The 144,179-nt window shown below is 40.8% G+C and overlaps 1 protein-coding gene across 11 annotated transcripts; it reads left to right on the plus strand.

Annotated features, from left to right (window-relative positions):
• Positions 1-19,490: 19,490 nt before the first annotated feature.
• On the plus strand, positions 19,491-104,281 carry NRIP1 (nuclear receptor interacting protein 1). Of its 11 annotated transcripts, XM_080374497.1 has the most exons (5): positions 19,491-20,294; positions 27,228-27,312; positions 75,522-75,570; positions 91,149-91,213; positions 91,296-104,281. In XM_080374497.1, the coding sequence occupies exon 5, from the start codon at positions 91,517-91,519 to the stop codon at positions 95,000-95,002; it is 3,486 nt and encodes a 1,161-aa protein (XP_080230623.1). In that variant the 5' UTR covers positions 19,491-20,294; positions 27,228-27,312; positions 75,522-75,570; positions 91,149-91,213; positions 91,296-91,516; the 3' UTR covers positions 95,003-104,281. The 11 variants fall into 11 exon arrangements, with proteins under 11 accessions (XP_080230623.1, XP_080230622.1, XP_080230624.1 ...); XM_080374496.1 differs by having other exon boundaries at positions 91,149-104,281; XM_080374498.1 differs by lacking the exon at positions 75,522-75,570.
• Positions 104,282-144,179: the final 39,898 nt, after the last annotated feature.

Consider the following 144,179-nt stretch of genomic DNA (forward strand, 5'->3'; position numbering starts at 1 on the left):
CCTGAACCCATGCCTATGGCTGTATCAGGACCAGTATGGTTAAATATCTTCATTGGTAACAGAGACAGTGGGATTGAGTGTCCCCTCAGCACGTTAGCAGATGACACCAAGCTCAGTGGTGTAGTTGACACGCCTAAGAAACGGGATGCCATCTGGATGGACCTGGACAAGCTCGAGAAGTGGGACCTTGTGAACCTCATGAGGTTCAACAAGGCCAAGTGCAAGGTCCTGCAGGTGGGTCAGAGCAAACCCCAGTACTAACAGAGGCTGTGATGTGACTGGGAGCAGCCCTGCTGAGGAGGACTTCAGGGTACTGGTGGATGAAAAACTGGACGTGACCCAGCAATGTGCAGTCACAGCCCAGAAAGCCAGCAGTATCCTGGGCTGCATCAAAAGATGCGTGGCCAGCAGGTTGAAGGAGGTGATTCTGTCCCTCTGCTCTGGTGAGACCCCACCTGGAGTACTGCACCCAAACCCAGAGCCCCTGGCACAGGAAAGACATGGACCTGTTGGAGCAGGCCAGAGGAAGGCCACAGAAACTATCAGAGGGATGTAACACTTCTGTGAAGACACACTGAGAGCGTTGGGGTTGTTCAGCCTTGAGAAGAAAAGGCTCCCAGGACAACTTATTGCAGCCTTTCAGTACTTTAAAGGAACTCGTAAGAAAGGTGGGGGAAAACTTTTTAGTAGGGCCTGTTGTGATAGGACAAGGGGTAATAGTTTTAAAATGAAAGAGGGTAATTTTAGACTAGATATAAGGAAGACATTTTTTACAATGAGGGTGGTTAAACACTAGAAGAGGTTGCCCAGAGAGGTGGTAGATGCCCCATCCCTGGAAACATTCAAGGTCAGGTTGGATGGGGCTCTGAGCAACCTGATCTAGTTGAATACATCCCTGCTTGTTGTGGGGTGGAGGGGTGCTGGTGATGGACTAGAAGACCTTTAAAAGTGCCTTCCAACCCAAATTATTCTGTGATGGTGCACTAAAGGGCTCAGGCCAGCCCTGTGTGACTCTGCTGCTAGGCTGGTTGCTCCTGGCAGTGAAGGGCTACTGCACCCTCAGCCTCATTTGTGTACCCAGGCAGTAGTCACAGTCCTTCATGCTGGTCACTATGCCAGCCCTCAAAAAAGCCATCCTTCAGGGTACAGAGTCACCTATTCTCCTGCAGACCAACCCCTCCAACTCCAGTTGCAGCCTTAGATTTACTTTTTCATCTGCAGTCGGTTCACTCCATTCTTCAACTGTCTGAATCTAGAAAAGAGATGAAGCAGCTGTCCTTCCCCTGGACCTGGTGCAGTCCAAAGCACCAAATACATGTTTCTTTTTCAGACTGCTCTTACATTCCAAATCCATTTTGTTCCACAAAGAATCTGCTGCTTTCCCTGAGACAACTGCACTCATAAGGACCGGTGGGAGTTACTGTGTCCCTGAGCGTGCAGGGCCTTCATTTCTCCTAGCCCTTGCACAAACTGCAGGGACGGAGAGCTGCCCTCTCTTGTGTGCTAGCAGTCCAGCAGAGTAAAGGCCTCTGACTTGGCAGGATGAAGGTATCCGTCCAAGGTAAAGAAAAGTTTTTTAGGGGAAAATCAGGGAAATCCAAGGGGCCAGGATTTATTCATTATCTTTTGATTTGATTTTTCATGCCAGGTCCTATTGCATACAACCTCCCTCCAACTGCTGCCTCATGCATACAAAATCACAGGTGGAAGTCCAGTCTGACCATTTGGCACTGCTTTTTGCAGTGATACTAAGAAAAAGCCTTTGGAAGGTCAAAGGCTTATCAAAACTCTAAAGATTCATACTAGTGCAACTTCGATCTGTTTGTTTTAATTCATTCTTGCTTTTAACAGATTTGGACGTTGCATGTTAGTACCCAATTTAAAAGTGGTATGTAGAGGTAATGCCTCTGGAACTTGCTGGGGCAGCAGCAGCAGCAATGGTAGCCTTCTATTAATCTAGCTAACAGGTATGATATCGAGAAAAGAGTTTCCATGTCTCTCAACACCCGGTTTGGAAGGGTAGAAGGCTGGCTTATGTATAGATATGTAGGTATGTGAATATTAATATTAATCTTTCTTATGCCAAGACATCTTTAAGCATTTCCCCCTCACTTTCAGGTCCTCATACCTCTTCTCCAAATCACAAGTGTCAAAGAACAACACGTTTAACCCAGAATCTGTTGTAAGACTAATTGCAGTCATAATGCAGAAACTGAGTTTTTTTATATGCACTCACCCTCCACAAAAATATGCCTGTTATAGCTGGCTGCTGGCTTTCTGAGAAACAAGGGGGAATTCTCTCTGCTAGTAAGCATGCCTCTTGCTGGTGCAGACCATGTGTCTGCCAGCACTGGCCTCGTAGATGGCTGTCCCAATTGCAGCACGATGAAAGCAAATACATACTGCATGTACCATTCACACAGATAGGCCAGCTGCCTTATCTTCATGTTATCCTCTGTATTGCTAATCTGGGAGAAGACCTTCTTCTGTAGCAGTAAATAGTGTTCCCTGCAGTTTGGACCCGTTTTTAAGGGGTTAGCCAGAGCACATCAGCCAGTGACTCAGAAGCAGGTCTCTGAGGTGGAACCCCAGAGCATCCCTTCACACGCTGCACTGTACGCTTCCAGGGGCACTCCTGCACTGTGCCCTGCGATTGTAATTTCTTCTTGTGGGTTTCTGGTTTCAGCTCGTGATTCCTGGGCAGATGCTTATTCCTATCTCTGGCTGCTGACCCTTGGTTTGACTTTCTGGTTCCTGATTTTTGGCCATGAATATTTGGCTCCTTTCCCAGTTCTGGATGAGGGCCCTAACCTTTGGGCTGAATAGCCCGTGCTCTAGTCTGTAATCCTAGAAGGCCACCAGGTCATCAGTAGTAGACTGTACTCTAATTTATTCAATAACAAATGAAATCTAGAAGATAAGTTATTTTTTTTATGACAACTGCAGCTATTTATTTGTAACCTGGTCTTCTATTAGTATTTTGCTAGGCTGCTAGATGCAAACTTCTCCTTTCTGTTAGTTATCATATTGTGATGGCCATTAATGGCCATTCTTCCTTTGGGGAAAATATAATCATACCTCAGCCAGTGCAGCAGGTAAACAGACCTGTTAGCATATATACAAATTTTAAATTGGTGACTACAAGTCCAATAAATTACACCAGAAAAGGCAATAGTGTCAGATAAAAATGAAATGGAAGTTCATAATAATATGAAACATTATAAACATTATTGATATACTGTATACATGGTCTGCTTTTTCTTTTGGGAGTTCATAATGCCATTCCATCACACATGACAGAAGAGTGTAAACATACGCTCAAATGTAATCACTCAGACCTTTTATAATCTCCTGACTGAAACTCGATGAAAATATGTGTTATAAAGTTGACAAAGTATGAATGAAAATTTCCAGATGAAAGAGGAAGGACTGAAGTCTGTAATGTGTGTTAATGATCAGGTGGAAGAAGGGTCAGGTTGCTTTGGCAGGAGAATTAATGGAGAGTGAATATAAAGCTGAGTTGTAAAACTGAACTTAAAACTGAAGTTAATACTTAATCAGCTACAAGTAATACAAAATCAGCAGCAATGTGGATTTGAGTGAAAATAAAACTGCTTTAATATATACTATGTATGTCACATTGCTTATACACAATTGTGTGACAGACACATATACGTGCTCAAGAGAAAATAAAAATCACAAGATCTGGGTGGATTGTATTTAATTTTGTTCATCAGTAATTTGGAAATAAAAAGCTCCATGTTGATGCAATGTTTTTGCTTTGTAATATTTTGATGGAGTTAGGTATCTAGACTCAAAGAAACATATGATCCATCTGTCCTCCTTCTATGTTGAAATATGACAGTTGTCAATCTAGGAAAAGTGCACTTGTTAGTTTGCTTTAGCCTAAAAGCAGGTTACATTATAGTCTGCTGTTCATTGATGCTTCATAGAAATGTGACAATTCCTTAATTTTAGAGCTTAAATTGAGACCTATCAATATGGAGACACTTAGATTACATTTTTAAAATTATACGAACGTTTGCTAAACCCACCTCCTTCTCCCTTTCACCAAGAGGGGATGTCCTTTACTGGAGTAATTTTCATGGAAACACACATTTATTTATTTTTCCTGAAGCAGGCTAACTCAAAGAAGGGATAGCAGGATGTTTGTGGAGTTCAGCTAAGGGTGAATTGAGACTCTCCTTTGCTTAGTATAAGTGAAGAGGATGATGGAAGAAGCAAGTTTGGTGTATTGCTTTGGGGTGTTTCTTCCAAATCGGTCATGTACATATTAGTATGATTTTACATACTTTTGTTAAACTGTCAGATCAGGGGAAGAAATCTGGTGAAATAAGACAACTGACTTCTTCAATTTGTTGGTCAGTTAAAATCTGTTAGTATAAAAAGCTAGAGCAGAACAGCAGGGCATAGCTTTTATCTAAACTGAGAATTTTTGCTTGGTGTAAAGCTCTTTAATGGAACTGCCCGTGAACTCATGTGACATTCACCATGTGTAATGACATCTTTTTTTTTTTCCTTTTTCCCCCAAAATGAATTAAAAATGGAAAATATTTCCAGTAGTACTTGGTAAGTACCAAGAAGTCAGATCCCTTGGTACCACTGAGGTCCTTTCGTCATTAGAGGCAGGTAGTTTCCATTATTCATATTGGATCGCATTTCATTTAAAGTCTCACCATTACTTAAGAAGCAAGATATTAATGAGAGGTGTTAACTGAAGTGCTGTCTTTTAATTTGATATTGTTCGATCCAGCTGTTTTAAAATTTCAAAGAATAAAGCTTCCATTACCTTACATCAGAGAAGAATTTTATGGGCAAGAACACCTAATTCTTGCCTAGTTTCTCTTGTCAGCCAATTGCCTTTCTTAACTCTCCACCATTTAGTTCTAGGTTAATCCTCTTGCTTCACTTTAAATAGTTTCTCTGATTCCTTGATATTCATACACTGCAGTTAGTTATATATAGATACTTTTCATACTACCCCCATCCACTTAGCTGGTGAGTAGCCAAGTAATACATACTTAGCACTTTTAATTTTATCTCATAAATCAATCACTGTAGCTCTAAAATCAGTTAGATTTTTTTTCTTAAACGATCGTTCAATACAAAAAGTCCATTATGCATTCCTGTGAATAATATATTAATTGTGTGGTTTAAATTCATAAACAATATTACACAATTAACTTCATAAAATTGCTCACTTTGAAAATTGTACAACTACAATTTCTATAATAGTAGTTACAAGATGACATCATTAATCCAAGCACTGTCGCTCCGAATTGCCACTGGTAAAGCAGAGGCCTCTTAAATGTGCAATTATGACAGAGAGAAAGTGTATTCCTTTTTACAGATTTATTCCTTTTTGCCATGCACTAATGATGTAAGGCAAGATTACTTCAGTGAATGGCTTTATTAATATAAAGAAATACTACTAAAGGTATTTAAAAAAAAACAAACAGATTTTAAAAATCTCTTTTTCACTATGCTGTATTCTCTATCAGGTTGTTAAAAAAAAAAAAAAAAAAAAAGAGATAAAAATTTCTTCCTTACTGATTTTACTCTTTTGCTTTTGGCAAACACCAATTTTTTTCTCTTGGGATGGAGACAGAGATGGTATGAATAACAGAATCTACAAAAGAGAATACAAATCAAAACTGAAAGGAAACATGTTTATATGTTGACAATTACTTGTTCCCAGTTAGAAGAGTGAACTGAGATCCAGATTCCACAGGCTAGACAGAGTGCTGATGTCTCTAATGGAAGTATTCCTGCTGTATTACAGGGTGCTTAGATAAGGCAGGGAAGGAGTTGGAAAAGGCACTACCCCGTGTCCAAATCTGCAAACCTGAGGTGCAAAGAGACGAAGCAATTTGTTCAGTATTACAGAAATCCATAGGAGAATCGGGAGTGTAAGCTCCCGCCTCCCAGATGAACTGATCTACAACACTGTATTTATACTATAATCTGTTTTTATGCTCTTATCTATTTAATCTTCCCCTCATACCAATTTTTATAAGTATGTCTCCACAGAGAACTCCAGCATAAGAGATGTTTCTGCAGATGAACCCTGAGGTTTTATAGTAACGCTGTATAATCATTACGTGGGAGGTACTCGGAGTTAAAATGGTACAAATTACCATTAGAAGTGAATCACTTCAGCACAGCCAAGTAAGGTTAGCGATCTGCTGGCTGCCGCCTTACCGTCATTCACCAGCGACAGCAGCCGCTTCTACGGCCTTACGTAAGGTTACATATGTGTCGCCAGATTGCCCACAGAACTCTGGTGGGGTCGGGGGGACACCCCCAACCAACTCACACCCCCTCCTGCTGTGACGGGGGAGGAGAATCCCGAGGAATCCCGCCTGGGATTTTCCTGTATCTTTTTCTGGGCATGGGAAACTTCGGCCCTGTGCCCCCGTGCATGTACCTATGCACTGGTGGGCAAACCTGGGGAGGGAGGAGATGCTGGCACCCGTCACCTCCCTTCCCACGGCCGCACAGGGGACCGCTGCCTGTGCCTCCCTTTCCTCTCAGTGATGCTGCTAAGGAAAGGCTGTAGACCAGCTCCTTCCTTAGCTTGCTTCGTGCTTCTCCTGTCCGTTTCTCCCTGTTATTCCTCGCCGAATAAAGGGGGTGGGTCAGCACTGCCCTCCCGTCACCTGGATATCCTCACACGAGGGCTGTGTGGTCACAGCCAGCGCCATACAGCCATCCTTAACCTTTGCTGCGTACAAATAACCCGGGGGGACGTTATCCCATGGCTTAGAGCTACAGTATAGAAATACACTAAAATGAAAGCATGGAATTAATGGATTTGGTACCCTGCTACTCAAAAGTAAAGCACAGCCGCTAATAGCACAGTGTGCCAGTTATTTCACAGGTTATTTGTTTAAACTGAAGATTCCACCACTGCCTAATTGTACTGTATGTGAAACTCCAAATCTGCTACAGTTCCAGATTTAAAGAAGAGCATTATATAGAATATAGGCCTATTAATTTTACAGTCTAATTTCTGATTAGATTTTACAGCACCTCTGACGATCCACATAGATTTTACCCATTAAAAATGATGACAATTCAGTTCTGTCATTTTAAGTGGAATTAAACCCAGTATTGCCAAGTATGATAATATCCTATGAAAAAAATGAACCAACACTTAAATAAAAAAAAAATAAATAATCAGTCTCAGCATCATGTTATTTCTGTATAGGAAAAGTTAACTACAGTGGGATTGTTACCTGTTAGCGCAGCCAAAATCCTGTGGGTCTGACACCAACAGAAATTCTCCATTCAGGCTGGGCAGGTTAAGTACTGTTTCCTAGCACAGCTGTGTAACGTGTCCATTGGTAATTAAAAGAACCTGCTAGAGCTGGTTAAGGAAAAGTTTACTTTCAACTGTTTTCTATCAGAAAATAATTTTGTTCAAAATTAAAATCTCTACCATGTCTGTGCCTTGTTTGAAAGGAAACTAAAAAAGGTGGGGTTTTTAAGAGGAAAAAAAAATCTAACACTGAAACAGTCTGTTCTTGACTTATTTTAGATGTATACTTAAATAAACACCCCCAAAACCAAAAATGGAAATGTTGTTAATATGAAAATAAAATTTCCATTTTCTTTAGTGTCGATTTTAAATTTGGGGAAGGGGCTTATTCTGACTTGAAACCAAGCCAGATTCTGAAAACAGATATAAAATGACATTCCCACTTGTGATATGACTTTCCATTTGCATTTGTAGACACAAGGTATATTTTTTAGCTCTTATTTGCTACACTAATCCTGTTGACTTCACTTGAAAAGAATGGCATGCTTCCCACTAACTTTATTAGTGACAGGATTGGGCCTTGATGCAATACCTCATGTCACAGCAGCAAAACTTGTTGCCAATAGACTGTCTCAAGGGAGGAGATTTCCAGTAACTGCTCCCTGAGAACTATTCTAAAAATGCATCTTTTTTTCTGTCCAGCCATCGGGATAATGATATACTCGATCCCTAAAGAGAGGGGCACTGCCTGAGCTGCATTGATGGCACCAGAGGTCCCTGCTGGCTTGTTCACTAAACAGAACTGGCAACTGACTCTGAAGATAAAAGTTCTTGACATTTTTCCAAGCTGGTGGAATGGAGCTGAGTGACACTTAGAAATAAATAGAGGAGGGAATAGTATGATATTGCATGGCAGACAAGCTTTCATGAAAGACTTTCATGGGGGAGATGTGGGATGTAGTGTTCCAGGCTTGAGTCTAGGGGATTTGTTGACAGTTGGATAATGTGCGTGTTTGCTACCACTAGTATGAAACGTAGAGGAAAACAAAGGGAAAAATTCCAAATTAATTCTTTGTTCCCATTTAAATGGTTAAAACCAAAATACAATGATGTATCTTTTTCTTCCTTATAATTGACTCTCTACAAATTGCCAATCTCTTTGGAAATCTGTTAGAAGAATGTTCTCTCCTGACAAGGAAATGTACTTCATGCAAAACATTTGTCATTTGTCTGTTATTATAATTCACGATCTTATCCTTCATCCTCTCACTTGTTTAAGCAAACAGTAATAGGACTTTTAACCTGAGTCTTCAAAGGTAAAAATATTGTGAAGAGGTCCCCATTCTTTTTCTTCTTGTCTCTGATCTCAGACAAAGCCTTTGAACATCAAAGTGGCTCAAAATTTGGGGCGAGTTCTTAAGGATCAGGTTACTAGAAAGAAATTCATTGAATGTCCATGTTCATATTCAACATAGACCAGAACAAATATTAATATTCAAGAAGAGTTTAATTTAATCACAACAATTAAAGCAAGTTGCTGCTTAATCTTTTTTGCCCAGTACAATGAAGCTCACTCGTTCCATTGTATTGCCGTGAAAAATCCTTGACTTCTGTCAGTCAGAAATTGCTTGAAAAAAATTCTAACCTAGGAACTATAAAGCAATTAGAAATGTAAAATAAATTCCTTAAACAAAGAATTTTGCCGTTTTAATTATAGTATCATACTGTCATGTAAAAGGTTAAAACTTAAAAAAATGAATCTTGTACCCTCAATCTATTACCTCTAACCAATTCTTATTTTCACATTAATTTTTGCAGGTTGTCATTTAAATTAAATACTTTTCAACTCTGTCAGTTTATCACTATGTGTATTCTCACTACAGCAGTCACTAGAGCAGAAGTAGTTTAATCTTTGGTATAATCCCTGTAGGACCATATTCTTAGCTACAACTTTAGGGGTTCTACAGATGATCTTTTTCTTTTAAACAGCGGCACTCCTTTGTGGGGCAACTCTTGCCCTTGTAAGGACTCTCTATAAACAAGATAGTTTTACAGTCTGTTCTGAAATCTCCTTCATTGTCAGTGGCTAGGTAGTCATAAATCCTCCCTTTCTCTGTTACCTTCTAATTTCTGTGTTCTCAGGAAAGGTTCTAATAACATTATTCTGATAGGTTTAATTTCTAGTTGTTTAAAAGCCAGATCGTGGGGACAAAACTCTTATAATTTTCTTTTTTTTTTTCTTTTTTTTTTTCCTTTTTCTTGTCACTGATAAGAATGTATCTAACATAAATGATAAAACATGTTGCTCCTAAAGCTAGATCCCTCCTCAGATCATAGCAAGCATGCATGATACATTCTGAGTGTGCAAACAAACCTGAGTGACCACAAGAATCAGTAATAAACTGTCCAGCAGAAACACATGCCATCAGTAAGGCCAGTAAGGTGGGCTAATGACTCTGCCACGTCTACTTCTGACTTAGGTTATGGTTATGTTTGGTTATGGAGAATTTTCACTGACTTCAGTAGTATCAGAGAATTGCAGAATCATTTAGGTTGGAGAAGACCTTTAAGATCATCGACTCCAACCACAGAATCATAGAATTATTTAGGTTGGAAAAGACCTTTAAGATCATCAAGTCCAATGATAGAATCATTAGCACCACTCAAGAAGTAAGGTACTTGTATGAGTAAGGTTGCCTGAAAAAACCAGGCTGCTGCTGTTTGTTTGCCAGAGTGGGCTTTTGGGTTTTTTATTTACTTATTTATTAGTTAATAGTAAAGAGTGCTTAGTCCAAGTTCTTAAAAATGACTACAAGAACCATGATAAAATTAAACAGTTCCTTAATCCATGGAGCTGACAGACAAAACACCTTCACTAGCCAGAACTCCTCAGAAAACAATGCAAATCTGGTGCAGCTTGTGGCATACTCAGACCATGGCCAGGAACAGCAGCCCAGGCTGCCTGGCCAGCCCCAGTCCTCTGATCAACCTGATGGAAGGGTGATCCTGCATGAGGGTTTCCTTCAGAAGAAAATCAGAGCTGGCAAAGAAATAGTGCCTATACCTAGGTTTCATTTCAATACGTAGGATACAACCAGAGTGCACAAGCACCTGGATTCAGGAGCTGAAAAGCGCTTCTGAATCTGCCGGTCGAGATACACCAACTCTATCCAAAAAAAAATACAGGGTATGAGCAGAAAGCCATTACCCAGTGTCCACGCAATAGCTTTAAGAACACCATTAGAGGCTACATGGGTTTACAGCTTATTTTTTTTGAAGTCAGTGATAAAGCTTCCATTAACTTAACTTGGTAGGATCAGCCCCCTGGCAAATATCTCTTAATAATAAGTCAAAGTTCATCAAAAAACTTCGTAGGGCAAGAGCAGCAATAGCTTAAACAGATTTTGTGGTGTATTAGTACCCACTGTGAAAGAACAGCAGGTATGAAACATGCATTAGTCTGTACAATATCTTCCCCTGGAAACAGAACTTGCTATACAAGATGAAATTTGATAATTGGTCTCATTGGCGGATCAACAAGCTGGGCATTAAAATAATCTAGTCTAGGGAACATAAAAGCATGAATGAGCAATAAGCAAAGCACATTTATTTCAGCTAATAATAGGAAGCCTTAATCTTTTGACTGCAATTCTGAAAGAAGAGCTTGCAATCAAAAACCACATAAGGTTTTTAACCAATGAACCTGGGTTGAATTTTAAAGATGGGTTAGAAGTTCAAGTGGGTTTGGGTTGATGGCAAGAGCCATCCATGAACAGCTCCATTTTTTCTGATTTTAACTGAAGAAAATTGATGCTCGTAGAGGCTTTTATAGTCACCAGCTCGTCAATATGGTAATAGCATAGTTTGAAATTGCTGGTTTGGTTGACAAATAGATCTGTGCTTGTCGGCATAGAAATGAAACCCAGCATCATGCCAATGAACAACCCTGTGCACAGGCAGCTATGGACTGCTGAGTAAGAACGGGGCCAAAATGGAACCCTACAGAGCACAAGAAATAAATGCTTAGGAGAAGGACACAAATTACCCTTGAAAATATAATGCAGGTAACTATTGGATAAATACGATTTAAGCCAATTTAGAACTGTGCCAAACAGGAAGATAAAGTTCCTCAGGCGTTCAAGAAGAACATTAAGATCTAGCAAAATGAGAGTAGCTGGGAATGAGAACCTGTCTTTAGGAGAAGGTTATGTCTCATTGCTGTCTTGGTGAAAATTTTAAATAGTAAAAACCCCACTCAAAATACAGAATTTGATTCCGTACTCACTGAAGCCAGTGTCAAATTTTTATGTATTTTGGAGATGCTGGATTATGGGGGTGTAAAATAAGACAGTAATTCACAGAGGGGTTTTATGCTTTGTGTTGTGTATCAACATGGCTCTCTTGTCAATATAATAACAGAATTTATGCATGGTGTTGCACTTCTTGCTTTCTTCTGGATTCCAGCAACTAAATAATGTTTATTGTTACTTTTTTTTATTTAACCCCAGAAGAGACAAGAAAAAGACAATTCATCATAATAATTGGGTGAAACGTTCTGAAAATCTGATTTTTATCCATTTTTAAGAATTTGAGAAAACATCAACAGGTTACTTTTTATCTTCTGGTTTATGGATTTTCTTTCTACCAGAAGCACTCTAGCAGGATCAGAAAATGTTGATGAAAACATGCACTGATATTTCAACTCTCAGTAAAGACATAGGGGAAAGAAGGAATGAAACCCTGTAAGCAAGAGAACAGCTGTATAATAGGAGGAAAGGTTCAATATCCTCCTCTTTCGCATGCTCCAGACCATGCAATTTACCCCCCATTTTTTAAAACAAGGAAATTTACTTTTTTTCTTTATGTGAAGGTGGGAACTGAGAAAAAGCTGATGAGTCATAGAAAGCAGAATTACATGTCTTGATGTCATGATTTACACTGTGTTTTACTCAGAAATCCAAGTACAGCTTATGACTGGAATTGCAGTAGATCTCTGATACTGGGAAAGAGAATTTCAGTAGACAATGGTTATTCATAACACAGTAAATTGTTTCTGCCTTTTTTTTTTATTTATAGAAAGGAAATGAACAAAGTATATTTACAATTAAAGAAATCTCTCTGGAAAACACATGGAACTATTTTTTTCAAAAAGCCAAGAGTTCATCTGAACTGTTGCTTCATTTATTGGCTTTCTTTAAGCATCCGTATGAGGAACATCAATCAGATATCATGAGTAGAAAATAACAAGTAACTAGTACATACAGTGGCTTGGGAGAGGTGAAGAAATGTTTATGGATTTAACTAATTCATATTGTGTTGACCTGGGAAATTTAACTGCCTATTAATTATTTGTTAATTAATTGTGAATAGTGATCACCTTTTCAAGAGCTTAAATCTGCTCTAGACAAACCACACAGACAATTTTTTTTCAAATACATTTTTTCAAGTAACATTTTTTGTACATTTCTGCAGGTAGACAATACTCCTGGCCAGTAAAATATTTAAGTTATTAGGGATAGTTGTGTGAGTCCTTACCCTTCTATTAAGAAAGTTGGTAATAGTAAGGAAGAACTGACGTAGCAACAGTTTTAGCATCATTTACATTAAAGAAGGGATTTTAGGGAATGGAACAATTTTAAATAGAGTTTGTCAGAAAAACATGGATCCATTTATATTTTGTAGGAGATGAGAGCATTCTGCTTAACCAAAATAACAAAACTCAACAAAAAAGTACGCACAGCATCAGGTTAGACACAATTCAATATGAAAACATTTGAAATATTTATTTTCCCTGCTGCTTGACCATCTGATTCCTCAGATGGGGGAGGAAGCGAGAAGCAGGAATCCCTAGGAGTACAAACTTCTCCGCCCTCTGTAAGAGGGGCTTCCAAGTTCAGGCTTCTTGAAGTATTTTATTAATACAACAACATTAAGGTCCTGGCTTTCCAAATGAATTATACAATGAACAATAATGATAATAATATTGGAGGGCTTAAAATGTTGCTTCTCAGCCCAAATAAACATGAAACAAAACTTTCAAGCTATTCACAAAATGTAATTATTTTTCTCCACTCAAGCTTTTACTTTAAAAAAGTTGTTTCAGGCATTGTAATGCAGAAAAATGGATACTGTTCAAATGATGTAAGCCAGAGATTCTCTGTGCTAAGTCATCAAAACGCAGAATGAATTTTCTTCTCCACAGAAAACACTTTCATTTTTTTTTTATTATATTAGACAAGAAAAAAAGGACACAATTATTTTAAAGAAACAGATTATACTATCTACTGTTTGGATATGGAAGTATCTCCACATTCTTAATCCTTGCTTTTCAAAGCAAGAGTAATCTTGGCTAGGCAGTTCTCTAAAATTCATGTAAAAAGTGGCAAGAAATTTCCCAGCTCTACGAGAGGATGTAACTGATGTGAACTTAATCGTTGCTGTCTGGTTTATGGTGAGCCGAATCGCTCCTATGCCTCTGCCAGCTTTATGTCATGGATAAAATACTGGCATGGTGATCAACAGCATCAGAGCTGGATTTGTTGTATATCTAACATTTAGCGAAACTAATGTCTCCTAATAAGCCCTAGATATTTCTATGCTAATAAAAATATGCAAAGATATATAGGTGGATCAGTTATAAAAGCACAGCTAATATGATTCTGGTTAACTAAATACAATCAAGCAGAAACTTATCTAAGCTTGCATGGCCCAGTGATTTGAGTTGCTTAAGTTTTTTGATACACAGTTTAAGTGGAATTTGCCATTAGGCATCTGCAGGTAAACAGAAGCAGCAATCACTTGTGACTAGATCTGTGATGTTAGGTAAATAAGCTCTGATTTTTTTTGAGAATATTAAATCCTCAGAACTGGGACCAAGTTTTCCAGTCACCTTTCAGGCACCCAGCCAAAGCAGCCAGATTTTTTTTCAGAATTTCTTAGTTGATACTTTTCTGAGGGCTTTCATGAGTGGTGTTAGGGAATGGTGAATAGTAGTTCATGTCCTTTCTCTTTCCATCATGTTTTTGTGCATTTTTGAAAATTGTTAAGTGTAGTATTTTTCAAAATAGTATTTTTTCTTTTCATTATAAAACAAGAAAATCATAAAGATCTTCAGTACTTTTGAATTGCAGTAATCTTCAGAGGTTGACCTCTTTCCTTCACCTCCTCTTTCAACTCTCACAATGAAAAAAATAAAGAAAACAATCAGCAACTTAGACAAAAAACCCCACATTATAGACAAATAGAAAATATAAGATGTTACTTTGGCTTTTAAAATACTGATATTGTATTATTTCATCAACAAAACATTCATTCCTCTGAGGCATGAGGTATGAGGACTGAGTTGGCTAAAGTAAGGTACCTCCATGCCATATTAGAGATTTGATATTTACACTCTGGTGTAACTGAAATCAGATAAAATAAATCGGGACTTGTTTTTTTTCCTTTTATTTGTTGTTAAATAAAATAACGTATTATTTATTAATTTTCTTATAAAAGGAGAAAAAGAATAAAGACATGAAAACTTTGACTTAATGTAACTCAAGTAACTGTTCCAAGTTAGTGGATGGATAGAACCATAGCTTAAGTGTATTAAAATAACTTGTATTTTATATTACTGGTTTTCCATCAAAGGTTCTCTTCATAAGCTGGTATGTGGGGAGGTAAATATATTTAACAAAAATACGTGAGATACACAGTTTAGCTTAACGTAGCAGTTTCATTTACTTGAGTAAGAGCACTTAAAAGCATTTGTACTGATGAATATTATTGCAATTTTCATATGTAATTAAAGTGTTTGAATATTTTAAAACATTTGCCCAGTACCTCTATTATTTTGAAGGGCAAACACCAGTTGCTTTAGCTTTGTTTTTTTAGCCGCTTCCCATCAGTCCTTTCCAGAACTTAATTCATTTGCAGTTTGGTATGGGCTGCCAGATCACCATATGTATAATTTGTACATACTGTTCATTTTATTTTAGAGCATACCATTTCAACAACATGGCTTGTGTCTTCATGAGATCCACGACAAAGGGTTATCCAGATTCCATGTTAGCCAGCCAGAAAAACGGGGCTGTGAAACAATAGTTACTAAGAGTAACTTCTGAACTCAGAGTGTGAGAGAGGGCACGATTCTTCAGTCCTTGATCAATCTGTTATTGCTTATACAGGAAACATCTTTGTCAAAGAGAAGAGGAAAATACAAAGTCTGAAAGGAATATGCATGTTCTGAACAGTTTCAACTACGTGCGCACAACCTTCTCAAATGCTGTCTTTTCATCGCTGTTGACCCACAAGTGGCAACAGTGTTTTCACGGTGTTTTACCTGCTCTACCAGTACTTTCTCATGTCAATTTGCAAGTAGTGACTCCAGGCTCATTATTTTCTGGACATGCCTTCACACTACCAGGAACGTGACTCATCAGAGCAACGTTTGCAGAAGTACATTTTTCATGTTTGTTTGTGTGAGTGGGATGAAACTGCACAAAATTCACAAGTACAGGATGTATTCTTGTGACTGAAAACACCAGTATTTTATTCTGGTAAAATAATTAATGTGTTCCTATTGACTTAGCATACACCCCTTTGATTCTTCCATGAAAGGTGTTACAGGGGCTGAAAGTAATGTTTATTTCCTGCCACCAAATGTAAGACTCAAAGTGTTACTTCCTGTTGATGGTCAAAGAATGCGCACCCCCACCCCAGAGATGCATATGGGAAAGTGAGCCTCACCCTAGCTCATGCCTCAGAACAGATACAGTGTGCTAGAGGCATGGGCAAAACTCACCAGATGCTGCAAGCATATGATTCCTCCATGAGGGTTTATATGGTACAGCTGTCTTTAAATGTTTTTGTAATTGAAAAGACTGTAGCATCTGGTCCTTCGCTTATTACTCTTAGATCAAATAGTCACAATCTGAAGCCTACTTTTAAATAATGCAGAAAAAAAAAAAAAACAAAAACAACCCCAAAACAAAAACTTGAGGCGCTAAGGGTACATTTCTTTCCGATGACCTGCTTCAAAATGCTTGTACAAATATAAGTAAACTGTGTAATACAAAAAAAAAAAAAAAAAAAAAAAAAAAGCAGCAGAAATCAGCTCCGGTGGGGAATGAGTTATGTAAGCATAAAAATACCTTTATCATTTTATATGTAGGTGGATAAAGTAACAAGCGGTATGTACTCTTGATACCTTTCAGTTATATAAAAAGTATATTAACCTTCCCTTTACATGTGACTGAGTAATTCAGCTCCACCTCCAACAGTTGCAGACTTGCTACTGTCATGAACAAACCAGGATACGCTCTATGGCACACCCCGCAGAAACGCTTGCCCTGGACCTGTTTTCCCTCTGATAACACTTGCAGTGTTCCCATTGATTTCAGTTAGTCCTAGATGTTGCTCCTGAAGAAAGGCAGACTTTTCCACTTTTCTACTTCAGATTTATGGAAGAACACCGTTACATGATTATCATTTATTTAGGCAAACCTCCTTTGAAGTCAATTATTGAATAAATAATATCGATTCTTTTTTAATGTTATTATTTATTTTGTGTGCCTACATAAATTTTGGGATACTAGGTGATTTAATCCTCTGTGAGGGCACCTTCGAAATAGTAGGTAATCTGACATATTACATGAATTGAACTAGGCTGAGTCAAGGATGGAATTTCATTAGTTGTCTATGTAAGGCTGACAAACTCTTTTAGCAGAAGATTTAGTCTGGAAATGAATTTCTGTAAAGCTAGCTAGCTTCTTGACCACATCCTAAGCCTTTCATACCATGACTGGATGCCATAAAGCAAGGCCTTAATTATTTTGATTGAAAAAGGTGGTTTCAGAGCTGTTAGTTTTTTGAGAGGCTGAGACAGCCTTAAAGGAAAATCAAAACATGAGCAACTGTTGTTCTCCCAAGCTCTTCAAAGCACTTTATGTGTAGCATTAAAAAGGGGAATCGTGTAATATCATTTTCATTATCTTTTTGAAAATAATACATGTCTTGTTACCACATGGCACAGACCTACATGTTTTTACTTCAGCAAGATAAAAACAGAGTTTGTCACTGGAACCGTAGCTTTGTTCATAATTTTTAAATGCATTATTGTAATCATCACAGTGGTCAAAGAAAAAGTTGGGGTACATCAACCATTATTTAACCTTTTTTGGAATGGTCACACAGATTAATTCTGTACTTCGAGAATGTCAGAACCACACTTATATTTTGATTTTGATAGAATTCCTACTAGGTCAAACCCGTACTTTTCTGTTGAGATTTCCAGTCAGCACTTTAGAAGAACATGCACATGTGTATTAATATGTTTTTTTATGAGTACAAAAACAAGTGGTTCATTGATATTACCAAAGTACGGTACCAACAGCTCTCCACTAAACGCTTGCAATTCTGGGAATGACTTCTCTACAAATGTGTTTTTTCTCTTCCAAGACTGATCCAAAGGCAGTTTATGTTTTCCTGTCATAACTGGCCTTCCATTTACAGGCACCTTATAGCGATGAACTCCCCTTGATGAAAAAAAAAATGAAAAAAGGTCCCCTTTTGCAACATCTGTAACGAAGTGCAGGTACGGGTACCACCCACAGCTGGTAGGTTGACAGGTACATTGGTAAAGGCTCATCTTTTATGTTTGGAGAGTGAGAGCATGTTCAGGTTTGGTTGCAGACTGCATGGGAAGAACCAGCAAATACACATCAATACTTTCATGGTTCTTGAGAGACTGATTTCACTGTATGCTGGATTTTTTCCTTTACTTGTACAAAGCATTTTGAATATTGTTTGAATTCTTATAGTTTAAGTACATATGAGCAAATGGCACAATTCAGTGAGTATTAAGCATTGGAAATGACCTGCTAAATCCATACATTATATTATTTAATACAGTCTCAGTTGATTGTATCATACTGAAACTTGTGTCCTCAGGCAACTATGTGTTACCTAACAACAATCGTTTCAACAAATATTCCAAACATGCATTTCTTCTGTTGCTTGTCCAAGACTCCTCATTTTGTAGGTCTCTCATCTACACAATATACTCCCTAAGGTTAAGCATGAAAGAGGTCTCTACTACAGACACCCTTGATTGAAACAGCAGCTAAATTGCTGCAGTAATGAGAAAATTTCCTTTTCCCTAGATAATTCATCTGCTTGGCATTGAGAAATTTTTGAGATAAAGATTCTTCGTAAAATAAAAAATTTAAAGATAATTTCTTTACAATCAGAATTTGCTAATAAGCCTACTAAGGAAATGAAAAGCAAGACTTGCTGTTTTAATGGATATATGATCATGCTATATTATGAGATTTACGCTTTCAAAAGAAGAGACGGTTGCCTAAACACTGTGACACGCAGTAGCTTTAGAGAATGCTGCTGTGTTTCTGGAAGAAAGTGGTTAAAAACACACGATGATGAAGTTAACCTACATCTTTCATTGGCTTAAAAAAATAGGTCAAGTAATACATTACTAGCTCTGCTGTAAGCCTGTACACAATCTGTACATTCCAAAGTGAAAGCGGTTTTGCTTAACATTCCTACATCTACTTTCATTCATGGTATCTCCAGGTTAAAATATCTGGCTTTTCACAAATGTGACTCCCTTTTGCTTTTTTTTAAAGAGGAAATGTCTGCATTCTTTAATGCTATTAGTCTTTTACCAAAAAAAGGTGCTTGAATACACCATTCATAATTATTTTACCTGAATTTTAGAACTAAAATGTTGGCCTATATTAATACAGATACTATCACGCCATTTATAAGGGCCTTGGAAACACATTTGCTTCTCTTTTCTCAGTCTTTTAACTTCTGGAAGTCTCACGAAGCGTTCCGTGTGGCATTTGGCAAACACCAAATGCCGAGATAATTTGTTGGCACAGGGGCACACAGAAGATGTGACCAAGGTCACACAGGGCCCGGGCAGCCCGGCCTGCGCGGCCGCGCTCGGGCCTGGCCGCGGGCGCTCTGCCCTGGCGGGATGAGGGCTGAGCGACGGCTGGGCGCGTCAGGCGGCTCCTGCGAGCAGGGGCGCCACCGACCAAAAATGGAGGGCTGGCTCTTCTTGGGAGCCCTACCCAAGGCTGGGGTTTCTCCCAAATAGGATTTATTACCCCGTGGGCAAGCAGCATGGCTTTGGGGAGCTGTTTTGCCCTCACTCTCGAACTGCTTCCGCGGAGGGGGGCCTGGGGTCTCTCCCCCCCCCCCCCAAAGGTCCGTCCCCTCCCCGCGCCGCCTGACCGGGGGGCTGAGGCCGCGGGGTGGCGAGATGCCGGCAGCCGTGAGGGCAGGGCCGGGAGGGGGGGTGTTGGCAGGGGCCGCCCGGCCCCCCGTGAGCAGCCGCAGGTGCCGGGGCGGCCGCTAGCCTCCCCCGGCGGCGCCGCCGTACGCTGTCGGCCGCCGCTGCTCGGCTCTTCCAAAAAATACCAACAACAAAAAAAAAGTTTCCAGCGCGTGTTTTGCGGGGAAAAGGCTGAAAATACAAGCTCTGAAGCGACAAGAAATGGTAACCATTGGAGGAGCGCCCCCCGCCCCCGCTATTCTGAGAGCGAACAGAAGGAAAAAGGGGGGGAAAAAAAAAGGTGTTATTTTTAAGCCACCGCTGTTTTCATTAAATACGGGTCCTCCGGTGCTATCGCTCGTAAGTTTGTTTCCCGGGGGCTCTGCGCCTTCAGTTAGATTAATTAGAGAGGGCAGGAGGCGACGCGAGTTGCGTACGTGCGACGCGTTTAGCGGCAGCCCGGCCCGCAGGCTGCTCCCCCGGGCGGGGTGCGGGGCTGCCCTCCCCCCGCCCGCCCCTCCGCCCGCCCGGGGTTAGAAAAGGGTTAAGAAACTTGGCTGGAGAGATGAATGGCGCGGTGCGGGGAGGGGCCGGGCTGCGCCGCGGCGGGCGAGGTGGAAGGCGGGGAGGATCGCGGCTGCGGGTTAGGCTTTGAAAGTCAGCCTCACAGGCATTGCAGCAGAGCCCCGAGCCGCGGAGGGGCGCGGAGAGGAGCGCAGCGGAGCTCGCCGTGTATGTGCGCGGGGACGGGCGGATGGGCGCGGGGATGGGAGGGGGGCGGGGGCGGCGCGTCCTGCCCTCCAGCCGGGGCACCCGGCCGCCCCGCTCGGCGTGAGGAGCCGCCGCTGCCCGGACCTGCGCGTCGGGACCGGCCGCCGGAGCCCTCGCCGCTGGGCCGGGGCGGCACGCGTGGCCGCCCGCTGCCTGCGCGGGGGCCGCCGCCGGAGCCTCTCCCGGAGGCGAGGCCGGCCGGCGGGCACCAGGCAGCCCGCCCGGGAGGAGCCGCCGCCGCGGCGGGGGGGGTGCGCGGGCCCGCTGCGGGGTGAGTGCGGCGCTCGCCCGCCGGCGGCCGCGCTGGCTGGCGGGGGAAATGGCCGAGCGGGGCGGGCCGGGGCCGCGCTGCCGGGCGGGGAGGCGGCGGCGGGGAACAATGCCGGGGTGAGCCCGGCGCGAGGGTGGCCGCGGCGGCGGGGGCCGTTTCCGGTGGCGGCCGCCCCTCCGGCACCCCCCGCCCCCGGTGCCAGCCGAAAGTTTGTCTGGCCGGGGTGGGTCTGGGGGAGCTGGAGGGACGGAAAAGTTACTCGTCGCTACCCCCGAGACCCGCCACTGTTCTCCCCAGCGCTGGCCGCGAGCCTCGGAGCCCGTTTCGGAGGGACACCCTCCTCCTCCTCCCGGTGTGTGTGCCCGTGAATTATTTAAAGCGCCGCAAGCTCGGTGCGCAGCGGCTGCGGCGGCCGGGGAGGCGCCGGGGGTGCGGGGAGACCCGGCCCCGCCGGCCGCGGCCTCGCTCGCCTCCCGCCGCCCGGCCGCCTCCACAGCAGCTGCGGGCAAGGCCACGCTTCCCTCGCCTCGCCCCCCCGCCGCCCGCCGCGCCCGCCCCACCTCCACCTGCCCGCCGGCAGCCGCCTTCCTCCCCGTTGCCTCTCGGCGGTAGCACGCCGCTCGGCTCCCTGCTTCCCCCAAAGATGCCTTCTCATCGCTTCGGGTTCCTCAGGGACGTCGCTGTTGCCTTTCTAGACTAAAGGTTACTTTTCCAGACGTGTTTTTGTGTCCCTGAAGCCCGTTAAAGGTGATCCCCCACCCTTTCTCCCTGCGGAGCGTGCTGATGGTGGCTGTGCTTTGTAAGGGGCAGCTGGCGATGAAGTTGGAAGGCAGCGAGACCCAAAGAAACGGCGTGTGGGCAAAATGAGGGGCAGCCTGGTGTAACATGCGAGCAGCCTTGCGCCACCGCTGCCCCTCTCTCTTCCCTCCGTGTTGTGGATCCTGGCGGTCGGTTAGGTTTTTAATTTCGGGAAGAATTCGGCTGAAATGCTTGACACGTGTTGAAGATGTTGAAAAAAATGGTGGGATTTCTGGCTCTGGGATTCTGGTGGTGTTAGGAAAGCTGAAGTGGAAGTTGTCCCCTTCTGCCTCATCTCTCTGGAATCTGGAGACTGTATTATTCCTTGTTTTATTTTGAGGGGACCTGCCTGCAGTGTCTAACAGCTCACAGGCTGATTAGAATTTAACTGAGTCATGGCACTATAAATGTTCAGAGATACTGTAAAGCTTTATTTAACAAAGAGTGCGAATCCAGCCTACGAAGACCCGTGGGGAAGAAGCAGTCGCTTGTGGAAAGGGGGTGGTGTATCCCTGAGCGAGCGGTAGAAAACATCTTTCTTTCATATCGAAACGCGATTTACTGCTTCTAGGGCTGACTGAACACACTAAAAAGTGACATGGCAAGATGCCGTGTGACAAAAGCTTTCTGAGCTGAGCATATCTTGTGGTTAAAAGTCTGATCTAATGGCATCTGCATAATTGTCGCTATACGGGCAGCAAAAGTTGACATCTCGGAGGGCAAAAGTTATCGTCTGGAGTGATGTTCAGGCAGTTTTGGGGCTTCTGCTGTCTGGGACAACTGTCCTCACAAACTTGTGGTCGAGAAGTTGGACTTATATTATCGATGGTCTCTCAAGATAGCGTTGACGTTTACTCCAAAGCAAGACAGTGAGTTTGTCATGAGTGAAATGAGTGCGTAAGGGCATGCGTTTCCCGTGGAGTGGGATGGGAGAGGTAAGGAGTAGTGATTGCGTGTTTCAGGTAGGGGTGAAATCTGACCTCCTGTTGGACCTGCCTACGGTTCTGAGCTACGCAGTGAGCGAGAGCTGTCAGTCGTTTTCAGGTTTCCATAGACCATGCATGCACAGAATACAGGATGCTGTGAAATGCCAAACTGTACTGGATGGATTTTTATTTTTTTTCTCCCCTCTGTTAGTCTTGTGGTAGAAAATTGCCAGATGAAAACATGCCCTTCCTCTCTGCTGCCTGTGCTTGTTTCTTTTTCGAAAGTGAAAGACATGCTAACCAAAATTTATTATACCCATAAAAACTATGTTGATGAAGAAGTAAAAGTGAACTAATATTTTTATATTGTAAACTTAAATGGGTGACTTAAGCACTGGCTGTATCACCAGCAGTGTTTGATAGCTGTGTTTGGGGCGAATCTGTTCTGTAAAAGGCATCAAGGAGAATTTTTTATTCTCTTTTTTTCTTTTTTTCTGAAGTGATTCAGTAAAGGTTATAAAACTCAAACATGAATTAACTTTATGGTGATCATATTTGCCTGTAGGTTTTACTTAATGTGGGATTGGTTTAAAAGAATTGACAAAGGTTTGCTTGCTTAAAGCTTATTTTGTCTTTTCAGGGCTAACTTTATTTTTCTGGCTTTGAACATTGGCAAAAGGTTTCTGTAATACCAACTGTATTATTGTTAGCAGTAAGAGCACTGTTAATTTTACCAGTGACAGTGTGGGACATAACTATATTAAAAGATCAACTATGTTTTGCGTTTTGCCGAGCACATGTATAAACTTGCCCAAGGCAAAGCCAGGGAGTTGCATTTCCCACAGTCAGCTGTCTTGCTCAAGGGTTGTGCTTGAAACCTCCTTGCAGGGCTATCGGAGAAGGCACAAGGGCTGTAAAATTTTGTTAATTTTTAGAACAGCTTTTCAGGATTTGCCTGAACCTCAAAACCCAAATGGTTTGCGTTTTTTTTTCCTGTATGTGAAGGCATGGGGAGTGGAGGGGGTCCAGAAGGGGGACTGGGGAGAGCGTGGGGTTTCCAGCTGGGCACCTGGCAGGGGGGGCACAAGCCCCTTTGCTAGTGGGGCTTTGGTGGCCGAGCTGCCACGTGTTGGGGGTCCTTGAGGCAGGGGGGCCTGAGCTCAGCCTGGCTGATCTTCCACCTGCTGGGTGACACGTGCTGAGCGATGGGCTGGGTGACAGAGCAATAGGTGGGATAAATAGGATACCTATCCTACGGATTAAAAAAGGATAAATACCCTTTTGGGACAAGAAGTGCAAATCTTGAAGTATAAATCATTACTGCTCAGCAGGGGTTTAATGACAGGCAAGTGGAAAGATAATGTAGGTAGGGAATGAAGCCTGAGCAGAAGGAAAAGGTATGAAAGAGTATGCGCAAATGTACAAAAAAGATTTAAAAAAAAAAAAGCCTGTAAACTTGAAAGTCTGCCTAAGCAGCCTGAAACTAAAGACAAAAAGGTTAATGGTAACAGCACTTGTGGTTTGCTCTTTCTTCCTGCCAGCAGGCCAAAACGATAAGAACAGTCACCGTCTGCGCTGTGCTGGCCGGCCTGTGGCAGGCCTGGGGAAAGTTACGGGGAGAGTATTTAAAAGGCTTTTGGCATTGCTTTTGGATATTGCGGCCTTAGGGATTTGCTAGTTGCATTTGAAAATACCGGATCAGTAAACAGCGCGCTGTGGTGGGCAGGCAGGACTTCGGGTGGACAGCTGTGATCACGTAAAAACTTCCTGGGAGTTCTCCGTTGGGAAGATCTGCCTCAGAAGAAGCAGGCAGAGGGGTTCTTTCAGTAAAGATGAATGCCTGTGCTTTAGTGTTTCTGGATTATTTATTTCAAATACTTAGAAGTGTTAACGGACCTATTTAGCACTTGAAAGAATTAATTTGGTAATTTATTTGGCTGTCTGTTGCAGGTCACTTGGCTTGATGGTTGAAGAAGGAGAATAGGAACTAAGACTCATGTAAATAAATATTCATGTGCAGAAAGGGGAAGGAGCAGTTGCTAGCCATCTTACGTTGGGTCAAACCCCTCCTGGCACAGTCTTCTCTTACTGAAATTGTTACTGGAGCTCACTGCTCCTGTTTAATTGCCTGTCTTGAGAGAAACTCTCTTTTCATACCACTTATTTCTAAATAGCAGGTCTTTAGCAGAGGAAAACCGATTTTGCTTATAGACAAAATCAGATTAAAAGCAGACGCTACAGACCTTCTGTTAGTCACTGGTTTAAGAGGTTGAATTTAGTGTAGGAAAGAATCTCAGTGTTGGGGAAGACTTCTGGTGGACTGCTCTTCCCCCTTGAGAAAAAGTAAGTTGAGGGAGTCATCATGAGAGGTCAGGCACTAGATGTAACATGTTCCAGTCTTGACCTGAACTATTACTTGAAAACAAACAAGGGAGTATTTGATTTGCCCCAAGAAGCACTTTAATGAATTTCTGTGTAGAAACGTGCCTAAGCAGTACATCTCGCTTGCAGAACAGTATTTTTGTTCTTCGTGGTGCTAGGCTGATTGTGCTGCTCCAGTGCTGACTTTTTCACAGCAAACTAAAAGTCGTGGCTATGAGTTTTCTCCTTCTCTGTGCCGCACCCCACTATGAAAATGGAGTGGGGAAGGAAATGGGAAAGGCTTTTTCAGTGATACAGAAGGCAGGGCTTACCTCAGAGGTAGAAAGAAATGCTCGTTCTTGGCCCAGGAGATTGGTCTGTTGGTATTGTTCATGGCATCACCTATCCCACTTTCAGTAATTTATAATACGAAACAAATCAACATTTCGAAAAAAATCTATAAGGTGTGCAAAGCAAGTGATCCAGATCTGATGTTTCTGGGAATAAAGTAGTATTCTGGAAAAGCTTTTAAAAATTCTTCTATTATTTTTGAAACATCATTGAAGAAATACGGCATTTTCCCCAAAAATAACAAATTCTTTTGTTCTCTTTTCTCTGAACTGTTACAAGCCTTTTGTAGTCACTTGAAACAATGCAAAAAAGACTGTTTAATGGCGACCTAAAGGAAATCTTGTCTATACAGTGAACCTTGATAGGAATACAATGTGGGGTGGTGGTGTTTGGTGTGTCCATTCCCTCTCCTCGTGCCCTTCCACCCCCCTGGCAGAAAGTGTTTTGTCTGCATCTATTATATAGAACAGAAATACTGAAATCAACTTTTTCTCAAATTAGGGTGGATTGAAAAGGTGAATATATACTTTTTTTTTTCTTTTTGAGTGCTACTTCTTTCTGCAGGAGAGGGGGTCCTCTTGTCCCATTTCTCCTTTGGTCACAAAAGATTCCACATCCAGCTTATTTGCCCTTTCAGTGAAACAGGGTTGGGAAGGCTTTGAACTATGTTTATTACCACCTTTGTCACTGTACCCATCATTTCTCATTATTTTGACCGCAGTGGTAGCTTTGGATTTATCCCCAGCCTGGAATCCAAATGTTGAGGATTGGCTACTGTTCTGTGGTGCAAATTGATTAATTTTTTTTTTTTTTCCTTTCCCGATGAATGTAGGGGAAGGATTTGAAATTGTATCTGCAGGTAGTATTTCAGGGTATTTACTTATTTTTCAACTTAATTGGATACATTACTTCTGTTGGGTTTTTATGCTGGCAGTAGTCCAGCATGCTTCTGTTATTTCATGTACCTGACAGCTTTGAATAGGTCTTTTTTTGGATGACGACCTGTCTGTTGACACCTGTATTGGTTTTTTTCTTTTCTTCTTTTTTTTCTTCTTTTTTTCCCCAGGGAGCACACTGCAGAGTTAGATGTTTTCTCTATGCTGGCTTTAACCCAAGTGGTTTTGCAGAAGGGGGAACTGCTGAGAGCCCCCACTGCCCCTCTCCCCTTTGCATACTCTCTTTGGGGTCCTCTCTGCTAGAGAAATTCTGTGTTTAAAAAGCTTTTGTATGTCGTGGGTTTTGTGAGAGCAGAAGCTTAAAGGTGTGGAAAAGAAAGGAGCTCTTCCTCTGCTAGGTAAGGGGAGGGGAAAGTTCAGCCAGACAGGGGAGAAAGTGTGTGTTTTGTTTGTTTGTTTTTTAGTATTTTATTGTTTCGTTTGACTCTTTATGCGTGATAAACTTGCTGCTTGGGTGGTAACTGAGTGACAGAAAATTTAATATAATCTTTAATAATGACGCTAGTCACAAGAACAAGGCTGAAATAATGCAAATCATGGTGATCTAGGCTAGCTGTAAGTTTGCATCTTTTAGCAAAAGTTGACTTAGGAATAACAGAGAAGTGCTGAGTAGAATTTTTATGGTGATGCTTGTGGTGGGTAACGTACGCTAACTATAGTATTATATACTATTTAATCCCTAAATATCTTCAGAGCAAATATTATAATTTCTACTGGTTTAGTTTTTTCTAACTAATTTTGTGGTGTTCAGCATTACATTTACCAGTTATACTATGCTCTCTTACTTGTGTGTTTATATATTTAAATTAATAGGGGCTCTTTACAAAATAAGATTTTGATGTTCAAGTGGAAGTACCAGTAATTGCTAAATAGGAAGGAAGGCTTTTGTATGACAGCTGTTTTTTGAATGATAGGAAGCAAAAGAAGACTGTGGCTTTGAATCAGTTGAACATGGATTTTGTTCTTGCAGAAATACTGTCCACTTGGTCAGTACAAGTCTAGACAACACAATTTGTTTTCTGCTTGTTTTACTGATGGTTCTGTTCAGAAGCTTTTGATTTCTGTAGTTGAGAGTTAGATCTTTCATCTGAAATAAAAACGTTGTTTGCAGATCTTACTAGCTAAAACAAAGTCTTGCTTTACAACAACAATTAAGAGAGTAGGTAGAGACAATGGATAGGAAAAATTGGTATGTGGACTTTCATAGGGCGATTTCTGCTGTTCTTTTCAGATCAAACATGGAATTGTTGAGGAAGAAAATTAATGCATCCTTGGACTCCTGAAGGAAGAGCTTTCCTGATGGGACCACTTTCAAGGTAAATAATTTGTTAGGGTTATTTACCTTGTCTGTTTGGTTTGGGGTTTCTTCTTCATATTGCCAAATCTGTCAGACAACTGTCTGCTATGTGTAAGTCTTCTAGGATTGTAATATGTTTTAAGTGATAAATTTTCAAGTTAATCCCTCTATTTTGCTGTAAGACTTTTCTTTAATTATTTATTTAGTGTATGCTGATTAAAGAGAAATAATTATTTCAGTAGCGTTTGAACTTTTTGTATGGAATTCACTGGTAAGTCATGAAGATTTAGCCTACTTGTTTGGGAGGTGGCTGCTAAGTAGAGAAGAACTTGATTTACATGTAATTTCAGAGTGAAGGAGAAGATTAAGTAAAATTTACTGTTACCATTTCTCTTTTTTTTTTTTTTTTTTTAAATAAAACAGATCCGAATTGAGCTTCTGTGGCAAGGGACTGTCACAGTGAAATCATTACTAGATATTACATTACAATGGCTTGTAGACATTTAGCACCGCTGTCATTTTGTTTGGATCTGCTCCCTTGGTTCCCATTTCCTAAATCCTATTTTTCTTTGATACTGGGGAATAATTCCCTGAGTGTTGTCCAGTGATTGCTTATGTATATGCACTTTGCTTTGTGAGTAATTTCATTCACTTGAGTAGCCCCACTGTACTCTGTGGGCCTAGATGCATGCCTAAGAACTTGAGAATGCTGATGAGCATAAAGAATACAATTTGGGCGTGTAATGGTTGACAAGCAGTTGTTGTTTTGTTTCTGGTCTCTCTTAGGACTCATTTGCATTGCCTCCAGTGGCAACGTTTGAGCATTAGTAGGGAAGGTCCAGAAGCTGTAAGCAGTCATACCAAATCCCAGCCTGCAAAACTTCTCACATATTAGTTCTAATGACACAGATTGCAGATGCAAGGATGTATTTTTCTTTTATTAATCCGTGTGTTGCTTGACTTCATGTGGCTGTAGCATTGGTCTGTGTACTGCTGTTTGAGCATCTCTGGTACAGTAGAATATGGCAAAGTAAAATCATTAGGAAATACATGCACTTTTTAAATTGAGGAGCTTTGCATTTATCCAGTCAGTGTTTTGGAAGCAAAGGGAAATCAAGATGAGGGATTCATTCCTTGGGTTCCCCCTAATGGTTCCTATTTGAGTTCTCAGAAAAAGATGGCATTGCTGTAGTGCTTAGTTGTCTGAGAAATTGTATTTACAGGAAGATTAATTGTATTACTTGCTGGTCTCAGAATCAGTAAGATATACACTTTGGAATTAAAACATTATTAATTAATTAGCTATTTAAAACTTGAGAATTGTGCTCAGCAGCAGATGGTCACTTATACAGCCTCAACTGAACTTCAGAGACATTTGCTTTTGTGGCAGTCAGGGTTTTTTAAGTCCTTCACATCTTCAAAAATAAAGTGATCCAAAGCTTTGTTTTAAGATTGTCACCTCTGTTTAAAAGCAGTTCTACTTAGAGTTGCGGAAGTGTAAACTGTAAATAAGGGTCTTACACCAGGCATTGAGCTGGTCAGTAAGGTGGTTAAGCTAAAGATTTGAGAAAATTTGTTTGTCAGTGTATACGTGGTTGGCAACCCTGACACAGTTTGCATAGGTTTTTCCGTTTCTAACCAACGTTCTAGAGCAGTTATGTGCTATGTCTTGATTTTTTTTTTGTCGGGGTAGGGAACAGATTTGTTTATTGGTTGTAAGAACTAATTGTAGAATACCTGTGTTGGTATACACATTTGCTTTGCATACCACTGTGAATAGCTTTAGGGTGGAGTGCAGTAGAGTTCTGTCTTGATCAGAGGTTTGTTTTTGTCACTGGAATTAGATTTCTTGTTTTAAGTCGCACTTCTGGACCATTAAGATGGTCTTTATCTAAAAGAGTACTGCTTTGCTAATAACTGTTGATCTTTGATCATACTGTGTAACCTTCATAAAGTAAGAGACACAAGAGGGGAAGGCAATCATGCTAAGTTGAGCTTCCATCAAGGGAAAAGTCTGTAGCAGTAAGCTAAAATTTATAAATTATGCTCTCTTCACTGTTCAGGTCTGAGAAACTTCAAAAGATGCAACTCATGAGAAGATACTATTAGTTTTTAATTCTCATCTGCAATTGTCTTGTCAAAGAACAAGGTTGTGACTCAGCGTGAGCCAGGTTGGCTGAGGCAGCCTTTAATTGAGGAGGAATTGGACACTGTAAACCAATTATGCCTTATTTTTAATGATAGGTTTGAGAGAACAGCAAATGAGTGTTGTATGATCTTGGCTGATAATACGTGCTTTTCTTGTTGGATAAAAACCTGAAAGCCTGAGGATATGAAGTTGCAAACTGAAGTTTCACTCCCTTCTCCCCCCCTTCCCCATCCCTTCTTTTCTCCTCTGAAGAGGAAAAAGTAGGCTATGCAAGTGGAAGAAACCCCACTTTTTTTTTTTTTTTTCCTGTGAAACTGCTTGGCTTTTGGATATATTTTGTCTTTGGGGACCAACTTAGTGCTTCCATTTTGTTAGCCTAAGAAACTTGGTAAAGAGATTGCAGTGTAGAGAAATGTCCCTCATTCTTTCTGTAGCTTGGCATTTAATATTTTACAGCAAACTTAAGTTTAACATATTTGAACTTGTACTAGATAGGGTTAATAGGCTAGAACAAAAGGTCAAAGCATAAGGCATTAGGCTTAATTAAGGGAGAGCAGGAGTGGCGGGAGTATGTGACAGTTAAATGGGTTTCCCACAGACTAATGTCTGTTACAGTGCAACCATGCCTCAACTTAAGTGGGTTATTTTGTGCAAAGGGCAGCAGTGATTAGCAGTTTGACATGCCAGACATTTCTGGCCAATCCCATCTGTTTTGGAGGTTAAAAAGCATACCTTTATGAGCTGATAGATTGATTTGTGTGCCCGTCTTGCACAGATTAGAAGTCCAAGGCCGATGCTGTAAATGCCAGTTACAGAATATTGTACTTTCTTAGTTGCTCTTTGTTTAAACTGTCAGCTGTGTTGTAATGGGGCTACCAGCTATAAAAGTGACTGTGCAACATGAAGAACGTGGCAGGGCTGCTGCGGCAAGTGTTTTGAACCAGAAAGGTCTGGGAGGAACACTTCCTCCTTCATCAGGTTTGTTTTGAACTTGAGCCTGTAGGCTTTGGTCATTTTGCAGCGCTTTGCTTGGAAAGGGAATCTAGCTTAATGTGCTCCTGCGTAAGGCTCTTGCCTCTTCTTTACAGCAGTTGGTGTTCATGTGCTTGTCTGGAGGTTACCTGCCTTGGCACGAGCAGTTTTCCAGTTTGGGGCATGGTTGGCTAAAGGAGAATGTCAGTATTTCAAAGGTTTCCGTATTTATCTTGACTTCATTACACTCTCTGCATTGTTCCCGCTCCGCTGCTGAACTGAGATGATACCTATGCGTTTTGTTGGTTTTTTCCTCGGTAGCTGTTACTCTCTGCATAGTTTTTCTGATTGTATCATGAGGTTGCCTTATAAGTCTAAAATAAAATAGGTAGCACAATTAAGTCTTGACTCTGTTTCTCGTCATCTTTATGACTTTGTAAAGTCAAAGCTACATTACTATTAATATAAGACTATTAATAAATCGTTGATGCAATAAAACTGTTTTTGATAATGTTCAAGGTTCATACATAGTTGAAGGTGATTATCCTATTTTAAAATCAAGTAGAGGTCAGACTGTATTGTAAGATTACTGACTGTGGCCCAAATGATATGTGATAGCTTCAAGACCAATGATGGTCTTCCTTGCTTTTTAAATACATACATGATTTTGAGTTAAATTGTTAACTATAAATGTACTTTGTGGTAACATACAGATTACTTCCTTTTGTATTTCCTGAAAAGCAGTGAGATATGTGCTCACTTAAAAGTAACGCTTAAAGCTCTCATTTTTGAAAGACATTAAGTTTTCCCTGTGCTCCCTCTCTCCTCCATTCAAGCAGTGACACTTGTAGCTAAATATAACTGAGAAATAAAACGGCATGAAATTAACATTCGGCACCTTGCATTTAACATTCCTACCTTAACTTTTTAAATTACTTATGTCTAAAATTTCTTGGTTTTTCTCCTTGCAAACATGATTATCTTTCCCTTGCTCTGTTTAAAAGAAAATAAAAATAAAAACTGAAGATAGTAATGAATTTATATTCATACTATAAAGTCTGTTCCATGTACCTTAGCTGTACTTCTGCTCTAACAGCTGTGGCCTGTTCCTGAAGAGATTTACTAATTTGTGATTTATGAGTAAATTCTCTTCACCTAGCTCTGTTAGAGCCACCTTAGTTTTTAGTTCTGTTCTTGTGAAAGTCTCTTCCTTTTACTTCTGTCTGAAATGCTTAGAAATATTTTTGGTGTCCTTTAGGATGAGCAAGGCAACATCATTATCTTGCAGTTTATTTAGTAACATGGAGCTGAAATGGGCATATGCAGCATCATGTTCTCTATGGAATAATATCTATTTAAATGATTTGGATCTAATACATATTTACATGAAAAAACATCTTGCCCTTCTCTGTGGGGAGAGAAGGTGAACAAGCATAAATTTTATAATACTCATTGCTTCTGTTGCACTAAATCATACTTAAATTGCAGGAGGCTGTTGGCTTGAGAGTTGTGGAAAAAGTGCTTGGCTAGTAAAGTGAGGGTGCAGGGAGATTTATCTAGTTTAATACTAAGAAAATGTTGTCAGCTGTAGTGCATTGATGTGGGATTGCCTAAGTCCAAAAGCTGTACTTTAGATTTTTGTATATGCATATCTGTAATATTTTTGTGGTTATAATACACAAAATATAATCCTGAAACGATCCATTAGTGCAGTGCGCATGCATGCTTTATTTTGGCTAATTTGATTACTATTGATCATACCTGAGCCATTATCTAATATCTTGGGAATGGGATGGACACTGCGTCTGCTTTTCTGCTGTTTCAGGGCAGAACGTACTTAATGAAGCCTCTTGCAACAGTCATTGTCAACATCTTTGTAATTGCTGCTTGAGCGTAACTAGCATTTCCTGCTCCGAGCATGGCACAGACAACAGCATAATGAAGGTTTTCAGGTAGCATGATGAAGATTGTACTTGGGACTAAACGCAGGATGTTTTCTCCTCTTACCTTAAGGATATAGTCTAGTCTTGTTGATGACAGTGGAAGTCTGGGCAGTGACTTTTTTATTAGGCTTGGGCTTCTCTCCTAGTCTGCGCAATTCATGAAGTACAGCGCTGTAGAGTCAGTATGGTGGTTTCTACTGTTCCACTTTCCTCATTGGATAAATCTCAGCAAAACTCTGCAGTATTACTGAATGTAACAGCACTGTACCAAACATTCTGTAGTTGTCAGTGTTATCGGCTGCATTTTTAAAACATACCTCTCCTTTTGTATTGTGCCTTTCAGTCAGAATATAAAATGTTTGCATAGGATATTCATACAGCTTGATTGGCCATTAGGCATTAAAACCCATTCTAAAGTTTCCAATGTTTTCAACTTTGAGTAGCCTTCAGAAAAAGAAAGGATGCAGTTGGTCTTCGGTGTTCCATGTAAATGATGAAAAGGTGAGCACTGGGCTGGTGTACCTGACCCTTTGTAAACGGGGTAGAAAGGATGCCTCATCATGCTTCTGTGAACGGGCCGACTATGGATTTCTCCTTATTTTAGATTTCCATACTCTCTGACCTTGTAGTTGTTGACTTTGGTCTGGAACAATTTCAAAGTCATGTAAATGAATGTAATTAAGGTATTGCTTATCATCTTGGAGAGTTCACAGAGATGCTTATTGGCTAGAAAGGTTTGTTTACTTAATATGGAAGGTTAATATAAGGTTAAATTTTACTGTGTAAAATGGCTTCATAATGTTTTTATTTAGCAGCTGAAGAAAATAGTGTTTGAAAAGGCAAATAATAGTTTTATTTGACCTCCATGTGTTTCCTGTAGCTTGCATTATTGGGAAACTGTATCTTCATTGCATAGTCTTATTACAGTTTTCCTTTCTCTCCTTTCTAGGAAGGGAACCTCTCAGAACTATTTGTAGGCCTTTGTGAAGGAAAGGAGCTACATTAAGGAAGGAAGTGCAGAAATAATTAACAATAATTGCTATAAGTAGTCCATCCACTTCCACTTAAGTCTTTTGTTCTCTCTCCCTCTTTTTGCCAGAATGGGATTCATGCTTTGTTCTTTGGTGTTTCTTTTGTCTTTATGCCCACTGCTGCCGAAGTAAGGTGAAAAAGCAGCCTGAAACAGGGAAGAGCATCAAGCTACTGGCTTCTGCCTTCATTTCTCAGGCAGTAGAAAGAACAGGGCCAAGCCTACCATTTTCTAGTCTGTAGCCCTCAGCTTTGTTGGAATATAGTTACTTATGGAAAAAATTGCTTGCCTGAGTGTTGGTTTTTTTTTCCTTTCACTCTGGAGATTTTGTAGTCGTCAAAAAGGTGAGTACATGAGAAGCATCATGCAAAAAATGAAAGCAAACCAACCAACTTATTTCTTACACCTTTTTCATCTCCTGCTTGTGGCCATTTTTCTAGAAATGCAGCACCCAGCCGGAGAAGCAGACATCCCTGGTGGGTGGTGGTGTCCAATTCTGCCAGTCCTGTACTGGGCTCAGTTTGGTGGGGAAGAACAAAGCTATGTGAAAATTGGAAACAACTCCTAATGCACAGCACTTTCTGGAATCATTTGGGCAACAAGAGCTGCTGGCTGTGTTGGCGCTGGTTTGCAGAGTACTTGCTTCTGCCATTTTTCTTCATGTAACAAGTGGTACATGGATGGGCTCCTCATTGTTCGAGGTAGCTAACTTCTTTCTGCTCACTATAATTTTATGTGCTAAATTAAGCAACAATGAGAATATCCTTTAAAGGCTGAGTAATTGAATGAATAGCCTTATCTGAATATTTCTAGCTTGTGGAGATACCCAAGAGCAGGGGTCCTCAAACTTTTTAACCAGGGGGCCGGCGCGCGGGTGAAGTGGCAGGCAGTCATCTGCGGCTGCTTGGTTTCCACCCCCAGCCCCCGGTGGCGGGGGTCGGGGGGGATTCTGTAAATACCGGCGGCCGGATTGAGGACCCTGGGGGGCTGTATCCAGCCCGCGGGGCGTAGTTTGAGGACCCCTGCCCAAGAGCATCATTCCCTCCCATTTTTGGAAGAACTGAAGGCTTCAGGTTCTAGTCTCTGCTTCCTAAATACGCAGCTAGGGCAATAGCTTGATATTTTTTTTTTCTTGAATTCATAACAATCATTACTTGAAGCAATCTAAAGGTGCTTCTAGATGAGAGATAAACAAAATCTCTCATGGATGAGATATGAGAAGGAATGTAAGAAGCTAAACTTCAAAACTAGAATATAATGATCTAAAAGTGGTGGGGAGGAGGAATGCCACAGCTAAGTGTGAAATCTTTCACCTTTGAAATTGGAAGAAATGGTGCTGTTGACTTCAGTAAAGCCAATAATTTCACCTGAACTCCGAGATGCTATGTTGAAGTCTGTGAAATTCACTCCCTGATAATGGAGATGTTGTGTATGGTTATGGGGTGGAAAGGCAAAACGAGCTGAACAGTGTTCTTTATCTGTTACTTCAGGCTGTAATTATGGGAAAAAAGGGAAGAATCTATGCACTTCTGCCATTTACTTTTTCTTTGCTAGCATACTAAGAGCAAGTCTGCTTCCAACTGCTCAACAGTGGCCCCATAAAAGTGCAAAATTTCTTGAAGAAAAAGTTCCTCTTGCTGCTGGATGTCAAGATGATATCTCAAGAATCAGTCCTGATCCTCTCAACTTACTGGTGTTTAATTCTCTGCTACCTTAAAGTTTTATCCCATTTCAAAACAAATGCAAAAGGAACATTTAATAAACTGTGCTGATAGCATTTTGTAACCTCTTTGCACTCCTCCACGTTGGTTTAACTGTCAAGATGAAAAGATAACAAGGTTGTGCAGAACCGCATATACTGTTTACTGAACTCTGGCTTGTCTTTGGAGTGCAGCACCAAACATGAAAGTTTGATCGTTCCTTTTGGATACAGCTCTTCAACAGAGCGGTCTTGAGTGCTTGCTCACAAGTGTTTTTTTTCTTTTTGTTAAAGCTAGTTTTTCATATGCCTATGGCTATCTCAGCACGGATATAGCCAAACTGTTTTTTGATCTGAAATGCATAAAAGGTCATTTTCCCAAACTTTATCTTTTGGACCTCAAATATTATCATTAGTCATTTTCTAGTATGAATCCCCTGAATGGGAAAAGGGTCTGTTCAGTGTGTCCTTCAGGCTTTCCAGGCAATTTGACTTTTGCATTATCCTGCTTTGGTTTTGTTTTGCAAAGTATTCTAATGCGCAGTAGGAGAGATGAACAGTATTTGGACACAACTTTTGGGGTAATGCTGGGTATTTTGGGTTGCAGTGCTCTACGGTTCCTCTAGCTCTGGTCTTCAGAGCCTCATCTATGCAAATACCAGTTGTGTTTTGTTTCTGCAAAACTGAACTTTAGCAATAAAGCAAGTCTTAAAATATTTGTGCTGATGATCACGCTATTTCTGTGTCTCTTACCTTGTGACTTTGTTGTTATTTTTTGAGGAAAACTGCACATGCTTCACAAGATACCAGGAGCACAGGAAACAATCAAATTTCTGCTCTTGCAGCCTTTTGGGGATAACGTAGGCCATTGCTGTTCTGCTACTTAAGTACATTTGGAGTCTTCAGAGATCAGTTACTCTTTTGGATAATGGATTGTATGAATTTAACATATAAACATGCTCGTCTCCTCCTTCTCCTGTCCTCCTTAAAGGTCACTGTACAGGAGGGAAAGTTGAGTCATGGGCTATAAACACATGTGGATCTGCTATCTCGTCTAATTCTTGTTAGCTTATTGCTTGGTGCTGTGGCAGGTGGACTTTGTCAGGTTTGTCCGTGGTGGTGCTACTGTCTCTCGTGACCTGCTCCATTCCCCTGCAGCGGGCTGGCCTAAGTCAGGGTGTGTTGTCTCCTCACCTGCTGCCCTTCCTTGCTGAGTAAAGAAAGTTGCTTGGAAATGCATCTGTTCCATGTGTATCATGCAGCTTATTTCTGTGGAAAACCTACTTTATTTAAACTTGCCCATGTCACGTGGAGATCATCTGCAGGATTCAGAGAACACTGACAAGATGCCCTGGACTGTAGAAGTAGCAATGGTTGTTTAAATAATTCAGAAAATAGTATACTGAAATCCTCCTGAATATTGCAGTTACTGTGCTTCAGTATCAAAACTGTATGTAGGAGAAAGACTATTGGAAAGGTGTGTGACAGCGGGTATATTGGAGCTGGTGATACTGGGAACATCAGATACTCTTAAAACTGGGACGGATCTAATGGAGGTGTCCATTTTTCAGTTCCTGAACACATGTCATGCTGTCCTGGGGATTAAACGCATAATGTGGGGTGGCTTTTTGGGGGTTGGGGGTTTGGGGGTTGTGGGTTTTTTTGGTTGGTTGTTGTTTTTTTTTTTTTTAAATCCTAATTTAGATTATGTATTTAAGACCTCATACATTCTTGTGTGGAAGAATTAGGGCAGAGGGCCACCTTATGACATAATTGAAATTGTAGTGATGAAATGCACTTGTAGAAACTAAAAAAAAAAAAAAAAAAAGGAGGAAAAAAAAAGGAGTAGTGATAGAAGTCCTGGGGAGGGTAGGTTGTGATTATTTGATGTGCTTTCATATCTTTCAGATGACCGAGGGCCTTACTCCTGGGTAGAACAGGTCTCACTCACATGGATCAAATGTGAAATTTCTAAATGTGTCACTTCTAAAAACCATTTCTGCAAAAATGATGCTTAGAGGCTTCTCATTGAAGAGTACAAATAATGCAGTGCTCTTCAGCTATATTAAATAAAAATGAGATGGAGAAACAAACACATGCTTACTTTTCAGCCTGCATAAACAGTCTTGCTAATTAAGATAAGGGCAAATATCCCTATGATTTTCTCTTGATTTAATCAGTAGACTATCTAAAAAAAAAAAGTGTAAATATAAACATAATTCATAAACTCACTTTTCTGAGTTTTTCACTCCCTCATACGTGCACTAGTGACTAATGGTGTGTTCCAGCATTATTCCTGTATTTGTTATTTACAAGTGAGTTGCTTAAGATAAGTGGAAATAACTGGTGATTATTAAAATGAGATCACAGAGGAGAAGGAGAAGGTATATTATCTTCTGTATGCTTTTATGAGCTCTCTTTCGTTACCTTGAGTGTGCTATTTAAATAGTTTTTGAATATTGTTCATGTGTAATGTGTGCATAAAACATTTCCTTCTGGAAATGCGTAAGTTGTTTATGTTTGAGTTGTTTGGTGACCATTATACAACCAGGAGCCCATGGATTTGACCAGCACTGAATATTTTGATACTCTGTAGGCATAGCTTCCTCTCAGTTTACAAGTACTGTTTGCCATGCCTTGGGACTACGTGTGTAAGTGATATAAGTCTGAACTAACGTCAGCTACATTTTTGAAGTTAGTTGAGGACCGTGGTTTAAAATGGACATCTTCTATTTAAATATTTTTGTCTTGGAGGCTCTAAGTATACTGGAAAGCATTTTTTTACTAAAAAACAAGTAATAAAATCAGTATTTCTGTGCCTGAGTGATAATACCCATGCCCCCTGCCCTCCATGTGTGAGATAAATTTGGTAATATATGTTTTAATATATTCCATGGCAATCATTGCATTCAATGGCATTGTCTGTGGGCATGCTCATGGAACTAACTGGTGAGAAGCAAATCTATGAAGAGAATTTTGGCTTATAGAGGAGAAGATACCTAAGCTGTCCTAGTCCAAAGGCAGAGCCCAGTATTTTTATCTGAGTGTAAAAGGAGAGTGTGGATGGATACGCTGGAGAATGAATGAGTTTGGTCTAGCAGTGGGCATTCTTTAGAGGTTTGGTTTTTGTGTGTTGTTTTTGTGTTTGGTTGTTTTTTTGTTTTTTTTTTTTTTTTTAAAGATAGCATCCTTAGTTTCTGGAAAAGCCTGGTAAGGTGATACGCGTAAGAATACAATAGAGATGTAAAGACTTACTAGTCCTAAATACTTGGAAATTGGAAGACATTATTACTTGTGTGACTGGAAATACCACTAGTTGAATTGAGGATATTGCCACAATTTGGCAGCTTAAATTCTGTGTGACTTGTTTGATTCTCTGTCTCTGTGGGTGAGAGGGGTAAGTCTTAATGAAAAAAATCTGTTACTTAAGGATGTGCAGATGATGGAAAACTTGAATAATCCCTTTGGGCTAGGTTGAGTATCCTTTAATTTTACTTCTTGTTTAAACAGTGTAGAGGGAAGAGCAACCATGTGGAGGGGAAGAGCGATAGCAGAGGGCAGCTTGCTGCATGAAGCACGCTTTATCAGTGGGAGTGTGTGCAAGGCTTCAGGGGCACCTGGAGGCTGATTCGGGAGGAAGAAGAGGAGCAGGCAGGAGCACTGTAGCTTATGAATCCTGTCAGTGCCCTTCTGAACGTGGGGTTTGCTCTGATTCCTGAGACTACAGACTGCTAGAAACCAGTGGGAAAGTGTGCCGCTCTGTGCATCTGAGAGCACCGCTGGGAGAAAGTTGTTTAACTCTGGTGTAGTGGAGAAGGTAAAAAATAGGGTGTTCCAGCTTGCTATATGCACTGACATCATTACATAGGACTTGCAGAGTCTGTTCTGCACGGACACCACCCACACTCCCCCGTTCTTGGTACTTTGTTGATATGATCATTGCCTTAATAGCTTTAAAGCATGTTTTTATGAAATATGTTTTATATTGTGTGGGAACTGCTCTGAGCCTGGCAGCGAGTCTAGGGCATGAATTCTCACAAGTGGAAAAGGAGCAAAATGTGATGTCGAACAAAAATTTATATGTAGTAGTTCTAGGCAGCAAAAGGAAGAAATGGTTCCATGCTCTACCTCCCAGCTCTGGGGACAGGCTTTAATGTCCATCAGTGGCCTCTTAAGTTTTGGTCCACAGATACTGCTGATGTAAAGTAGCTCGCTAAATCCCCACACACCCACCCTTTAATCACCATTACAGGTTTGGTGGTGGTGTTTTTTTTTTTTGTTTCGTTTTTTTTTTTTTTTTTTTTCTGTTTGCAAGTGGAATGTGAAGAGCTGGCCTGGTCTAAAGCAACTTACTCCTTAAATACTTCCCACTGTCACCACTGGCTGGCTGAAGTCTTTCTTTCCTTTAAAAAGACATGTGTGCTATATAGAGACCCTTCTAAACAGAACTATATAAACAGCTTTGGTTAGAATTGGCACATTTGTGGGCTGTGTCAAGGGTAGCTAAAGCTATAGAAGTTGAATTTTATCTAGCTAATAAAAAACTGGCAGAAGGTTTAGTTAGGTATTTATACTATAAAGGCTGTGGTGGGTTTATTCTGTTACAGAGATACTGGCTACTTTATGAATGAAGGCAGGTTTGCTTATTTGTATATATTTTTAGTTTTTTTCTGTAAAAGTTTGGGAACAGTGCTGTTTTTCTTCTTTTAAGCCTTGCAGCATTTAATTACATGGCTTTGGCACCTGCTGTAACAGAAGGTACATACACATACAGCATGCATGCTGTAGGAGGTTATGGGTCTTGGCCTGTAAGTGCTGTGCCTTGTTCCTGGGTGACTCCTTCCCGTTCTGTTTTTTCAGCTCTTAGTGGGGAAAGGGTGGGATGCAAAACTGTGGCGGGCTGACTTCCATGTCCTTGCTGCCTCTGGTGGTGGAACAGACAGGCTCAACAGGGATGTCTGGGCAGAGAGAGGGTAAAAAGTGTCCAGACTCAAGTTTAAAAATTAATCTAGGAAGGACATTCTAAAAATAGATTAGACCGTGTGAACATACACCTGTGCAAAAGAGAAAGTAAAAGGTTTTGGTCCTAAAAGAGGCTTTTTAAAGGGGTAGCTGTAGGCATCTCTTGCAAGCCATCACATTGCATATTCATGATTCTTAAAAATATTTATTACTGTTATGAGGGAAACCTGTCTCTGCTTTCATTGCTTCTTGCTCTTGTAAGAGCATCAGACTGAAGTGGAACACCCCCAAATTTAGGGTAAATAGCCCTACTGCCAGCGGAAAGTGAGCTCTATATTTAGAGGTAAAGGCTGAATTTTTGACCAAACACTTTTTTTTAATATGCTAACTAACATTTATTTTAGTTGTTCCTGTTAATATCTGTATTGCGGTAAATGTGCCTTTTCCAAGGAGAAGAGTCAGTCCCGTAACCATAGTGTGCCCCAATTCCCAGGGGAGCTCAGCATGAAAATGGGTGAAACTGTAGGTTCTCCTGCAAGTTGGCGGTTTGGTTACTGTAGTTTCCTTTTGCTGGAATGTGTAGATTATATATATCAAAGGAAAAAGTGTCTTTTTCTTTTTTTTTTTTTTTTTTTTTCCCCGCCCTGCCCCAGTCTGTGTTTTTTGTTTCGTATGCTAATGATTGTTTTGTAATACAGGAACATAGAAATTGTAGGTGGAAGTAGCACTCCACTGTGTTTTGGAGCATAAAAACACGTGCAGGCACTGAAACAGAGTAAGAATGGGACTGCTAAAATTTTGCAGGTGTGGGACTAAAATGTAGGGACTTACATGGGACTGAGCATCCAGAAGTGGCATCTGTGGCAAAAGTGTACTCCATCCAGAGCCCTGCAGGCTTATGCCAGCGTTCCTGGCTGGATGTTTGGTCTAGTGCTGACAGAACACCTGGTTGTAGTTGGATGGAACCATTATTTAACAGTAGAATATAATAGAATGTAAGAAAAGACACTTGCATAAAACTAGCAAGAACGGCAGCATCTTGATGGCAGTGCACTCAGTTGAGGACAAAACTAAGACCAGGTAAGACAACACATAACCCTCTCACCAGACATAGTCTTCATTCAGAAACAAATAGAGTAAATATCCTGATTTTGTTTTTTCTCTTTTTTTCTGTTCTTTTGCTAAACTTGGAGATTAGAAGGCAACAGGAACCTGCCCAGTGCTTTAGTCTGAGGAATTGAAGTACTCCTCTTGCTTGACCTTGTAATGCAGAGGCAAATACTCTGTTACCTGTCTATGTGGCTAATGCAGCTGGGATTCAACATTGTTATCAGTGGGGGTTGTCTAGCCTCTGCTAATCAATTTTCATTTTAAACCTGTGTCAAATAATGTGAGATTTTGCTTGCACAGAAGGATGATGTTGTGTATGTGATGGAAAGCTTGGGCATATTCACTTAATTAGCTATGGAAGTGCCAGCGAATCCTTATCTATAAAGACCAAGTGCTCAGATGGATGTTACAGCTCAGTTTCACTGAGCAGGGAAGTCCTGCCCCTGGCCCTTCAGTCCTGCCACTTCACTGGAACAGGCATAGACAGCAGTATTACCCTGGTGGGGGCATTTTAAGGAGGTGCAACTATTTGTCCTGATAGGAATACAAATGTCTGAGCTGTCTTCGTTACCTGAGCCAGCTTACTGTGCGATCAGGAAATAGAGTGCTGTCACTAATCAAAGAGTTGGGGCAGGGGGAGGATATGTAGGGAAAGGCTTGCACCAGGGCACAAGTGAAAGTAGAGGAAAGTGGGGTACTGGAAGTGATGATTTCTTTTATTTTTATTTTCTTTTATTGCTTGCCCCACCTCCCCCGCCCCACCCCCCCCAGTGGGCTCACCTGAGCCTATAGGCAAACGATGAAGAACAGCAGCAAGAGATAGATAAATAAAACGTGAATTACATATATTTGGTGAATCTCTGAACAAGACAAAAGAGTGTTTCCTTCCAAGAGACTATCAGTGTTGGAAGTGTTCTGCTTTTTTGTCATGTTGTTCCCCGCCCTCACCTTTATTTTGTCCTTATTTTCCAATTTTATTTATTTTTAACACTTCTCCAAAGTAAAGAAAAAAAAAGAGATAAATTCAAGTACAGGTGTTTTTGAGTCAGGCTTATGAGGTGTTAACTTCTAGTTTTGCTAAAGGAAATTTTATTAAATGAGAAGTCTGACTCATATGTGTTAACGTTCTTTCATTACAACATGTAGCTCTGTACTATGGTTAGTAAGTGACTGTTCCAGCCTGGTATTATATGAAATGGCACGTATTACCACAGTAACTTTTGAATGCATTGGATAGTCTAAACAACAAGAACAGACCCCACAAAAATTACCAAAAAAATAAAATTGGATTTATGAAGACCACTCATTTCATGTAAGTTTTGTAACAGCAGGTGAAGAGGCCAGGCCTTAAATTACTTAGACGTTTGTTTACAGGATAAAGTGGAACAAACTTCTGAAATTCCAATTCCAAATAAGAAGTCAGTCTGTAATCCAAAAGTACTCTGCAGGCAGAACTAGTAGCCATCCATGAAAACGTTAGTATAATTTAGATAAGAAACATCTAATTCCATAAGCTCAGGTTCATGAGACATTCCTGACTTGGAAAGAAGGAAAAACGTTCTTAGCGAGTAAACAAAATGGAAATACACTTTTCAGTTTACCACTTTATAGGTTTTGTCCTTAAAAGATGGTAACTTTTTTCTAATATTAAAGTATTAACATTTATTTAATAGCTTAGAAAACATACACTGTTTTAACTGAAGTAATATTCTTGGGGAGGTGGGGCAAAAGCAAGCAGTGCCTGTTTTTCAGTTAATAAAGTGTTCTATATAGGAATTAATTCTGTACTTGTTAAATTTGTCTAGAAATGCTGATGGCACGTTCATAGAAAAGAGCTTTGAAAGATCAGCTTCTCTGCTGCTGAAAAACAAGCATTTTGTTTTTTAATACCCTAACGTTTTATTAACAACTCATTGTAAACCTTCTCCTGAATCAAAATGAGATGAATATCCCTTAAATGCTCTCCTCCTGTTTTGTGTGTGTGTACGCTGTAGAATCGTCACTAGCAGCAGTAGGAGAGAGATGAGGGTCGAGGGCTCTAGGGTTCATTGCACTGAACTGATAAATCTGTGAGCAGGAATGGGCGCGTCCAGAGAGGTGTGTCGCAAAGGGACGTAGATGTGGGGTTGCGTAGCTGCGGTTTCAGCATCACATTGAAGAGCCCCTTTCCGCCTTTCTCCTTTTTAGCCATCTGAAGGACCCCTGGACAGTCCTGGTGTCAGGGTTCTCTGCTTGATGCAGACGGGCAGTTCCAGGCTGTGCAAAAGCAGAGTGAAACCTTGGCCTGTTCCCCTATAGACGGTTGGAGTGTAGCTGGCAGCAACATGGAACGGGACTGAGCAAAGAACACTGCAAAGATCTGCAGTTCTGCGGGCTTTTTTCCTTTAAGACAGGAATTGGACTTGCTGGTTGGTATTCTTGGTTCCTGCCATCAATCTTTTATCTGTGCAGCTGTTGTCTGCGCTAGGAATTTGTGTACGTGCTACCTGTTCGATATGCAGTGTTCCAGAGCTTTGCTCGGGAGGCTGTAGGAGACCTATCACAAAGTATTGATGTCCTTGTACGAATGAAAGAGCAGAAAAGGCACAATTGCTTATTTCCAAATTAAAAAAAGCCTCTTGAAGAACATTAATAGGTTATCAACACTTTGTTGACTGCAAATGTGGATGTAAAATCATAGAATATCTTGAGCTGGAAGGGACAAATAAAGCTCATTCAGTCCAACTCTGCTCCTCACAGAACTACCTAAAACTAAACTGTATGACCAACAGTGTTGTCCAGATGCTCCTTGAGCTCTGACAGGCTCGCTGCTGGGACTGCTTCCCTGGAGAGCCAGTTCCAGTGGCCGACCACCCTCTCAGTGAAAAGCCAAAGTCTGGTGTCAAAGAAAAACCTTTTCTTAATGTCTTGATGGGTAAGGGAAAGATGTGCTCTAGTTCATAAGCCCTGGGGGATTCATCCGGGTTTCTCCCACTGATACAGGCAGATTGTGGTGATTGATTCCTCTTGGCCTATGTTGAGAAATACCGTGTACTACTTACTACAAATACTTTCAGGGTTAGTTTTGGCTGTTGCTGTATTTGAACGTTTTATGCCTTACCTGGGTCTGCAACAGTATGCACTGTATAGAACAGAAAAACAAAATTAAGGCATTCTTTTTTAGAGTTTTGTTTGTTTGGGCTTTTTTGGATGGATGAGGGGGTCGTTTTTTTGTTTCTGTGGGGTTTGGTTTGGGTTTTTTTTTGGTTTGCGCAGCGTTGGGTTTTGGTGTTTCTGGTTATTTTGTTTGTTTGTTTGGGTTTTTTTGGTTGTTTTTTTTTTTTTTTTTTTTTTTTTTTTTTTTTTTTTTTTAAGGCACTGGCTAGCTTTTTAGAAGATCCTTGACACAATTTTGCATTTGGTCCAGGATTGTTACTCAGAACATTTGGACAAAGTGTTAGGTATCTTTATGGGCTAAAGAGCTTGTGTTTTTTGGGGGGAAAGTTTTTTTGTGTTCTCATTGGGCAAACCAAGCTGTCAGTGGTCCAGAGTACTGCATATGCTGTTAATTGCCAAACAGTTGACCGATAAATTACTTCTTCCAAATATTGTTCCTGCTTTGAAAGTATATTTGGACACCTGTATTACTAAATTTTTGAATAAAATAATACAAATATTGTTGGAATTGCTATAGACTTTTGGTTTTCCAGCTGTGTTTGGGTCTACATAGCTATCAGTTTGTATGCTAAATACCAGCTTAGGGTCTGTTGCTTGAGCTATTCTATTGCAGCACTGTAAAGAAGTTTTATAACAGTACGAATGGGCACTTAACTCATATTTGGTTTGCAAGGAACTTAAAAAAGTACAGTCAGACTCTAATATAGCTATCTATAATAAAATTATTTTTTCTGGCACTTGGACATTTAAAAAGCATTAAGATTCAGCAGTGCTTAAATGCAAAGGAAAATATTGATTACAATTTGGAAACCTGCTACGAGTTACGGAGTACAACTATATATTTTCATCTTTTACTCTTTAAAAATTAATCTGTTCCTTTTATGTCAGTTGTATAAAAGGCCATGTTATTTAAGCTCTGTGGATAAGTAAGGTGAGCCACTGGTTGTTTTCAGTTTCAGCTGTAGCTTTGGAAATAGATTGATTGCAAGCGCTTGTGGAGTTGCCTCTTCTTTACATGAACTCTATGTACCTTAACATTTTCTTCATCTACTGTAAGACATACTTTGTAAATAATTGGAAAAATATGTAGAAGGAGATACCCTTCAACATGAGCAGTGGTTCCAGAATCTGACCTTTGCATCGGCCATGATGGTAACTCCAGGACTGAAGATGTGTATTTGAATGCTCTCTCTCTATCGTTTGCATTAGTAAGGTGCATTCTCAAAATTACTACTGATCCTAATCAATCATCTTCCCCTAAAAAAAAATAAAATAAATACATTGTGGGAGGTCGTTGGTATCAGGTGAATATTTGAGGTTTTAAAATCCTTTAGTCTGGTCTTTGCCTCATCAACAGTGATAGCTTTGACTACTTTGTTACTGTGTGGTGTGTGTCTGTCCATCCCCTCCCAAAAACTCTTAGATGTTTCTTTGTGACTCTTCCTGGAGTGCTGATCCATCTTGCTACCACTTTCGCTGTCTCCAGATTCTTCCTCAGCACCGTTACCTACTTTGCCTTCAAAAAAAAAAAAATCACTGTTCAGTCACTTTCTGTTGGACTACTATATGAAATGAATTGAATTTTCTGTTTACAACAGACAGAAAAGTAAAAAAAAAAAAGTGCCATCCTTTTCTTTGGGAGTGTTTTTCTTGTTTGGTAGTCTGTTTCTTTTTTTTTGGTGGGTGTTTTTTGTGGTGGTGGTGTGGGTTGGTTTTTGTGGTTTTTTTTTTTTTTCTTTTTTTTTTCTTTTTTAAATTCTGTTTTCAGCCAACACTTTCACACATGGTGGTGTACAGCACTTGTTGGCTTCTCTGGATAATTGAGAATCACCCCAGTCTTGTGCTCTCGCCAATAAGAAGATAACTCAGTTTTCCAGATCCTCTTTCCTTTCCTGTTGGACATTGCACATGCTTTGCCTTCAGAGTATGTAGACATAAAAGTGGCAGGCAAACAGAGGTAAAGCACTAAAGGCAGGTGGCATGAGTTTGCTAGTAACTGAAGTGTTTCATCTGTCCCTTTATATAAGCGTGTTGTAATTTGCTGGTTTTTCTGAGGTGATGTACAGGGAGCAGCCTCCCAGCCTTCTGCACCAGGACGCAGAAGAGCGTACCTAGGGGGGTTCCGTGTCACGCAGGCAGTCGCTGCCATTGCGACCTCCCCGCGAGGCTGCAGGCTAGCCGGTTCTTGAGGCTGCGCTTGGTCGGTGCTGCGAAGCTGCAGTTTGAGAAGTAGGCAGCTCCCTACGCAGAGAGGGCATGGGTGGTAAGAACATGCTTGGGCAGTTCTTCAACAGCTGTGTTGGCTTCCTTTTGGCTTCTGGGTACGATTCAAGGTTTTGGCCTTGATTGCTTTTCAGTCTAATGTGACTTGAGCTCTGGCTGAGAGGTTGCCTCCTTTTTTTGATCCAACATAGCAATTAATGTCAACGGGGATACTTGACCTAGATCATCCTGGGTTTTAATGTCAAGTAGCCATTGGCAGGAAGTTCTTTGAGAAGGACTTTTGACTGTGGAATGCGCTCCCGACCTGGTCTGGTGGGGCTGGCTTGCTGAGTGGGCTTAGTGCCAGGCGTATCCCATTTCTTTGCCTGTGGAGATGAGGAATTGTTTGGTGCTTCTGTTCTCCTTCGCCCCTGAAGAAAGACAGGTTAATGTGGGTTTGTAATCACTACACTAAGATTTTCCATTTGAGCCGTATGGGAAGACAAGTGAAGTGTGTTTCAGAGAAAAAACAGCATACATGCCTTTATACATAAAAGGGCTTTTTCCCTGAGAGAATTTAATTGAACATTTTGCATGAAATGAAAGCAAAAGACGTTTCCTCACACAGACCAGTTTGAAAGTACAGCAAGTTAAATTTAGGTAAGTGCTGTTTTCTTTCAGCTTTGTGGAAGACTCTGCAGTTCACTGCCAGACACAGAAGGCTTCCTTGCTGCTGGGAAAGGAGATCTGTCAAACCATTAAACCCATCACCAAGTTCTTCAAGCTTAAAGTACCCTCCCCAAGCCTCACAGCTGAATAGACTGTGATAGGGCTTGCTCTAACCCTCCAAAAGGGGTTTGATGCTTTTTTCCTAGCCATGCCATTTGTCATGAGGTTGGTCGGTTCCGTGAAGAAAGATGCTCAGGAGCAAAACGAACTTTGAGAAGGAAGGCTTTTGTCTGGAGTGCTACGTGACAACTGCCCACTGAAGCTGGAGCGAACTGTCGGAATATAAATACAGTCATAGCTTTGGCCTGGAAAAACTCTGCTCTAGCAGCTACTGTGAGATGTCTGAACGCTTACTGGCAAATGCCCAACGGCTAACCAAGACAACTGTGGCTGTAGAAGGATACGAAGGAGGAAGAGGGGGGATAAATTTGATCTAAACCCCAGAACTTCAGTTCAGGGAGATGGGACCCATTTCTAACGGTACAGCTACATCATGCCTCTTCTTGCTTAGGTGAGAGACTGCCTGGTCCTACAGCTTGCATGTCTGCTTTGGGCAGGGTAGAGAAAGTCTAACCACCTCCCTTTCCTGAACATGTTTTAGCACTTTTCCAGTCAGTCTGGCTTCTGGAGAGCTTTGGGACCACAGTTTAAGAGAAGAAAGAGAAATTAAAGAGGCTAGAAAAAAGGAAAAAAAGTTACTTGTTTCTGGAAAAGGTTAGGGATAAAACAGAAGTAGAATTAGGGAACTTAAGAATATTCATAATTTTAGTTCTTTACTATCTAATAAAAATAGGGACTCTGTAAGGAAAAATAAGAGGTAACATGATAAACCTGATCAGGTGGCTTGATTCAAAGTCAACTGAAGAGTCCCTGGTTTCAGCGGATTTTGGGTCATGCTTTTTTTTTTTTTCTTTAAGTGCAGATCAAAAGAAAAAAGGCTTAAGAAATGAAAACTTAAAGGAAATAAACTAGAAGAAAATATATGGGTCGCACCTGAAGGGAAGGATCTTTTGGTAAGTGTTTTTTGAAGACTGGTAGTGAAGAGAGGAAGTTTCTATGCTAATGAGAAAAGTTACTACCCGGAGTGAGGCAATTCTTGTGACATCTGAGGGGAAAAGTATTGAAGGAGTAAGTGGAAGCTGCTGAGCTGAGTATGTTGAAGTAAACATGCTAACTGGTGTTTGTAACTAAAAGCAGTGACGTGGAGCACTGGTGTTACCCACTAGCAGGCATCCACTTTGCTGAGTGGGAAACTCTTGAACTTCCATGATTGGTGTGAACCTACATGAACTTACGTGGATGGAGGATGAAGATGGTGCTAGGACAGACATAGCATGGGATCTATCTCATCTGAGGTATCGATGTCTACCTTTTGAAAGTGGGGGGGAAGAGCCTGTATATATTCAGCAAAGAGATATAGGAACCCTGTAGAACTCTTAGCAGGCAGGGTATAGACACAAACGCTTTTAGGGTGTGATTCATTTGACCTCCTTTAGACATGTGCTATAGGGTGAGTTCAGTAGAGGAGTGTAGTAGTTCTTACGGGCTCTAAAGGGAGACTAACAAGACTTGTTCAGATACAGACACCTATACCGTAAAACATCTTTATTTGATCAAGTGAATTCTGGCTTAGTGTCCCCATCTAAGAATGGAAAGATAAGGGCACTCTGTTACTATGGCTTATGGTTAAGTGTTAGATTCCCTGCATCCTAGTTGAGTAAAGACACAATCCTTTTCGAAATGGAAGGTGGCACTCCAGGGCCTCCTGAGATCTGTCTAGACAGGGCTAACAATTCATGCTGAAGCGTTGCAAGGGCATCGCCCTAGTGCCATCTGTTTATGGGCAGCAGAAGCAAACCTGTTGTGACTCCTTGATCCTCTTATGTCAGTGTACATGGATGCCAATGGTGGAATTTTGTACAGGGCTGGATCCTGCAGCATCACTGGCAAGATGTGAGCACGTGTGTGGTTTACCCAGCTCTGAAGCAGGAAGCACCTTCAAAGAGCTGGAAGTAGTAGCCTGTTGAATTGCCTCTGTCGAGCAGTGATTGATTTACAGGTGAGCGTGCATAGATGGGACAAGTGGTCAGATGGTGAGCTCCACAGGGACACTATTACTGGAGAGCAGAGGGTACGTTCTGGTGACAGGCTTGGTGCTTACCTGTAAATCACCTAGCACGTGTTTGGTGGGCCATGGAAAGTAAATGATTTATTGAAGCTGGTTCCTGGGTGAAACTGGAGTGTGGTGCTGTATTATTAAATAGGGCCACATAAAACGTAAGAACTTACATTTTGTTATTACCAAAAGTCAGTAATCTTAATCTGTTGTTTGGACTATAAGTAATGTGCAGAAGTCACGATTCTTTCACTTGTTTCTATCACATCCATACAAATCTGTTTCTATTACTTCAGGGCTTTGAGATTTTTGTTTATGCTGCAGAACTCCTAAATAAATAAATAAGTATGTGTATCTTTATTTGCAAACTCCATTGAAATTTTTTCGTGCGCTTTATTTGGAATACCAGCATGTTATGTGGTGGCTGCAGTATTCTTTCCTTGGGTATGCAGTATAATTGATATGTCTGGAACTGAAGTTAAAAAAACCCAAACAAACAAAAAAACCAAAACCCAAAGAACTTCAATGTTCTGTTATTGTGAAATGTGTTCAATGTAAATTTTTCAGGAAATTTTTGATATGGAAGTAAAAAAACTCCAGTTTTGATTTAAGTTTTATTAAAATTGAAGGCACTGGACTAATCCTTTCTTAAGAGGAGAGGTGACAAATTTAGTATTATGACTATTACGAAATACTGTATTAAAGGATTTTTAAAAGGTAGCCTTGTTGAGTGTCTTTATTGCAAAAAAAAACCAAAACCCAAGAAACGGATCATTCTCATTATTACACCTATTTTCTTAAAGTACTCATTGTCTCTCTGCAGGCTTATTTTATAATGTATGCATCTGGTAATGAAAATAATAATTAAATTCTTTCACAATGAAACTGTGATTGGGGGGAGGGTGGGGGCGGAGGAAGCTCAAGTAATACTAGCAGCTGGATTCATACCCAGTGAAGATAGCTAATTGACTAGTAAGGCTGATTCTTCACGTAACGTATTTTTGAAGCGGTGGCTCTCTTTTTCTAATTGGCACTCTGTATTTGGAAATGCACCACATCTTTCTCCCCCAATTATTCTTCCCTTAATTTTCTTTTTCCCCTTTCCTGCTTTCCCCCCTTGCCACTGGCCTGTCTTCTCTCCATCCTCATATACGCACTCTGACCTTCATCCATTGAGGAATTGCTTTTGTACTGGGGCTGTGAGTGACGCAGGCACTGACTTGGAAGTGTTGGAAGAAGGTGCTGTTGAGGAGGTTGGAGGGGTCTGAGGGAAGGTGCCTTTGTTGGCCCAGAACGTGCCTGGAGTGATGAGCCCTGCTGTGTGACCAAGCCCAAATAAAGTCTCTCAATCCTGGGAAAGACAAGGATGTAATCTAGAGCTGAGTAGCAAAACCAGACTGATGGACTGATGCGGATTAAAATACAGCTATTTGGGTGTCCGCATGCTGATTGAAATGCAGGCAATGATGCAACAGTTGTGTTGCAACATGGTGACTAAAAGTATTGGGATTAAATCTGATTTACCTTTTTAGTTTTTAATCTCCTTGCTTTTAATTTTGTTATTGCTTATTTTATTTGGGATGTTGTGCTTTCTTTGTGTTTTTTGTCGGATTTTTCTGAATCCTCGTCTTTTCTTTTAAATATTTTTTTTTTTGCCTTCATTTCTACTACTTGGCCCAACAGTGTCCCTAAGCGCTGTCTACGCTCCTTCATATCCTCTGCATCTCGTCCAAGGTATATTCAAACAGTCTACTCTTGAGTAAGGTCTTGAATATTACAGGAACAGCATCAAATGTTTTGAGAGCTTAGGACAAACTTCTGACAGTGCCCAGGCTCAGCACAGCCCTGGAGATCCCTACTCATGTCGCCTTGCAGGCACAGATTAAAGCTGAAATATTCTCACAGCCTTGGACTGTGTAATGATTCCCTGTGTGCAACAGAGGGAAGGAAGGTGAGGTGGGAAAGACATCAGACCTGGCTGGGTACACGGGTTTCAGCTTGGGGCAGCTGTAGCATCTTTTCAGGATGCCTTTCAGTCATATCTGAAGCTTGGGGTTCCCTGAGTCCATATAAAAGGTGATTTTCGGGAAGGCTGGTCCAATTCATACATGAGTGCTGCACATTTGGTATGGTCTCAGTTTTCCCTTTTTGAGATTAATCATTGTAGCATTTTAATAAAATGGATGTACAGCCTACTTCTTTAATGAAGGCAAATGGCGTACAATATTAAAGACCTAAAAGATGCACTAAAATGATGGCATGTAATATTACAAGACTTACCTTGCATGAACAAAAGGCAAAGTGACTGTTTTTGAAGTTGCTGTTCCATCATTAACTTGGAAAGTAATTTTGGGCTTTCTGGAACTCATTTAAACTTTCTGCTTCAGTCACCACCTGTAGTAGTTTATGCCACCGCCCTTAGCATTAAGTACTTGCGGCAGGACCTATCTATTTACTTGTATTTTCAATTGGTTGCTTTATGTAATGTTGAAAACCTCTGAGTCACCCCAAAATATTTTTTCCTGATGAGAAATCAACCTGATCCTTTAACCTCTTCATTACAAATGTCTGAGGCCGTTTATCACTTTCTTCTTTTGTAATCGACATCTCTATCCTTATTTGGATCAAAAATGAGAATCAACAATTTTTCTTTTCTTTGCCTGCAACAGCTGTATCCTTCACATTTTTATTACTTTTTTTTTTTTTAGTGTAGATTATTTAAAATATACTCCCTCTCATACCTTCTCCAAGAGCAAACTTTTCCAGAAACTTGGGGGGGCAACAGGGATGGAGCGGGAGACATGGAACTTGGTGATGAAAAGCCAAGTGTGGTGTGGCAAAATTGGAGTTTCATCAGAGGATTTGCAGCTATGTATGCCCATTGCAAAAGCTTTGTTGGGCAAGATAGAATGTGACGGAAAACAAACTTTGGAGTTTGGTTTCTGCTTTTCTCTTTGGCTGTTCCAAGAGAAGAGGGTTACACGAGCAGAACCCAGGTGCTCAGCTGTGCTGGTAGCTGCTCTGGAGGGGTGGACCAGCAGACCTCATGTCTGACCTCTTGCGCCTGCCAGCCTCTGCGGGAAGCAGCTTCCATCATCTGGTGAAGCTTCCCTCGCCAGGGAACAACCCTTCCCTTCTCCAGGGAACGGCGGTGTTCAGCCTCCTGCCCTCCCTGGCTCTGTCACAGACATCACACAGGGCAACAGGAGTGCTCTGGCTGAAGAACGTCACTGTTAGAAATAACTAAAAACTTTTGCATCTTTCTCCATGTAAAGCCATCATACATGCATCGAGCTTTGCACTGCTGAGAACTTTTTTTTCTTAAAATGAGTCTTATTTTGAGAGTGTGCAGTAGGAGACTGCCTGCTTAGTGGTTTTCTGTACATGCACGAAACTAACGGTTATGACGTGTTACATCTGACTAAAGGAAAAAAATCTCTTATGGGGACATGATCAAGTTCAGTATTACTTGTTAAAACTTCTAAACTTCTGAACTGTGTTTAAAGAGAGCATGGGGATACTTTGTCCTATCTACTTTTTTTTTGGCAACAAACTTAGTGGGGGGAGCAGGAGCAGAGAAGAAGGTAGGAGAGAGTAAATGCCATGGGCAGCTTGTAAAAGAGCTCACCCATTTCTGCCATGTGGTGACAGACCCAGAAACCAGAGCTCAAACCCATGTCCAGGTTTGTATTGTGCTTTTAGTGAACTTCTGAAAACTACTACTTAGAAACTGAAGCCTTAACTGCTATGATGGAGAAGCTCAACCCTAGGTACAGAAGGAAACTAGTCAGAGGTTTTGGCCCTTTCCTGCCATTTTTCTTGTATGTGGTCTATATAACGTGTGTAACATAACCGGTGTTTCTGTGTTGGTAAATGACAGTGTGACATGTATAAGTCATATTAGTGGTTGTAAGAAAGTGTGACTTTAGAAGCCATTTAAATTGAAAGCATTTTATTAGATTTAGTTCCTGTTTCAAACAACTCAGAAGTGGAAAGTTGTTTTTGGATTAAACAATTTTGTATGTGTTGTTTACCATTATGAAAGACTAGTAAATCCTGTTTCCATGTGGGATGGTAAATTTTTGAGTAATCGTTCAAGTTAATTTTAAGTATACCTTTTGGTTGGGTGTTTAGGGTTTTGTGGTTTTTTTTGTTTTGTTTTTTTTTTTTTTTTTTGTTTTGTTTTGTTTTGTTTTGTTTCCCCTACACCACTGATACTCAGCTTTCTAGAATGAATTATGTTCTTGTGGGACATCTCATACAGTTCATACCAAAAAAACCCTATTGGAAAGGGGTTGTTTTATTTTTTTAAAATAACAGAATACATTCTAGTAGCTTTGTTGCAAAACCATATACCAGTGAGCCTTCATGGTTCTTGAAACAATGCTTTTTCTCACTTATTTGCATTCCTTGATTTTACTGTCTACCTAAGAAATGGGAAGTTCTTTGTATTTCTGAGGATGGTTGGCTGGTGTGAAATTTATTTTTTTTTTTTCGCTTTTGTTAGTCGTCATCATTCATCTGCTCTTGAGTTTGTGGACTCAATTTTGCAAGTTTTGTGTTTGTACTGTCATCCATCTGTCATACACACACACCTCATGACTAATAGCCCTGTGATTAGATTTCTTCTGCTTAGGTTCAGTCACTGTTGTCCTTGTACTTACCAATCTACGTGCTTGTTTATAAGGTTCAGTAAAATAGAGAGTATGATTCCATAGGCAAAATGATTTTCCTTATATTTATTTTTGGAACCTCCTGCTGATGAATGGAAAAAGCTGTGGCTAGAAGCTTACCTGATTGTTACTAGAAATTCTAACCCTTACATTTCAGAAAAGTTTGTTAATAAGGCACAGAATAACTCAGTCCTGTTACTGGTATTTGATGACAAAGAAACATCTGCTTGAAGAGCTTACAGTGACCCAGTTTAAATAGTCTGTACTGTCTAAAACCAGTTCTACGGTATCAGGGTGGATTTTTTTTTTTTCCTTTCTCGTTTTGAAAGAATCAAAGATAAATGTCTCTCACATTAAGGAGATGAGCTATAATAAAACATGTATGGATAATATGGCAGCAGTCCAAGAGCATTAGTATGCATGCCCTGATCGAGTTGTGGTGGCAGCTAGCAATCACTCTCAATTTACAGTTAAATGTTACTCGGTGAGCATGGAGAACCTTCCTCAGTGAACTGTGCATGTTTTGGAAGGAAGAAACTCATCCCAGTTTTAAGGCATTTGTTGCCTGGATTGGTGTGAAACCTGTTGATTTGGAGAACTAGTGCCCAACCTCTCCAGGAGAGGGTCTGGGCTGCAGAAGACTGGGGATGCAGCATGTATGTGTTGTAACAGGAACGTATGGGTAATACGCAGTCTTGCTGACACAGGACTAGTCATACTACGGACACGGAGCAAAACTTCTGTCTGTTAACATGCGTATGACAGTTATGTGAGCACCATCACTCCTGGATAATTTCGTTTTTTTGATAGAGAGGAGGCTGCAGGTTTTTATGAAACACAGCGATGGGAAATCAGGTGTGAGAGAATTCCCCTGGCCCTTGCCAGCTTCCTTCCTATATCTAATTAGCTATTGGGGAGGACAGCAAGGAGTGGGGGGCTGGGCAGGTAAATCATTACAGTGGTTTGGATGTGGCCAGCAAGTTGCAGCTGGGGCATTATGGTTTGGATTGCCAAAAAAAAAAAAAAAAAAAAAGTTTTATATGAATTCCTGACTCTGCTTGCCTTGAAAGACACGTAAATGAGGCGTTGGTGGTTATGTTTAAAGACCAGGTTCTTTTTCTGTTCTTGAGTAGAGGCTTTTGGAGGATCTTAGTAGTTTCTTTTCCATTATTATCTATTTATTCCCTTTGCTTAGGGCGGGAGTAATCTTTACTGCTTCTCTGCATTATTACATGCTGCTTGCAAGTGTTCAGGCTTTTACTTTATTATCCTTCGGAGACTCTTTCACGGAGAAATGAACCTTGATGTTGGGTGGTAGTGAGCATGAATATTCCAGAGCCAAACTGCGCCTGCTGTGGAAAACCTCATACATAAGAAGAGAATTAAGGGAAGGAAATTTTCCACAAGGTTCTTTGCACAGGTATTTCTCATCTGTTCTTTACATTCTGATGGTGAATGCAACAGAGCAGAGAAGGCTGCTTCATGAGCATGGGAGATCCTTTGGATAATGTTGGGATCCACGACGTGGAGCCATCTGTGTAGGTCAACTCTGTGTACAGTTGTGTGATCTGTCAGTTATCTTATGCTTTTGGGTGGGTGCTATAATGTTAATTTTGCTCTTGTGACCAAATAGATTGGGTCCTTTTATTTTTTTCAGTGGTCAATGCTTTGTTGATTGGTGATGCTTTAATTGATGCTTGTTAATGATCATATGCAAAACATTGCGAGGAGGAAGGGTTTAAGGTTTTATGTCATTTCTCTCCCTAATATGGCTGATCCATTATGCACTGAAAGATGAAACACCTGTAGAAGGACATCTGATATTTATGTATACAACTTTTATAAAGGATGTAAATTATATTTAGAGTAGCAACCAAAACATTCCACCTCCTTTATCTTTTTGAAATTGCTACTCGGTTTGCTTTTTCCCAATATTGCATTTCTGCTTATCTGCACTTTCTCAGTAGTTGTTCACTTGTACAGCAGGGAAGGTGAAATAATGGAATAATGTTATTTTTCATGATTATGGATGTTATATACGTTTCTAGTAGCTGAAATCATTTTTTGTGATGTTAATGCAAGTTTGGAAAGCTGAAGAAGTTAATTGTAAGTTGCTTTTTGGTTTTGTTTGAGGAAAATAATGGTTATCAAGGTATTTTAATTTAGCAAATCTGTGGTTTTATGTAGATTTATGCCTTCTGAAGAATGCATTTCATGTCTGTGTTTGGCACACACACACATACTGTTAGTCATCCATAAATGAAAGTAAGTGAAAAGTGCAAAGGTTTTGTAAATGTTTTGAAATCTTAGGGTGCATTTATAAAACCTGTGAAAGCTTCATATTTCTGATTCTCTAAATCAATCAACCTGAAGAGTGGTGGTGGGGATATTTGTACTACTGCTAAAACATCAAGAATTAGACAAACTTGAACGGACTGTTTCACACTTAGAGAAACTGGAGTTATGTTTTGTGGTGTGCACTAATTACAAACTTAATGTGTCTTCTGAAAAAGCAGAACAATTTTAGTGTGCTCCATATTTTCCTAACCCAGGAGTTTGGCAAGATCTGCTGTAGCTTAAAAAATGGTTATGGGTATGGAGGTGTTGTACATTCATTTTATAAAAGCAGTGTGTTTGGGCTGAGAGTTTGTTTACTACAAGAGAAATGAGAGGCTTTGTTTCTAAAAGGGTCTATCTAACCTTTCATAGAAAGGGAGGAGAATGGTTCAGGATAATTGCTTAAGAACTGTTATTTCCCCCCCCCCTTTTTTTTTTTTTTTTTTTTTAATTTAAAAGCATTGCTTCTTCTGATGACTTGGCCCATACCTAGGCTTACGGCCCTGGCTTTGACTAGGAACAGGATAAATCTCATTTGCTCTTACTAAAGTTTCTGTTGACTTTAATGGAGATGTGATACCGCTTCAGAGTTACATGGTAGGAGATACGAGGTCTAAAACTTCCAAAGGTACTAGAGATTCATAAACATTTGGATTTCTAAGGTTGAAAAAAGAAAGGGGAGCCTAATATGTTGCAAACTTAGATATACAGCAGTAAAGTGGAAATCCCTGGCTTGAGTATAAGGCAAAGCACCTGCAATCCTAAAGAATGCTGTGAAGTGAAATAACAAAACAGTAAGAGAATGCATGTGGTAGGTGGGTTTCTGACACTCTTGCTGGCTGAAGAACAGGAGGGGTTTGAGTCACTGTATGATCTAGCAATTAGTATCACTGAAGATAAACCAAAGCGTGTTTGGGAGGAGGAAATGCAGTTGGCAACTGAGGACCCAAACAGCCTTGATAACCGGGAATCACTGCTGACTACTGTTGGCTGCAGCTATTTTGTTGGACACATGGCAAGGCTATTACAGTGTGATCATTGCTGGAACCGTGCAAGTGTAATTCATGCTTCTCTTGGGCATATCTGGTTGTCAGCTTCTTATTCTCTTCTCAAAATGGCCTGGGGTACCAGGATAAGGTATGCATGTCTAACACAGGTGCACACGTGGAAATAAAGTGCATGTATACAAAAGATGCTTGCCTGCTAGACACTTCCAGTTTTTCACTTTCCATAACTAGCTATCTTTTCTGTAATCAGTATTGCTGTGTAATGATACCTGAGATTTCCAAAGACAATAGAAAGTACTCTTAAGTACTCTAAACAAGAGTATTTGGAGGTGAATATTGGCAAAATAGTATTTCTGTGATGATACAGAGACCGATGTATTTGTTTAAAAAAAAAAAAAAACAAAAAAAACTGTTGATTTTTTTGTTTTGCCCAGGCTTGTGATATTTCTTCAGCAATCAAGTGCTGACAAAATATTATTAATAATTAATACAGCGTAATAAAAGGTGTAAAATCAGTGCTTACTTTTGCCTCCTCAATCCCACATCCTTAATTATAAGGATGAAGTGATACAGAAGCCTAAGGAGGTTGGTTGGGGTAATGAAAGAGAGGAATACGGAATCTTCTTTAACTTTACAAAACATAATATAAACCAACTTGTGGATTTTTTTTAATATTGCAAATTATTGTTGAATGTAATTAGCTCCCCACCACACCCCCCTTTTAAGTACAAATGTGGAAAAGATTGTGTCTGGCAGAGCAGGGGAAGGAGTTCAAGGACCTGACTATGCTGGATGTCTTCAAAGGCTAAGAGTGCGAGCTGTGGCTTAGACTTGGAGATTGCTGGAGTTGAAAGTGATTTTTATTTTTGTTACATCATGTTTATACCTTCCAGATATGGGTGGCTGCAGAGATTGAAGGCTAAATTAGAGCCATGGTAATAAAGGTAACCATGTAGAATTATTAAGAGACAACTGATTAAGGCAGCTTTAAAGGATGTTTTTCACCATGTAAAGATGTTTCCAGACATTACTTTGCTCTGAAATGCACTTTAAAAAATTCTCTCTTCTGCAGACAGCCAAAAAGCTGTGCTTGTGAATGTTAAAAATGACCTTGAGCAGAAGAACTCAAAGGTTGTTGGTGGCTTTGTACTGAATAAAATAAACTGGCACAGCAATGAGAAAAACCTGCAGTAAGGTTCAGGGCCCTGATTCAGCAAAACACAATCTTAAACCTGGATACAGCCCTTTTTCTTCTGCGAATGCTCATGTAATTTGTGATCAGGACACAAGTTAAATAGTAGAATAAACTGTATTCATGAGTGTATGTAATATGAAGTGTTGATAATGTCCTTAGATGGGTATCTTAGATGCCTGAAGCAGGAAATGACCCCCTCTCCCCCCCAAAAAAAAAGAAGAGTGCTGCTATCTGTGCAAGCAGTCAGCCTTGCTTTTTGGAGGTGCGTCTTGTGGAGAGGTGTCCCCAGCTTTGGAAGTTACCACTTCCGACAAAATATTTGCAGAGGATTGTTGCTGTGAGTGTTCAAGAGTTGTTGGGAGACCTAAATTAAACATCTGGTTTTACTAGCGAAGTGCAGAAGATGCCTGGGTATTAACTGAGATCTCGGTAGAATAAGGTTATTTCCTTTCTAACTGTATAAACACTGATAATCTATTAAGCCTTCTTCTTGCCCCTCTCCCCCATGGAAAAGAAACACTGTATTTGATCACTTACCTACATTATTCACTACTTCTTGCCCTTAACTGTTACTATTAAGCAGCAATTATAATACACTACTTATATTAGTATAAGAAATCAGTATTTCATACTAGTATAAGTAGTATATTACATGCTAGTATAAGACCGCTAGCTATATTAAGTATACTTGAAACTACTACGCTAATAATAAGGCCTCTCTGCCTTTTCTTTACTTCTGATTTCCGTGACTTTAGTTTAGATGGGTAGAATTCGTACCGACAATTAAGCAGATGCACCTAATGTTTCATAATAGTATTAATTTTCATTTTGGTGTGTTTTTCTGTATAACCATTCTAAGATTTATCTGTGCTAATGCTTTAGCTGTTATTTCAGTACTTAGTTTGTATCTGGTGATGCTTTCTTTTTCATGAAAACACGCTTTTACTATATTAGTGCTAATACATTCGTCTATTAGCACTATGAAGAGCAATTTATCAAATTTTCTCTTTAGTCAAGTAGCTTAAAATAAGTACCCCCCCCTTACCTAATATGCACTTAAAAAAATTGTCGTTGCTTTACTCTATAGCTAGCTCATAAATAGTGTAACAGAACTTAATAATAATGAGAAGCATAATTTACAGCTCATCTCTGTAGGAAAGTCCCATGTGTGGTTCTAGACCAAGGGCTGCTTTGGATGCTGCTGGGAAGTAAGGTCAGCAACATCGGGTGATGTGGGCACAGGACAGTTTTTCAGCTGTTCCTTGTTAGTACCAGTACTGATGGGAGTATCCATGTTTACTCCCAAGAGAATGTTTAGTCAAAAGTGTTTTTGCTTTAACAGATACGGTTTTATTTAATAATGGGGTCTAGGTGGGAAGAGAATACATTAAATTCCACCATCTTTCTCCTCTTTTTTTTTTCTTTTTTTTTTTCTTTTTTCCCCCTGTGCAGAAGTGCGCTGCATATGAACTGCTTTATGCTTAAAGAACATTAACATTGTATGGTCAGAATCAGGAGTTCGAAAATGGCAGAAATAAGGTTGTGCAGACAGACAGTCTGTGCTTGTGTTGTAAAATGCTGGTCCTGTCTTGCAGGGCTCACACGTGCTTGCGTGAGCACGTCTGTGCAGGGAGCCAAGTGGGAGCGCTGCTTCTCTGCGCTTGCTGGCCATGAGAAATGGTAGCTGCAAAGACCGTTTTTATCAGATGGTTAGAAATGAATGACTGGCTGACCTAACAGATGTGACACTGTTACAGTGGCTGTGTTTTGAGCGTATGGGATGCAGGTTGCTGCTCTAGGTTCCAGGTCATGGCTAGGTGCTGCAGAACTGCCCTCCCGGCTTCTGCCTGACATTCTTAGGACAGCCTGATTTGGAAAGTTTTCGCTGGACTGTTGTGACCCTGGAAGAAAGCTGCTAATTTGTGTTTTTGGCTTTTGGCTTCTACTTTTGGCAGGCCCACGCGATGTGTCCCATACTTGGCAGCAATGACTACCTGGCTTGAAAGCTTTTGTTGTGTCTTTAAATCTCCCTGCTCAGCTGCAACATTGCAATATGAGTTCTTTGTTTTTGTTTTTGGAGTTTTCACAACACTTGATGTTTGGAAAACCCACAGTATATTTTTGTCACATTAGATGTTGGATAAACTTAAGAAACCGCGGATGTGGCGTCGTGGTCAGCTGTGCATACTGTGAAAATACTTCTCAGTATTTTCTGCTAGGCTAACATGTTACAATGTGAACTTCTTAAACTGGTCTCTCCTAATCCCTCTTCCTGGTAACTCTGGGGTGAACTCAGAGTGTTTTCTAGGAAACAGTGTAGGACCCAGTACTGCAAAATTGTGTAATAGGCTGAATGACCAAACTTTTTTTTATTTAAACCACAGTTGGCGGCCTATGTGGTGTCCTGTCATTCAAAGGCCACAAAAAGGCCACATTTATGCAGAGATCAATGAACTCACATGTGTGGATCTGCTCAATCTCCATTTGCCAGAGGCCCCGAGGTGGTGATGATGGCACACGGGGTTGTGCCACCTCCAGCCTCCCACTGCCCTACAGCTGCAGAGCAGAGGCCAGCCAGGTCCCTAGGGCAGAGCAAGCCTTGAGACCTCTCTGAGTAACCCCAGGGATTGTTCTGACATCCCGGTGCTGCAGGAATGCTGTGGCCCTCTGTCCAAGCATAACAAATATTTTGTAAACCTTGGTAAGTCTGTGGAAAAGCAGCTCTGTGGTGTGAGTTCCTCCTCTGCTAATACAGAAGGCACCATCAGTATTACTGAAAACTTAACAAAATTGTTAAAGCCTCCTAAGAAGGAGGGTATTTTGGGAGAAGAGCCATGGTTCTTGGGAGTGAGGAGTGAATCTGTTGTAGTCGGAGGTGGAGGGTAGTGTTATAGCAATTGTGACATAACTGCCAAAGCCGTGTCCTTCTCCAGTAAACTTAAATGTGTGCTGTTCGTGTCTAATAGACTATAGTACTTTAAAAAATGACTGCACAAAACCAGACTAAACAAGCCCTCAGTGCTCAACCAGAGAAGAATCACAACACCCTCTGCTGGTATGAGTGGCTGCTTCTTCCCCTTCTCCTCAAGGGCTTGCCTGGCGGATATCCTAGAAATAGTAAAGACAGTTCCGAAGTGCAATGCTGGCTCCTGTTGATTAAGCTAAGGTTATTTTAACCCATTTGGTGGTATTTTTCTTTTTCTGGAATTGTGGTAGTTTAAATCTGACCAGTAACATGACCACTAAAACCGATAAGGAGATGGTGGCGATGGTTTTTCTCCACTCTCACGTGTGGGAATCCATAATACTTTCTAACTGAGTGTACTGAAGGCTGCTCCTGGTTGGCAAACTTACTGGAGCTGGAGGTTCTGTGCACAAATAAGTTTCTGAAGAAAGCGGCTGTCCCTTTGATGCACTGATAGTTGTATTCTATTAATGCTGCCAAATCCATTGGGTAAACTTGTGGTTTCATAGAGTAACCATGTGTTCTAGGGCCTTTCCTAGAGGTTGTCTCTACGTGCTTGCTCAAGTTTTTAGAAAGCCTCTGTGCCACTTGTCAGATGATGAGCAGTCAAAAGCAGCCAGGCTGGGCGATGAATTTATTTATTTGTTTTTCGCCAGTGCGTACAGTCATGCTCTCAAACTCTTTGGTAGGCCTGTTGCATATTAATATCCCTTCCTCTACTTCCTTCTTGGCTCAGGATGACTGAGAAGGAAATCACAGGTTAAGACGAGGAGTGGACACTTTTGAATTCTCATAAAACGTGCCCGATGCCTGCCAGAGCAGCCCTGTGCATGTTCCTGACCTTCCTCCTCCTCTTACCTGTCTTGGCTTCACACACAACTTGCCGTGGTAGGTGCTACCGCTTTTACTCGGAAAAATGATCTTCACCCGGGGTATCTGTGGAGGGTCTGGGAGCGTGGGGCGCCGCCAGGGACCCCTCTGTCCCACCGCAGCCCTGCGGGGCGCAGGGGTGTCACTGCAGTGCTCACAGCCAGCCGGACACCACCTGGGTGCAGGACAGGGATGGGGATGGCGGCGTGGAGAGCTGGCTGAGTGTTCAGTATTAATAACAGCACCGTTCCTGGTAGATGATCGCTTACATAATTGCGTTATGAAAGAATGAACCGTGCTCCTCTCTGTGGCTTATTAAAGTATCCCCTGATCGCTGCGATGCACTGCCTCCTGCATGGGAAGGGTTAAGAGGAGACAACATCCTGTCAAAGACCTTGTTTTTAATTTTGCCTCTCACACTGGCACAGATCCGGCTAAGAGCAGCCCAGATTAGTTCGGAAAACCTTTGAAGAGATTTAAGATGTCCTTCAGCCAGTTTGAAGGTTTTTGTCTTGCAAATCCAGTACAAGGGCGCCTGCAGGCATCTCGACCCTTGCTGTGCTGCTGATGCAGCTCAAGGTCACGCTAACCCGCCCTGTGACATTCAACAACACACACACACACAAAAATTATGCGGTGAAACTGCTTCAGCATTCAGCCAACCAACAACTTCCTCAGCTCCTCACTAAAGGAAGAAGTGTATTTTTTTTCTTTTCGTCGTTTTTTTTTTTTTTTTTTTTTTTTTTTTGGCTTCGTAGATTTTTGCTGCAGGAAATAATCCAGGATTTCTGGTGTGTGTGATGACAAGGTCATTTCTTAATTAGAACACATGTAAAGAACAAAGCTAAATGGCTTCAAAACAGCTTTGTAGTTGATGGAGAGGATTTAAATTATTTAAAGAGATAGTCACCCAAGTATGATGGAAACTGAATTCTAAACACATTAACTCTTTCAGTACTCTACGGTTTCCATATGCTACTCCAAAGAAAATATCAAACTTGATGAGCATTATTGCAACTGCTGTTAAATGAACATTTTAATGTCTATTTATAGTTAGGGTTGTATTATGCTTTCCCTTATCAGAGTTATGAAACCAAGAGTATTACTAGTTCTTTTTTTTTGAACAGTGAAACATTCTGCGCTGGCTAGAGATCAAGACATAGCCACAGGAAATTGCTTCTTGGAGATCAGTGACTGCATTTCCACCACATTTCATATTTTGGTGACTGTATTAGCATAAATATGTGTGTATGCGTGAGTACATGTATGAATTACGGTGCAAGTATAGAGGTACTATTTCAGAACTGCTGCTGGGAGAAATCTGGACAACTGTCCTCAGTACTCAATGTGGTTGCAAGGCATAAATAAGAATATAAAGAAGGTGGATTTCAGATTAGGGAATGGGGAACGAAAGGAGAGAATTGACAAGATAAATGGCAACTTTGCTTAGTTTGAAATGATTGCGAGCTGGCTGGAAAGGAGATGGTGTCTTGGAATGTGAATTTTGTTCCTCAGATTTGTTTGTTTCTTAGACTCGGAGCACCTAAATATTAAAGGCATTGGTGCATCTCTTACCCATGGTCTGAGGTGGTTGTATGTTAATTATCCATCCTTTTAATCTTATCCTTTTTTTTGGTGTTTGTTTTGGCTTTTTTTTCTTCCTTACTTGGTTTTCTAGACTCCCTGGTCTGTAAATGCCTGGGGGATGGTGAGGTGCCTCACCCTTGGGCTTTGGTCACTCCTGCTGTGGGGTCCAGCCTGGCCTGCTGGAGGAGAAGCCAGATTTACCGGGATCTGTGGGATGTGCCCTGTGATTCCAGCACACAGTAACTTTCCAGGTTGGATGCTTAAGAAAATAGTGAGGAGCAAAAAAATATTTGGAAATTGTTTACCAAGGGGAAAAAAGGCCAGAAATAGCGCACTGAACAGAAACTTTACTGGCAAACTTAGGGCTCTGTACGCCCGGAGATAGTACTGCATGATGCATCAGAGAACTGAAATGCGGAGAATTAAGTCTTCCCCCTCTAATCAAAAGTCTAGCACTTACATGAGATTTAAGTTTTCAAGTGTAAATGACGTAAAATTTACTGAGAGTTTATCACGTTGTTGTTTTTGCTCTTGTTTTGTTCGTTGTTTTTGGTGTTTGTTTTTTTTTTTTTTTTTTTTTTTTCCCTGGGGTAAATCTTGTTCAGCTGGAACATGAGGCCAGCAAATGTCAAATGTCAAGCTGAAATGGAGTATGGTAACTAAGAGAGAGATTGTGCTGGCCCGGAGGACTCCTTCTAAGAAGGAAACTGCATTTGCCAGCATAAAGAGGGAAGATCATGCGCTACAACTTCTTTCTTCTTTGGGTTGCTGCTTTTCCTTTCCCTGCACTATCTGGCTTGGATGAGGCTTGTGAGAAGAAAACGATGGAGTGAAACAGGCTCCATGCAAGAAAGATGGATAGGAGGAAACGGATGTGCTCTGTGAAATCTGTATGTTCCTGCCCTTGCCTGGGGTGTGCTGTGCCCTTAATATTATGGGAGACCTAAGCTCACCTGCTAGTAATTTCTAATTTACTGTCCTAATTCATCGATTTGTTATCACTAATTGTACTTCATTTACTTCTGTGTAGTTTCCAGTACCTAAAGGGTTGAAAGGTTGCTGTAATTGGCACCCGCAGCTGCTCTTTCTTTTGACAGGGGATAATTTTGCAGCCTATGCTTTGTGTGACAGCTGCCTAATTGGGCATTCTCCCCTTGTAGCAAGCCTGCCTCCTCCAGCCTCCCTGCTGACAAATGGTGGTGGATTATAGATGAGGACACGCTGACCCGTTCGACCTTGCTGAGACAGCGGGGAGGGGCCTCCTGCTACTTGAGGGAAGCTTTGGGTCATTTAAAGGACAAGGTCATGAGCCAGGTGGGGAAATGACATGATATCACATGACAATAGCCCGATGACACGGTCAGTATGTCAAGGACAAACTCATCAGTATTGATTAATGCTGCTTTTTCCTGGTGTCTGTGCAAAGCCACTGGTATTTCAAAAATACTTTGCTAATTTATTCTAAGTAAAGTGCCAAACGTTATTTTTGGGGTTATTTTGGGGAGAATTTGTACAGTGTTTTCTTCTCGGTACAGATCACGTGCAAAAGCGGTGGTGTTAAAACCCCACCGATGATAATTTATAGGGTTCATCTCGATGTTTTTGGAAAATGTACATCTGCATGTACTGTAAGGAAAATGCCATGAAGGTGCATGACAGAGCAGAACTTAAGGAGGAGGAAAAATCCCTGCTTTTCAAATCCAGAATTTCACATTTCATTCCTACTTGAAATGCACGTGTGTGAACCCTTATGAAAACACATGTATCCACATGTGTGCGGCTGCCTGGAATGTGGGAAAAGTGCTTAAATAAAGACAACTGAGAAGAAAAGTTGAATCTAAATTGAATGTTTAAAGAAAAAGTCTTGTATTAGCTCAAGGGCAATACAGTTAAGATAATGCCATGCCTATTTCAAGAACTAATACAGTATCCAGCGATGCCAGGCAATAAAAAACTGCTAAGTGGGTTTTTGAAAATGTTTTGAATACAAGTGACAATATTTTGAGAGCATCTTCATGTTGCATTTCTATGCTAATAAACTTCAAGGTAAATGAACAGCTTGTTTGACATTTGTTATGTTAGACAATAATAAAATGCTTTCTTCTGGAGTAATTAGACTTGATAGATTGATTATGTTAAGAGGTAAAGATAAATGTAATCAAAAAGAAAACTCTTTCAAAGGGAGTTATTGCCTGTTTTTGAACTTTAATGCTGTCGTTCCTGTTTAGTCAATGCCTAATGGTGCATCTTGCACGCGTGCATGTGTGCGTATGTGTGCAGGTACACACATGTGTGTACAGACACATGCACACCCCTACAGACACACGCCGAGTTTCTGAAACAGCCTGTGAAGCCGGGAGAGGAGTGTTCACCTAGGAGCACGGTTCCCATTTCTGTGAGATCTGATTTGTTGTTGGAAGCTGTTGTGTCTGAACCTCGTCAGTTCACCAGGATATAATTTTACTCCCCTGAGGTAAAAAACCGTCAGTGGTAAAGTGTGATAAATTAGTTCACTCAAGTAGATGCGCGTGCGTGTGTACGTGTTTAATTCTGACCTTGCTGTGCATGTGTTTAGCTGCTCTCAGTGCCCGAGTCAAGCCTGGTGGAGGTTTAATCCTGTGCCCTTGTACACATATACTTGATTAGTAGTTGTGGTTATCTCAGCAGAAGACATTCTGCCCTCCTCCTTGTATTGGTCGGGACCTGGGCATTGGGGAGTCAAGTCGAAGGAGAAAGAAAAGAGATTTTGCATTAGTATTCTATGAAAGCCTTACTGTCTGCAGAACAAATTGATTGCTACAGTGTACCTGTGCTTGGCACCACTGCTGTGAAAGAAAGGTATGGTTGTAATCTGTTTTATTGTATTACATATTGTGACACTCCAAGAATGTTTTAACATTCGGCTCTTCTATGGCACATGCTAGAAGTCTATAAAGAAAAATATGTGAATGAATGAAAAGTATGCGAGGCTGCCGTATCGTATCGGCAGCTTTGTTTACTACAACGAACTAAGTAGCCCCTGCTAATGAGACAAATTTATGTGCCAATGGCAACGTAAGGAGATGGATAACTGAATTCTCTGTATTGTATTCACTTGCTCCCATCTGTGTCAGTAGTTGTTAAGTACCTACACAGATAAAATTCTAATTAACGTTTTAAGGGGGGGGTTGTTTAGCCTTTAGCAAGATGATAAATGTGAAATATACTTGAACATGGATGTGTTTGCCTTTTTAAATGGAAGTGTGTTTTTTTCCCTAAATCTGCTGCACTGGGTTCTGCATGAATGGGGAGGGGGGAGGGGGGGGATGTATGAAAATATGAAAATCTTACATGTGGTGCTATGGTAAACAGAACAAGAACAAAGCTGAGGAAAAGCCTTACAGGATTTGAGCCTTCATCTTTCCCCCCAAATAATGTGTAAATATGCACCCGTCTTTTCATGAAGAAGCTGGTGCTCTTCATTTCCTTAACTCAGTTGCAGACTTTACACAGTTGATTCTCTGGTTTTATAGGTGCTCAGCTAATGCGAGCTGTGTGTTTGGGAAGTATGAAGTGCTCCATTAATAAAACTCGGGCTGTTTCACAGAGAGCTGTGCTTAGTGCTTCGTTCTTGGCATCACTGAAGTTGTGTTGGTGATTATTTGGATGTTTGCTTGTGGTCACTCTAAAACATCTGAAGTATCTGCTCTTGTCATGCAGACATTCCTGACTAATTAAGTTTAGGACAGGTGGCAGACTCCTCCTGGGCATTTAAACCTGCATGTAAACCTAATCTAATAACTTGATGAGAAAATGAAAATCCATCTTTCCTGGTGTGTTATCACCATGCGCAAGCCACAGAGGTATTTGTGAAATCCTCTCTCTACTCTTTGTCGTGGCAGGTGACGAGTGAGTGAGTTGCTTTAAGGAAATGGGGGACTTGGAAAATGCTGAGGAGCAGTCATGCACTATAATAGTTACTTCTGTCATACGGCCTTGCCGACTTAAGATTAACACTTTATAGATGTGCAGTATATTTATATGAGTGTACCCTTGAGCTTACATTTTACACCTTGCAAAGAGTGTGAATGCAGCCTTATGCATGCAAGTCGTTGATCTTCAAGATCCTGTGACAGTTAAGAAAATTTTGAAGAACCTTGGATAGGGAAGCTCTGTGATGTGACTACTCAAATATTGATTAATTACAACTAAGGAGTCAAAACTTAATTATTCAAAGGAATTATTTTGTGAGTGAGCTATTCTTATCCTGGATATATATATATATATTTTTTTTTTTTAAATAGAGACACGTGTTGTAATGATAAGAGTCGGGAAAAACAGTTGTACAGTTTACACAGCAGATCACAAGATGAAGGGAATTCACAGTGTTTAACAAGATTTTGGAAGTTAACTGCAGTAATATGGCAGAAATGGTTAAATGTTATCTTAGATTCTGTACTGACTTTTTGTAGATTTTAACCGGTTAGTGGCAGGCAGTTAGAGTTCTGAAGAAGGTGTTAGGTAAATACAGGGCAATACTGCATTTCAATGCAATTAACTTTTGTTCATAAATAATTCAACCTATGACTTTAAATAAATGCTTAGAGGAAAAGAAAATGACATGATTAAATCCAAGTCCTTGAAAACATTTTACCAGTCAAGATTGCTGTGACTGCTCTGAGACTTTCTATAATTCCTCTTTTTGAGTAGAGCAAGTTCTGGGAGTTGTGGGGGGGTTCGTTTGTTTCTTTGTTTGGTTTTTTTTGTCAATTATTAGTGTCTCAGTACAGATACGAGGTAGACTCTTTAGAGCATAGTTAAAAGAGGAGTAATGAGTATGTTTTCTTTGATATCTCCATTTTCCTAGTGCCATGGAATATATCAGCTTGGGTAGCATGTGATTTTTCTCTTTGGTTTTGTTTTGTTTAGTTTTTTAATGAGCAATAGAATAATGTTTTGCAGAATTGAAACTTTTACTGCCACCTTATTGAATGAGCATGCCTGATAACACTAAAATCTTGATGAGAATTTTGGAATATAACTTGGCCTGAAGTGGACTGATATATTGGAGTGGTGGGTGGGGTGGGGAGGGGAACAAAACCAAAAGCCCAACGAAATCAAATTGATCAGGTTTTAAAAAACATTTTGACTTCACGCTGAAGGTATGCAGTTGATTCCAGCATTGGTTAACTGTATAACATTGCCTTTTCTCTGGAAATAATTAAGTTTTAAGTAAGCATTGGTGCTTGAGCGTATCATAAGTTTGGGCAGATTTTAGAGGCAAATTCCAGCTTAGGTCTGTTTTTGAAAGATAGCTGTGCCCTGCTTGAGACTGTGAAATGCCTGTTCGCCATCGCCACCCGCATTCCTGCTGTTCCCATGCTTTACCATAGTAAAGAAAAGAGGAAGCTGAGATGTTGCGTAACTTCTTCTAAGTAAATAGATTTTCCGTGCAGATACTGAAGGTAGCCTTAACTCTGCCAGTGCTGTAGCTACCAGATTCCCGCTAATGCTAACGGCACTTTTGTAATTAATGGCCTTGTGTACTGAACTGAGACTGGTTCGAAACCTCTGGAGGGAATTATTTGGCTATTGTGTTGGTAAACTTTCCCTGGAAATTAGAAGTGTTGCTGATAACTCTGTTGGGGTGATGGGGGAGGATTGTACAAGGCCTTGATGAAATAGTATTTGGCATCTTTTTCTTGATCACTGGACAAAGCATCTGCAGCAGCAGTGTGGGATTGAATGATTTAAATGAAGCCGTTAGTAAAAATGTGATCAGTCTTACTTGAGGGGGTGAGCGTGGTAGGATAAGAAAGTGGAAATCTGCATCTAAGTTTTTGTGTGTTTTTAAGATGTTCTCATTGTAAAACTGTAGAAAGAATTGGGACCTGGTCTTGGTTCTAGCGTGATTGCCTATTGCCATTGTGGTAAATGACCTAGAGTAGACAAGATGAATACATCTTTGTCTAATCTTTTCTCTGGAAGCCATTTGAAAAACCTGGGGCATGTTAAAAGTTCCAAACACCTTTTTTTCCTTTACGTGGATCTTTGCTTCTGGAACTTCAACAAGAAGTGTCACTGACTATTAGCAGTTGGAAGGTTTGTGATACTTCCCCTCCTCCCAGACTTAGATGTTTTGTAAAGCCAGTGGCAGCCACTTTTGATCTGTTTTCTCTCACTTTGGCAAAGGGTATGTGTGGCAGGTATCTGCAGGTGCTACAAGTGGACGAGTATAGGGAGTAGATTATTTATTGAGGTTGATCAATTTGGAAACTTGCAGTTTCTGAAGTTGGAATTTGAGTTTGTGGGAACTGAACAGGGAAAATGCTAATGCTGGTTATTAAGGGATGAATATTCTTCCTATGCTTTTTGGCTCTGTTTAAATGGGAGGCAACCTTGTTTCTGTAGTCTTTAGTTCTAGTTACTGGTGCAACTTGCAGAGGATGCTCAGTCAGGCTTGCTGTAATTTGGCATTCCAGAGCCTGGGCATCATGGAGCAGTTAAGCACATGCAGAAGAAGCTGCCCGTCTGAATTCACTTGCTGCTGAAGCTTCAGCCACCTTTCCTTCATCACTCTGCTTCTGGGATGGACCTCTGGAGTGTTTATACATTGGTGTGCATATGGATGAACACAGCCCCTGTTCTAGCCCACCCGAGTGATCCAGTGCTGTGAATGTATTGCAGCTGAATTGGACTAGTAAAAAGCAGATTTTGACAGCTTTCTAAAGCAAGGAAATAAAAATGGACCTGTTTGAGAAGGAAGTGCTTAGACATGTATACACGCTTATGTGTACTTCACTGTGAAAGATCCTTGCTTCAGGATAAAAAGGACTTTATTGTTCTTGGTTAGGAAAGGTGCTGAAAGTGGTCAGTGGATTGGAAGACCTGCTGCTACAAAACTACCTGCTAATGATGTGCAGTGGTCCTTCCAGTCACCTACATAGGGCTTGCCTGGCTCGTGAGGACTGTTTTAGCATGTCAGATCTCTGAGAAATAGGAAAAGTTGGTGGAATTATGGTTTTGATCATTCATCTTTTCAGCTCAGTACTGATACGGTGGTTTTCTTGGAGAGAAAGTTGTTTGAGGAGGTGCAGTGGAAAACCTACACTGACTGTACTTGACTGACACACGTTTCCTCTTAAGCATGATGGCAGTGCTGGTAATTTTTCTTATTTTGGAAAATAAAGGCATTTACTGTGGTGTCCTATTCCTTCAGTAAGTCCCATTGTTTCCTCAAGTTTGGTGTACTCAACTGTTGCTCTGCTTCACTAGTAGAAACAAACAAACAAGCCACCAAACAACAACAGAACCCCCCCACCCCCAAACTGTAGCGACAGAATGTCTTGTAATTAAAGGGCCAAAATGAGATTCAGAAAATCTTTCTTCCTTGGCTGTGAAAATGGACTTTATGTGACTGTGGGCAACTTGCTTAATCTTCCCCTGCGCTTCCTGTTGTTCATGTGTGAAGTGGGAGTATTCCAAAGGACTGCTGTGATAACGTTCGCTGATGTTTGTAAAGCATTCTGTTTTGTTCAGAGGTGGAATAACTTTTCTTTTTTTGTGGTGCCTGGTAGCCTCCAATGTGGTTTAGATCCACACAGCGCATGTAATGAGAGGTCCTGGTGAACAACAAAGGAGTGAAATTACTGTGATCAGTCTGTAAAGAGCAGCAACCATCTAACACCAGATATTTAGATGTCAGATTGAAATAGGTGTTTGGTAACTGAAATGCCTTTTACTTGTCATTAGTTTGTGAGTGGGGGCTTTTATGGTATTGAATTCTCTAGTTCACTCAAATCCAAAATAGTTTGGGATTTTCTTTTCTAGATTCCTGTAGAAGATGGATAGTCTATGAAAATCCCTTCTATAGTTAGTAGTGTTGCCTACTGTCTGCAGCTTGGTTGTGGAGTATATAACTTTTTTTTTAATTACGGAGTTTTTAAATGATGGTTGTATATTGCATTGAAAAAAAATGGGATGCTTGGTCAACATCAGACAATTTCATCTTCTCAGCTTCTCTATCTGTGACTATCACTTTAACAAAGAAAATAATTTCATGGAAGGGTAGTTCAGATACATGTTTGGTGTAATTTGCAAGTGTGGACTCTTGCACATAGTTACAGCTGACAGAGTACAGTCAACGGAGGAAAAAGTCTCTTATCAACAGTTCCCTGCTCCTGAGAGCATTTCTTCTGTTCTCCACGATTTATGAGGTCACAATGTCAAGGGTTTTTGTAGCATTTAGCTGGTCATGATGGAGTGCAAACCAATCTGAAATTAAAAATGGCTGGATGAGCTTTACTATGCAAAAATTAAACTAGTAATCAAATTTGCCAATCAAACAAAGAGGCTGTTTAACAAGAGGGGTTTTAGTGATAGTACCTAGAGTGGCAAAGGTTTTTGCTTATGTATCCCTATCAAATAGCCTGGGGTTTTTGGATGTGCATTAGGAAAACTGTCATAAATAACTATCACCTTTCTCATGATTGATATCTGTGAGGAACGTGGATCATGCTTGCTCTGGGAAAATACCCATTTGCTTTAAAATAAAGTAATTAAAGGTGAATACAAGAATTTATGGAAAACACGAGAAAGGTGCTTTCAGTAATGTGTTACGTTCAGATGTATTAGCAAAAAGGAGGCTGTTACTCCATGTGCTTTAGTCGGTCATGTCTTACTGGGTAGCTGACAAAAATAATTTACATTCAGTGCACACTTTGCTTCTCATATGTAGAAGTGAATTACAGGAATAGTTTCATCTACTAATTTTCGTTTTGGAATCTTACTCCCATCCCCAACAGAAGTGGAGCTTTTAGTCTGAATGGTGCATAGGGAGTAAGTTAGGATTTTCCTCCCTCCCTCCCTTCCTCCCTCCCTCCCACCCCTTTCTCAACAACAGATTACAGAGTCAAGATGTTTTAGATCTTCCAGTCCTCCCTCTTGTTTCGTTGGTCAAGATCACAGTAAAAATAATGTAACCCTCTGAAGATTCTGACTTGCCATCCATATGCATTGTAACGTGATGTTTATTGCAGTTCAGTGGCAATACTTCCTACAGTGGTAGAGAAACACAGCTGATGTTTTAGGAACCATGCTGCCTAGAATTTCTTCTCTGGCTTTGTATGTGAATGAAGCAAATTGCTTTTGTATCCTTCCACAGTGTGCAGTATCCTACATCACCTTGTTTATGCTCTTCTTTTTCTTTACTCCTTGGGACTTCACACTTGTGAGACAGTGTCCCAGGCAGCTTGTATAGCTTCACTTCTTCACCTGCCATTGATGCTTTTTTTCCTTACGCTGACTTTTATCCTACAGCCCTTCCTTTCTGCTTAGTTATCCCTGTATCTTTATTGTAGTTTGTAAGCATTTTGGGGTTGTAGTCTGAATTTACGGGAATATAAAATATTTTACAATACTAATTATGCCATGCAGTGTTTCCCTGCAAATGTCAAGCTCAGACAGACATTCTGTCATAAACCTGGCAGCATATAAAGAAGACAAGTGGAATTTGCATCCCAGTAGGTTATTCTTGGTAAGCCAAACTGTTAACCTTCAGAAGTGCTACAAGCAAGCTCTGGGTTGCATGATTTACTAGAGAGGTACCAAAGGGACTGTGGGAGGAAGGGTTAAGTTTGACTTGCAATAAAACTGAAATCAGAGGTAGACACAGTAAATCAAATCCCTCTGATTTGAGGAGTAGGAGGAGAAATTATGTTCAAAAAAAAGTGAAGAACTTGCAGAATTAAGCCTGCTGTTTGGACGCAGAAGGTTATTTTGTTGCGGCAGCTGAGGCACAGAAAGCTTCCTTTGTTCCGTTGAAGGAGGTTTGGGTTTATGTTTAACCAGTCCCTCAGACAGGTACTTTCTCTGCCTTCACCTTCCTTCTCAAAAGTTTCCTTGTTCGTGTCATCTTTGGCACTGTTCGTTGTCATGATTATAAATAAATAAATAAATAAAATGTTGTCACTGAAAAGAAGTTTCCCTAGGAGCAGTATTTCCTTTCCTTCTCTGGTCTTTCTTCCATCTGTGCCTTCTGAAGTGAAAATGGATTGCATTGGGGTAGGGATGTTGTTATTGTTCCAGCCAGGGGAGGGAAAGAGCCATCACTAGATTTTTAATTGCAGCAGCTCAAGATTAGGGGAGTCCTTTGATGCAGTATTTTAGCCCTTCTACATTATATTTTGTCCCTTCCTGTACCCTTTTTTTCCATATAATTAGTCTTTGTGTTCTGCTAATCTTTTAGTCTGTATCACTCTTTCCTTCTCCTCCAGTCATATGTACTAAAAGAAAGGTGTCAGGTGAAAACTATTGTTACAGCAACATGTATCATTACATTGCAAAAACAATAAATGCCTTTTTTTTTTTTTTTTTTTTTTTTTTTTTCTTTTGTAAGAGAGGAAAACATACATATTCTGGAGGCCAGTGTTGCTTTGGGGCTTCATTTAATTGTTGTCCAGTTGAACTTGTATTATGTATGTACTCAGCATCTCACAGGTGCTTTATATAGTTCATATAGACCGTGATGAGAGAAAGGGAACAAACAGTACAGTGTGAATCGGGGAGGAAAGGCAGGCAGCATACATCACTTGTGTTTTGGCTTGTGGTTTTGCAGGAGGTATTTTGGTGGATTTGGATTAATTTTTGCTATGGTGATTTACTGTTGGTGGAGAGGAAGAAATAGCCTCCAGAGTGCAGATGATCTTCGCCTGGGGAGCAGTGCAGGAGCATAATGGAATTTCCTGTGTGCGAGGTGCCTGAGTATTACAATAAAAATGAGTGTTTGTGGAAACAAAAGGGTAAGGAAGAAGGACACAATAAGTGGTTAGGCTATGTGGGTAGAAATGAAAGAGTTATTAATGACTGTAGAACTCAGATGAAAAATTTTAAACTTAATCTAGAGCAAGCAAAAAACAATTGAAAACTTGAAGTAAAGGGTTATATGGTTAGAGTGTCTTGAGGGGAAGGATTACAGCTGTGTTTTGTGTAGTGTGGAAGGGTCGTTGGATGTTGGTAATGTTACAGAAGTGTGGGTTGTAGGTAGGGAACTGAAAAAAGTCTAAGTGAGAGTAACTTAAGGATAAGAGTGGGAAAAGATGAATATGGTTTTAGAAAAGCAGGATGAAGTGTCAGGTGTTTGTTGTTCGTTTTGTTTTGCTTAGTTTTTTGAAGTCATCATGGGTAAATGGGTAGCAGGGGTGTCAGAATAAAGATAATCCCCTGATGACAACTTTATCTTTTTTGTTTGTTTGTTTGGTTTTTTTGACAAAGCTGATAGTATTAACTGGGCAAGGAGAACTATACCCTCTCTGGTGTCATACCTTTGCCAGCTTGCTTAGCTTGGTTTCACTGTAACAAGCTGACCCACAAGTATAACCAATTGAGGGAAAACTATTCTAGTCTGTTGATACCTTGTTAAAAAGCAAGACGGGCTCCTTTTCATGAGCTATTACTTAATTAACAATGACTTTCCTGTTACAGTAGGAATAAAATTGTTTTCCACCGTAAGTTTCTGCATCCTGATTATAATGTATTTATTTTTGGCAGGGTGAAGTGAAAATCAGATTCACAAAGATCCAGCACTGACACTTGAAAGGTACGAGTTTCTGCCCCTGAATTTGGGAAGAAGTTTATTAACCTGTATTTTTTCTAACCCCAGGCATGGAGTGGTAACTTTATCTAATTTACACTAACTTTGGTCCTTATCCTTAAGAATTCTGAGTTGGAGGGTGGCTTGTTTTACATCCCCAGATAGTTTTTGATCTCTTTCTCCTGCGATGGGTAACTAGGGTGCCAAGCTAACAATCTGCTAAAAGTTTCCTGGGAAGCTGGAGATGTGATCACCTGCCCACCAGAACTTCTGGCCTTTTCTCCACAAATGGATTTTAAACTGTGCTTTAGAGCATAAAGTCATTTTGAGAGGACTGGATTTTGGTGGTGGGGGGTTTTCTTAGTTTGTTTGTTTGCTTGTTTTTTGTCTTGTTTTGGTTTGTTTTTTTCCCTGCCTGGTGTTTCTTTGCTGCCCTTTTTTAGCTTGTACCTCCCTATGAAGTATGATTGGCTTTTGCATTAATTTGGTATTTGTGAGTCATCTTGTGGTTTTGTAAGATTCTATAGGTACGTATGAGCCTGAACTGCTGTTGAATGAAACCACATTAATGTAGTATTCAGTGAACTTCTTTTGGTATCACTCACTGATGAAATTTAGCGACAGGGGTTGAACAAAACCCACCTTCTTCAGCTTTATGACAGGATTCTTACGAAGACATTAAAAAACAAACAAAAAATTATTTATTTTTCTAAAATAGAACACAGGCAGTTGATGAAACTTATCTTCAGGTCGTTGACAATGCCTTACTATATAATGATTCAGAAAATGCTGGAGTAAGTTATTGACGGCATATTGAGCTGGGAAATGACTCTTCCAGATATATCAAGGAAAGAAGGCTTTATATAACACAAAGGACATGAGTTGTGACCTGTCAGCCATGCTCAGATCTCTACCGTGGCAGATTAAGCTGGAAGTAATACCTAGCCTATCAGCTGAGTTGATAGAGTTGTGGTTATGGATAAGACCTATTAAATAATAACTTTATAATATGTGATACATGGCTTAAGCTACCTTCGTGAAGTTTCATGTGTTTATTTACCAGATTCATAACTTTTAGGTCTTTTGTTTTGTGGCTGTTACCCAACTCTATATATATACTTTATCAGTAGACATGAAGTGAACAGATTAAAACTGTTATTACAACTTTGAGATATATCCAGGGAGTTTTCACCTCCCTTAAAGCTGAGGCAAGATACACAAAGGCAAATTCACCACCTACCTCCCACTGCCTTTCATTGTTACCACCATCTGATTTTGTTCACTGATGAATTGGTGTCGGACTTCCAGCGCATGAGAAACCAGATCGCCTGCTATGGTTGGTGTGTGTTGGAACAACTTGAGGAATGGGAAAGCTGGAATGACTGATCTTGCACATCTTGTTTGGGAAAGGGAATCCTGTGCTGTGTCCTGAATAGTAGAAAAATATTCAAATTTTAATGTGAACCAGTTTTCTTTTCATAGTTATGATGCTTAAACTGGTGATGTATTACTGGTTTTCAGTATGGTAGATGCCCATCTATCGTGCATAATTCTGCAGCCTTAATACATGTTGCATCAATTAGACACCTGTCATGCACGAATTTGCACGTATGCATAATCTTGCCATTATTTTGTTGTCCTGTTGTTGATCCATAGATCTATTTACGTTAGGAAAAATAAGTTAAAGTATAAAGTCAAAGGACTTACTATTAAACTATTTATGCATGTGATATTTTAACACTTTTAAAAACTTTGTCATTTCACACATGTAAATACAACCACAAAACTATATTTTTTTCCTTTAAAATAAATAAATAGTACCTTTACAGAATTGGGCATTGGCAGCCATCCAGTGCTTCAGGATAATCCATCGTTGTGTGCTACTTGACTACTAAATTGACCAGAAGTGCTCTCTTCTTTGTGTTAGCTGTCATATTCATTTTTGTTGCTACATTGGCAGTTTGTCACTGCTTCCTTTTAAAAGACAGTGCACTTGAAGTGGTGTACGTTAGGGTCTCTGTGAGGAAAGCTTCGGCTCAGCCTGTTTGAGCTCTCCGAAGAGGAACAGAGTACGGTTGGGTTTCAGACATTTCCTCCATGGTGTCACAGTAAGAAAGAGATCAAAACTGCCACTGGCTGCTGATAGCAGCCTGTCATATCCCTGCCACTTGAAAAATGGGGAATTCGGTCCAAAATGTAGAACTAACAGAACCCCCTTGCTTCTGCAGGTTATGTGTGTAAAGAGTGTGAACTTGTATTTAACCAGGAAAAAAACAAAAAACAGCCCAGACAAAAAATAAAAAAAAAACACTGCTGCTGACTTTTTATTAAAGGTTTGGTTGTGATGACTAAATAAAGTTGGGATGTTCTTGGGGTTTTTTTAGCATAAGCATGAGAGAAGACCTAACATCACAGTGAATGAACAGTTATTCACTCTAGTATAGCTCAATTAAAGTAAAAGCTGTTTCACACATTTGAATTTTCGTATGTTAGTAAACTTAAATAAGCTATATGACTCCAAATACACTTGCTTTAGAGTTTGAAGTGTTGGATAGCTATACTGCTAATAAACTAATGTGTTTCCTAGAATGTTGTTTGTTGTGAAATGTCTTATATACACATTTTAATGTGTTCTTGGCTCTCAAAGCAGGTTGCTGATTTGTTTGTGGATGTTGAATGAACCTCTTTGGGTTTTTTTCTTTTTTTTTTTTTTTTTTTTCCTATTTTGAATCACACTCATTGTCGGGTTGTTTTTGGTTTTTTTTTTTTATTTTTATTTTATTCCTTCCTAATACTTCAGTGTACTGAGAAGCTTTATCACAAAGTAGGGAAGATGGAAATTCCATTGGGGGGTGGGATAGCAGGGATACAACATCAGGAAAACACCAAACATCCCGTTTTCTCCTGTCTTTCTGAAAGGGTTTAGGAAGGGAGGCACTGAAGAAGGGCAGAATTGTATTGCCCTGAGGTCTACAACTTAACTCAATTTGATCTTAAACCAGTGACTGTTTTAAGATCTGATGAATCACTGTCAGGGCTAAAAACACCTATACCTGTTGTGCTAGAAGCTCGCATCACAGGCTTCTGGAGTGATTTGTATCTGGCTGTAGTACCTCAGGCAATCCTATAGCTTAAAAGGGTGACAATGTAATTCTTGTGAAGGATGCTTTCAAAAAGGAGACAACTTTCTAAAACCTCCCTTTGTTGGTTTTTTGTGGTTTTTTTTTTTTTTTTTTTTTTTCATTTAAGGCCTTTTCATTAGTAGCTGAGCCAACTCAGTCGCACAGGTAGAGTGCTGGAAATGTAATACCTATTAAAAATTAAGTGGGAAACAGTAAACAAATGTTGAAGTGCAGCTGAAACAAGATGCAGGAGAGTGTGTGATGGCATGAAGGTTTTACTGGCAAAGTCTGAGGTCCCCAGCATACAAGTGGGTTACGCAGGTCACCCCAAATGAGCACCAATAAAAGCTTTAATACTAGCGCTAATGGTCCTATTTATAGACATAACTCTCTATCTAAATATAAACAGCTCCCAGTCATGTCTAGTCTCACATCAGAACTGTGCTGATGTTGAAAGTGGGGATTCAGAAGTAAAAGTACAAAGCACACTATTTGTTAAATTACTACTTACTACAACGAGCATCTAAACTTTGTGGCAGTGGTACACCTTTGAACATCATATGACGTTGTGTCACCCAAAACACCTTTTCTTCCTCTTATTTAAGTGTCAAAAGGTATGTCTGGTGACCGTGACCTGTAAGCTAAATATTCCTTAGCATGTGTTTAAAGCTTAGAAAATATATTGGTGGGTGGGTGGGTGGATGGATGGGTAGATCAGTAAATGACTTTCGTTGCTAACTATTTTCAGCAGCTGAGTTTTAATGAGACTTTCAACTGTTGCTACTGTGTTTAATCTGCTCACTTACTCAGCATTCAGCATTAAAGAAGCTTTATAGGAGGTAAATTTTGTCCTCGTTACAGAAGAGGTTAGTTTGATTGATTGTGTTCTGTACAGACCTTGTGTCGAGGGGATTTTTTGGGTTTTGTTTTTGGTTGGTTTTTTTGTTTTTAATTGAGAAATATATGCTGTGTGCACAGATAATTAGGATAGATAAGTGAGTGTTGTGCTTGGAAGTGCACATCCAAATATACAATTGCTATATTAAGATAAGTAACTTGGACTGCATGAAGTTAAAAACTGAAGTCCTGATTCTTTAGCAGTGGTCTTACTGTCATGTCCTGTAGTGAGTGAGTTCTGCTTTCGGGTTTGTGATTTAATAGGTATCAGCACACAGCTGAATAGAGAGAAAAGGATGGTGAAAAGTGTTTTCCACTTCCGTTTAATGTGAGGCCTCTTCCTTAGCTTACTTGATATGCTGCCTGACATCTCTTGTCAAATTAAGTACAGGGCAGCTGTTCTTAAAGGTAGGGGATACTTAAAACATGTAAAGTACCAATGTGAAGAAAATGTAGTGTAGTGGTATTTCTGGTAAGTGTACTAAAAAAAAAATATGTCCAGGAGCTTTGATCAAATGCCAGCTCTTACATCAGTCCCCTTTGTAATCTTTCTTGCTGATCTGTGACCTTGACCTTGTGTTTGTGTTTGTATGTCAGATCTATTTTAGGGATGGACAAACTACATTCAGTTTAATAGGATTTATACTGCAGCTTCACAGGATGCTTCAGTAAAATATAAAAATAAAAATACTTGTATCGGTTACTTCCAGTCATCTTTTCAGATTTCAGAGGGCTTGAATACATTGACAGTTTTTCGGGTTTATTTTTAAATTCTGTTTAGGAGATGTTTCTTAAAAAGGCATCTTTATCTCACCGATGAACTCTTCTAAATTCAGCACAGGCGTTCTGCCTGGAGGTGGGCTTCCCTCTTTGAGAATCTCACTGGTGGCACTACTTTCATTTGGCGTAAGTGTAGTTCGGCACTGAAAGGAGTAGGAGTAGTCCTAGGTCTTTGTCCTTCCTCATTCCACGCCTGTAGTCACGTGTTCCCACCTGGAGAGCTGAAACAACCACTGGACAGTATCTTTAGGATTTCTTTTGAGGGCAATGAGGTCCTTAGTCTGACTTGCCTTGTAGGAGCTTTCTGAAGGAGTGCTTGTGTCAGTGCCAGGAAGGTGTTTGTTTATGTGTTTGCATGTATGTGCATGTGAGCACCTAGTTTAAAGCTGGTTTTCTGTGTTATGCTTCACCCTCTTTGGCAAAATCAAGAATGGCATAAATGTTAAGGTTTATGTATTTGAAGTGGTGGTACAAGCACAAGCAACTGCATATTCATAGACCAAGACAAGGCTACACATTTTGGCAGCAGATTCACACTTAAATCAGCCAAAAAATCATGTGGAACCATGTTTTCGTATACATTTAAATGTGCAGCTTCTGAACTAGTTTATTTATTACAAGCATCGTTCTTCACGGCAACTGAGATGGGCTTTTTTTTTTTTTTTTTTTTTTCTTCTAGAAATATAGATGGAGCTCACTAGCAGCCCGTTGGGCTCTGATGCGCGGGTGCTGCGGGTGTTCAGCAAGACTCTTCAGCACAGGCTTAATTTTAGACATATGCTAACATGGCAGTGAAGTCGGTCAGTGTAACTGACACTTTGGGCATATGGCTTTATAAAGCCAGCTTAGTGAGGTTGTTGGTTTGACGGGAAAGATGGTCCCAAATTAGCTAATAGTTACGTGTGAGTATGGAGTAATAGATTTATTTTTAATAGCCTTTTTTTGGAGGGGGTAATTTGTTATAGGTATAAAATCACGCGCTTTCTTCAGAAATCAGTCGTACATCTGTTGTTCTGCTTTAGACAGTTTTTAAATGGGTATGAACACCTGTTGCAACTTTCTTGACATTAATGGAACAAGCAGTAACATGTCTTTTTTTGCTGTTTTGCCATTAATTCCTTCATGCAGCATTCATGAAGGACAGATACAAAACATATTAGTAAGAGCTCTTTTCCACAGCTTTGTGATGGGGTATTATCTTTCTTCTTAAAATGCTTATGTTCATCAATATAAAATTTGAGAAATTACTTCAAAGCGTATGCCCTTATATTGAGGGGTAGTTAAACACTTCCCCTTGCCATCCATCCGCTGTTCTGGAAACAGTTTTCATTGGTTTTGAGCTACGTCAGTATTTTAATTGTTCAGATTTGACTTATGGCAGAGGTTGAGTTGCAGCCTGGTTCCTAATGTTTGAAAGTATTATTAACCAACCCATCATCTTGGTATACCTCTATGTGACTTGAAAGGCTTTTAGTATTTTACTTAGGAATTTGTTATGAATGTTTTCAGGTTAGGTCTGGCATAGTGGTAAGATGAGGACATTGTGACATTCTTTCCAGGATGTTGTTAGCTTCTTCTCCCCAGGTTTTGCTGAAGTTTGTTCTTACGTTGATGTTGTACCTCTAATTTCACTTGGGTTTATTGCTGCTTTTGGGAAGCAAAAAAAAATATCAATTTTTTTTTATTATTATCGTAAATGAGCTAGTAGAGACCTTGTTGCTAATGCAGATTTTTACTTTCTCACTTAACTGAAATTATATGGGCCTTTCCTGTGCCCGTAACCTTTAGAAACATCATCTACAATAAGCTGAAATATCCCATCAGAATAGAAACAACATTGTCCTTCCACTCACTTAAAAAACACCACCAAATCATCTGGGCCTTTAACATGGATTTAGGGGTTTTACATATGATTGAATACTGTGCAACTGTGATCTTATACTTCACTTTGCTGTGGAAAAACTGTGTATTTATGTTTGGTTAGCTGAAACCTATTCCATTAAAAAGTCTAGAAAGTGGCTGTCATTCATAACTAACCATGAGATGCTCGGTCCCAAGCGGAACACAACTACTGCTGTCAGTAAAAGCTGTGCATTACTTTTTAGTGCTAGCAGCTTGGCCTCTGTGAAACCAGTTCTTGGTTAAAATAACGTAAAGTGATTTATTGTCTGACAAATCACCTAACATGTACAGTTATTCCAACAAATCCTAGAAATACACAATTGTATTTAGTGCTGTAGATACAGGCATTTATCTTTAGATCCCTCCAACAAGCAGAAGGTCAGAGTTGTGTGGAAAAGCATTATCTGCATGCATTGATCATAACTCAAAAGCATGATTGTCCAGAAGGGGACATTGATTTCTTCACTGTATATTAATCAGGTTTCATTCTTGGGGAGTTGATGTAGAGTTAAAATGCACAATCAGTGATTTGGTTTTGTAGGTGTTGGAGGGAATGGGAATGTTTTGTTTTTAATTGCTTATTTATAGGCAGGTGGCTTACAAAGATTAAAAAGATGCATCCTCTGTTCTGTTGTACCTACAGTATATTATCTGCTTCTTTATCCTGGAAACAGCTCTTGGTATACATTTTTGAGCCTGTTTGCTCTTGGTGTTTTGAATAAGAAGACTCAATTACCAAAAGCCTTTCTGCTCACTGTACTTCTGAGCTTTGATCCACACACTACACAAGTTAGTGGAGATTTAGGGATATGTGCTATTTCTGAATTCCTGTCCTTACTGGAATAGGATAGGACTTTTCTGCTTTATCATTTAGTTTCTGCTCTTTCTTTTTTTCAGTTTTAGATGTCAAATACTCCATTCCTTCACAGGTGGCACTTGCAGGTTGAATGTCTATTCCTCTTCACGCTGCAGCTAGCAAAGGGTTGGAGGAGAGTGTCTTCACAGTTCACATCTGAGTGTTAGCAGATCCCGATCAAGAAATTAACGTGGAGATGCCCTTCACATGCCTATTACAGAACAAAATAGAACTACTCCTCCAGTAGTATTTCTAAGAACAAATGTATGTGACAGATATTTTAGTCAATTCCTTAGCAATCACTCAGTTACAGGGGTAAATTGTTAGTTACATGAACAGGGTGGGGTTTTCTGTATCTAAGAGTGCTTATTTTTGTGATGTTCAATTCTTTCAATTCTTTTACTTGTTAGATGAAAAAATATTAATTTAAGGTAGGCTGACATTAGCTATTGTTTGAAGAGTGCCAAAAGCATGAAAAATGGCCATGAGTGATTAGTCTCTGAACTTAGTAAAACTTTGTAGCGGTGTATTTTGACATGCAGGGCAGATTTGGATTAAGCGGTGTACAGTGCTTGAGTGTACTTGTAAACCTTGAGAGCTGCTACTAAGGCTTTCATAAACTCAGCGTTCATGGCCCTTGTGTCTATCCCTCATTCCCCCCACACACACACACACACTTCAGCTGTTTTGGAGGTTTGGTTGGGTTTGGGGTGTTGTTGGGTGAGTGTTTTTTTTTGTTTTGTTGTTTGAGTGTGGCTTTTTCCCCAGTTTTTCCCCTCCTTCCCGGTAGGTTTGTGAAGTAAGCTTAGAAAACGTGAGTCCCATGTAACTTCAGCAGAAATGTCTGCCTGCAGCCTTGCCTGAGCTGTGCGCTGCCTTCTGGAAGAGGTAGCTGAGGTGGACTGAGCACCAGTATTGGGCGAGTCGTGGCAGACAGCGCTGTTTTGAAATACCCTGCTTCTCAGGGCAGGCTGACCTCCGTGGGCTCCCTTGCTGCTGGGCTGGGCTTACCCTGGCGCCCGCGGGCTCTGGGCTCTCACCAATACACGTCAGCCTGCAGTGCAGACATACATCTTTCTGCGAGCATCGCAGCTCTCGGGTTGCTGTCGTTCACGCTCGTGCTGTCCCCTCTCAGGACAGAGGTGTGTGTCAGAGCTAGATGGGTGTTTCTTTGCAGTGTGCTTCCCCAGGGCTGGGTAAAAGCTGTGATGTAGCCAGTCCTGCTCAGACTTTTGGTCTTTCACGGGAAAATGCTTTGCCACCTAGTTTTAAGGCGTTCAGACTCTCTCCTCGCACGGGCACAAGCGTGCACAGCCTGCCTCGCCGCCTCCCCAGAAGGCTCTCTGCAGAAATATGAAAATCTCTCTGACATTTCCGCACCTCATCTAAGCAGACGGTGGAAATACTATATTCCCCGTTGATATATATTACTTATCATCGCAAAGCTCCTCGTTGCTGTGAGGTGGTATTGCATGGTCTGGGTGAGTCACAGATTCCCGGACTGTGGAGAATCCCATGTGAAATCTGAGGAGCAGAGGGACACTGAGATGAGGTGTCTGAATCCCCCTTTCCGCACCCCAGTGGGAATATATAGGAACAGCCTCCCCTTCCTTATGTGCCTCTGGGACCACGATTAACAGTAATTAGCATTTACATTTTAGCAGTCTTTTTAAAAGCCAGAGCAAATCTAGTTGCTACCACCAGAACATTGGGGTTTTTTCTTCCCCGCTCAGTTGTTGGTTCGCTAACATTTCAGTGCAGTGGTCTGTCAGATCTTTTTTCTCACAGGGAAAACCATTTCTGATGTCTGCTGTGTTGCTGGTTCTTTTGTTCGTGACAGTTTTTTGTGACTTGGGACTTCTCCATTACTCAGGGTTTGTGTGCTTTTGTAAAATGGGAGATCTTGCATCTTGTTGAGCTGTCGCATCAACTTAAGGAATCTGTTTTCTGCAGCATTTTTCAAAATCCTACTATTTAAGCTGGCAAGATCATCGGAAGGTTTTGGTTGGTCTGGGTTGGGTCTGTTCCCTTCCCACTCACCCCTTTTTCCTCCTGTAATACTAAAAAAACCCAAACATCCCTTTCTGTTGTCAAAAACTTCCCTTAAGTAAAGAAAGTAGGGTCAGGACAGTGTTTGGCACTACACAGCTTAACAAAACACCAGGGAAAAGGCTTTTCCATTTCATATACTCGTGCAGGATTTAGCCATGATGCCGTGGCTGTTGCTAACCCTGCCGTTCTCCAAAGAGGATATTTTGTAGAGTGAGCGATGCTGCCGGGTGCTGCAGGAGGTGCAGCAGGACTGCGCCAGCCCAGAGGGAACACCCCTGCCCGGGATGGGGGATGCCATCTGGGTGGCTGGTGGGCTCGGGACCCCCTCCAGAGATCCTGGCAGCAGCAGGGGTGTCCTGCTGCTGCTGCAACATGATTCCCCATGTGCCCTCTCCTGACCGAGCTGTTTAAAAGTGATAGGCTATCCTTTCCATGTTTAAAATGTCTTTTGGAGTCAGTCAGTAGGCCTAACGAAGGAGTGAGTAACATGCCAAGCTCCTGGGAAGAAGCCCATTTTTGCTTTCTCAAAGTTATATCCCACGATTGTAGGAAAGGAGCCTGATTTTTTTAATTATTTAACTTTTTTTTAATTATTATTTTAATAAGGCCATTGTAAAAAAGGCTTATTGATTCCCAACTTCTTTTGAGTGCAGCCGTGGAAGAATTCACCCATGTATTGCTGAATTTTGCTTCACCATCTGATCACATTTGCTTTTTTGGGGGTCTTTTTCTAAATTACATTTGCAAAGGGAGCCTTCGAAATGTCTTGACAGCCTGAATCAAAACTGTGAAGAGATCTCAGCTGCTCCATTCATCTCAATAGATTTCTGACATAAAATGGGGATTTAGCAAAGCACTGAAATACTTGAGTCTCTTAAAGCGCATGCTTAAGTGCGGCTGAAGTACCTGCATGTTTGTGCAGCTCCGTGGATTTGATACCGTGGGTTGTTGAATCAGGCCTGTTTCACTGCTTATAACCTTAGCAAAGAGAGTCAACTGAAGTGCTTACACTACCACTCTGAATACATCCTTCCTGCCTGCTAAAATCCAAGTAGTACAAATTGAGCTTAATAACAAAATAATTCTGGGACAGCTAGTCTTATTTTCCCCGCTCGCGTTTAGTTCACTGCAAGATTCTGCTGGCAGTTTCCAGTGCATCTAGGAATTTTTCTGGATGCCTTAATTTCATTGCGCTCCGCAGCACTTCACTGCAGGCAGCTAGAACAAGGAGGAATCACTTAAAATCCTACGTTTTAAGGTACTTGGTGGTATTCCTGGAGCTGTTGAGCAACACGCAGCCTTCAATACCTTTATCCTCAATTATCTTTCTGAAGTTTGCATCTATTATTACTCCATCTGGGAAAACAGGGTACAAAAAAGCAAAAGCAGAAGTCAGACAGGCTGTCTGCAGCACAGTGAATAATTGGAGCCCCGGATCCCAAGCTGCTGCTGTAATCACTGTACTGCATTCTTCACATCTGAAATAATTAAAATGACTGTGTGAGCCATTGGTTGATGCGGTGGGCTGTAGCCTTTACACTTGGGCATGTGAGAATGGGAAGTCAGTGAGCTGATGAGAGAACGACTTCTGGCTTTTCCCGGTAGTTTCTAACCGTTACAACACTACATTTATTAATAACTAAAGATTTTAATGTCAGAGGCTAGTTTGATTTCAGCTCTATGAATTCATGGTTTTAACTCATCTCAGCTTAAAAGTGGAACATAAAATTACTACAGGAATTCATTAAAGAACTCCAAAGTGCAGTTAATAAAAATATTTTCTCTCTGTGTGTATATATATACATGCACACCCCTCTCGTCTTCTGTTATTCATTCTAACAACGTGCATGAGTTTGGATAATCTCTCTTTTATTAAGTATTCATGTGGGCCATCTGCTAGCCATTGCCGATTTCCTAAATGAATACTTTAGTTGTTTCTATAGGATTTTTTTATAAGATCTTTAATTAAGACTACAGAAGGCGGCACCTTGACAATACCAAGTTTTATGAGTTATCTCCATTAGATTTGTGTAGCCCTTCTTATCAAGTAATACTAGTCTAGTGGCGTTAATTTACTTTGGCACTCTTCATTTAGCAAAGGGGTTTAACTATAAATACTAGGCTGCAATAGTGGAAAAATGCCTTTTGGATGTTGTTTTGCTAGTTTAGTGAACTGTTGTTTATTTTTTAAATGGCAGCAGCTGGATAACTTGGGTTAACTAGGAGGCTGATGTTTGTTTAGAGTCTCCAATTAGGTTTTACACTTGAGGTGTTTGTTAACTCAAAGAGTTCTTTAAAAATAAATAAGTATCTATTCAGGAGTAAAAAGTCATTGGCTCAGATGTTGTGGTTTAACCTATTAGAAGATGTGTTCTGAAATTTCATTATTTTCTGCAACAGTAGTACTTTAGGGTGAGTGAAGGCTCTTGAAGTTTATTATTATCATTCTTTTTAAATCTTTGCGATGGCTATGTATATTTGTAGTTTGCAGACAAAGAAGAACTCCCAACTGCAAAAGTAAAATTAATACTCTGCACGTATACAGTTCAGTGTGCATTTTAATATTCTCTTACCTTCCCTGTTCTGCCCACAGTTTCTCCCTGGGCCCGTTTATCAAGGCTGTAGGACTGGTTTCCCATGGTATGCTCCGCTTGGGAAGCGTCTCTCCAGGATACAGCATTTGTCTGTGAACCCTGCTGCTGCTTTAGGCCTGTCTAGGTAAACATGGCTTAATCAGCAGTGATTGGTGTGTGCTCTCAGAGGTTCTGAAAATAGTCGCTGGGAAACAAGTGTTTTATTTATTTGTTAGCATACAGGAGTCTAAGACAAGGTAGTTGAAGCAACGGAGAAGAGTGTATATACAGTAGTTACATGGTCAAGAAAGCACATCAACTTTATCAAATTATTTTGTCTCATTAGTTAAATATAATTTTTAGGTCTAGAGATTCATAGATACTAAAGGTCGATATTAAAGGCTAACTGCGATAATTTTACTTCAGCCTTTACTAGGAAATACAAGATCTATTGCTGTTTGGCTTTTCCTTTCGCCTTATTTCTTTATGTTCTTTTTTTTTTTTCTTTCCTCAGTTCTGGTAATATCTGGAAGAGTGTTTTAACAGTGATAAAAATTGTTAACGTTTCAGTGGGTCCAGGAAGTTCTTTGGTACAGTCTATATGTTTTTTAAAAGGTTGCGGAATGGTTGCCTCAGTGTCCAGCTAAACATTAATTTCTGAAGCTGGTTTGGTTGCCACTTGACCACACTTGATTCAGTGGAAGGAAAGCGTACTCTGTTCAAAACTCAGTGGGAATGCTTAGTTACGAGATTGCCTTCAAACCTTCAAAGTTACTACCTGGTTTTCCATCACAAATAAGGCGTAGGTTTAGAGACTTTTTTTTTTTAATGTAATTTCAGTTCTTGACAGGTGACTTCATCACATTGTGTCTTGTACATTAGGTCATGTAAGGTTTTATAACACTGATACCTGTTGCAGCTCTAGGTCAGAACAGGCTCATTACAAGGATTGCTGATGTCCCATTCCTTATGTGTTAAGTACTTTTCAGATTTCATTCTCTTTAATGAGGGTTTCTTTGTATCAACCTGATTGCTATAAAATTATCAATATTTCCTTAGTATTGCCTAATTAAAAAAAGGGGGGGGGGGGGCAAAATACTTCTTTAGAGTAGTTATTGTATGTAAACTGTACTGGCTACAAGGGTCATTTTCTGCAACGGGCATTTTCAGTACCCAAGGGATTTGCATAAAAGCATTGTCTTTTTTAATTACCCAGAGCTGGAATGAGTAAAGTTCTACTGAAGATTGGCTTCATGGTACATTTGTTTGGGACTTTATCTTAAAGGTGACCTGCAAGGCTAGTTTTTATCAGATAGTAAGAAATTTTGAAAAAATATCAATTTTATTCTCTTAAACACAAAACATGGGGTATCACATGCTGTTCAGTCTTTTTAAGAACAGCGTGCTGTCAGCTTAATTCCCTTATGAACTATGAAGACATGGCTGCAGATAAACAGTTTATTTTTGGAAGTTGGAAAACTGCATTTTCCGGATAAAGTCCATTCCCAAATATTTGAGGAAGTAAGGCTAGCTGTATTGATGTTGCAGTTGCTGGGTACTTGATATTCATTGGAAACCTTGGGTTTTTTCATGGATTTGTTATTTCTGGGTTTAGTCCGTTTTGGATTAAACTCCGTGAAAGCCTACCCGGCGGTTTCACAACTTGTTGAAGGAACAGTAAGGTGCTCAGTATGTTTTAATTGTATGAAGCCACATTTAAGTTGTTATATATTTGAACAAACACTGTATCTTCTACAGTTTATCGTGTAAATGCTGATTAATGTAGACATGTATTTGAGAGAAGTACTGAGGCCCCAGTAATAGCTAGCAACTTTTCATTTGATATTTGGATACAAATTTACACTACAGTGCGTTGCTGGTATTGGAATTCTGGTTTGATGGAATTTTGGGGTTAGCTCAGATAGAGTTTCTCTACAAGGCTTAAATCTAGTAAGGGAGTATTTGCACAGGGGGATATATGGGCTGTTAACATTATGGCTATTTAGTTGTTCTTACGATTCTCTGCTCTTTTATGATCAGGTATTTTTTTGACTTCTAGTTGCCTGTAGCTTTTGAATTAAAAAATAGCCTCTGGGAAATATAAAACATTCATTTCCTTTAAGGAGGCAGGGATTTCATCTGCGTACAGCTTTTTAAACTTGTAAATACAAGTTTTCAATGGGTCTTTATTCTGTGAAAACAAATTACAGAGTTAGATGGGTGGAAAGACACTTAGCTTTGCTCACGTTGAATATTTATGCCAGTTTAGAAATGAATGGGTGATGGTATAGGCATGTGAGTTGTAATGATCTCGGTATTGAACTGTGGTGACTGCGCTGTTCATGCTATTCTTGGCCAGTAATACAACTAAAACTGAAGGATGCATCTAGCATAAACACCATTGTTGCGCTTTTTAAAGTGGCTTTTTACAGAATAATAACCTCATCCAAGAAAGTACTGAGTAGAAATGTTCTAAACTTTTTGGAAATAAGAAGACTTCCAGGAAGACTAGGGCATTTGTAGGGTTTTTACTGTTACATGTTTAATACATGGGAAGAATGTGAAGGTAAAAAATCCTCCAGCGGGGGGAGGATTTTGACATCAGGATTTATGTTGTATGAGGAACATAAGCACCCTTTTCACGACTCCTATCACATGATTCTTCTAATGATTTGTGGTATTTGGGAGTTGTGAGAACAACAGATTTCCGCCCTGTTGTGCGGAAATCTGATTTTGCATACTAGATTTTGCATTGCTGGATAGTCCTGGGCAGCAATGACTACTTGGTTTCTACTTCTAATGATATAATCTACCTCCCAAATAGAAATGTACTCATATATATGATATTACCTGTTCTGTTACTTGAAAACAGATTCAACATGAACCAAAACATTTATTTTAGGTATGCATGCCTTTTTTCCCCATTAATTCTTTTAGAGTGATAGTCTGCATGTTGTGTGTATTTACATAATAAGAAGAAAGGTTGATGCAACTCTGAAGTAAAATCCAATGTAATTCTTTTTAAAAAATATAGAGTGATTTAAGATTTTCCTTTCATGTTTGCTATTCCTTATTTTGAGCTGTATGATAGAGAAATTAGATGATCACTTGTAGCTGTGCTTACAATAGTTAAGGTTAATTTTTGTATAAAATTTTCTGCCTCACTTGGTTTCACAAAGTTCTTTAGTTAACATGGATATTGATTTTTAATTTCTTCTGGAATGTGGTTATTGCTTATATATCCTGAATCTCTAAGACAAATGTGTTTTGGTTTTGTTCTGTTTTTTGGTTGTTTTGTTGTTGTTGTTGTTGTTTTTTAAAGGAAAGAAGTCTTTTGCAATTAGATCTTATTTTAAATCTTGTCTTTTCTGTTTTTTGTTTTGTTTGTTTTTTTTCACTTAGGAATTTTATGTGTTTGCTGGAGATGGAGAAAGATGAAAACCAAGCTGGCTTCCTGGAGAAAGAAGGTGGCAAATACTTAATGGAACTTTCTTACTGTGGAACCATGTTTTGAGTACTCCTCTTAGATGTCTTTCATAAGTGTTCTAGATATCAGCAGATTGACATGATTGGAAACCTGGCTCATCGAACAGTATATGCTGGAAGAAGCCTGCTTGGAATATGACGTTTTGTATTGTTTCTGAAAGTCTGTGAGAAAACACTACAGACATCTTCCTATTATTTCTTAACTCTGCATCTTGATTCAGCTACAGCAAAACTAGTCTTTGAAGTGAATAGAACCAGAGCCCTTTTGGAAACTTCTATTGAACATGACTCATGGAGAAGAGCTTGGCTCTGAGATGCACCAGGATTCTGTTGTTCTAACTTACCTAGAGGGATTACTAATGCATCAAGCAGCAGGAGGCTCAGGTACTGCAGTTGACAAAAAGTCTACTGGGCATAGTGGAGGGGATCAAAACTTTAAGATTTCTGGAAATATATTTCCTAGCTGTCAAAGTAATGGTCCAGTTCTTAACACAAATACATATCAGGGATCTGGCATGCTGCACCTCAAAAAAGCAAGACTGTTGCAGTCTTCTGAAGACTGGAATGCAGCAAAGAGAAGGCGGTTGTCTGATTCCATTGTGGATTTAGATGGAAAAAAGGAAGCTTTGTTAGCTGGCATGGTTGAAAATGTGCCTAAAGGCAAACAGGATAGCACATTACTTGCCTCTCTGCTTCAGTCATTCAGCTCTAGGCTGCAGAGTGTTGCTCTGTCACAGCAGATTAGGCAGAGCCTTAAGGAGCAAGGGTATTCCCTTAGCCATGATTCTTTACAAGTGGAGAAGGATTTAAGGTGCTATGGCGTTGCATCCAGTCACCTGAAGACTCTGCTGAAGAAGAGCAAAGCAAAAGATCAGAAGCTGGACAACAGCCTGCCTGATATAACGAAGAACCTGCCCAAAGAGAGGTTTATAGAATCTCCTCATGCGGTGCAGAGTGGACCTAAAGTGATAAATGAGCCACTGTCATGCGCTGCGAGATTACAAGCTGTTGCAAGCATGGTAGAGAAACGATCTAGTCCTGCTGCTTCACCGAAGCCCAGCGTAGCATGCAGCCAGCTAGCTTTACTCCTTTCAAGTGAAGCTCACTTGCAGCAGTACTCCAGGGAACATGCTTTAAAAGCACAAAATGCAAATCAAATAGCAAGTGAGAGACTTGCAGCTATGGCCAGATTACAAGAAAGTGCTCAGAAAGATATTGGCCAGTTCGGTTTAGCAAAAGGGATGACAAGCCATCTTAATGGTCAAACAGGATCATCAACCAAAACAGCGTCTAGCAAAAGCAATATGGCACCGTTTCAGAGTTCAGTAGGAATCATGCATTCACCTCCCAAAACTGTGGGATACAAAAGTACTTCAGAAAGGAGTAACCTGAAAACCTCTCCCAGCAACAGTTTGCTCTTGCATCTACTGAAAAGCCAGAATACCACCAAACATGTAAAAGGGCGTGAACAGAGTGAGAGAGCCAGCATTTTTGAAGACAGCAGCACACCGACAACTATTGATGAGTATTCAGACAACAATCCTAGTTTTACAGAAGACAGCAGTGATGATGAAAGCTCCCATTCTAACTGTCTTCCAATAGACCTATCCTTTAAACAGAGGACAGATAAATCAGATGCGGGTCCACCTGCATCATTGGACAACCTGACTCAGTCCTTGCTTCATAACTGGGATCCAAAGGTTTCCTGTCCAGAAAACAAGGAAGACAAAGACACTCCGAAAGCTTCTAAACTGAATCCTCATCAGAAAGTAACGCTACTTCAGCTGTTACTTGGGCATAAGAGTGAAGAAAAGGTAGACAAGAGTAATGACCCTCAGGGACCACACAGTGCTGCTGATGTGGCTAAATTCACTGTACAGACTGGTAAAAGGACTCCTGTTACCAACAGTCCCAGTGCAAATCGAATGACTCCGTTAAGCACTCCACCTTTGCTGGCTTCTACAAAAGCAGACTCTCCAATAAATCTCTCGCACCAGTCGCTAGCCATCAAGCATGGCTCGCCACCGTATGCCTGCAGCATCCAGCCAGACAGACTGGTGAATCCCGCATCTAAACATTTGATAGACCTTTCTAAAAGCAAAGAAGTTCAAGGAGGCAAGCTGAGCAGGAACGATAGTCCCCAGAACTCTTCGGCATTCAGTGCCAGCAAGCTGCTGCAGAACCTCGCTCAGTGCGGCATGCAGACTTCCGTGTCAAGTGAAGAACAAAGGGCTAGCAAACAGCTGCTAGCAGGGAACGCAGATAAACCTGTTGGCTTGATTGATAGATTGAACAGCCCTCTGCTCACGAATAAATTGAGTACGCATGAAGAAAATAACAAAATATTCAGTTGTCAGCCTGCACCCGCTGAACAAGGACTTCCAGGTTCGGAAATAGAAAATCTCCTTGAAAGGCGCACTGTCCTTCAGCTGCTTCTGGGAACTCCGAATAAATGTAAAAGTGAAAAGAAAGAAAGGATGCTTTTAAGAGATGAAAGTTCTCAAGAACAGACAGATAAGGCTTTGAATGAGCAAATATTGGCGGTGAAAATAAAAACTGAACCATGTGAAGAATCAAATGTTCCTTATAATTCAAATGCACAACAAGTTAGAGAGTGCAAGGGTAACAAATTTCAAGGATTTGTTCATTCACTGCAGAGAAACACAGCTGCTTCTCCAGCATCCAAGGAGTTGAAATCTGAGCCTCTTTCACCTCAAGATTTCTCTTTTTCCAAAAACGGCCTGCTAAGTAGGTTGCTGAGACAGAATCAGGATGGTTACCCTGCAGATGAGCTGGAGAGAAGTCACCGAAACAATGAGCTGACACACCTTGAATCAAAGAGTCTTTGCACAGTGCCGAAGAAGAGGAAGCTTCATGCTGAGCCTTTGGAAAGTCCATTAAAAAAGATGAAAAGTAATGTGTCTGATGCTGCAAACAATCACACTTCTCCTACTGTGGCGCTGTATGGGCCTTTGCTTAACCAGCAAGAACTGAAATTCAGCAGAAGTGATGCTGAATTTAAATATGCTGCGAGTCATGGTTCAAATAATGAAAGTGAAAATAGGAGTTGGTCTAGAGATAGTAAAGGCTTCAATGTGTTGAAGCAGCTGCTTCTCTCAGAAAACTGTGAGAGAGAACTGTCACAACATAGGAGTAACATACTAACAGAGGGCAAGAAAAAAGGAAACAAAACCAGTGCAACAATTAATAAACCTGAATTTAGCATTTCTTCAGTAAATGCATTAATGGGAAGCCCTGCGCAACAGAACAATTGTGCAGATCATAGAACATTTCAGTATCCTGTAGCAGTAAAAAGTCCTGCCAGTTCCCCCTTCCCTGAACATTTGGGTAGTACAGTGTCTAGGCTCGAGTCTGACCAGTTTAGCATGTGTCCCATGCCCAGTGAAAAAGGGCCCATCAGATGGGTGATCACAGGTATGGACAAGAATGATTATGAGAAAGACTCTCCGAGACTGACCAAAACCAATCCAATATTGTACTACATGTTACAGAAAGGTGGCAACTCTGTTAGTAGCCAAGAAGCACATGACAAAGAAATTTGGAATGAACCTTCATTTACTGATAATTCAACTCCAGTTACAATCAAAGAGGAGTTGACATCTGATGCAGAGCTTAAAACTCCTTTTAGTAACTTAAGAAGCCCTTACAACAGCCATATGGGGAGTGAGACCTCTCATCAACATGGTATGAATGGAGAAGTGCATGGACTTCTGGAAAAAGTGCGAACAATCAAAAAAGAGCCAGAATAAACTACAGCCTCCTCAGTGAGTTTACAATCAGTGGTTTTGAATCTTTGTTTAAAAAAAAAAAAAAAAAAAAAAAAAGGAAAATAAAAACGAGTACGAACTTGACTACTGTATAAATTGAGCATGATTTTAGAAAAGCATGGTCTAATTGAAACATGTTTTCATTTGATAAACTTTTTATTTTTCTGGTGATGTTATTTAAAATACATGTAGATAAAATTTGCTTTACAATAGATTGTCACAAGGAAACTAGAAAGGTTGTAATTTGTACAAGACATTTCTGTATGTGTCAGATTAAGTTATGAGTACTCTTTGATCAGAGTCTTACTTGGATCTGCAAGTTTTTGGTATAACATAAAGTGTAAGCGTACAGCCTAGGTGGTGGTAATGCTGCGTTTCCTCCCTCCCTGTAAAATAATCCTTATTTTTTGGAAGCCTGAGCATAGAGACAGTGTACTTTTTTTTTTCTTTTTTTTTTTTTTTTTTTTTTTAATGTTTAGTATGTTTTGTGAAATTTTAAGATTAACTTTTAAGAAATGGAGCAGTTTGTCCAAGGTATTAGCTTGTCATATTGGAAAACCTGTGTCAGTGTTAATAATTGAAATGCACTGAAATGTATTTTTTAGTGCTTCCAAAATTTTTATTGTTATTTTTAAATCTTGTTTGTGGTCCTGCCAGAATAGTGGTGTAAAATCTATTTTTCTTCCTTGCCCTGCTCTTGACAAATGCCTTCCTCAGAATCCTTAGCCATAGTTACGAGTTACTAATTGCGATTAAGGGTTTTTTCTAGGTTTTTATACAAAAGGCAGATTTTCATAGGCCATGCAAATACTGCATGAGTTCTTTCATCGGCACATTCCTGTCACTTTCCTGCTTAAAAGGGGAAAGCCAAAATGCCTCTTGGAGTAGGGAGATTAAGAAAGTGTAGTTACATGCATTTGGTGAGGAAAATGGTGCAAAGTTTGTGAAGCAGATGAGCGCTACTGTCTGTGTAGCCAGCATCCTGCTTCCCCTGCAGACGAATACCAACTGTGCAAAAGCAGCACATCACACTTCCACTCAAAGATGGAATAGGATTTTAATGAAAAATATGTTGGCCTCTTCCTACAGCCAGGGAAAAGAATCCATATTCTGCCAATATTTATTACTCTCTGAACAGCTGATGCATGGTTTAATGCACTACCCTTTCACTGCAGAAAACTTGGGTTTAGAATAATTTTTCAGGTTGCACTGAGGATAAAATTGTGGTTTCGTCGTGTTCTGTAATGGATAGTGGGACATGTCTGAGAAATCCTCCTCTGCCCTTTTCCTCAATCCCCACCTGTGCTGTGATTTGTAACATCTGGCAAGATCAGCCTGAAATGGGAGTAACTGAAAATTGCGGTCAAAGCCGAGACACCTTAAAAGAATTGCTGGCTGGGGAAGAGCCGTGCGGTTCTGCTTTCCTGTTAACACTGTCAGTGTTAATTCCATTTGCAGCTTTTATTTCTCATGTGGGAGGAGGAGGACAAAATCCAGTTCCTTTAAATGATATGCATTATTGGCAACCATAAGTTTTGCTGAACTTTTTACTCCCCTGAAAGAAAATGTTCTCCATAGCTTCTAATTTCACTGATAATCCCCTGTGCTATCAGCAGACAGCTCTGGTTGGCTTGCACAGACAATGAAAGCTACGCTGTGTTTTAATTTTGACTGTTCTCACCACTGAGAGCCAGTGACGTGACAAAACTGCTGTTCTGTCTGTCTCATGCTTGCATAGCAGAGGTGAGTGATGGGGCATTTTGCTCTTTTCCTTTCTGGTTTGGTTTCAAAGATCTTTTTCCAAAACTGCTGGCTTACTAAGACAGAGCAAGATGATGTCCCCCTCTCATCCCCTGCTCCCTGCTTGGGATCAGTTTCCCCTCTTTCCAGTGCAGTCCCTACTGAAAGGGACTTTTCTTGTCTGCCAGCTGGAAAATACACCACTATTCTGTTTTGCTCCCCTCCCCCCACCCCCCCACCCCCCGGGGATACCTTCTTTTAGGGAACACAAATATTTGGCAGTATCTGATATAAAACATTCCCCCTGGTTTATATGAGAAATAACAGAGTGATTTAAAGATATATTTTTATGTTATTTGGGTGAAGCGTAATATATTAATGGGCTGTACAAAGAAGATTTATATTTTAAAACCTTCACACAAATCTAATATCATTTTAAATGTCATTGTCTGAAGTATAATATAAAAATAAAATTTTGTTTGTCTTTAATATTGCATTTATAAGTGGCCCAGTGACAATTCAGATGTCTCATAGAATATTCATTAACAAGATAAAGTATATTTTGGATTGACAGTGGAACTGAATTCTTTTTATATAAGTCAACCCAGCAGAAATATTAAAAAGATGGTATTTGTTCCATCCATTAAATGTCTCTTAAAGTCTTAATTGATTATTTTTCTTGAAACAACATGTATATAGCTAGGAAATATATACAATATAGAATAATAGATGGTCCCCGGAGTAAATACAGGGCTATAATTTACTTGAAGGGCTCCACAGAAAAATGCAGCTTCAATGGATGTGAAATAATCTGGCAGGAAATACTTCATCAAAACAAAGTTGAGGTGAAAAGTAGGGAGGAGAGTTTAACCCTAACAAAGTAATATTGGAGTCTAGGAGTGTGCTTACCTATGTATTTATTCTATGGTAGTCTATTGTTATAATATATACTTTTGAACATTTAGTTTTTAAAGTTTTATAAAACATTTAAGTTAAAATGTTAACAGTTTGACCAGTTAATGATTTAGCTTTCTTTTTAGGTGATGTTAATGAAAGGATATTACCATTCTCACAGACGTCAGTAAACTATAATACACAAGCATTTAAGTTTAGGACACGCTGTTCATGGAAGAATCTTACCTCTTGTAGACTTTGCAATCTTAAGCAGCACGTAACGTAACAATGAGGCCCTTGAGAGAGGGTAGGGCATGCCAACTGGATGCTCTTCAGTCAGCTGCTAAGAGAGCAACAGTCTCCTGTATGAAATTCTCCAGTATCGCTGATGTTACCCCTCCCTAGGGAAGAGAGTCTTCTTTAAAATCTACCCCATCCACATTTACAACCTTTTAAACCTGAGGACCAAAGACTCTTTTAATCATTTATCTTGTAGCGTGGGTCAGTAAAAAGGAGTCACCATAATTTTCCTTAGGGACTTTTCCATCAGAAAAGGGAGGTGCAGAAGCCGAGATTGCTGTACCAGCAGAAGGATGGGTAGAGCTGGCCATGTTTTCCCAAGAAAGTCAAAGATCCTTGATTTCCACCCGTCCCTGTAGATGAGTGACAAACCAAGGCCGTCTGTTGAGTAACACTTTGCTGACTCCTGGCTCCTTGGTTCGGTAGATGTTTACGGCTAGGGTATGCGTTTCAGCTGTCCCCAGTATGCTTCCTCGGTCTGTGGGAGTGGAAGCTTCAAAGATAGCTCTGCAAAGTCAGGAGGCTGGACTTCCAGCTACGCCTTTACATTATAGACCTGAAGAAAAACGGGGCCTTGTCAGGTACTGGTGGCAGTAGCTCTGTAGGCGAAGAGGTGTAGGATCGATGGGTGCTGCTGTGTGCCCTCACCATCAAAGGAGCAGGGAGGGAAGAGGGAACACAGCCCAGCTGCAGCTGGGTGACACTGCTGCGGGAAAGCTGCCGCCACCTCCTGAAGCAGTGAAGAAGTGAGCTGGGGATGTGGCAGTGCCACGCTTGGAAGTTGTAATTGCAACCTGTTGGGACTTAATGCCTGAATTAACTTTAACCTTGCTTAACTGGGAGTAGTTGCAGCAGCAGCAGCAGTTGGGTTGCCAAGTGCCTGCCTGGCGCCTTGCTCGAGGGGGCACCTACAGGCCCCTCGGTGGTGGCGTAGCACTCGGGCTAGCTAGATTCGGGGATTGGCTTGTAACTGCCACGCAGATACGCCTTTTCTTTCCAGAGGAAAGCATACGGGACTGAGATAAACACATTTCTCGTGTCTCCTCTGCTAAAGTTTGAGGAAACAATGGGGGGTAACACATGACCGCAGAATCAAAGGTGTTTTGCTGGAGGGCTTCTCTGCTGGTGCCGCGTAACCGGGCGGCTCGGTTCGAGAAGTTTGTAAACGTTATGAGATCAAAAGGGAATTCAGCCATAACTTTCACTTTTCTTAGCCATTTACTCTTAGTAATGTTTTTAAATTTTTAATTTACCAATGTTTTTAAAAGAAAGAAATGAATGGTTTAAATTTTCCCTGTTAAATGTTGGTGAAAGTATTACAGCTCTCATTGACGTCAGTGACATGATATTACCAGTTTGTTCTCTGCCACATCTTACAGAGGAGTAAACTGGTAAGTATATATTATATATATATTTATATATAATGTAAATATATTGACTTGTTACACCTATAATATGTTGAAATTGGTTTTTAAAAGGTGATGTAAATAGTGGTTTCCTTAATGAAAAATACATATTTTGTATTGTTCTAATGCAAAGGAAAAAACAAAAACCCTTTTAATCTTTTTTGTTATGTATATTCCATGTATAAGTGTAAATATGATCACATAGGTTTAAAAACTTTTGCATGTATGTATACAGTTGCAAGTCTGGAAGAATGTATAGAAAAATACTTTTATTTAAAGTTGTGATTACCTGCTGCATGAAAAGTGCATGGGGGACCCTGTGCATCTGTGCGTTGGCAAAAAAAAAAAAAAAAAAAAAAAAAGTCTTAAGTCAGGTCAGTTCAAAACACAACAGTATTCCACTTCTGGACATGACTTCTGCTGTGGTATTTTAGCTTTGTGAAAGAATGTGCTTCAAATCAAAAGGGTCTGGGGGGAAAAAAAAAAAAAAAAGCAAAACTGCTTTTAAAACATGAAGTGCTCATACAACTATAACCAGTCGTGTAAGTTCAGGACTCCATTTTGCATAATTGAAATATTGTACCAGGACTATTCCGTCCCTGTAAAACAAAAGAATATTGATTTTCATTGCCATACATAAGAATTCGGGATTTTACCACAACCGGTTTTATTGTGATGTGTCTTCAGTAATTTATCTAACTGGTCTCATTTTTTTATTAGAAATTAATTTCCTCATGTGATGTCACAAAACTGTACATACTGCAGTGTGAAGTTTTTTTAAATCTTTCAGTGTTTACTTCCTGCAGAAGATTTGAATAAATGAGAAAAATGCATTGTCTTGATGGTTTTTAAATCTGCTTTATTTCATGTGTACTTTCTGTTATTGGAGTGTTAGTGGGCTCTTTGCATCAGTACTGTTAACGTAAATTTCTGAAAACAAAAATATCTCAAGTAACTTCAGAGACACATAGCCTTCAACAAGGCTACTGACTGGAAATGGAGAGTCATGGAGCTGGAAATCAAATTATCTAAATCAGATTAGCAGCTTTACTTTACAAAGCACTGTATTATGTTTTGTTCAAATATCCTTCTGCTTGTTAACTTGAAATCAGTGACCATAAACTGGAAACCTCTAAATGGGAACTCTAATGTGAAATTCATTTTAAGCAGATGTTGAAACATGTTTCAGGTCCCCTGTGGAGGGCAGGAAAGTTGTGTTTTCCCACTAAAAACTGCTTTCGTCCATATCACGAAGAGGACTTTTTAGTTGTATTCAGTTAAGTTCTTCAGCAAATGTGTTCGGGTTTCTACACATTTACCTATGAGGACTATACAAATACAAAGATTTAACAATGCGCTTGCATCATTCTGCAGCTTTCAAGTTAGCTTATGATTAGTGCAAATGGTGGATTGCAACACTGGAGAAACAGCACTTGCACTAGAGAATTTTTCTTCCAAGATATATAGGCACACTATATCTGGAGTCATACAGTTGCAAGCAAGCACTTGGGTCATGACTGTCTTGGGTAACCATAACAGCTGTTTTCATGAATCATCCTATATTTTCTGATCTCTTTGCAATAAATATGCATGCATAAGATTCTTTGGAAGCTTTCTGGAAAGCATAAACTGTAATACATAAAGTTAATTTTAAAACAATAAATCCAGCTCCCTAGATCTCATCTTCAGCTATGGCTTCATGAAGTATGTAGCTGAGCATTGTGATTGTTCGGTATCCTAAATGGAACAGGATTGGGATACTGTCTGTCTTTGGATATGTCATCTTAAAGTACTTACGTAATGCCACCAGTGATACTGAAGCTGTGCTTCAGAGGGAGAAGACCTTTCACCCAGCTTCTGCGTAGACTCTCAAGGTAGGCTTGCCCCTGATTTGCAGGATGAATGGCTAAGCCAAAAGACAGGCACGTGAAAAAGCAACGTACCTGAGCAGCCAATCTACTCCTCTGGTAGCGGTGCAGCTTGGAAATAATGTCTGAAATACACGCTTCCCCACTGACTTTGTGGGTAGAATCAAACCCAAAGGAACCAAGCAAAACCAACGGTACGCCTGTTTCTTAAGTGGTGGTGCCTTAGCGCAGTGCCTTGGAGCACATGAATATCACTGATTTTTGTTTTATTACTCAGGGGAGCTTCAGGCTCTTGTAACGTCACTATATTTATTCAATTTATTGCGCTATAGCACCAAGTAAAACTTGCTTTGTGTCTACCAGAACAAGCAGGCCTGCAGAGCTGAGCGTATGGTATGCTAAACAGCCTGTGGAGCGACAAGGATGTCAAACGGGTGTAAATATTCTAAGAAACATTTCACTCTGAGTGAACGTTAACAGCATTTGCTTAGTGATTCATAACGAACTCACTCAGAAATGCCTCAAACCACCAGCGAACTCCTTACACAGACCTGTGGTCATGTGGAATCTTCTTGATCTTCAGTTTGTTCCTCGCAAAATGAAAGATGCATGTGGTGTTGATGATTTTTCACAAAACAGCCGCTGGATAAAGAAATGAATTTCTGCTTTGGAGATTTCAAAATGGGGGGGGGGGGGAAATTAGCAATTGTCTTCATGGGACTTGGCAGCCCAATCTGATGCTCCTCAGTGAAATTAACTTGAACATTGTGGGCATCAAGGACAGATGTGGACTCTGATAGATCATGTGCAGGCCTGTGCATTGCAGAAGCCTGTGTCAGAGTGAAAAAACTTGGTGCAGTAATGCAAACATGCCTATACGTAAGAAAAGTAAAGCAAATTGTTCTTCATTGACTGTAAACTTTGTCAAGAAGAATGTCATTTTGAAACTGAAGAATGTAATGACAATATTTTTCTGTATGACACAGTGTGGCACGTTAGGGATGTGTAATGCACCCATGGGAACGTCTGTAGGGACTTGATAGGAGCCTTGAGGAGTAGCTGGGACACGCAGGTAATCATTGTTGATAATATTGTTGTTTCCTTTTGATTGTCAGAGTGACTCAAAGGGAGCACGGCACAAACTCAGGGCATGAAAATCCTGTCTGCTGGTAAATGTCGCTGCCGCTAATAAAAGCATATGATGATCTGAGCTCACAGCAACCCACTTCGATTTGGCTTTTTAAGGACTGCTTGTCCTTAATGAATAAAGAGATTTGTCATTATTTCCAGATTATTTTTCTGATTAAACTACTCAGAATTTAACTGAATGCAAAATGAATATTACTGACTTGTGACTGTGCCAGTTAGATAAGCATGATGCCTGCCTCCACGATTAAACTCAGCATGTGCCTTCAGTGCATCTTGGTGTGTTGGGGAGAGATGAAGAAATAACTGTGTCCCCCTTCACAGCATTAGATGATCTTCTCTTTGCCCAGTCTAGTTTGGGGAGTTGGGGATATTTTCTCATTAGATGGGAGGCAAGCTGAGCTATCCTGTCAGTTAGTGGGGGCTCTCTGGCCTCAGTCTTTACTGAAGCTGGCGTTGACTTTTAAGGTCACCACCCTTAGCATGCTCAGAAATTCTTTCAAACGTTTCATTACGGACCTCAAAGGTGGCTTCTGCAAATGTTTGTGGGTAGCCACTGGGACATATATACATCCAATCTGTTGCTGTTAACCTCTTTGTATTTGCCTGTCTGCACTTTTGCAACTCTAGCAAAATGTCATTGTTTTGCATGATTAGCGCCGATGCCCAAATCTCGTCACTGGTACTGAGGGAGAATAGATGAAATGCAAGCGTGTTTTGGAGTTGGATGCCCTGACACTCAGTCTCTTCTATGCCGTGACTTGGTAAAAGCTTTACTAGGGGTTCTGTGGAAGACAGAAGGAAGTTCCTCTAATACCTCTGTTAGCTGCTAAATTGTGCAATTTTTTTTCAGATGTGTTGTTCACATTTGACTCTGAATGAAACCCTTGGGTGACTCACATGCCGTACGAAGGGCTCAGCATGTGATTCTCCTTTGGTCGTGCTGGAAGCATGTTGTGTTCCTTCTGTTCCTACACGCTGTCCCCGTGCTTGTATGTATCTGTATCCCTGTCCTTTGTTTTTGCTGTGGCAAACCAGTGACTTGGGGATGTTACCTCTTGAGCCACAATTAATTTAAGGGGAGAGGAAGAAAGAGAGGGAAGGAGAATCTTAGGGTAGCAAGCTACAAAGATGTTCTTCTCAAGTGTCTTTTACTTTTTAATCTCACCTCATTTTCCTCTTTTGAGCATGGTCATGGGGAGAAAGTCTTCAATAATATTTGCAGCAACATTTAAGATACATCCAGGAAATAATTAAAAACACCCTCATGCAGCTATTCCTCTCGCAGATACTGAACTATATTTTGTTAGTATATTACCACTGCTTAAATCTCAAGAGTGCTACTGATGCAAGTTTATTTGCTTCCTTACCCAAAATCAAAAGAAGCCTTTCATTTCACTATGCAGAAGTATACCAGTAGCTGGTTGGTTGGCCTGTAAATATGCTTGGAAATCTGAAGGGAATTATTTAGCTAAGCCTTGCATGTAGTGATGTGTCCATCCGCTCATGTGAGCAGCTGTCAACTCTCATGCCATTTTTCTGTTTCCTCTTCCCTGTTATTTTGAATCGTTTAATTTCATTTTTTAAACTACACAGGAGCCCAGTCATCACCCCTGAAGGGCAGAGGAGGCAAAAAAGAAGTATATATATTTTTAGACAAAAAAGCCTGCTTTGAAATTAGTATTTGCCTAAGGTACCGAGTTAGAGCATTTCAATAAGTCAATGCATATTTGTCTCACCTACTGAAAGTATTCACCGAAGGTATTGTGTAGTGCCTGCGTATGAGAAGAAAGGTGATCACATCTAACGGCACCTACCGCCACGATATTTTTACTTTACTTTAGCATGCTGCTTACTATGGCAGAAATTAGTATGCTACAAAGCCTTTCCCTGCGCCCCCCCCCCCCCCCCCCCCCAAAAAAAAAAAAAAAAAAAAGCTATTTTAAGAGGTTTTTAAGCAACACAGAACAGAAGGTGCAAGTCCACAAGTCCAAGGACAGAAAAGGAAAATTAGAGGGGAAAATTTTGTATTTTTTAAGCATCCTCAGCATGGTCCAGCTGGCAGCCTGTTGCCTGCTCCCATTCTGTTCCACCACCCATTTCCCAGAGGGAATACGCAGCAGTGGTGCAGGCAGTGGTTTCTTCCCAGGGGGGCAAATGCTGCCGTTTCCATGAGATCTGACACAGAGAGCTGGGAGCTGGTGGTGGCTGATCTCACCGCTAACAAAACAGTGGCAGCTGCTGATAGAGGAAGAGAAGGCACTGAAATCCCCCGCTGAAAATGTTAACAGCCCAAAGAATCATCCTGTGTTTTTGAATAGCATAGATTTGCAGTTATTAATTTAGAAGCGGAAGGAATAGTTGTCTAGAAACAGACAGCAGCTATTGTATTGAATACATCCCACTCTTTAAAACTTGCATAGAAGGTCCCAGGATAATAGTTACACAAAAAAGTGACTCTCGTATCCAGATTTTTTTCAGTCTTCCCGCATCTGCTTAGCACTTGAAAACCTGGTTCACTTTGGAACTTCGCTATTCCAGTTTTCTTGTCATCTTTGTCTTTCTTTTTACATAAACTTTTATGTTGTGCTTACACTAGAACAATACGGCTTACTATCCCTTTTTTGATTTGATTGTAACACGGTGCAGTTCTGCCTGCAATACATTTCTTGACAGTCCCAGGAACCTCCTGCAGGAACAGAAGTCGTCTCTGACCCAGGCTAACCGTTGTGCCTCACTGCTAGGATGCCCGTGGCGGTAAGTGGTAACGTTGGTGATATGAGATACCGAGCACTGTATAAATTCCTGTGTAGTTCAGTTTTTGTATCTCCCAGTTTGGATCAAGGGGGATACAGAAATTTTTGGCAGTACATAGAGCATAGGCTGCAGAAGTAGCAGCCAGTTTCCAGGCATCTACTATATATTCGTGTTACCCTGCATTAATGGCACAGCTGAGCCAGTGTCACCCTTTGAGCATGTGCCCAGTTGGCTGAAAGCAAATGTGGTTACACAGGAGCTGAGGTGGTGCTGTCCGTTTTGATGTGGAACGTGGCTGCCTGTGGCGTGGAGCCCTGTGCTTTGTAGGAAAGTAGAGTTCAGCATATGACACCAAACTCCTGACAACTGTAGAAACAGCTGTAGGGAAGGGTGGTCGAGCTCCTTTTTATTGAGGAGCCATACTGGATGCTTGGAGTTTGCTCTTCTTCTCTGCTTGATGCACTGTTTTGCGTGTATTTTTCTGTAGTGTGAACCAGAAAGGAAAGATGCAGATGAATGAGAATAGCACTCACTGGGTTAAATCCAGTCCCTGGAGTGAGGAACCAGATCAGAAGGCAGTGAGGCACAGAGACCTCTGTCCAGAAAGGTATCAAGGCCAAGAGACAGTTACAGTAGCAGATTGATGGAAGGAGTGCTTAGAAAGAGCTCTGTGTCTTTTTTTCTATCTAGTTTGCAAATTCCTGGTGTTAACCCGAGACCTGGCAGGAGTTAAAAGAGGTACCAGGAAGAGGTGATATAGCCAGGAGCCTGCTGGCTGCTACTGCTGCGCAGTGGGGTGGTGGTAACATAGTGGCCAGCTGAGTAGATGGTAGCATTCTGAGCCTGGAGGGAATGGTGTCTGGATTGGGCTTGCTGAAAGAGTCCAGGGTAAGAAGGAGATGCAGAAAACGACCTCAGAAGGAGTATTGTGGTGCCAGGGTGCCTTGCTTTAGCATCTGAGCAAACATGGTCAGGTTGCAGAGCCAAAATGATAAGGCTCCTGTAAAGGCAGAGGTTCCTGTTTACCGTGTTTTCTTTTTCTGTAGCAGAAGTTACAGCTGCTACATCATCACTGTTTGCTCAAGTTCAGCAACAATCACTGCAGTCTTCCTGCCATGAGCAAGGGTGGCTTTTGCACACAGCATAGCTTCTAAATACAGCATAGATGAGAGCTGATGCCCGCAGCCTGCCATCACTGGTTGTATTTCCTACCGCCATCCTCACAAAGGGAAGAGGGATGGTCCCCTAATTACAACTGAGGAACCCCAGTTTTGCATTGTGGTTGACTGTGGGGTTTCATGGGATTTTAGGTAGGGCATATGTCAATACTGTGTGTCAGAAATTCTCTGTGAAATAGACCAAAAAAGGTTTCTCCTTGTTTTAGGGAGACTTCAGTGCTAGTGGAATATCAACTGCACATGTACCTGAGATAGACAAGAGAGTGTAATTTCTCCTATATCGAGTTTGGGTATATTAAAATACATGGCATGTGGTTTGACCTTCCCATGTGGAGCACCTAAACGGGAAGATTTCCATCAGATGGGAACATCCCTGGAGATGATGGAACTGCTGTGATCTGGTAACCTGTCTGCCAGATGTGGCTTTGCAAGTGTTGGATCACAAAGTAGAAGGTAAACTCCACAACTCTGGTCTCTTACTTCCTGTCTGCATCAGTTATTTAAATCACACTCTAACCCTGCCCCTGCTTTGGTCATCTTGTGTGGGACCTTTGAGTAAAACTAGGTTAAAATGTACTTGCAAGAGAAACACTTTGGAAATACAACTCATTTACAACATATTAAACGGGCAAGTTTACAAGCCAATGAGAAGGAACAAAATGAAAGAAAGGTTTCTGAAGCCGGAGAGTAACTGAAGCAGAAGCAGGGCACCGGCTGTGATTTGTACCTGCAGCCTGTGAAAGCTGACCCCAGGCGTGCGGTTCTATAGCAGGTCTAACCCCTAATAGGCTTGGACAAGTAAGTAAGACCTTGCAGCAGTGAAAGTGCCTTATTCAGACTGCTTGTGGGAGCCTGGTGACAGTGTTTTTTCTCAGCTGGGCTACACCTTACTGTGTTTTCCTCAACTTAAAAGATCTTTCACTTAGGCTTAGTTCCAGTTTTCAAGATATGAGTGTATTTTTAGCATGTTGTTTGTTTATCATCTGCCGTATATTTCTTATATCAACAGCAGGGCAAGTGAAACTTGGGGTCTTGTGTCTAAAATAGCTTTTCTTGAAGAACACAAACAGTGTTTTTATGTTCACTGATTGGGTTTTTGGGATGGAAGGGGAACTTTACTAGGAAGAATAAAAAAAAAGTGGAAAATCTTTAAAGCTGATCGTGTCTCCAGTTAATCCAAAATGTTTGGATTTATGTGCAAAATAAGGAGTTTAGGTGCAGGGGATTATTTTAGCATTTCTTTCTGCAGAGAGAAATGTGAATGAGCATGTGTGTGTACCTAAACACAGGCAGAAGATTGGTACAATGACTCACGCAGACAAAAGAAAAATTAAGAAAGCTGACAATGCAAGGGCTGATATTTAAAACAGTAGGCGTGTATAGTGAGCATTCTTGTAAAGCAGCCATTATTTATTAAGTAGAGACAGAGTGAGCGGAGCTATACAAAAATATAATGAGACATGCTTCAAGGAATTTGCAGCCTATTACAAACTCAGAAAAAAACACTGCAGGCACATAAAGTACATTAAGTGCTGGTACAAGTTAGCAGTAGTGAAGGAATCTGGCTGAGGACACTGTTGAAAAGTATTGCGAAAGGAGTAAGTCTGGAGGAGGAGGGGTGGGGGGGTGGGGGAAGTCATCTGAGGTAAAATTCTTTGGAAGACTTAAGTGGACCTGGCACTGGTTCCTCTGCGTGGGGTGAATTTTATCCTTGATGCTGGGGAAAGATGACTTCCCATTTGAAGAGGCTGCTGGGCGGAGAGGAGGAAAGTGAAGCAGGTTGAACTGGAGGGAAAGGTTTCATGGTAGGACTTGAAGGCAACTTTGAAGACAAGGAAGGGAAGGTGAGAGCAGGAAGGGAAAGAAGAATTTGAATATATGGAGCTATAAGACAGCAATGAGCTCGATTTGGAGCTAGTCAAGAAACACAAGTTACAGATGGTACTGAGCTGATTTTCAGGAGTTGAGTCATCCCAGAGTATTCAATATGTTATGATATTTAGAAAAGTGATAAATAAAACAAGAGTAGAAGAGAAAGATTTAATTAATAAATTCCATACATAGGCATTAGTATTCCTTATTTTGGGAGGTAGTGTGTTGTTTCTTAACTTGAAACAAGAACGATTAACTATGGCCTGTATAATGGAGGTGATCAAAATAAAGAAGGGGCCTGTTGCTGTGGGGTTCCCCAGTGATCCCTTAAAAATGACCCCAAGAATAAGTGTGAGGTAAGAAAAGGAAGACCAAAAGCGGGGTGAAAAAGAGGTCACTTACTAATTGCCCAGAGTGGAGGGGAAAAAAAAAAAAGAAAAGGTGCAAAAATATCTTGTTTAATACATTAAGAAATCTAAAATATGCACTGAGGTGTTTGGCTAGATGCTCTGATGGTCTTGGAAATGCTGCTGATGCCCACACCGACGGGTTTACAGTCTGCACAGCCGCAGCAGCAGAGCCGTACCAGACTACGCAGACATGCTCTCGGGGCTTTGCAGGAGACTGGCCTTGAGATTTTAGCAGAGAAGTGAAGTGTCACCTAGGTCTGAAAAATGAGCAGTAGTGAGGTAAAAACAGGAAAAACTATATGGAGAGAGCTGACTCCAAGCCTCTGGGTGCTCACTTCGTTTATACTTAGTTGCTTTTGACTGTCACAGAGGTATAGACTGGTGTGTGGGTGGTCCCGGCGCTGCAACCCAAGGCTAGTCTTTGCTTAGTTAAAGGTTAGTGCTGACAAGACCATCTTATCACTGCAAGCTGACAAAAAAAAGTGCAATGAGACTTCCTAGTAGTGAATTTTAAGGAATTTTCCTGATTTCTGGTTGCAAGGGACAGGAAAATAACAAATTACGGCTAGTGTAGCATAGCTATTGGGAGGGTTTCAAACCAGCCATGGTATTATACAGAGTTTGATGGAGTAGATCACCTTACTTGCACTATAAATTGTAAAAGAACCTACCCACACCTTCTCTTGTTCCGTAATATTAGTGTGTGTTCATAGGGGCTGCACATATACAGGGGAGCCAAGCAGCTACAGGTAGCAGATGAACCCAGCTGGTTTTACAGCAGACCATGGAGAGAAGGGGCAGATGGTCTTTCTTGCAACTCTACAGACCATAAATTTTCAGGAAGGAATTCTTCGTCCCCTTTTAAAATGACCCAAGAACATCTACTGGCCTTCAGTTAGTTAAGCTATTAATGCCTAGCCTTTGCTTTTCCACTGTGAAAGCAAAGCAGGCTTGTTTCTTCTGGGTGTGATCTTTGGCTCTCCTTTGATGTAATTTAATGAGCGTCGGTAACACCTCACCTCTGCAGACTGACCTTGCTTACCTTTCTCATGGACAACTTTGAGACTTAGACTGAACAACAGAGCATTTAGGTGTGAATCTAGGTAAACTGCATGTTGTTCCCCAGATACCTGACTGCATTTGGGTGGGATTTGCCATTATCTTCAGTTTCTGCATTCCTCAGCTCCTCCATTTGGAGCAGGGGTTCTGGAATTTATGGCCTCCTGCATTTATTTCATAACAGTGCAGACACTTTTAAGTCAGTGAATTCAACCATCCTGACAAAAAAATTTGCTTTTCCCAGCTGTCTTTTCCAGGGATGCTCAAGAGTTCCTTACAGCCCTAGTAGAAACGTGTCTGCTGTGGAGACAGTCTCTAAAGATTTTTCAAGTAAAAGATGTAGGAATACCTGATGAAATGAAAAAAATAATTTGACACAATGTAGATTTAATTGCATACCAGATGACTTTTCACCTATTTAGCACGTTAGTTAGTGTGAATACACCTTCTGTGTGTCTCTGCAACAAAATCTGTTTAGAACAATCTGCACAGATTTGGAAACAGAAACTTGCACTTTGGGAAAAAGAAATGCATTTGTGGACTGCTGCCCCTGCCAGATTACAGGAGTTTATTACTCATAGGGGAAAGCTTAATAGTCTGTTAATTGAGAAGACAGAAGATCTTTTACACTTGGCTGCACACTATGATTAGGAACATAGCAATAAAGGGAGCAAACCTTAGCCTACATATTCAAGTAAAATTTTGCAAAATAAGTTTAACAAGATAGTGATGGATTATCCATGCTACAATGTGCATGGTTCTCCGTAGAGCACAAAAGGGCTAATAGTGGTAAAAGCACTGATAACAGACAGGGATTCTGCTGATTTTTATTACTGCAGACAAGGTGCAGTTGCCTAAGCAAGCCACACATTTCCCAAACATTGTGTGAGGGCCAACACTGTGAGAAGAGCTGGGGCGTTTCTGGTGCTTCTGACCTAATCCACAGGTTGCAGAGCTACAAAACTCCGTAATATCCTGGTGGTGGGTCAGGCCTAGCTTGCAGAAAATTACCGATTTTTTAAAAATCTCACCACTTTTTGAGCTCGGGAATCAGACTAGTAGATCAGAGTGAACATTGAGTTCCTTGAAGGTACAGAACAGTTTGTTCCAAGGTTTTGCTTGCTTTGTATGCAGGCACAACTGCTGCTTTTCAGAGTGTGATCTGATGATACTGTGATTCACACATAGTAGCATTGGTACCATGACAACTCCAAACTCAGCCACGCTTGTGAATTTCAATCTCGGCTCCCAGTGCCAGCCCCATCTTTTATAATCCCCTTGTTTGGTTTCGTTTGGCTTGGTTTGGTTTTTTAAATAGTAGTTTCACTAGGAATTGCTTCTAAGATTTTAGTGCAAGTCATTACTGCCCCAACTCAGACAGAGAAAAGCATGCTTAATACTAAACTTGCAAACACCTCTGGGTCTTACGTTTTTATACCTAAGTAAATTATGACTCTGTAAACAAGAAATTATTTCATAAATTCTATTGTCATAGATTCTTACCGACTTAAAGGAAGTCAGGTGTATGACCGTGCTGCCAGTATGAAGTCTATGAAATTTAGATCTCAACCACACTTGTGAGTAGCTCCTGGTGTTTGCATGTGGCTTTACCCGGGCAATGGCTGAGCTCATGTCTCCATTCCAGGGAGACGCAGAGGTCTCTTGCAAATGGAACTGTGGGTGTTTTAATCTGCATATCTAAATCGGATACATTTTCAATGGATCTGCATCATATACCATTTGGGAGAAGGTTATTTTAAAGCAATGTTTAGAACATCTGCACTAGGGAATGTAGAGAGTGTGCAAGTATTGTGAAACAGGGTTAATATTTATGTTTGTATGCCTCTTGTCACTGTGGTTTAGAGATGCTGCAGCAGGTTTTTTAAAAAGGATTTTTTTTTTAAATCCATACCCAGTGGAGTATGTTGATTTCAGTACAAATGCTTTTGTCTTGTCCTTTGGGTATCTGCTATGGGAAGAAGCTCACCCTCCAGGGGTTACACTAACACATGGGACATACACCAGTCTTTCCCCCCAAATCTGAACACAACCTGTGTTTTAGTCAGACCATCATCTGGTTTTATAGACAGGCAACTGGTTCCAGTGCAGAAGGCAAATAGCTGGAGGAAGGCACGGCACCGGGGTCTGTCTCTCTCTTCGGGGGAGAGCTCACAGCCAGCCCCCCACCCCATGCAGCCCTTTCAGGCAACCAGGGGTCTGAGGGAGCGGTGGACACATATTCATAACATACATATTTTAAAAATTTGCAGTTTACAGAAGAAGCTTCTGTTTATGCTCCTATTAAAAAACCAAAGACAAACAAACAAAAAACCCACCCAAAACCAAAAAAAGCAGGGCTGTTGTGCAGGAAGGGCTTGCATCTGGCATGATGCGATAACTATGCTGTAAGGAGCTTTTGGTGGCTGACATGCCGGAGCTGACAAGGGTTTTACCAGGAGGGGGATTTTAAGTAAAGAAAACGTATTACCTCCTACTTCTGCAAGCACGCGGGCGTAGCTTGCAGCCCAGGAGCCGGCGCAGTTTCTGTACTGTATTCACCTCAACCACCAGGTCACGCACCTGGGTGGGCCCTCGATAAATTTTCTGGTATTTTCTTCTGTGAAGTTGCTTGTTTAGAAATAGCTATAACTGGAGCTGTTGGTGCAGCACTCACCCTGCCCAGCCCACCGCACCAGCCCCGCTGGTGCTGACACCGTGGCGGGGCTGTCGCTGCCGCTGCCTGCCATGTGCAGCCAGGCCGCCGTCGCTCCCTGCGCAGGCAGTGGGACGGGCCCGGCTGGTGAGGCCCTGTCGTGCCCTGCCGGGGTGGGTGGCCCAGGCCATGTCCCCCGCATCCCTGTGCCGTGGCATGGGCAGGGGAAAATGACGTCTGTCGAGCTCTCAGATGAGGCACTTGTCCTCGTTCGGGAGGAGCAGAGGATGGGGGCCCAGGCAGTGTGTTTGGTGTTGGTACCTGAGGGTGCTGGAAGATCTGGAAGATGTGTGGAATTTGCATGCAAGATGTGCAGCAGTCGCTGACATCGTTTTGTAAATCCCAAAGGGGGGGAGGGGGGGACCCACAAAAAAACCACCACAACAACAACCCCAAGATGGAGAAGGATCTTTTCAAGCCTTTCTTCCAAATGCATTTTTTAAAAATGCAGCAAATCTATTGCATCTCATGACGAGTACTGACTAGCCTGAAGTCTCCCACTTACAAATTCTGTCTGCTCTGACAAAAGGTGAGATCGTTTTGGGCTCATCTGGATCATGTCAAACCCATACACACCCTGTTATCCTGGCACCAAATGTACCAGTGTACTACTCTGGTTGGGTCGTGCTGCTGCTCTGACCAGGGCAGGTATGATGCAGACATAAAAACCAAACGGGTGCCCAGCATGGCAGCATGCTGCAGCCGGCGTTGCCTCCCAAGTCCTCCCGTTGTGGAAGCAAGAGAAGGTCTCACCATGCCACCCCACAGGAGAGGGCTTGTGGGTGCTGAAGCTCACAGGGGCACTTGGGGACTGTTTGGAAAGGAGGTGGTAGGGCTTGAGGAGAGCAGTTCTGCTGGTGGCAACGGTTGTCCACCAACGCCTCAAAATCTCACAGCCAGCTGAATCACCACCGACACTGTGTCTTTAGCTCTTGCTAGGACAAATCACATACTGCACCTAGTATGGTGTCTCTGCTGTGCCAGGTCTGTGAGCTACTTAAGAGTAAAAGTAGTCTAAGGAAATGTGATGACTGCTAGAGCTGCCACAGAGGAATTTGGAGTAAGACACTAGTGAAATACAGGAGACAGTGCACGAGCTAATACTGGCTTCCTGGCCAAGGGTTTCACAGCCCCTGTCTCTCCAAGGGAAAGATCTCCTGGGTGTAGAGAAATGGCGATACAGTCAGTCATCAGTGTCACCAGCTAGGGAGGATTCTCAGCCACTCAACAAACCAAACAAGTGACAGAGACTGAAATGTGCCCAACAAAGGGAGGGGAAGTTTCTGTGTCTGAAACTGCTGTTCTTTTTTTACATTGGTGAAACTTAAGTCTGCACAACTACGTCTGCAAAGCATGAAAATTCCTCCCAAGAAAAACTTGTGATAACAGTTGGTGTGCTTCACAGACCAGAGATGCCGACAGACAGTTCTCAGGAAGTGAATGGGAGCACCACACGAGAACATTAACATCTGCTCACCAGGAATGAAGCTCTGGGGGCCACGTTTTCCAACAACTGAAAGGAACAGAGTTTGGGCAGCTGTCTTTGAATGCAGAGTGTTCAGATTTGCATCTCTCTTCTGCAATTTGACAGTCTAGTTGTGTAATACTCCTGGTGGCTAATACCATACACTTGGTTTCCGTCGCTGCAGACTGGGTGCTCCGGTAGCCTGCCAACTGTTGGGATTTTAAGGCAACAAATGCTTTGCAATTATTCCGCTTTGCAATTATTCTGTTTTGCACATGCTTGTTTTAATATGTTCAGATGTGGAAGTACTTAACTGCATAATGCCCCAGACGTCTGAAGGCCTCTCGGGGATGAGAGTATGCATTGGTGATATTGTAGCCTGGGACAGTGCTTTTTGTGTGCAATAGGAATGACTACAATTAGTAGTGGAAATTTAGGACAGGAAACCACCGACCTAGAGAAGAGATTAACTACAGACAGAACCATACACAATAATTCTGAAAACCAAGCAATATTTAACATTCAGATAAAATAAAGTCTGAAACTCAGCAAACTCAAAAGGCAAGTTAAAGTAGGTCAGTGAGTTTAGACCCAGCACTGCAGTTTGAACAACTCACAGAAAATATCTGCATATTTTTCAAAACATAGGCACTGCCTAAAGCCATGGCTTTGCAGCAGATCCAGAAGTCGACTGAACATCCAAAAGTCTGATCTGAGACTTTCCAATGCTGCAGTAACATAGAAAATGAGACTAAATCATCATCCTTTTTTTAAGAAGTGTTCAGTCAGGGAAAAAATTTAAAAGGGTTAAGCTTCAGCTGACACGTGCCCTACTTCTCATATGAGCTTACTAGGAACAGCAGTGGGAATGCATCTCTGTGAGAGCAAGCCAGGCATGAAGCTTGGTTTTGGCCTTTGAGTCGTACCGTTTTGCCCCACCACAGGGTTTGTGTGGTGCCACAGTACTTCCCTCCAGCGCAGTCCTGCCCACCACCAGCTGCTTCGTGCACAGGCAGAACCTGCAGGCAGGGCTATCAAAAACCTCCCTGCACGTGACGCGGTTGATTCAGTGTTAAGAGCGTGGAAAAGAAAAGGTAGCAAGTATCCAGCTTCCCCTGGGCAGCGTAGGTTAGTGCCATGGAGGTAATGCCTGAGTTCCCAGCAGGACACCCAGAAATGCAGCAGGCCGGGGAAGTCCTGTCAGAAACAACTGTACTGGTTGCTGTTAGGAAAGCATGCAGCAGGATCACTGTTTCCTTATATGGGTCCAATGCTAGTAATAGAAATAAAGTTATTGTTAACTTGTTACTGGGGAAGAGCAGCAGCATTGGCCGATTACTGAGGCTGGCAGGTGACTTCTCCCTTTATGTGTTGGGTTTTTTTCTCTCCTGAGAACACAGAAACTTCTGGTTCTGGCATGCTGTTTCTCTGCAGGTTTTCAGCCCAAAACAAGAAGGTTGGTTTAAAAAAAAAATGTAAAAAAAAAAAAAAGTGGAAAAAAGAAACAACAACAAAAAAAAAGGCAAAGAAAAAATGCAACCCAGAATAAAGTGACACCATGTAGCTGGCTAGAATCCTTAATCTTTCTTGATAGCACAGGAAAGCTTGTACAGACTTTCACAGTGAATGACTCAGGTTGGTATTTAAATTTATTTGAGAAGAAATCAACCTAAAAATATAAGTGAAGACTGATGCAGTTTTCTAGGTTAGGTCTGCCTTATTTAGTGAGCCTCATTACATGTTCAATGACATAAAACCAGGTGGCAGTTGACACACTAAACCAGTCTAAACAGGTCACAGTCTGCTCCAATGTCAATCATTTGCCTGGGGTCAGGAAGTAAAAGTAGGCCATGACTTCATTTCTAAAAACATCAGATTCGTTTTTGTTCCTTGTTAGTTTTGTTCAACTCTCATGTTGAAATACAGTGGTCGTTTGCATCCCGTGTAAGCAGCTAAACCTGAGACTGTGTCTTCATTAGGAAGCCACCGCACAGGTTTGCTGCTGCTCCTCACTTTGCAGTGTCCACCCCTCCCTGTTTTGGCCGCTGAAAGGGTGGTTGTTTATTAGACCTCATGCCTCAAGCAAAAATCATTTCAAATTTCACAGAACAGCTCTCTTAAACAGCTCATTCTATGTAAGCCAAAGGTATACGCAGTCATGGAACGCACTTACAGGGATAAAAGTCTTAGCTGATAGACTGGCATCATGAGCTTTCCTTTGGTGCAGCTCTGCTGGTTGACATCAGCTGATTGATACCTCTGGTGCCTCTCTTTTCAGTTAGCAGGGTAATTATAGTAACATACCTTTTTGCTAAACTAGAGTTTTCTGAAAATGTAGTGTATACAGCAGCCAGCCAAAAGCTGATGCTCTGTGAAAAGAAAGCTTTTGTAAAACTGCAGTTTTTATGAAGCAAAGGCACATACTTATTTCACTGAACAGCACTTAATTGTACAATCTTACCGGATTCTTTCCTTGCTTTTCTATGTCCTTACTACGGAGTAATCCACAGGGAAAAAATAATACTCCTTGAAGTATCAAAACCCCAAATACAGCATTTTATTTTCTTTTCACCTCCAATCCAGCTGTAAGGCCAGGAATTAAAGAGCCGTGTTCTCCTTTTCAGTCCCATGCTAAAGTGTAGTGAAAGCAGCGGTAGGTCAGTTGAGAACTGGCCGGAGATTTTTCCACTGGGGGCATACCCCAGTCTGGGTTTCTTTAATATGCAGCACCGCTTTTGTTGTGTGATATTTCATCATGTCAGAGATGCTTTCACCATGTATTTTGGAGGCTTTAGTAATAAAACCGTAGGCAACTGCTGAATCAAGTGAAAATCCATCACAATCCTTTTAGATAAGATGCTGCAGAACCCTTGACACAAGTCTTTGGGTGATAAATTTCTATTGTGTGTTAAATAAAATTACTTAGAATCATATTCCAATTTTTAATTCCAGGCAGCTGTGTGGATCATCAACATTCCTAAAGGATCTGAGGTAAATTTAATTACTGAGAAATGTTTCACCTGATATAGAAAAGTTGAGTGGTGTGCATTACATTATTAGATGTTTGTTTATTGATTTCTGAGGACTTATCCTATTACAGTTTTTTAATCCTGCTAAAGACTGCCTCAGGTTTTTGAAAAACACTTTGGGGCTGAACAGCCATATTGAAGGAGTGATTTATCTGTCTTAGTGTGAGGGGAAAAAAAATCAGCATTTTAAAATTTGTCACTAGTTGGAAACTAAGATTTAAATTTGACAAGGGTCAAATCTGGATTAAGTATTTTAGAGGTACTTCTCAGCAGAAAATAATGAAAAAGCAGAAAAATTCTGAGACAGTTCACAGATGGAAAAAATATTGCTGTGCAAATGTTAAGAGAGAAAATTTACTGGAGACTGAGGTGGTAGCTTTCCAAACTGATAGGTATTGTAGCATAAACTGGATTGTAATGGTATCTTCCAGTAATTGTTATATATATCACAATTCTGCGTGGATCAGTAAATTCAGTATAATGTAATAGGAGTTGAGCACATATTTACACACACACACACACACACACACACACATATATATATATATATAGTACATTGGTGAGTACTGTGTGATTTGAGAGCCCCAACAGAAATGCCACATACTCTATACTCTTGCTGTTATTAGGCAGGCATGCCTGGGTTGACTTCAGCAGGTTTACAGCTTCTATTAGACGTGGAGATACTACCTTCTTTCCCAAAATTACCACTGTTCAGGGATGTGTGAGCTGTATCATGTATCTTGTGTCAGTGCCCAGTTGGAGCCAGCTGCTTGCTGGGGTGGGCAGCCAGAGAGAAAAGGCTCTTCAGGTCGTAGGCTTCAACTACGGCTGACGGAAAGTGGCTGAGTAAGGCCTTTGAGTTACGACTGTGAGTCTGGATGAGTCCTGTGCTGCTTAGTCCTGATGCAGTTTTCATCCAAAATCACTATGCACGGGCTTTCCACGGAGGATATGAGTTACTACAAGACCTCTTTTACATAATTGCTTGTCACCTGCTGCAGAATGGGATACAAGAGTGCCATCTCCTCTTCTTCCCTGTTTCCAGCAAAAGAAGTTCATCAAACCCAATGCAACTTATTTTAGCCACCAATGTGTTCTCTTGTGGCTGGTTCCAAGTACACCTTTACACACTAGAGACCAAACAAAAATGAATTCTCCAATTCCACATGTCTGAATACAAACTTGAGACTGAGCCATAAGCAGTTAAAAACAAAACCCAAATCCTGGGACCAAAGAACTTCATGGTTCTATAAAAACATTTGGATGTTGCAAAGCAACATAGTGCTTGTCATTACCTGGTAAAATAAACAGACATGATATGTTAAAAAAAAATATGAAAAGTACTACTTACACTTTCTTGTACATGAATCTCCAAAGCATGCTAAAGCTGGTTGTGGGACTATTTGTTGGGGACTGCAAACTAAATTGAGATTGTTTTCCTAGTGGAATTGTTGATTACTCATGTTGATTACTCATTTGTCTTGTTTTCCTTCATAGGAGCGCACTCCAAGGTTATGTATTTTAGGACAATAAGTGTAATTGTATCCTCAGAGCATATCAGTTCAGTTTATGTAGAGAGCATCATGGCATGTGTCATATGAATTCACTGGTCAAATGCCATCTAGTGCTGGTCTGCTTTAGCTCAGATTATCAGTAGTTTATAAGCGTAAGACCATGATCTTTGTTGTCAGTCGGTAGATATCTAAAGCAGAGATCATAGAACCTTTTTCTCAAAGTTATCCTGTTGACGAGATAGGCTCCTTAGTGATAAAAATGAAAAGTGCTTTATTTTCTTGAGTTTGTTGACGGTCTGCAGAAATTAGTAGTGCTCTGCTTTAAGTTTCAGAATTGGAAAATAACCAGTCATCTATTTACAGAAGCACATTTTACAGAATAAAACTGAGAACTCTGCCTTGTAAGCACAGCATAGCATCCAGCACTGAGCAATCAGTGGAAGTTTTAATAAGGTCTTTAATGAAATTGAAAGTTTGTGTTAACAGAATGCCACAGCTTCTCAAAGTATCACAGCTGTATATATTTTCAATGTAAAGTATTATTGGCTTGAATATAATGAAAGTATAAGAAGGAAAGATGTTCTGCTGAAAAATCTATTTCTGACTTCAAAGAAACTTAAACAGAAGAGGTAGAAAGCGTTAGGTCACCGATCACTTTCTCCAGAGCCCTTAGAAGTCAATGGGAATTGCTGGATGCGATCAACCACAGCAAATGTGAAAGCTTGGTATGAAAATACCCTCAGAAGCAAAGAGATATTATGTCTGATGGTTGTGGATGCCAGAAAATTGCTTTCCGTGGGGATTCTTAAAAACATTACTTTTTCAACAAATAGATATAAAAAGTATTTCATGCTGTGTTTTATAACTATTTTCTAGGGTCTATGCTTTTAATTGCAGCCCACTGATTCAACTAAGAGAGAGGAATTCTAATGTGTTCACACATTTCTCTCAAAACTGTTAAGTCTTCACATAACTAAGAAAGTTATTAAGTTTAAGTTACTTTTATATATTCAGATAGTCTCCTGAAACTCAATATGACTGTGGCCAAGCTACTCTAACTGCTGCTGTACTGAGCCAGGTTGCTGTTTATTTCAGTTCACGTTGTGTTAGACTTTCATTTCTAGAACTGGTTCAAGTCTACATATTTTGATATAACTAGTAGTGAAATCTCCAAGTAAGGAAAGGGGCTGGAATAACGCAAGATTTACATTGATAGAGAAGTGTAGGAAAGTTTCCTGTAATACTTGGCTGTAGTGAGTTTTATTATTATTTTATTTCCTTGTTGTAGCCAGGCAGTACTGGTTATCCGCTGCACAATATAAATTCAACAGCAGCTGGTTGGCTCCCACGTTATTCTGTAGATGTCTTCAGTATCGGTATTTCAAAATTCAGTCTGGTATATCGCTTTCCATATGTTTCACACTAAATTCTCAGGAGAGGAACGTGTCTTAGTCTAGATACTTTCAGTCACACCTTCCTGGTATGGAAAGTCCTGCTTTAATCACAAATGTACTTTTTTTAGATCTCCACAAGCATTGGCTTTTGCTGCTGTTCTTCTAGCTGCCTGCCTTTTTGTTCATGCATTATCAATATAGGTGAAAATAAAAAAATCCTTAGAGGAAAAAAAAAAAAGAAGATAAGGATTTGCCGCTAATTAAAAGATTCTAAGGTCATGGCAAAGTACCTTAAGTGAGCCTGACGGTAGCAGCATACAATATCCAGTAAGTATCCTGTATACTACAGGAAAATACTATCTGATTATTTTCCTAAAAACAAGGGGGGGGGGGGCGGGGGGAATGACACAGACGGGCAGGATGCGGGACGTGGATGGGAAGAGAGATTGTTGGTGTTTACAGGTTATTCTTTTCCTGATTAGCCATAGATCTTACTAAACACATTGAAGGCACCCAGTAAGATCTCATTTATCAGGATTACAGGTGAAAACTCAGAAAATGGAGGATTATAATTACATCAGCAGCAAAAGATCAGAAGTACCTTCATGCTTCCCAGTCAGTGGGGTAGTGAGCCATGCTGTACAGGTGGTAGGGGCAAATACTTATGTTCCATTTGCTGTGCAGTGTCATCACACTGATATGTGCTGCTAAGCCTACAGGTTAAGGTTTCCTGTTCAGCAGAATAGGTAGTATAGCTGTGTCCAGTATTTTCTCATGCTGTCTCATGGGGTTTTTTTGTGCTTTGAAGACTTCACCCTGAAAGAGAAAGCAAATTTGTATTTGTCTATTAGGGCTTTAGCTTTCCTAACCTGATCCCTAGCTGCATGGACAATTTCTCTGTATTCCTCCTGGGCTACCTGTCCTTGCTTCCACCCTCTGTAGGCTTCCTTTTTGTGTTTGAGTTTCTCCAGGAGTTCCTTGTTCATCCATGCAGGCCTCCTGGCGGTTTTGCCTGACTACTTCTTTGTCGGGATGCATGGCTTCTGAGCTTGGAAGAGGTGATCCTTGAGTATTAACCAGCTTTCTTGGACCCCTCTTCCCTCCAGGGCTTTATCCCATGGTACTCTGCCAAGCAGATCCTTGAAGAGGCCAAAGTCTTCTCTCCTGAAGTCCAGGGTAGCAAGCCTACTTGTGTGCCCTCCTTGCTGCCCTAAGATTCACGTTCCCCACCAGCCCCTCCTTGTTGGTGAGAACAAGGTCCAACACAGCACCCCTCCTCATTGGCTCCTCTATCACTTGGAGAAGGAAGTTATCAACAGATTTCAGGAGCTGTTTGGATTGCTTGTGCCCTGTTGTATTGTCCCTCCAACAGATATGGGGGTAGTTGAAGTCCCCCATGAGTACCAGTGCTTGTGAACATGAAGCTTCCCTTATCTGTCTACAGAGGTCCTCATCTGCTTGGTTTTCCTGGTCAGGTAGCCTGTAGCCGACCCCCAATATAATGTCACCTGTCCCTGCCCTCCCTTTAATCCTGACTGATAAGGTCTCGGTTGGCTCCTCATCCACCCCCAGGTAGAGTTCCATGTGCTCCAGCTGGTCATTGACGTAGAGGACAACACCCTCTCCTTGTCTCCCCTGCCTGTCCTTCCTAAAGAGCCTGTATCCTTCCATTGCAACACTCCAGTCATAGGAGCCATTCCACCACATCTCCATGATGCCAATAAGATCATAGCCCAGCAGGTGTGCTCCCATCTGTAACCCCTCTTGTTTATTCCCCATGCTACTTGTGTTTGCACAGAGGCATTCAAGTTTGGCCATGATGAAGCTGACTTACTGGCTGGAGTGTCTGACATTCCTTTGTGCTGCTCTTCAGGTGCTCTCCTGATGACCTGTGATCCCTCTCCAGGCTTTGGGAATCTATTGCTGGCACTGGCATCAAACTGGTAGGAGTGGGATGGATTGAAGCTCACCTCCCCTGGCAACTTGAGTTTAAAGCCCTCTTCACCAGCTTAGCTGGCTATGACCCAAGATGATTTGCCCCTTCCCTGAAGATGGACCCCATCTGCCCAGTAGACCAGGTGGACCTACTTACTCTGGCAGCCTTTCATGACTCAGCAGCCTTCTTTAGGGATCTCACCACTACCTACAGTGGGGAATAGAAAAATGCATACCATACATTGCGTATTTTACCTTGTATGTATGGGAATCCAAAGCTGTGGTTGTACTCATGAAAATGAGTACAAACCTGCTACTCCAGCCTTCCTTGAAGAAACCCCAAGGACACAAAGAGGCCTTAAGTGTCCTTACATGGGACCTTCACCCATTCCGCATGGGCTTGGGAGCCCCATTCCACCTGTGGGCACCTGTACCTGTTTCCAGTCCCATTCCCAGTCCAGTCTCTGTTTGCTCCCAGCAGGACCCCCAGCTGGATCCTGGCCCCAGCCCAGCCCCTTGCTGCTTCTGGAATAACCGGTCAGTCCTGCTGCTGCTCCTGGTTCTGCTCGCTGCATCCGGAGGCTGGAGGATGGGGGCTGATGGCATCCTGGGCTGCGTTAGGAAGAGCCTTTTCAGCAGGTGGAGGGAGGTGACCTGTCCCCTCTGCTCAGCACTGGTGAGGCCACATGTGGAGTCCTGGGTCCAGTTCTGGGCTCCCCAGTATGACAGGTGGATACACTGAAAAGAGTCCAGCAAAGGACTGCTAAGAGGATTTAGGGACTGGAGCACCTCTTCTGTGAGGAAAGGCTGAGAGGGCTGGGACTCTTCAGCCTGGGGAAGAGAGGCTCAGGGGAATCTTCTCCATTTATTTAAATATCTGAAGGGAGCATAAAGAGGATGGAGCCAGGCTCTTTTCAGTGGTGCCCCACTGCAGGACAGTAGGCAATGGGCACAAACTGAAACACAAGAGGTTCCACCTGAACATGAGGAGAAGCTTTTTTACTGTGAGGGTGATGTAGCGCTGGCACAGGTTGCCCATAGAAGTTGTGGAATCTCCATCCTTGGAGATATTGAAAAGTCTTCTGGGCATGGCCCTGGACAGTTGGCTCTAGATGGCCTTAATATTTACAGGCCCTTTATTGTTAAACTTTAGAAGTTTGATGTTGTTTTCATAAAACAGGTCCCTTAAAATAAAATAAAATAAATAAATACTGGCAACAAATAATTTTCCATTTCCAGAGTGGACTTTTCTGATTTTCATTTTTCTCAGTTATTAAATTAGAAGTATTATAGTTCATTTGTCTCTCAGTCTATGAAATTTCAGAAATGAAGCTTATTCAGTTGCAGAACTGTTACATCAGCAGAGACAACGGCAGCACAATAGTTCCTCTTCTTTGGCTGTAACGTGATTCCTGGGCTTGATCTGTTGCTCGCTAGAGATAAATGGAGAATGCCCACTGAGTTTATTCAGACCTGAACAGGGATATGAATTAAATGTAATGCTCAGAAAAAGATAAGATTTCATTTCTTTTATCTGCAGAACTTAAAATTCTTCTAGCAGCTTTGCCCACTGAGTCAAAGTAACTTTTCATTTAGCAGCTTTTAGATGCATAGCCTTAATAAGAATATAATTTATTTTATCATCACGGGTTTTAATTACTTAGATTATGATGCTCCTGAGTGTGAATAGGGAAAGTGTAGTTACAAACTTTCTCACAATATTTCACAGAAACTTAGCACGCATTTCAGATGTTAGAGACAACTAGGCTGAATATAAGTTTTTCCTACCTGAGTAAGTTCTGAGTAATTGGTAAGAAGAGATAAAACACTGAAGTTAGAATCTGTAAAATACCAAACCCCCAAGCTTCTCATCACAAAGAAGTTCAGCCTTCTATTTCTGATGCATGTCTAAATTCTATAATGATTTCTGTCTACAGATTTGGAAATGCCTAGAAGACTGTATCAGCACCTTATCAATTTCAGTGCATCCAATATTTTGCTTAAATACGTCTGCCTCAGTTAGTATACTGCCTACAGGCCAACTGAGTGTTTTTACGTTTGGAACAAGTTCTAAAATTTAAATCAGGAAAAGACCTCTGCTGCATTTTCTGTGAACTTTGGAAAAATCTACAGAAGAAATGGTATAACCTAGATTCACAGTTACAAAAGGATTAATAGTAATATTTTGTATTCAAGGGGACAAGAGAGATTGGTGTTATGTAATATTTCAAAGCTGCTGAACAAAGCAACTTGATAATGGAGGTAATACGAAGTGAAATATCCAAGGTCTAAAGAAACTCTGATGGAATGATGCTGTTAAAGTCACCAGGAAGGCTGCATCTCTGGAGATAGCCTTAGCAAGGAACTAGGCCAAAGAACTGAAGCTCTCAGCTTCATCTTTAATAGATAAGAAGCTCATTTTGAAAAGATCAGTGTAGCACAGTTAAATTGAGGCTCTGGTAATTATAGTAGCTAAAGTTCTTCTATTAGATATCTCTTCCATGCTTTCTTCTATTTATACTTATGCTACCCTGCTATCCTGCCCCTCTACCATTTTCTTTCCAGCCTCCAAAACACCTGAGTTGACTGGTTAGACGTGGCATTCAAGAAAAAACAACCGATCAGCAGTCAAGCAGTAAGTGGCATTATGGCAGTATTTCAACTCTAGAACAATAAAAGCTAACATGTACAGATAAACTACCAAGAGCAGTCTCAGAGCACAGCAGGGTTGATGCACCTCTGCAAGAGAGAAGCAGTAGAACATGGAAGTATGGAAGGGCAAAAGGTCAAATAGATTTTGGTAGCAGATTTACATGTAGCTTATGGTCTGGATTTTTGTGTAGTGCAGTCAAGAAGCAATAATGAAGTTTTGGAATCCACCTAAAGTATTAAAAACTCTGCAGGTCCTGAAAAAAGACTGGGTGTCATAACACTTGCTGAGCCCAGAAGAACATAAAGCAGGGAATGTAGCAGAATTACAAGGAAAGATTGGTGCAAAAGCCAAAGACTGAAAATCAAAGCTAGAAAATATGTGGGAAAATCCCCAGGGAAGAAATAGGCATGCTGCTGCTGTTGCTGCCGTTTCCAATAAAAAAAGGATAATAACCATTTTTTAGTTGATTTCCACCTCATGAGATGACAAAAGAGCACTTGGAATAACTATGACAAGAGCCTATATGCCCCAAACCCTTACTGATTCATATATTGATTTTTTTTTTTAGAAAAAATTTCTAGCCTTTCTTATGTCTGGTAAATGTAAATCAGTGATTTGAATTATCAGCTACTTACTTTTATATGCATACAGTGATATGAAAGTCTTAACTGGAGGGATTTGCAACCTTATTACTTTTTATCTCATTTGGAAAAGTATAAATTGGGTGTTGGAACTGCACTGAACCTTATTAAATACCTTCCCTATCCCCGCTGGTTGCCTTAAGTGCACGGTAGTTCTTTCTTGTTGCTGTAGGAGGGATGAAAGATTTAGAAGCTCAAATCTACCCAAAAGGCAGCACGCATATGCAGAACTGAGGAGGGTAGTTTCTCATTTGTAACAATGCCAAAATTTTATTGTGATGCCTTGGAAGCATCTCTAGGTATTGATTCTGCAGAATGATGGCACAAGGTCAGCCCTAGTGAAAGCTAGGCTTATCCAGCTTGCTTTTGAGGACTTCAGCCATCTATCAAGTGAACACAGCAGTTTTTGCAGATCCGAATGAATCATTCCTCTACAGCAAACTGTACAGGAGTGTACAGGAATGCTTAGCTTAATCTCAGAGCTACTGTTCTAATAATAATTTGACAATTAGCACTTTTTTTTTTTCCCCCCTCAAAATGAATGTTCAGTGACTCTTTGCTTTGAGATTCAGTTACTGGGGTTTCAAATTTAAACAACTGATCTTTATTGTCAGAGAGGCTGCTAGCCTTTCATTATTAGTCACGGGGATCGTCACGTGCTCCTTCCATTGTGCCTGTAGATCTTTTCCCTTCTCTGGCTCATGCTGTGTAACCTCCTTTCTCTCCTACGTCACAAGTGCTGCAATCCTTTTCCTTTTCTGTTACATGCACAGCAATAATCTCCTGCTAACGCACCAGCTCTGACTGAGAGAATAAGCCCTGTCACTCCCAAGCTCAAGCAGCTTCCCGAATAATACCACATGATGGGAGATTACATGCTTAAAATGTATTTCAGTCTTAGAGTTTCCTTGCTTGTTGTAATTCAAGCCCTTCCTTGCAGGTTGTGATGTTGCTCAAATCCCTCCCCAGGCCTATAACCCCGTGGTCTGTTGTCTAGTATGACCTTACTCGCTATTTGGCCTTCTAACGAGTCTCCAGGTTGCTGGTGAGGCACATGCCTTCTGATGTGCCTTTAGCTCCCACAGATGGCACTTAACTCTGCCCCTTAGCTAAGACCTCGTAACAATAATGCTGTGCCCTGGCGCAGCGCTTAAGGCCCCTCAAAATTGCAAAGTCCTATGGAAAACAGGTTGCATTTTGCGATCCTGCTGTCTTAGATCTGTAGCTGATCTAATAATGCCTTCTGATTTACTTCTGTATTGTTGTAGGTATGTATGTGTTTGTACTTATCTAGCTGGGATTTTCACTAAGTTGTTAATAAACGTGGTAAATATAAAGCTTTACACAAGATTTTTGGAAAGAAAGCAAGCAGGTCAATATATCTGAATATCCTCATATACACTAAGAATGGGGTCCCTGAATAGCTCTTTTACATAAAGTCTAGGTTCATGTGCAAGTACTGGGTGCATAGGTGCTGGTTTATAAAATTTTAGTATTGAAACAACTTTAGAAATCAATTAAATGTTTCTTATCTCTTGTAATTTTTTTAGCTGTTCTTTCTTTTGGCTGGACTCTGAAGACTGGCAAACAAGTACTCCAGGTTGCAGAATTCTGTAGTAAGGCTTTGGCGCATCATGCAGTCAGAGATCTGTAAAATACTATTGTCTTCTACACAGAATCTCGTATGATTATTATTATTTTTTTTTACTGAAACAGAGTGATGTAGTAAAGCAGAAGTTTTCCAGGATGCCTGAACTCATTATGTGCTCCACTACACAACTCTGAGAGTGGTATTTTTGCTCTGTGGTATGCTAGCTGTAAAGCGAGCGTATTAGTCCTTGACTTCTTTAGTAAGCCTATTTGGGGTGAGATAAGTGTGAAGGAATAATTATACATTATTACTATGATAACACTTTTTTAAAATGTATGGTTTCATGCAATATTTCCTAAAAATCTTATTGATACGGTGTTGAAGCATTAATTAGCCTTTTCCCTGTTAAACTATGATTTTTAAAATTTTTTTATATTTTATTTTTATTTGCAAGACAGCATGATTTTTCTGCTGTAACTGTCTTTCTGGTTGGGGACTTTCAGCCAACGTTGAACTGAAGGAAAGAGAATAGGCTTCTCTTTCAGCATGCTTTTCTTGGTAGGCACATGAAATGGATACAATCTGGAATTATATAGAAGAGTTTTAGGTTGGAATTAATTTTCTTTTTATTTGGTTATTTTAAAGTTTACTATCCATTTGAGGTTAATTGTGTGACTAAATATTTTCTGGTGGGTGCCTAAGCTGTCGGTCTTTCTCACAGTCTGGTTATTCTTTTTGAGTCTGCTGTAGAAACACTTTTGTTGATCCAATGTAATGCATATTTTCACACATGGAAAGAAATTTTTGTTTCTGTTGCAGAGTTGTGATATTTTTAACTTGTGTGTACAATTTTCTGCATTTAAAAAGTGTAAGTGTATTTGGAGGTAGTAGAAATAATTTCTCACAAGCAGTAATGTCAGGGAGGTCAAGAGCATAGAATTCTTTCTTCTCATGATTTCAATTTGTTGCTACCAAGAATATGGCTAGCCAAGAGGCAATTATTCCTGCCCTATTGCATAGCTATAAATAACTGAAAATTCAGTTGCATTTATTCACAGAGCCGGAGAGATTGCTAGGCACAGCTTGGTTTAGATGTATTTTTACCTGAGTTTTGCTCTGGGTTAGATGCGTAATTTGTAAGGGTATCAGACAGCAGAAGGTCAAAAGGGGAGTTCTGTCCTGTTTGTCAGTGTCTCTAGACTACAACATGGCACAGTTCAGGACACCAGAGTTAAGTTGTAAAGTTACAAGGTGGAAGCTGGACTGTGGTCTCTATGCAGCGCAGAGTTTTGTTATCCTGAGCAGGACTATATGTGAAATACCATGGTTTATTTAAGCTCGGGTGACTTCTTTGAAACATTAGTAAAGCATAGACAGTACATGCTTCTTTCAAGGTACCACCTGAGCTTGCACTTGAATTTTATGGACTCTGTTAGGTGCAGAAGCTTGATCATCTGCTCTGAAAGATGTATGGAAACTCTACAAGTCCAACATATTTTCTGCTTCATTTTAGATGGCAAAATCTGTGACACGGGAAAGGGCTGTATGGTTGAATGAATCATAGCATACAAGAAGTCTGTAACTGAGATCTATTTTTCCTGACTCCTACTCCGCAGATATGTCTTCCCTTACTCCACTTCCACGCTGTCATAACGTGCCATCTAGGCTTTGCTACTGATACAATGGCCTTATGAAAGAAACGTAATTAGAAAATTGAAATCTCCTCTAGCCCTGTTAGAAATAATTATGAAAGGTATTGAGAGACACTGTAACACCAAGAGCATAATTTTTTAAAAATACATTTTATTACTGGATTTATTCAGAAATGGTATTAGTAGATTTGGAGCATCAAATGAACAACTGCATAATGCAAGGAATAAGAAGCTGTCAGCAAACAACATATCAGAGACAGCTAAAGCAGAGTGTTAATTGTGGTTCAGGTTTAATGTTTGGAGGGGCAAACTATAAAAGGCAGAAAAGGTAAGAAATTATAAATACTGTTTTCAGCCAGTCAGTATTAAGATCTTGATTTGCTGGGAGAAATCTGGAATGTTACTTGAAGTTTTAAAATTAAATTGAGTACTTAGGAGCCTAAGGCCGTGGTCAGCCATTGACTGCAAACACAGCCATGCATGCTTAGGGGGCTACTGCTCGCCACACCGCCGCCCCCCAAGCTGAGTCAGAAGAGCAGATCTACCTCAGAACGGGTATGAATTCTCCTGAATTGCCTCCGTACAAAGTTAGTTGGATTTGCTTAAACTGTTGTTCAAAGCAGTTCAAGTATTAGATAATTGACAGCTGTTGTACTTATGATACTATGAGGCAAGTATGGTAAACATTTTAGTGTTTGTTTGTGAGACAGCTGAAATACATTTTAAGCACATAATTTAATAAAAGCAACAACAATAGTCATTAAACTTCTTACCAAGCATGCAGAGTGTACCAAAGACTTCAACAATTCTCAGAATTATTTTTGTGCTGTACAGCTTAAATTCTCAATCAGAATTGGCAGGAACAGTAAACTAATTGATGCTGGATTGCAATGGAATTCCTACAAACGTGTGTCTGACATCTAGACTTATAGCAAATGAGGTCTCCATGATTAATGTTACCATGATGAACACCAAAGGTATTAATAAAGATTAGACCAGTTATTAGACAGTGCCAACCAAAAGAAGATACTTCAGTGCAAAAAGATGATGTTCAATATGAAAAAAATCAATGTCACCCCTTAAAATTCATGTTAACAAAATGATAAGGATCTGACTAAAATGGAAAAGCCCAGACTGTTCTTTTAAAAGTGCTGCAGCCTGTTCCTTTCTGGTGAGGCAGGGATACGTGTTTCTGCTGCTTGAGGCGCTCTGCCGCACGCCGTATTCAGCACGGCCGAATCTGGATCCACCCAAGGACTACCAGCAGCAGCATTATATACAGAGAAGAAAGCATTTCCAAAGTCTGCCAAATATGGTTTTCTTACAACTAAATTAACAGAATAAAAAAGCCCAGACCCTGATTCAATAGCCATGCAGATGTCAGGTATTGTTAATACATGAGAAAGTTTTTCTTACTAGTTTCTTTGGATATCATCTGCCTGTAGACTTTCTGCAGTTTATTTAGAAGATTAACTGAAGTAATAGATTATCTGAGAATTTATTTTAAACTATAACTTACTATAACCTAGTTAAGTTTTTATGTATGAAAATGTGTTTTTGAAATATGCTGACATATTTAAATTACTGACAAACGTTATTAGATTTCAGTGGCAGATAACTGCTCAGTTCCTGCTGATGAACCACTGGGTCTCATATGGTGCTGTGAGAGGAAAGACAATGTTGGGAGGTTGTTTGCAAGGAGAGAAGTGCAAGTGTACAAGAGAGTTTGATTCAATACACTGAAGGGATTGTTACAGATCATAGAATTATTTAGGCTGGATAAGACCTTTAAGATTATCAAGTCCAACTGTTAACCTAGGACTGCCAAGTCCATCACTAAACCATGTCCCTAAGCACCTACGCATTTTATGAACACTTCCAGGGATGGTGATCCCACCACCTCCCTGGGCAGCCTGTTCCAATGCTCGACCAGCCTTTCGGTGAAGACATTTTTCCTAATATCCGATCTAAACCTCTCCTGGCACAACTTAAAGCCATTTTCTCTTGTCTTGTTGCTTGTTATCTGGGAGAAGAGACCGATCCCCCCCTGCCTACAGCCTCCTTTCAGGTAGTGGTAGGGAGATCCCCTGAGCATCTTCCTCTCCAGACTAAGCAACCCCATTTGCATCAGCTGCTCCTCATAAGACTTGCTCTCTAGACCCTTCACCTTCGTTGCCCTTCTCTGGGCATGTTGCAGCACCTCAATGTCTTTTTTGTAGTGAGGGACCCAAACCCAAACACAATGTTCAAGGTGCAGCCTCACCAGTGCTGAGTACAGGGGGACAATCCCTTCCCCAGTCCTGCTGGCCATGCTATTTCAGACACCAGCCAGGCTGCTGTTGGCCTCCTTGGCCCCCTGGGCACACTGCTGGCTCATGCCCAGCCGGCTGTCAACCAGCACCCCCAGGCCCTTTCCCACCAGGCAGCTTCCCAGCCACTCTGCCCCCAGCCTGTAGCGCTGCGTGGGGTGGTTGTGACCCAAGTGCAGGACCCGGCACTGAGCCTTGTACCTCATACAACTGGCCTCAGCCCATCAGTGCAGCCTGTCCAGATCCCTCTGCAGAGCCTCCTGCCCTCCGGCAGATCAACACTCCTGCTCAGCTTGGTGTTGTCTGCAAAGTGACTGAGGGTGCACTCAATCCCCTTGTCCAGATCATCAATAAATATATTAAACAGAATGAACAGGACTGACCCCAGCACTGAGCCCTGAGGAACACCAGTTGTGACTGGGTGCCAGCTGGATGTCGCTCCATTCACCACCACTCTTCAAGCTTGGCCCTCCAGCCAGCTTTTTACCCAGCACAGAGTACACCCGTTCAAGCCATGATCAGCCAGTTTCTCCAGGAGAATGCTGTGGGAGATGGTCACAAAGAATTTATTAAGTTCCAGGCAGACAACATCCACACCCTTTCCCTCATCCACCAGGCAGGTCATTTTGTCATAGACAGAGACCAGGTTTGTCAAGCAGGACCTGCCTTTCACAAACCCGTGCTGGCTGGGCCTGATCCCCTGATTGTCCTGCACATGCTGTGTGATGGCACTCAGGATGATCTGCTCCATAACCTTCCCTGGCACCCAGGTCAAGCTGACAGGCCAGTAGTTCCCTACATGCTCCTTCCTGCCCTTCTTGTAGACAGGCATCACACTGGCTACCTCCAGTCTTCTGGGACCTTCCCAGTTAGCTGGAACTGTTGGTAAATGATGGAGAGTGGCTTGGTGAGCTCCTCCACCAGCTCCCTCTGTACCCTCGGGTGGATCCCATCCAGCACCATAGACCTGGGCATATCCAAGTGGAGCAGCAGGTCACTGACTGTTTCTTCGTGGACTGTGGGGACTTCATTCTGCTCCTCATCCCTGTCTTCCAACTTGGGAGCTGAGTACCCTGAGGGTAGCTGGTCTTACCATTAGAGGCTGAGGCAAAGAAAGAATTAGTACCTCATCCTTTGTGGCAATGTTCCCCCCTGCATCCAGTGAAGGATGGAGATTATCCTTGGCCCTCCCGGTTTTTTTTCTAATGGATTTGTAAAAACATTTTTTGTTACCTTCTACAGCAGTGGCCAGCCTGAGTTCTAGCTGGGCTTCCACCTTTTTAATTTTTTCCTTTTTATTATATATATATATATATGCAACAGGTCACAGAATTTCACTCACTCTACCCTGCATCTGAAAACATAGCCTCCACAATGGCAACCAGTGCAGGGGGATGGGTCAAAAGGTTGGCGAGGAGCCATGGACATGGCTTGGCATGTGCTATCTTGTCCAAGTTCATGAAGTGAACATCCTGCCACCACTGATGATCATCACATCATGGGGCCTCTTGCCTCTGTTTATTTCAATGGTGTATTGTTTATTGTGTAGCCACATGGGCATGATATGTGTCGTCTGCTGTTAAAAAGTAATAAAAATGTAAACTGAGGCAGGGAATCCCTGAGTTGAGCCATTCTCCACTTTTCCCCTGAAGGCCTCTACATGGTTATTGGGACTGCTCATACTGATTGGAGTGTGAGTATATGATCAATAAACTAATAGCTATCTAGCCCATTGTGGTCCCACATTTCACCTGACAGTATCAAACTGCACAACTGTTTCTGAGAATCTTTTCGCCTACACCCTCAGTATTTTCAGAATATAATATTCTTGACAGTTTTTTCCCCATTTCTCTGATCACCAGCGAAAATACAGTAACTTCCATGAATGTGAGTGAATGCTGAGCTAAGCCTTTCCACAAAGGGAGCTGCCAGGCTGGAAAAGCATAAGGGCCAACTAGATGAGCTACAGTAAAATAAAAATCACGATCCAATTATAGTACTATATTTGGAATATGTATTTAAACATTTTATAACTATGTTACTGAAAAATAAAAGTGATAAAGAAAAATCTTCCTGCTGCGATATCCAGAGAGGTTAGTATTACTTACATGCAATTATTATTTTATTTGATGAATGTAACTGTTCTCTGTTCATGGAATAGCTCTGTGAAGTCTGTGATGTCCTTTAAGTGCATTTGTTGTTCAGAATTACCTGACAAAGCATTACTTCAGTGTTTCTCATTTAAATCAACTTTTCTGTGAGATTTTGATTTTAGTACTTGTTTCTGAAGTATGCTTACCTGTGAAAGGTAACTTATGCTGTATTGCATTATCCTCTGATCGGACAGCTGCTGCAAGCAAGAGACTCCCTGTTGTGGTTTGACCCTGGCTGGAACCAAGCCCCACGCAGTCACTCACTCACTCCTCCGCTCCATTGCGATAGGGAGAGAATTGGAACAGCAAAAGGTAAAAATTGTGGGTTGAGATAAAGACAGTTTTAATAGGTAAAGCAAAAGCCACGCACATAAGCAAAGCAAAACAAGGAATTAACTCACCGCCTCCCATGGGCAGGCAGGTGTTCAGCCAGCCCCAGGAGAGCAGGGCTCCACCACGCATAACGGTTACTTTGGAAGACAAACACCATAGCCCCAAATGTGTGTGTCCCCCCCACCTTCTTTCTCTTTCCCTCAGCTTTATATGCTGAACATGATGTCATATGATATGGAATATCCCTTTGGTCCGTTGGGATCAGCTGACCTGGCTGTGCCCCCTCCCAGCTTCTTGTGCACCCCCAGCCTGCTTGGTGGTGGGGTGGGGTGAGAATCGGAAAAGGCCCTGACCCTGTGTAAGCCCTGCTCAGCAGTAATGAAATCATCCCTGCCTTATCAACACTGTTGCCAGCACAAATCCAAAACACAGCCCCATACTAGCTGCTATGAAGAAAACTCACTCTACCACAGCCAAAACTAACACACTCCCCCATGCTTGTAGATTTTATTTTCTTTTTCTGTAAATCCCCTCCTTTTCAGGCAATTTAAATGTGATTGCATAAGTGTCTGTAGAGTTTATACTGTATAGAAATTGAATTGGAATAAATTTTAAAACATTTTAAAATAGCAGCAGGTTTAAACCCCACCCAATGAATCTCCTGAACTTCTCTCTGTGTAATAGGAAAGAGAATCTAGGACACAGAGGAGAAGGAAGGTATGAGACAGGTCATCATCATCTCCTATAAACAGCTCACCAGATAGCTCCTGTGCTCGATTACTGCAGTTCAGCCAAAGGGACAACGTTAGTACAGTAAAGTTATTTCTGAACCAGGAATCAACTTTCCAGGAAAATCTAAATTTTCCCCATATATGCTTCTGGTTTCTGCAGAAAGTTCCTTTTTTTTTTTTTTTTTTTTTTTTTTTTTGTGAGAAACTGGCAGCATGACACAAATACACACTTTTGTCAAAGGTCACACCTTGCCGTGGAAGGAAAATGACTGCATATACATGTTGGCAAGGCAAGACAGAAGTAGACACCTCAGAACCTTCCTTATGTAGACTACAGGAAAGAAGTGCTAACTGAGCTTGCAAAGCAGCTGTATAAACCCTCTTCGTTTCAAACTGGTGTTGAGACCAAATCACCTAATTGTCCAAAGCTAAGTTCACAGCTGAGAGACATTTGCTGATGCAGCTCTGCTACAAAGTCCTGCTGATGGTAGTGTCCTTAGGATCTGAAAAGATTTGCTTTGCTACCACAGCGGGTTCTGACTCCCTGGATGAAATGTACCAACAGAATGAAATCTTTAAAGAAAACCACTCGTGTTATTTGCACCAGAGATTCTACTGCAAAATATTACCGAAATGAAAATTTCCTCTCTAAATTAGTGTTGTAACAGTGAAAGATTTTTTTGTTAGACTATGGCCTTGGGAAGTTTTATAAAACTGAATGGTGAAGCCTCTTTAAAGCATATGTGTCAGTCCAGAAAGGAGCTTTCCAAGAGCTTGCCTTTTTGAACAACGTACTTGCCAACAGAATAATATGGTACCAAGCCCAGGATGGTAAACCCTGCAGAGAGGTAAGATGTATTTAATCAGGTCTGTAGTTGTTCCAGTGTGGTTGCACTCCTCTTAATTCACTTCTATCATGGACAAAGCAAACTCACATTTGCCTAGAAAGCGATATGTGGACATATGGAAAGATGCAGCTGCAACAATACATTTTTGTAAAAAGAAACATAATAGCAGTAGAAACATTCCCAGAGAAATACTGGGGTAGAAGGCACGTCTGAAAACAACAGCAGATGGGATGATAATGTGACCACTTTAGAACTGTTCTAATTTTTAGTGATCTACAGTGAAGTAACTTTACTTTAAAAAAAATCAAATGTCAGTGGAATTTCTTTCAGTTCGCCACATTCACTGACCTTTACATTGACTGTTTCTGTAAGCCTTTGAGATGGAGCACATGCAGCATGTGAAGTCCCATGTCATGTCGGTCATCATTCTCTGCTTGACGTTTCTTGTGTTCCTAAGTCGATATGTTCCAGATTAATGAGGCATTTGTTCTCAATCAAGAAGCTATTTAAGAATACACTTTTAATTGTAATGGGTTGTATATGATTAATTATTTCTACATGGCTTGCTTATATTTTTGGATAGTTCAAAGTAGTTTTTTTTTTTTTTCTCTTTTTCCACTGGGTACTGCCCAAATCTTTTCAATGTTCATACTAGTTATCACCCAATAATTTATGGAAGTGAATTGTCTTCATGAAGGGTTGTGAACTTCTTTGAGAAATTTGCCTGGAGCTCTTTGCTGTAATGACCTCTAACGTTCTTTGTCTGTAAAAGGAGTAAGAGGGCTAACATTCAGTTATTGCAAAAGTTGTGTGTTTAAGTTAATTTGTGGGCTTTTTTTGAAAGACTCCATTGTTTTAGGACTACTCATCTCACAGCTGGTTCTGATGAGAGTATGTAGCCATTTTAGTATTGTTCTGTGCTCGTCCTTCTGAGTTTTAACTCAGCTATGTCTTTAGAAGAAACTGTTTCAATGGCCAGTACATTCTAAACTGGACCAAGTTGTTCCCTACATGTGGGCTCCCTGCATGGGGAAAAAAGACGTGCCATGTGTTTCCATTTGCAAAGCTTGCTTCAGAGTTTTTTCACACCCTGAAGAATTTCCATTTGTTGCGGTTTGTGAAAGGACAAAAGGCTCAGTACTTCAGGGCTCTGGGTCTCAAGGGATTATTTGAAAACTTGGTTTATTTGGTTGCATGGGACATAATGCTGGCAAGTAACTATGGGCCTGATGGTGGTCAGCACACCAGACTGAGCTCAGAAGAGAGTTTGTACTCATAAGGGAAGAAGAGATTTTTTTCTCCTCTGAATTAGTAAATAATAAAATCATCATTATTCCTGCCCTTCCCACAAATCTGTTGTTTGTGGCTACAGAGATTGTGAATGAATCACCTGTAGGGGGATTTGGGTACAGAGGGAGGTTCTTTCCCTTTCACATCACCTTTGTCTGCGGCTATCAGGTAGATAATCTGATCTACACTTACAAGATACATTATCCTTTTATTAAGTGCATCCACTCTAGTAAAATAATAGCCATGAAAATGCTACAATAAAAGAATAATAAGAACCCAAAGTGCCTGTTAGAGCTGTCTGTAGATAGCTGTCAGCTATTCACTGCCTTGTGACTGATTTTTATAAGTTTCATGTGAAATGTACTGTGGGCAGCTGGCATCCAGCTATTTTTCTTGGCTGTTGCCATTTTAGATGGGCAGGGGTAACATTATGAGGAAAGATCCATTTGTTCAAAGGGACCCATTAGGTCTAAACTTGGGGGCTATAGCATCAGATTATGTGCTATCTGTGGGTGGCTTTTTGTAGCGTATGGTGATTGAATCTATGTTCTCTCCTCTTCTCATATAGAATATGTCATGAGGAGTGGCTCCTCCAGAAGAGTTTCTCTGTAGGAAAGACATTCAAATTACTTTGATTTTCCCTAGTATCTCTCATGGCAGTATGTTCCTGCAGGGCAAGGGACAGAGAGCTTTGTCAGTTAGGTTTACAGTAAAAGAGCACAAGTGGTGCAGAATGACTTAGCAGAGAGTTAAAAGGAGGAATTGCTAATGAAACAAACCATGGTCGTGACAAAGTGCAGAGATGATGAAAACCTCCAATAACCACCCCTCACCCCCACCCCCCAGAGTGCTGTGTCATTCAGGGCTCTTCTCACAAGTGCCACTGATTCATTTCAAAGGTTAGCATCCTTCCCCATTCCTTAGTGGGAGGTCATTGCCCTTGATGCAGAGGTAACAAATCTGAATGTGTGATTGCGTATAAGCTACCACAGCTCGTAGCTGATTTGCTTTCATTTAAACTGCTGCATAATATATTAATACACAGAGTAGTACAATGAGGCAGCTGGAGAGTAGAAACATTTGACAGTTTTGCCAGCCAGGAAGGCAGGTGGGGAGCATAATCCTCTATTCTACCCAGTGCAGCCTGATGGTGTTCGTGGGTCAGAGCTCTTGTTCTAGAAAGCTCTTCTCCTACCCTGGTTGTCAGAGGCTGAGTTTTGCACTCAGAAGTGCTTTTGTATAGATGCCTGCTTGTGAAGAGGGTGAGATGATGGCAGAGATGAGTAAGGAAACTCTCTGAAGTACTGGTTTTTAACACTGTGACTACAATTGTACTCTCAACCTCCCACCCCCCCCAGCAACTCAGCTTCAAGAGAGTGCAGCATGTGTTAGCAATTTGCCCACAAAGTTTGTTTTACTGTAAAGAAAAAGAACAACTTAATTTTTTAGCCTGAAGGTTAAGACACAGCAAAAGCCTGTTTTGAGTTACCCTGTAGAAAGGCAGAGCTGGGACATGGAACAGCTATTGTTAAAGGCAGAAGGACATATGTGGAGACTGATAGAGAAGCAAAAGTGAACTAGAATAGTTTGTGTCTCACTGAAGCTGAAAATATATGCTCCGTTTAAAATGATAATTTATGGAGGTCTGATTGCCAGGTATTCAATTTGGTCCTGGAATCACTTGAACTCAGATTATATTTGTGAAACAGTCATGCTTTGCACAAATATTGTCGATGTCAGCTGTACTGAATAGTCTGGGTTGTTGTTTTTTTTTTTGTATTAAGCATAATTATAATTAGTTGAGTAAAATGACAATTATGTCCAAAAGGGACCTCTTCCAATAAAAAATTGTGCTATGCTACCTATTGCAAGTCTCATAAAAGGTTTCATAATCAGATTCAGTCATCCTTTCCTCTATCTGGATGGCCTGTAACCTACAGAATCTGCTGTTAATTTGTGAGTTTGGGGTTTGAACAGAGCTTGCTGAGAAGAACTCATGCAGAGTTAGTGCCAAGAACCCTCTTCGGAGATACTGATGTAGATATGGCTGGGCTGGCCCAACTAGACCCTCTTCATCATTAGCTGAACTTTGGGACTGCTGGACCTAGTAAACTAGTTCTGCCAAAAGAGTAAACTTTTCCTACTGAACTGAACTTGAAACAGGTCATATGTTGAAGTCAATTGCTGATCACATAAAGGAGAGACAAAATATTTCTCATAAAATTCAAGGAAAACATATCTTTGCTGTAGTCTTCATCTGATGGTGTAAACAAGTGACCAAAATGATGAAGAAGGAATGCTTTTAGAAATCCTTGATGAATTATAGGTTAAATAAAGTAACAGGTCATGCAAGGTTTGTAGAACTAAAAATCAAAAGGGTAGTTTAGGACAAGCTCCCTAATAGTGAAGATCTGCAGGTCTTCTGCAAAGCGCACGTTATTTTATAGACACAGTAGTGAAGATTATTCTATGAGAAAGGCCTGGAAATGCAAAGTATGGGTTACATCCTAGTGAAATAAATTCTAGAGCTGAGTTAGGTTTAAAGCTTCTTTTCTCATGAATTGTCCTCCAAAGCATGGGTCGGGTGGAGCAGGATGAGAAAAAAAATCCTCAGTTATGTTCTGAGAATGAGATGGTCAAATCTAAAGCATGCTGAAGTGAGAGCTTATATTGATTTTGCTGAGATTTTTATTAAAGAGCAGAATCACAGGTATCGGTCAGAGCAACACTTTCAGGCACACAGTGGAAGATTTTTGCTTGCAGATACAGCAAGACTGAAATGCTGAGTTATACTCAGTTATAAAGAAGTTCAACTTCTTTATAAATGAAGGAGTGAACTGTTCTGGGAATATTTGAACTTTAATAAGATGATCTTTAACAAAAAGACCACTCACACCATGGTAATCCAAAACTTACATTATGAGAAATTCCTTAAGGACAGCCCAAATTAGAATTTGTTTGGGTTTTTTTTCCAAGACTGCAGTTATCCCAAATTAATGCATAGAAATCTAGTATCTTCCAAGCCAAGGGCATTTCCTGTTTCAGTTCCTTAAATGCTTATCCTGCCTGTTAGACATGGGACAAATACTAAAAGCAAAAGTAACATTTTTGTTGGCTTTTCCTCTTTTTGGAAGCCTTTTGACCCACACCAATTAGTATCAGTCTCTTTGTACCTATTGAATACCCCTCAGGGAACTCCCATAGCACAAATCTGAACTGTGTTCTATAAAAACAGTCATGTTTTAGATTAACTATTTTGTATATTTTCCAGCAGCATAGTTGCTAAAAGGGCAGCATGGGGATCTTATCCTTTAGAGAATAAAGATAATGAAAACACCTATACTTGACACATTCACCATTGACAGAACTGTGAACCTGATCTTGTGTGAAATAAACTGTGCAAAAAGTCCTAGTGGAGAAACATCTGCTGTAAATGTTTCAGTAGGGAAAAGGTATTGTCCGGCTGAAAAATGTAGGACAAATTCACAAATGCAGCATGTTGCTATTTAACAGATATACATGGCCTTAGGGACCCATGTGGCTCCGTTACTCGTCCAAAGTTCAAAATAAAGAGAAAAATAAGTTTTGACAGTCACTTCTGAGGGAAGTGATAACAGATCAAAGGACTTTCTTTTATTGCGATATTTTCATCATTATGGAAAAGAATCACTTTGGACTTCAGCTGCTGTTTGAAATCTTTACCTTTTAATAAGTGAACTCTGTAAATGTAGCTGAGAGAACAAAGGTTCCTCTTTTACAGTTAAACTTTTAACCCTTGAGGTTGAATTGGTGGAGACCAGAGGGAAAATCCGCTGTGTTTTCACTGAACTTTTTACCCTTTGAAAAAAGCTGAACAAGTTTAAAGTTCATACACTGAGCAAGAGGTCTCTACTGGGGATTTCTGGTATTATTAACTTCCTGACCTCAGATAATTAAAAGGGAAGAGCGGAGGCAGTGCAGACTTTGACTCAACTTTGAACTTTTAACCTCTTCAGGAACATTTTTAGTGTGCAAGTGGTACACACAGTAAACTCTCTTATTAACTTTCTTTAACCCATGGACACAAAAAATGTCAGCGGGCCAAAATTATCCTTTGTCCTTTATGTCATATTTCTATTTGTGTAGCAGTTAAAACTCAAGGAGTATATTGTTTGGATACAAAAAGTGACAGAGACAACTATTTTCCAGGAACTGGCAAGTACAGTAGGCATGCAAAAAGGAGAAGCAGCCATGAATCTGTCAGACACTGCTGCAGAGTTTGTAATTCAGACTATATTGGATTTTAACTTTAGGACGTACACCAATATTTTAGTGTTGCCCCTCAGCAAAATTTTCTTTACAGAGTGGAGGTATTTTATCTTTTTATTCAACTGGGCTTTACTTCCTCCAGCATTAACCACAGTGATACTCATCAGCCTAGGAGATTATAGATTTATTGATTAGGAAATAATCGAACAAGAAACATTGTGAATTCTGTATTTGAGCACATAAATTGTACTTTTTTATGGCTGTAACGTAAACGAAAGAAAAATAGCTTTGCTTCTTCTCTCAGCAAGCTGAAGATTATATGTGGTCAGTTGTTTGTCAGGGTTACTATTTACTATGAAATAATCTGAGGAAAAATGTGGGAAGCAGTAAAAGCTTCATTTAAACCTCCTAGCATTAGTGTTATTGGGATATAAAATAGAATTGTCATGAATCCCTGTTGTCAGAGATAAAATAATTTATCTGGGAAAAAGAAAAACAACAAAGAATGTTGAATGAAAATATTTCCCATAAGAGAAAGACGTAAGCTTCTGGGGCAAAATGTCAGTAATTGGTATCTTCAAAATTTTTTCGCTATAAGGAAGAATAAAAGTGAGGTTATGTCTTATGTTTCCCTAAATTTTTATTGCATGTCATGGTGTTTCCAATCATAGCAATCATTTGTCTCATCCACTAGGAACTCAACAGTGTTCAATGTAAATTGTACCATTCATTTCAGTTTTCTTTAGATGCAGAAACACAATCAGAAAAAAAATGCAAAATGTCTTTCGGAAGCAGATGTGCTAAAGCATGAAATTGCTGCATTAGGATTATTAGAAGATTAGTAGGAAAATCTTGCAGCTGGCTAGATGGTATGGTAAGTATGGATGCATGCATCTTGAAAGTTCTGAATTTGGGAGATTTCGTCAAACCTCTTGATTAAGCCAGCTGAACACTGGGGGGGAAAAAATAACCAAAACCAGCCCTTTGTTTGGGAAGGCACCAGATTAGCCTGCTTTCCTGTTTTTCTATTGGTTTTCATTTTCCCCCCCTAGTTTTTAAAAATGTTGGCTACATTACCAGATAGTGCAATGCAATTCAAATAGATCTGTAGAGTGAAACAGTAGGACCCAGTATTCATGCTGTATGCCTATACAGGGTACATTTCGGTCTAGCTCTGGTCTGATCCCATGAGCCAAGCACATATAGCAGTGGGAGCAAGGCATGAGTACTCCTGAGGTTTGTTTTCTGCTTAATTTTTAACCTGGAAGAATCTATTTTGTGTGTTCTGTGACCACCTGACAGTGCGAACCAGAGGGCAAGAAGTGAAGGTGATGAAGGGATGCACTTTCAAAGCGCCCTCCTGTTCTGGACTGAAATCTCTATGCAGATGTACCGTGCGCCATTGGAACAGGGAGCAGGAGTTGGCCCCTGTGACCAGGTCACATACCACACTGAAAGCATCCTTGTGATTTGTATCTGGTGAGGCAGGTACAGGCTCACCCCTGAAGCTGGGTGGGTGCAGGCGTGCGTGTTCTGGGCTGTGCCAGTAGCAGGGCACCCTGTAGAGGCGGCATCATTGGGAAACCCACACTAGGATATGGTGGCTAGGAAAGAGCCACCCCATAGCCCTCCTTCCCCAGGTACATCTGTAAGGGTCGATGTGCAAACAGAATAATAAAAGGCCATTTAGTATTAATCTCTCACCACCAGCAGCTGAGTACATCAGCCATGCCCCTTAGTATAAACAGTGACCCACACTGGGCTGTGTGGGGGCCAAGACACACATGAGGGACACACATGTAGAGAGAGGGATGCGGAATGACTGTGTGGGCCCAGTGGCCAGAAGCATTTGCTGTTAAGCCCCCACAGAGGTCTCTGGTATTTCTTGCTTGAGGCAGGACCATCACAGCAAGTCTGAATTAAATATCCTGCACTGAATCTGAAAGAAGTGTTGCCCTGTGTCTATGAAGTCCTGACTCAGGAAAGCAATAAGGCTCTTGTTTATGTGTTGGAAAAGTGGAGTTATGAGTAGACTACCATTAGTTAAAAACCACAGTGGAGGGGGGAACACCTGAGTTGGTACAGATAAGAAAATCCATAAATTTTCTTAAATGTAAATTTGAACATGGATTTTCAGGGCTGCAGCTGAGCAATGGATCTTGCTGAGCCTTGGCCAACCAGGTGCCTTCCTCCTGGATGGGAACGTGGCCTCCTCTTCAGGGCACAGTGAAAGAGGGGAAGGGATACGCTTATGAATGCCAGCTTCCTTCTGCTCCACCTGCAGAGCAGGTGAATCCTTTCATTGTGCCCTGACCTCGGAGGAGAGCATGAAATCCACGGCAAAGTCTCATGCTTGGGCTGAGCTGGTTCATCCCCTGCTGCACCAGCGGCACCAAGCAACCTGGAGGCTGGGCAGGATTTCTCCTGCTCCCTGAGCAGCTTTTGGCTCTGAAGATTTTCCAGATTTTCAGCTGCAAGGTAGGAGGCTTTGAGGTCTGGTCGCTAGGCCAAAGCAGGTGATTTGTCATGTGGATGGCAAAAAACACTCTTGGAATAAAGGCCCGAGTCCTCCAGAGAAGCTGAAATTCCTGCTGCAAAGTATGGGATTAGTAAGAACGTCTCTACTAGCAGGTTACCCAGATTTTATTTTTTTTTTTTTTTGGCACAGACACAACAGTGCATTTTTCCCTGATCCAGATCACTGAACTGTCTGAACTGTTTTAGTGCAGAGGTTTTCCAGAAAGCATTCGGCTTGGGGTATGTAGTTGGCACAGAAAATTTCAGCTGGAGCTAGACAGGAGAAGTTTGGCAAAGTTACAGGCAACTGATAGCAGGGTGTTTATCATAACAAGTGTTGGGAAACCTCACTACCAGCCCCTCCTGCCATCTCACAGTTCATACAAAGAGACAGAAGATGTAAAATCAGCATGAGTGTGTATGCATGTGAGCGTGTGGTTGTGTGGAAAGTGTCAATGTGCGCACGAGTTTGTGCACTGCGGAGCTACTCGAGTGAGAAGGTAAGTACCAGGGTCTGTCCCTAGGCATGGATTAAGGAAGGCAACTAGATACATGCTTAGACACTGGGGGTGCCTTCCTCTACTGGAGCTTTGCGAATTCATCTGTCCTTGTACACCAGTGTGCCTGTGGAAACACTGAACTTCACCTTCCCATTAGATTTCACCATTGTTGAACCGGCACCAGCTGTTCTCTGTGGCAAGAGCCTCGTCTCTGCTGATGTACATTTGCTGTCCCTCAGAGCAAAATGGTGTCTCATCTTTTTTTGTGGACTTGCCTCCTGAACATGGAGAATATGTTCAGCTTTTAGTGGAGATGGAGATGCAAGCAGGAAAAACTTAGTAATAGAGATACCTAACACTCACATGGAGCTCTTCAGGAAATAAGTATATGATATAGGAAAATATTGGTGGGACAAAACTGCACTGTAGTTTTTCCTGGATGGAGCATACAGGTATTATGGAAATGGATAAAATACAAACCCAATAATTATTTTCACCTTTATATAGCTGGAGAGCAGAAGTTAAATGGTTTACTTGGAATTTAGGATGAAACCATGTCGGGATAAGGTTTAGAAAGTCAAAGCCTTGTTCTCAGTCCTGCACCCAGCCCATATGTCATTACTTTTCTCTCATGCTGAATGTAGGTAGCTTTTCTTTCCCCTGCCTTTTGCGTGGGCATGTGATGGGCAGAGTTCATAAAAATTTGAAAGCAGAGTTCTCACCTGGCCCTGCACATTGAAACAAGAGCAAAAGAGGAATCCTGGTAAATGTCACAACCCACACACTCTGTCCTTGAGTTCTTCAAAGCCACACGATCAAGGCTGAAACGTATTGCATGGAAGGAAGGAAGGAAGAGGAATTAAAAACCTGCTCCACCTTGCAAAGGGATACTTACAGCTTAAATTCTGGTCAAGATGAGGGACAGAAAAAAGATACAACTGAATTACAAAGCCCACTTGGCCATTTAGGAGGCATAGCACCCTACTTACTAAAGATAAATGGAAAGGTCAAAG

This window comes from Falco punctatus (assembly GCF_963210335.1).
Source record: "Falco punctatus genome assembly, chromosome: 2".
NCBI classification, from domain to species: Eukaryota; Metazoa; Chordata; class Aves; order Falconiformes; family Falconidae; genus Falco; species Falco punctatus.

Coding starts and splice junctions, on each gene's coding strand:
- NRIP1 (XM_080374496.1), top strand. CDS start 91,517: ATGACTCATGGAGAAGAGCTTGGCTCTGAGATGCACCAGGATTCTGTT.